The 134,401-nt window shown below is 41.3% G+C and overlaps 9 protein-coding genes and 2 non-coding genes across 14 annotated transcripts; 5 read left to right on the top strand and 6 right to left on the bottom strand.

Moving 5' to 3' along the window:
- Window positions 1–2,792: 2,792 nt before the first annotated feature.
- Window positions 2,793–7,788, top strand: otc (ornithine transcarbamylase). Its single transcript, XM_034110721.2, has 10 exons — window positions 2,793–2,927; window positions 3,049–3,187; window positions 3,275–3,356; window positions 4,200–4,287; window positions 4,933–5,086; window positions 5,459–5,581; window positions 5,778–5,831; window positions 5,914–6,063; window positions 6,800–6,937; window positions 7,063–7,788. Exons 1-10 carry the CDS (start codon window positions 2,845–2,847, stop codon window positions 7,120–7,122), a joined length of 1,071 nt encoding a protein of 356 aa, XP_033966612.1. The 5' UTR covers window positions 2,793–2,844; the 3' UTR covers window positions 7,123–7,788.
- Window positions 7,789–8,631: 843 nt separating this feature from the next.
- On the top strand, window positions 8,632–20,299 carry gpr161b (G protein-coupled receptor 161b). The gene is made up of 6 exons (XM_034109374.2): window positions 8,632–8,830; window positions 10,065–10,452; window positions 14,758–15,479; window positions 15,869–15,976; window positions 16,784–16,909; window positions 18,520–20,299. Exons 2-6 carry the CDS (start codon window positions 10,109–10,111, stop codon window positions 18,801–18,803), a joined length of 1,584 nt encoding a protein of 527 aa, XP_033965265.1. The 5' UTR covers window positions 8,632–8,830; window positions 10,065–10,108; the 3' UTR covers window positions 18,804–20,299.
- Window positions 20,300–21,632: 1,333 nt separating this feature from the next.
- Window positions 21,633–56,004, bottom strand: dcaf6 (ddb1 and cul4 associated factor 6). Of its 4 annotated transcripts, XM_034109970.2 has the most exons (21): window positions 55,587–56,004; window positions 50,004–50,065; window positions 44,686–44,778; window positions 44,003–44,188; window positions 42,762–42,875; window positions 41,153–41,288; window positions 40,497–40,708; window positions 38,916–39,009; window positions 37,489–37,608; window positions 36,653–36,949; window positions 36,190–36,402; window positions 33,494–33,553; window positions 31,261–31,495; window positions 30,418–30,527; window positions 29,158–29,476; window positions 27,270–27,311; window positions 26,326–26,464; window positions 24,410–24,566; window positions 23,813–23,901; window positions 22,201–22,306; window positions 21,633–22,117 (listed from the first exon to the last, which is right to left on the bottom strand). In XM_034109970.2, the coding sequence occupies exons 1-21, from the start codon at window positions 55,681–55,683 to the stop codon at window positions 22,059–22,061; spliced, it is 2,940 nt and encodes a 979-aa protein (XP_033965861.1). In that variant the 5' UTR covers window positions 55,684–56,004; the 3' UTR covers window positions 21,633–22,058. The 4 variants fall into 4 exon arrangements, with proteins under 4 accessions (XP_033965861.1, XP_033965862.1, XP_033965863.1 ...); XM_034109971.2 differs by lacking the exon at window positions 27,270–27,311; XM_034109972.2 differs by lacking the exon at window positions 36,190–36,402.
- A 9,231-nt stretch (window positions 56,005–65,235) lies between these two features.
- mpc2b (mitochondrial pyruvate carrier 2b) lies at window positions 65,236–72,700 on the top strand. Its single transcript, XM_034110341.2, has 5 exons — window positions 65,236–65,587; window positions 67,875–67,915; window positions 69,028–69,112; window positions 69,919–70,030; window positions 71,602–72,700. Exons 1-5 carry the CDS (start codon window positions 65,494–65,496, stop codon window positions 71,681–71,683), a joined length of 414 nt encoding a protein of 137 aa, XP_033966232.1. The 5' UTR covers window positions 65,236–65,493; the 3' UTR covers window positions 71,684–72,700.
- A 4,068-nt stretch (window positions 72,701–76,768) lies between these two features.
- rpl24 (ribosomal protein L24) lies at window positions 76,769–80,819 on the bottom strand. The gene is made up of 6 exons (XM_034110661.2): window positions 80,723–80,819; window positions 80,521–80,596; window positions 78,786–78,896; window positions 77,858–77,994; window positions 77,082–77,145; window positions 76,769–76,894 (listed from the first exon to the last, which is right to left on the bottom strand). Exons 1-6 carry the CDS (start codon window positions 80,725–80,727, stop codon window positions 76,814–76,816), a joined length of 474 nt encoding a protein of 157 aa, XP_033966552.1. The 5' UTR covers window positions 80,728–80,819; the 3' UTR covers window positions 76,769–76,813.
- LOC117467148 (small nucleolar RNA SNORA23) lies at window positions 78,352–78,532 on the bottom strand. Its single transcript, XR_004554352.1, has one exon. It is a non-coding gene; the product is annotated as a small nucleolar RNA SNORA23 (small nucleolar RNA).
- Window positions 79,861–80,041, bottom strand: LOC117467147 (small nucleolar RNA SNORA23). The gene has a single exon (XR_004554351.1). It is a non-coding gene; the product is annotated as a small nucleolar RNA SNORA23 (small nucleolar RNA).
- A 369-nt stretch (window positions 80,820–81,188) lies between the features above and the next one.
- cep97 (centrosomal protein 97) lies at window positions 81,189–86,662 on the top strand. The gene is made up of 11 exons (XM_034110609.2): window positions 81,189–81,377; window positions 82,126–82,268; window positions 82,408–82,566; window positions 82,694–82,795; window positions 82,908–83,021; window positions 83,115–83,281; window positions 83,389–83,553; window positions 83,725–83,903; window positions 84,391–85,042; window positions 85,183–85,258; window positions 85,411–86,662. Exons 1-11 carry the CDS (start codon window positions 81,341–81,343, stop codon window positions 85,888–85,890), a joined length of 2,274 nt encoding a protein of 757 aa, XP_033966500.1. The 5' UTR covers window positions 81,189–81,340; the 3' UTR covers window positions 85,891–86,662.
- A 2,047-nt stretch (window positions 86,663–88,709) lies between these two features.
- Window positions 88,710–97,526, top strand: nxpe3 (neurexophilin and PC-esterase domain family, member 3). Its single transcript, XM_034110260.1, has 6 exons — window positions 88,710–88,922; window positions 92,184–92,378; window positions 93,495–94,273; window positions 94,770–94,840; window positions 94,936–95,154; window positions 95,232–97,526. Exons 2-6 carry the CDS (start codon window positions 92,217–92,219, stop codon window positions 95,795–95,797), a joined length of 1,797 nt encoding a protein of 598 aa, XP_033966151.1. The 5' UTR covers window positions 88,710–88,922; window positions 92,184–92,216; the 3' UTR covers window positions 95,798–97,526.
- A 1,611-nt stretch (window positions 97,527–99,137) lies between these two features.
- me3 (malic enzyme 3, NADP(+)-dependent, mitochondrial) lies at window positions 99,138–117,579 on the bottom strand. Its single transcript, XM_034110018.2, has 15 exons — window positions 117,382–117,579; window positions 116,744–116,961; window positions 111,939–112,072; window positions 109,096–109,245; window positions 108,447–108,522; window positions 107,961–108,122; window positions 107,312–107,415; window positions 106,962–107,071; window positions 104,746–104,843; window positions 103,355–103,468; window positions 102,891–102,996; window positions 102,149–102,291; window positions 101,449–101,622; window positions 100,588–100,686; window positions 99,138–100,509 (listed from the first exon to the last, which is right to left on the bottom strand). Exons 2-15 carry the CDS (start codon window positions 116,954–116,956, stop codon window positions 100,348–100,350), a joined length of 1,845 nt encoding a protein of 614 aa, XP_033965909.1. The 5' UTR covers window positions 116,957–116,961; window positions 117,382–117,579; the 3' UTR covers window positions 99,138–100,347.
- An 821-nt stretch (window positions 117,580–118,400) lies between these two features.
- On the bottom strand, window positions 118,401–134,017 carry ildr1b (immunoglobulin-like domain containing receptor 1b). Its single transcript, XM_034109808.1, has 8 exons — window positions 133,692–134,017; window positions 129,484–129,654; window positions 128,634–128,783; window positions 128,032–128,151; window positions 127,773–127,919; window positions 127,085–127,210; window positions 119,531–120,489; window positions 118,401–119,019 (listed from the first exon to the last, which is right to left on the bottom strand). Exons 1-8 carry the CDS (start codon window positions 133,738–133,740, stop codon window positions 118,981–118,983), a joined length of 1,761 nt encoding a protein of 586 aa, XP_033965699.1. The 5' UTR covers window positions 133,741–134,017; the 3' UTR covers window positions 118,401–118,980.
- Window positions 134,018–134,401: the final 384 nt, after the last annotated feature.

The raw sequence follows: 134,401 nt of genomic DNA, 5'->3' as shown, positions 1-134,401 counted from the left end.
TTCATATGCCTTTCAGCCGAAAACCCAGTTAAAACACACCGTAAACAGGCTTCAAAATAATGCGGAAAACCACCCAATCTGGCAACAGCAAGCTGCCTGTGACGTGTACGCGCCTGTCACCCCTGGCTGTCGCACTAAAATATAAATATACTAAATATATCAGACTCCTCACAACAAACAATGTGGAACCGCGGAACCGGCGAGCATTGAATGAATTAATGAATTAGTATGGACGAAGCCGAGAGCAGCTGCAGCAGCACTCGCTCAGAGTGAGACTCTACGGCATCGGCGTATGAGCATTTAAAAGAGTTTTACGTTAAAGACAGTACTGACTCAGACGGAAAAATCAAACGTTTGCCTGTAAACTGTGTTCGCCCGGTTTGAAAAAGCAAGTCCGTACATCGACGACGTCGACAACAAACCTTAAACGGCACATTGAGAATAACCACACGACTAGCCTTTCACGGTATGTGCGAGAGGCAAAACAGATCCACTACCACCCAAATCCCATTAACATCGTACAGGACACAAATAATAGCTCGCAGCAACGTATTGAAAACATAACTATAAACTATAAAATAGTTCATTTTTGAAACCATGAACTTTAGTTAAACATTTTTGAATTATGAACTATGAACTGAACTAGTTCATTTTAAAATTTGTGAACTTTGAACTGAACTAGTTAATGTAGAAAGTGAACTTTCCCAACACTGTTTATATACATCAAAGGCACAATGCACCCCCCAGAGACACACATGTATTGAGTGTGATATTTTGCATAGGTCAAGTGAAATCATCTTTACACACTAGAAAACTGTAGGAGCGGCAACTTGTTTTGAAATTGAATTTTTAATATCCGATAATAAAGTTGTTCTGTTTTCTTTATTCTTCTCTCTTCCCAGCTCCATCCATCACCGTGCTCTGTTCCTGCAGGTCCTGCTTGCTAATCAATGCTTTATTTTTTTACACAATTACAAATAAAGTCAATGTATTGTATGACATGAAGTTGTGCTTCATTCGGAGTCAATAATAATTTCATTCTGCCTTCATCCATTCTGCCTTCAACTGCACAATGACTGTGGACTGCACCGACATCCATGTAGCTGCCCCCCCAGTAAGATGAACCAAGCAAAGAGGGTCACCATCATGCCCAAGGACATCCAGCTGGCCCGCTACATCCGCGGAGAGAGGGCTTAAACTGACCTGAGACCAGCACACCCAAACACAACGGCTCTTTTAAGAGCCACCTACAGTTTCAAAGAGTTGCAATCCTACGTTATTATAATTATTAAACTGGTTCATGTGTCACTTAGTTTACTGAACCGTGATGAATGAAAGAAATGAGTGAGGTAGTGGTTTACTGAAGTTACAAAGACATTAATATATGAGTAACAGGTCAGTGTAAACACAAGCTTCTGTCAATTATGGATCATTCAAACTATATACAAATAATATGTAATAACGTTCTAAAATAAGTATTCGGTATATTCCTTGATAGCTTTTGGAGAAGGTTGTTTTTAAGTTTACTAAAATCTATCGTTTCAACTGTTTCACTTTATAAAAAAGAACAGGTGAGTAGAGCATCATTGAGTTTCTTATTCTGTCAGTAAATTATCCAAATGAAATGTTTATCATTATTTTAGTCAACCCTAAACAAATTGATTGTACCTTTTTAATAATGACCTTACATGGTCGCCAAAGTTAAATTAACTTCAGAAAATCAAATCAATTAATTTCTCCAACAGTCAACTATTTTCATAAAGAATATATATATTTTTCAAAGTCAACTTTATTGTCAATCTTACTCAGTTTGTGTTTATAGACAGAGAGATCAAAAAGACTTTTAAATCAAATAAAATTATACAATTTACAGATATGTATACAAATATATATATATATATATCCTATATACACCATCATGTATAATGATGGTGGACACTTCACTGTCTGGATGGCAGCTTGCTGGTCTCTGCTCAGTCGCATTGAGGCAAGCATTGCCTCAAGCCCCCGACCCCCATGCCCCTTCACCAGCTCCGGCACGGTGACAATGGCCTGATGTTGAGGCCGCGGCTCTGGCTCAGGTGACAAAAGCCATGCCATGCCACACTGTGCGCCCCTCAGTGCAGACCTGAACCAGTCTACATCCTGAGTGGCGATGTCTCTGGCCAGTGGGTTGTATGTCTCCTCTCACTGTTGGTAAAGTTGAGACACCGGCTGGACTACTTTGGAAGTGCCAGGCTTCCTCCACTGGCACTCAACATCTGTGGAGCTGATCTGCCACATGGCACATATTGCCAATGCTGCAGCGTGGCTGCATTTGTACATCCCCCGTGCACAATCACAGACAGCGCTCTGCATCGCGCCATCGTCTCCCATGCAGATCTGTACAAATAAATAAGTACCATGTTTGTTAGCATGCTATAATAGATTGAATGAGCAATAATACAAGGATGGTCCGGATCTGGGGGTGGGAGGGGTTATTTTTCCATAGTTTTGTCTGATTGTTGTTATTGTTTGTTTTTTCTGTATTTTTTGTAATGTGTGTTGTACTGGTTGTGATTGTACATTGTATTTTTCTAAATGTGTATGAATATATTTTTGAAAAACATTTGATCAACAATAAAAAAGGACTTGGTCAGGATCTAGACTCAGTGTGTAGTTAATTAATTAAGCAATGCTCTCTACATTAGGAAAACACATACCAGTGTACCAGAGGGAGTCACACACAGCTGTGCCTAGATAACCAAACAAATTGACAGGTCCCATGGACCGGAAGTAGATGGGCGTGACTTCGCCTCACATAGGCATACTCCCACGCTTTCCCTGTGCTTTCCTTGAGTTGCAATGTCTGCTAAACTATTCTCAGTGAGCACCGTCGCTTTTAAATGTTTGAAAACTCTCCAAGACTGTTCTACACGAGGGTTTAGGTAAGACGCTCCGGATATCTTTATTTAAAAAAAAATCATAGCAGCAAAAACTTTGTCAGCAATGCGAGAGTTGTAAAAATGATAATACATGCGTTATTTCCTCGTTGTGGTACGTTGTCAGCATTGGAGCTGCATCCCTTGGTTCAGTGAATTTAAAAGGTCGCAGCTGCCTGACTCTGAAAGACTTCAGCTCAGATGAAATCAAGAGGCTGCTGTGGGTTTCAGGGGATCTAAAACATCGGATCAAGCATGAAAAACAGGTAGCTAACATCAGTCTATAATGTAAAGTTTTACTGCAGCCTCAGGATGCTTCGTTTTAAGGAAGGTTTCTGTCATTTCTATTTCAGTATCTTCCTCTCCTGCAAGGAAAGTCGATTGCCATGATATTTGAAAAGAGAAGCACCAGAACGAGAATGTCCACAGAAACAGGTGTCCTGTTTTTACATATCACAAAAGGTGGTAAAAAGACACTGAGCAGTTTTCAAGTGTTACATTAACACTAGAAAATGTTTAGTTTTTTTTTACTGAAAACAAGGATCTGGTTTATTGAAAGGGCCTCAATTTACAGTGCACTTCTAACCTGAAAGATACATTAACGTCTACAATTGGGATTTGTCCTTTATTTTGAATGAAAGGTTAAAGGAAAATGGTTAATGACAAACATGATGGTGACACATCAACTTAAATATATGGTACATGCGAGACAAATATTGATAATGGTGGATATAATATTACATACTATAACGATCAACATAACCTATAACACTCAAACATTAAATAGAATTATTGAGAACAATCTAACAGAAATGTAACTTCTGATACTGAACAGGGCTGAGATCAGTCATCCGTGCTTGAACGGTGTAAGTCACTTGTGTATGGACACAAAAGAACTGCTGAAAAGTTATTTTCAGTGCATCCCAGGAACAAAACAGTATGCAACTATTTCAACCCTTGTCTGCTGCCATTCAACCCATGAGGTTGCACTCTTTTCTCAAGTATACTTTTATTGTGTTTATAAGCAAGACAACAAAATAAACACAGCATTTTTTTAGCGTGCACAGCAGACGTGGAAATTAATATAGGAACCGAACATGCGGTCTTGTGTCAAATAACCATCACCCACTACTAGCCCCACCCTCAAACTGGAGTTGAAATCATTAAATAAACCAAATTTGTGTGCATGTTTAAAAAAACCTTCACTTCATACTTATTATAGTCTTGTCTATTCCGTTGACCATTAAGGATATTGATGTTGTCTTAATATCATTACAGGTTTTGCTTTGCTGGGTGGGCACCCCTGTTTCCTCACCTCTCAGGACATCCACCTGGGAGTGAATGAGAGTGGCACCGACACAGCTAGGTAAGTCTTACATCTACGTTTGCTTTTCTGGAAATAAAATGAAAGTAATATCAGTCAGTGGTTTGATGTGGGTTGCAGTGGTCGACCAATACGGGTGTTGAATGGCCAATGTCGATATTTAGAGCGCATGATAGCTGATGACCTATGCATATTGTCGTTATCTGATGAAATATAACAGTTTCAGAATATCAATAATTATAAATATATTTTTTTATTATTATGTTGTGCCCTTAACAACAGCATTTATCCACAGAAAGCAGCATCTCTTTGTTTCTGAGATACACAAAAAAACTGTAAACGTACATGATAAAAAGTAAATAAACAATGTTAGTGTAGTGGCCCTTCTGGTGTTGGCTTAGTGAAATACTGTAGTAAAAAATTAATCAGCCTTGTGTCGAAGCCTATTTTCTCAGAATGGCATTAATCAGTCTACAACTTGTAGGTTTATGCACACTGCATTTTGATCTTTGTATAGAGAAATCCTAAATAGCATTGCGTGTTTCAGTGTAACTTCACATATTTGAATGCTTGTGAGTCTTCAAGGTGGTTACAGTCATGTTATGTTTCCACTGCTGTGGCTCTCTATATTAATAACAGCACGCTGGGTACATGCATGCCTTTGTGATTCCTAAACTCTTTCCACAGGGTTCTCTCGGGACTCTGTGATATTGTCTTGGCACGAGTGTACAGCCATTCCACACTGGAGGAGCTGGAGAAGGAGGCGTCCATCCCCATCATTAACGGCCTGTCTGACTTCTACCACCCAATCCAGATTCTGGCTGACTTCCTCACTTTACAGGCACTGCAACTCCGACACATACTGCATTTAGGGAGAGAAACTCCCTCTGGAGGAAACGTTAAGCTGTTTGCATTTGCAGAGCATTTACATGCATAAAAACCTGTATAACATACTACAGGAAAGGGAAAAGCCTAATAGGGCCACCATTAAACAGAACCATGCCATACCAAACCTAACCAGAAAGAGGCCACATAGTATAAAGACCCTGGGGGTTTATTGAAAGATCCTCAATTGACATTGTACTTGTTTTATGAAAGATACATTCATATTTTTATTTCTGCTTTCCTTTTTGAGTCATTTGAAAAGTTAGCGTTTTCTTCCAGTAAATGTTAATGACATAGTGATTTCTAAATACCACTAATTCTCTTCCAGGAGCACTATGGGTCCCTTAGTGGACTAACAGTGAGCTGGATTGGCGATGGGAACAACGTGCTCCACTCTTTCATGATGACTGCAGCTAAATTAGGAGTCAATCTTAAAATTGCTACACCAAAGGTTTGCATTGTTTTATTGTACAGTTTACCTCCAATTGTACTGCACTTCCACCATTATCATAAACTGACATCGAAATGAAATCAGTAGTGAACAGGAAATCAAAATGTAAAGCTTCTGGGTGATATACGTCAAAAAACATATTTTTGCTAAAACGGCCCAACCACCCCTAAAGCTAAAACTGTATACTTATCCCCAGGGGTATGAGCCAGAGAGGAGTGTTATTCAAGAGGCACAAAGGCTCTCCAAAGAGGTGAGGTTTCCTACTTTAATTGTCATCATTATTATTAACAGACCTTTTGTAAAATGACTTGCATTACTTGCCGTTGTCTCAGCATGGGACCCAGCTTGTCCTGACCTCTGACCCGATGGAGGCCGCCCACGGCAGTAATGTGTTGGTCACCGACACCTGGGTCAGCATGGGACAGGAGGAGGAGAAGAAAAAGAGGCTCAAAGACTTTAAGGGTTACCAGATTACAATGCAGGTGAAGCATATAGTCATATTAAGATGCAACTTTTTGACGCCCTCTTTTCAGCGACGACATGCGAGCAGGTTTGTATTTGGCCATTTTTATATCTGTGCCTGTTCTAAAATGGCTCCCTTTTGACAGCTGTAAGCACTACCTAACATAAAAAAACATGCTACTGACTGTACACAAAGCATTTAGCAAATTGTTTGTGCGGTAAACTCCTCAATACATACTTCATCTGGCTTATCAACCAGCAAGCAAGCTTTGACTAAAATGTGTGCACAGGACATGATTACATTTGTGATTACAGTAATTATGTTGGTCAATAATAATATGTACTACTTTGCAAAGGAGGTTCAAGGACCTTTATTTTGTCATACGAACATAGCTGCAGTGTAGTTATGCTGATGAAAATCTTAGGTCACAGGCTCCTCCGACAGAGCAACACAATAACACAGATAAACAAAAAAATATAGTGCAAGTAAATGGTAGAGTAAATAGTAGAGCAATTTCAAGTTCCTCATAGGAGTAAGACCCATCATTCCCATCTGCCCTAAGTCTAAAATATAGTGTGATATAACAATGCCTGTAAAACCTGATTATATTATTGATGGTATCATTTTCTGAAAACTATTACAGTCGTATTTTAGTCAATAAGAGTGACTGGATTTGTGTCTGGCAAGTAAATATTTGCATAGAAGCAAAAGGGTGAAATGTGTCTTTACTCTATGTTTGCACTGGACCTCTACAGACAGGAAGTGTGGCCAAACCAGACTGGACCTTCCTGCACTGTCTCCCCCGGAAAATGGAGGAGGTGGACGATGAAGTATTCTACTCATCCCGCTCCCTCGTCTTCCCCGAGGCAGAGAATAGAAAGTGGACAATTATGGTGAGAAACCTGATTCTTATTATTACTATAACTATGGGTTTCATTTGATCCTGTCAGTATAGTCTGTTCCTCAAGTTTGATTATCTGTCTATTATATATATCATCACAACTGTCTTCTCTTTCAGGGTCTGATGGTTTCTCTTCTGACCGACTACACTCCACAGATCCCCATGCAAAAGTTTTAAGGTCAGGTCATACGGTGTAATTTCACACATGATGGCAATCAGCCTGAACGTGACCAGACACATTCCCTCGCAGTCTCCACACATGCTTTATGTAGCAGCTATAAAAATAAAAGTGTTGTTTTGTTATTTTTTGAGGAAATGCACATAGGTTGTGTGCCTGAACCAAATATATGTATAATGCCACGCTACCATTCACCACACCACTGCTTTTGTTTAATTTTAGCCTACTAAGTATACCACACAGTTTTTAATCCGTTATAATAAAATCTATTTGTAAACAATTGAAACTAGCTTGTGTATTTGGTTTTAAAAGTCATTCATATATTACCATTCAGTGTTTAAAATGGACAAAAGCACAGGTATCATAAATTCTCTTAGTGAACATTGTGTTAAGGTTAATGCCCCTCGCCCTTGGTTGAATATTACTTTTCTGAATGTATACTTATGTGCCTTTCACATCATGGGCTTCCCTTTTAAAATGCCAATTGTTAGTTATGTGTAAAGAGTCGTTGACAAAGTACAAATGATACTAAATAATCAAGTTGTAGTTTTTATTTTTCATTATTGAGATCAACAGAAAGATAATTCTATGCTAAACTACAATGGTTCCATATTCAAATGCTCTGGCTTGTAAGTGCACACATAAAATAAATGTTAAACCATGAATCATACAATGTACTGGTACGTTATTTGTTGGTATTACAGGGCTATTGACACTATTTGACTGTTATATTTTACAGCATATTTCTATGAAAGTGCTAGAGACCACCTTTAACGAACTACTTAGTTTATTTATGTTTATTTCCACGTGTATATTATTTTGTCTACCTCCTGTAAAGGTTGTACTTTTTAGACAGAGCGCGCCGTCCAATGGAAGCAGTCTGTAACGACTCTGCTCTCTGATTGGATAACGTAAGTCGACATGCTGACGTGTTGTTGATGTGTACGCACGAGTCTTTGATCCACGTGGGTGGTCCGGCCAGCTCATTCATAAACACCAGCAGCCTGTCATTAAAATAAATACAAATGCGTTGATAGAATGTTGTTAACATGACTACAATGTCTACAGTACATGTATGATCGGAACAGGATCAAACTACTTTTAAGTTTTCAACGCAGTGTCATGATTATTACAAATCAGCATAATTTATGCAAAAGAACAACGAGTAACACACGTTGACAGTGTTGTAAAAGATTTGGATTAATGATGAGATTAATTTCAGTCAGCTTTGATGACACTTTAGTTTAATGCATCAATATTTATAATCAAAACATACAATATCATATTCTGAAATTGGCCGAACTGCATAATGAGTACTTTTACTTACATTAAGTATATTTTTTGATGCTAATAATTATTGTACTTGTAACAAAGTATTCCTACACTCTGGTACTTCTACTTTACCTAAGTACAAGATCTGAGTACTTTGCTATAATATGAAAACAAGAACATTCTGAGTGTGGACCACCCACACAGTGAAGGAGTCTGAGAGGGGAGTCTGAGGAGGAGGAGGACGCCATTGCTGCAGCTGGCCGTCTGTGATTGAGGACAAACGTGATCAAACTTCACAATATCGAGGGGGCTTTTCGGACATTATTCACACTCAGCACGCTATTACTGAGTAATACTTTGAAATTGGACCAGTAGGATGGACGGTTTGTCTTTGAGTAGGACACAATGTGGAGCAACAGCGCCAAACCAGAGCAGGTAAAGAGCGCTGTGTGTCGGGGGGACAATGGGAGAAAGTTTCAGCTAACCTAGGCTAACTAACGGTGGTTGTTTTAGCTATATGCGTTACTACTGACTGTTTACACTTTTACAAAGTCCACATTTGTCAGCAACATTGAGCTATACAGTAACCTCAACTGTTGCTAACTTGTAGGTTAAACTTCATTTGTATCTTACTTTTAACTCTCTAAAGAGTTAACGCCATGATGAGAGATTTGCACACACATTTGCCTTAATGCTGAAAACACTATTAAATAACTAACGGTGGAAATCTGACCGTTGGTTCGAATTCAAACGCACTTCCATTTGCGGTACGTTGCTAAGCAATAACTGAAACTAAGTCACAGGTGGTTTAATAACGTGGATTCTTTTTTTTAGACTCCAGCCATTTGATTTTAGTTTCAGCTTGTAAATAATGGGTGAGGTTCACGTTTTCATCCTGTGCTTATCGCCCCGGAGGATGATACCATTTTAAACTAGGAGCAGTACTGCTATCTAGATCCTTCATTTATTTAAAATAGCAACAACTATGTAAAACCACACATTTTTCGTCCTGCATTGAAATGTTAACAGTTACAAACGTTATTTTCTCCTGTCATTGCTATATTATTTATTTAATTGTTAGAAATGGCCCTTTTGCTGAGCTAATGTTATATTTATTGACACTTACTAGTTAGCCTAGTTAACCTCTAACACATAATCAGACAAAAAAGGATATAAATGAATTTAAATTCAGAGTAAACCCACCCAGAAGTAAATAAAGGTGTCAATAGTACCTAACGTTTATTCAGCAATTTACCAAATGATGAAATAAATAATAATAATAAAGCATATAGCACTATTGTTGTACTACTTAGGATTTTGACCAACGTAGTTAGTTGCATTGCTATATTTAATTAAGTGTTTTTTGTTTTCCTTATAAACCTATGATTTGTTTTGTAAATTATCCTTGAATCCTTACAAAACTGCAAAGTTACAACAGCAGTAAGATAAATGTAGTGTAGTAAAATGTATAGGATAATGTTTCCCTTTGAAATGTAGTTGAGTAAAATACTAGAACAAGTATCTCAATTCTGTTTGGCACTGTATTGATGAAATGTACTTAACGTTACAAATATTTTTGGCAGCCAACGGTAGGACGGTATGTCTCTTTAACAGTCAAATTTCAATACTTGTTGATGATTTCGTCCTATCCATGTCCTTTCACTTGCAGTCTCCAACCGTCCCTTCACCTGTGTGGTGGCCCTGCCTGTCACCATGAACAACAGTAGGAACTGTACCTCGGTGGGGCATGGGGAGGGTCTGGCTGCCCTGGAGTCCGTCTCCATCGTGACCATCACACTCCTCGCTGGCCTGGGGAACTTCATGATCGTGGCGACCCTCTATCGCAGGCCTTATCTGCTCACACCCAGCAACAAGTTTGTGTTCAGCCTGACCCTGTCCAACCTGTTGCTGTCCATGCTGGTGCTGCCATTCGTGGCAGTGAGCTCGGCAAAGAAGGAGTGGGTGTTTGGGGTGGTGTGGTGTAACTTCACTGCCCTGCTGTACTTACTCATCAGCTCGGCCAGTATGCTCACCCTCGGAGCTATTGCCATTGACAGGTTAGTGCTGGAAAATTAAATTCATAGGTAATATTACATTTAATGTTCTGTTGGTTTAGCAATACAAGGGACATCTAAGTAACTAGATCTAGAGTTTACAATATACTGTATATCAGGCCTAGTATTATTATTGTGTACGTTACATTTGGCTAGTTCAGAGCTATGTTATATTAAATCATTGGTTCCCCTAAAGAAGATATTTGACGATGTCCAATGAGCCTCTTTTGACTTGTTCCCCCCATTTCACTCAAAAGTATAAGACATACATATATTTTCAATAGTTGGTTACTGTTAGATGCACTTCCAGTTGTCTGGGATTGAAATTGAATACCACTCTGGTTAAATTATATTCTTATTCCTGGTATCCTTAGTAAAGATCTACTGTTAAGCACTAGGGATGCCAGTGATTATTCGAATATTCGTTACAGTCTCCATAATCGAATATTATTATAAACCACCAGTTTGTTTACTGTAAACTTGGAGGGAGCCTGCGTGCAGAGCAGACTGCTGCTGCAGCACGCTGCACACCGAGCCCGCCCCCACCCCCCCTCTCCCTCACACGTGCGCCTAAAGATGAACAAAGCGGCAGGTAAAAAGAGTTCCTCCTCGTGGAACTACTTCGAACTTACAAGTCCAAAGGAAGTTAAATGCAAGCTCTGCGAAAAGACGTTGGTCTATCACAGCTCAACCTCAACAATGCGTTCGCATTTGAGTGCGAAGCACGCCAGAGAGGTTACAGAGAAAGACACAGCACAGCCGGCCATTACCAACTTCACTTCAAGGCCACGTCGTTGTGATGCAGGTGAAATAACTGCACTAATCACCAATATGATAGTGAAGGACATGCTGCCAATACGTTTCGTGGAAGGAGGGGGTTTCCTTAAGCTTATGGCAAGCGTGGAACCAGAGTACAGGGGGGCCAACAAACAAAATAAACGACAAATAAACCAACATCATGTTGATGTTGGTTTATTTGTCGTTTATTTATTTTTTGTTATTTTCTAAAGTGCCTGCCATTGCCTTTATTTGAAGATGCGCGATGCACGCACAATTTATTTATTGCAATGCTGCTATTATTAATAATACAGGCTACAGCCAGGGCTGCCGAATAATCGATTTTGATCATGGTCAGTTTCTGGCAACCTTATTAAGCACACACTCCAGTCCTTACTGTTCCCACTGCTTTCCTAATTACCTCCATCACCTTGAGGAATTTGTGTTAACAGTGCATGCATTTGTTCTCCTGCAAAACCTCCTTTTCTGCTTTGCATGTAGCTATTAACATTATACTTTACAGAGGTCTTGGGTGGTGTTGCAGCTTTTAGCTTCCAATGGCGCTTTTCCACTGCAGGGCCTCGCTCGGCTTAGTACGGTATGGCTAGGCCTCGTTAGGCCTTGCTAGGCCAGGCTCACTTTATGCTGCGTTTCCATTACAGTTTAGGAACTGGGGTAGTAACTATAGTAACGCAGTGTAGGCGGAGCCGTGACGTCATCTTCAATGCGAAACACAAAACCAACATCAGCTGTTAGCTGTTAGCACTCAGAGCTCACAGCTCCTCATGTCTGTTCAGAGACTAGACAAAAGTTAAACAAGTACAAACCACAGACTGCCTGTGTCATGGCGAATACACTCGCTGGTTTATTTATGTCTGTAGGCCGTTGTTGTGAGTTTGGACAGTCGGAGCATGTTCCAAATATGTTCATCTTGTTGTAGTTGCCAGCGATTCTCTCACTAGTTTAGCATACTCAGCCCGGTTGGTGGCCCGGAAAGAACCTCGATTTTAGAGAGTCAGAAAAGTGTGAAAAAGTACCCGCTAGCCGGAACTACGCCTAGTGGAAACATTTATAGGCGTAAATGTATACAAATATACATTTGTGAAAGCAAATGTATATTCGAATATTCGACCCCCCAAAAAATGGTTAACCGGTTAACCGAAATGTACATATCGTATAAAAAAAAATGTAAACATTTTTTTCTGAATTTAAAAAAAAAAGAATTACCCAATTTTTTTTCACGAATTTTTGGAAATACATACATGTTCAAATAAGTGTAGAAACCAAGTTGAATTTGTCAAATGTATTGAACTGGTGATCACAGTTTGACAGCTATAGGCCTACAGCTTTCATGTGTGGAGGTGATTCACAATCAGCCCAGCTGTAGAGAAGACCCTCTCAGCTGGAACGGAGGTTGCGGGTATAGCATGTATATATAAATGTAACTCTTCTTAGAGTGTAAATAATTACCGGACTATGACTGGTAAAATATGTTGAATACCGGCAAAACTAAATCTCTCCAGTCAAAATGTCTATGCACTTTGCCGCCACACACGGTTGCCAAGCAGCGCTTATTGTTGTTTAGGCTGGCCATGTGTCGCGAGTGTTGATAGGGGGCTGGGGAGCACGCTCATGAACCGTTACGGAGCGTCCACACTACAGCTCCAAAAATAGCTTGGAGCTGGGCGTGTCTGGAGCTTGGGGATTTTATTCAAGCAACACAGCCAACAACCAATCACATGAATCTCCCGCCCCCGACATACAAAGCAAAAACCCCCGGGGATTTTATGCGAGCAATATATATATATAAACTCCCCAAACAGGCGAAAACCTACCAGTTTCCCCCACTGTCTCTGCCACCTCCCTCCATGCCTGGTTCCTCCGGTTTGTATCCCGGGAGGTGAAGAGGGTCTGGTCATACAAAACCGGGTGATTCGCTACGGCGATAGTTAGTTTCTCCTCCGACTTTTTTTGAAAATATAGAAATGAACGGCGGGATATCTCTCCCAGCTTAGACGCGGTTTGATTGGCTAGCGCTTCAGCTGTCAGATTTTGGGAAACGGGATTTGATTGGCTGGCGCTGGCTACTCCGGCGTCCAGGCGACCAGAAGTTGAACAATGTTCAACTTCTGGTCGCCTGGGTCGCCTGAGACGCCTCGCTCGGCTACCCACAATTCAGTTCGGCGAAAAAGCGCGGCTACGTGACGTCATCCCATTGAAAGTGAATGGGCAGCTTGGAGCTGCTTGGAGCTTTCGACGCTCTCGACGCTGTAGTGTAGACGGGCCGTTACGGCCCGTCTACACTACAGCGTCGAAAGCTCCAAGCTGCTCCAAGCTGCCCATTCACTTTCAATGGGGATGACGTCACATAGCCGCGCTTTTTCGCCGAACTGAATTGTGGGTAGCCGAGCGAGGCGTCTCAGGCGACCAGAAGTTGAACATTGTTCAACTTCTGGTCGCCTGGACGCCGGAGTAGCCAGCGCCAGCCAATCAAATCCCGTTTCCCAAAATCTGACAGCTGAAGCGCTAGCCAATCAAACCGCGTCTAAGCTGGGAGAGATATCCCGCCGTTCATTTCTATATTTCAAAAAAAGTCGGAGGAGAAACTAACTATCGCCGTAGCGAATCACCCGGTTTTGTATGACCAGACCCTCTTCACCTCCCGGGATACAAACCGGAGGAACCAGGCATGGAGGGAGGTGGCAGAGACAGTGGGTGAAACGGGTAGGTTTTCGCCTGTTTGGGGAGTTTATATATATATTGCTCGCATAAAATCCCCGGGGGTTTTTGCTTTGTATGTCGGGGGCGGGAGATTCATGTGATTGGTTGTTGGCCGTGTTGCTTGAATAAAATCCCCAAGCTCCAGACACGCCCAGCTCCAAGCTATTTTTGGAGCTGGAGTGTGGACGCTCCGTTAGCGCCGGAACCTCGCAACGGCTGCGGAGCGCATTTGCGCCACATTTGGGCCTAAGATGAGGTTTGTTTGAGTCTGCGTGATCTGCGCGTAGGGAGGGGCAGCAGCCATATCATTGGCTAGAACTACTAGATCTGATGGATTTGGACATAAACGCGAGTGAAGTATAACCGGACGCGAGAGAGAGAGATCAGCACCTGCAGCGCTGCCCGCTGTGAGAGACCGGTGAGCAGAGCAAAACACACCTTTAGACGTCACCTAACACATTTAGCTATGGCATAGTCGTATATATATACATTGAATTATTCAATTTGATAATATGTAATCAAATTAGGCATCACTCCCAAAAAAAAAAAAAAATTCTAAAAAAAGTCATAACTCATATTCGAATACATGAATAATTATTCGAATACCTGAATCATTTCGAATATTCGATTAATCGTTCCCATCCCTAGGAAACGCAACCAAAATCAGGCCGGGCACGGCACGCTTAAACCGCGCTGTAGTGGAAATGCGCCATTAATCACACATCGATTTCTGAGCAGCCTCCGTGTCATTTGTACCAAAAGGCTCCTTTGGTTTCCTCTCCTAAAGGTGATCCTCTTTTCTCCAAACAGGTACTATGCTGTGCTTTATCCAATGATCTACCCCATGAAGATCACAGGAAACCGGGCAGTCGTCGTCATCGCATACGTGTGGCTCCACTCCCTGGTGGGCTGCCTGCCTCCCCTGTTTGGGTGGTCCTCCTTCGAGTTTGACTGCTACAAGTGGACCTGCGTTGCTTCTTGGCACAAAGAGCCCAGCTACACGGCCTTCTGGGTCACCTGGTGCATCCTTCCCCCCTTATTCATCATGCTGGCCTGCTACGGTGTAATATTCCGTGTTGCACGCATGAAAGCCAGGAAAGTACACTGTGGGACGGTTGTTGTGACCAACGACGGCTCCAATGGAGCTCAGAAGAATGGACGAAAAAACTCAAGCACCTCGACTTCTTCTAATGGGAGCCGGCGGAGCCTGGTGTATGCAGGGAGTCAGTGCAAGGCCTTTGTCACCATCTTAGTAGTCATCGGCACCTTCTTTATATCATGGGGGCCATATGTTGTGGTGGTGTGTACGGAGGCTATTTGGGGACAAGGGAGTGTTTCTCAGGGCCTGGAGACTTTGGTAGCGTGGCTCTCTTTCTGCAGCGCAGTGTGCCACCCGCTCATCTACGGTCTGTGGAATAAAACGGTGAGGAAGGAGCTGCTGGGGATGTGTTTCGGAGATCGCTACTACAGGGAGTCATTCGCTACGCGGCATAGAACGTCCCGCCTCTTTAGCATCTCCAACAGAATAACAGGTGGGTTTGTCATGCAATTTTATTGATCTCTGATAACGATGTTTAGTAAGGCAAACATCAAGGACAACACGGCTTAACAAAGATACAAAAAACGACCTGTAATGTACATTCAAGGTTGTCTGTGAACTGTAAACAGATACACAATAGTGGACAGGTGGATTTATGTGCAAAGAGGGCTAGAATAAATGTATTGCAAGGCAAGGCAAGTTTATTTATATAGCCCCTTTCAACACAAGGCAATTCAAAGTGCTTTACAAAAAATGAAAGACATAAAGAAAATGGCATTTAAAATCAGTCATTAAAAAGAAAAGATAATAAAATAAACATTAAAAGAAAAAATGGTATGCTTTTGTACAGCTTGTTTAAAATGTTGCTTGTGTTCTTTTCAGATTTGGGTATGTCGCCCCACCTGACAGCCATGCTTGCGGGCGGAGGGCATCTCCTGGCCCCGGGGAGCAGCACGGGGGACACCGGCTTCAGTTACACTCAGGACTCATGTAAGAAAAACACTGTGTCCAATTAATTATTTCTGAACGACAATATCCTGTTGTCTAGATTTATATTTAATGCTTAATCCCGTCTGGTCCTCAATCATTGTTGTATTCATTTGGATAACAGCTAGCCAGTGGTTGTAATATCAAAAGTTGCATCCTCCCTGACTAATGTGTTCCTGCTGCGATGGGACTTGCACGCGTAAACATGATTTTCAAAACTCTATTGCGTCATCCTCCCAAAGCTTTGGTGCAGGGCGCCTCACATTCCTGTTTCACAGCTCATGTTTTTAGCTAAGGGTGGCAAGTAATGTCATGTGAAAATACAAAGACACATCACCAAACTCATTTGTGTGACTTTTTATTAAGATGCTTTGAACTTATCGTAGGAGCCAAAATGCTTGTTTTGCCATTGCTTATTATTTCTATCTTCATTTCTGTTTGCATCGCGTTTAATTCTTATTGTTCATCACTTCCGGCAATGGTCGCGTGGGTGTGGTTTATTGGTATTTAGGTCACCTGTTGGATGCCGGTTTTGGGACATGACGTAGGAAGAGGGTGAATTGCTCTGACTTTCTGTTGACCGTGTGGTCTGGAGTTGTTTCGTGTTTGTTTGTCGTCTTTATTAAACGCTATGGACTATAAATGACTACGGACTCTTACGTGGAACAAGCAAAGAGCACGTTTTAGCCTCTCAGCGGCACAACTCGTAGGGAGTTTTTGCCGCTATACTTATGCAGCTTTTCCCTTCAATTGATCCTTTAATGAACCCTCTCTGTTCACCTTGTTTGTGTCCGTGATGGTTCCCTGCAGGTACAGACGTGATGCTGCTGGATAACTTCTCCACAGACGGGTCCTCCCAACTACAGAACCCCTGCAATCCGTCCGGGAAGAGGAGGAGCTCCGTCACTTTTGAAGACCAAGTGGAGCAGGCCAAAGGTATCCCTAATGTTGGGGAATGGAGTTCACTTCATACTTATTGAGGGTTTTTACAGACAGCTAGCAGGTAGCAGTCCAACACACCTGTCACTCAAAGCAAGCATGACCAAAATAATGCATAACTTTACACCTTGATCAAATGTAAACGAGTGAGCTATAGTTCAATCAGGAGAGACTTGGTTTGTAGTTGATAACATCTTTATTGCCGTATGCACAATAGCGTTTTGGAGATTAGACCCCATCATACTGTGATGAATCAAGGGGGAGGAGAAGCCGACTAGAAAGAGAAGCCCCCCGGGGTCTAGACACTGGTGGTGGTGGTAGTGGTGGTGAGCACTAAAGGGAAATACAAATCCGGAGTGATGAGAGTTCTTCTGGCTATCCTGCCTTGGATCTGAAATAACTGCAGGTGGAGGAGGGTCGCATCAATTCTCCTGAACGATGCTGGCAGGGGAGAGAAAGAGCGGATTTAAACGTTTGCCGGGTGTGCTGTGATTGGCTGTGGGGATGAGACGCAACCGATTGGTTTAGCTGGGGGAAGTTGCGCCTTTGCTTATTGAGAGAAAAGGCGAGTGAGAGAGAATTGTGAATGAGAGCGTGGGAACCGGTCTTCCTGAAAGAACTTGCGCTGAGCTTCATTAAAATTCACCTCGTGTGTAGTTTTCATTAGGGATGCCGATCGCGAAAGTCGATCGCATGACGTAAAATACATGGCACTTTTCTCTGTGCGCGTCAAAACAAGCTCGCCAAAATGGCTTCACCGGTCTGGCAGTATTTTAAGGTGTCCGAAAATGACAGTAAAATAGCGGTATGCAACGTGCGTGTGAAGCAGAAATCCTGCAGCTGCGCCCGCTGTGAGGGACCGGTGAGCGGAGCAACACACTGAGAGTTAGACCTTACGCACTTAGCTATTTTATCTACCTCTGGAACAAGATAAACTAGTTATACATATGTTTATTCTTCACTGTCATGTCACTCATTACTGGATCAGTGAGCTGCATGAGATACTGACAGGAGAGAGGAAAAGAGAGCGCTTCTGCTCATCTCTCCCGTGTTATTCTCCACAGCGAATGTAAACTTGAATAATTAACTTAATTTCAATGTAATAATTGTGTTGGTTGTTGTTTGTGGAAGCTCCAGTGAATGAGCATTAACTGAGTTTAAACATCACTTTAAATGGAAGATCCCCATAGGCCCCGCCCACTCGATCGGATCGGCGATCGGTATCGGGCGATACTGATTCCGGCGATCGGAGCATCCCTAATTTTCATGTTGGCCATTTTTTGAGGAATTCCTCTTTTGTAGCCATTCAATGAACAGCAGTTTTTGGCTCGTCCACATTTAGCGAAATGTTATCGAAATTCCAATACGACCTCGTGCAATATTTAAATCGCAGGTTTGTTGAAAGGCTGAATGAGATATTGTTGCGCTGCACAGGTGTAGCCTACAAAACAGTGTTGTACAGATTAAACAAACACATTGTTAAAAATCCTGTTAGTGGGCGAGAGCCTGAATTTCTTTTCCGTTGAAACGTTACTTTATGGTCAGAAAGTTACAACACACTGTTGACCGTACCATTTGTGTAATGGTTTCTGCATTTTTCTCCTCAGCTGAAAACAACAACACATCCTCAGTTCAAGTCCACACACAGGAACACGAATCTCTCGACAACTTCGCCTCATGTTTGGCGATGGCCATCGAGAGCGACGCTAAGCTCACCATGTTCGGCGAGGGTCTGGCTTTACCGGGGGGACTGTTTACGACTAGGGCAGCACCGAGACCCAGATACCTGGACGGTCAGAGACTAAGGCTGGAAAGTATCGACGAAGGGATCGTTAAAGATGACCGAGAAGAAGAAGAAGAAGAGCAGGACATGGAGGAAAAACTAGCCTGAACACAGCAGGTCTGTACATTCGTTTAAACACGTTACTAGACTGCGAGCTGTGGTGCATTTGATGAAGTCATATAGTCTACATATGGGTACTCAATACTTGAAATGATTAGTGAAGAGCACGGTATTCATTCCACTACGCTGGACCAATTACAAACCAGCAGTGTCTTTGCAAGCTTTGTTATGATTCATGTAATCAAATAGGAAGCCTTTTACTACTGTAACCGTAATGATCCGATTGCTGTAGTGATCTTTATTCTATGTGCCTAGTGAACTCTAAAATCCAGCGTACTTTTCTATTGTTCTTATTTGTCTTCTGCTGCCACACAATTTGCAGCGTCAATATGAAATGCACACAAAAAATAATAATGATGTTTGTAATTATCGTTAGGGCTGTATCCGAATATTCGTTCGTTGAGTACTATGCGCGTTTCAATTTCGTTGTTCGTATTTTTTTTTTTTATTGAATTTATTGAAATCTCCAATTCGGGCGGTGCTAACACCTAACCGTTTACTTTCTCCGTCTTTATATGTAGATCTCTGTTAATCTCCGTCACGTTGTTTCCATAGCAACAACAACCGAATATCCGGAACAGCCCTAATGATCGTAAACATTGGTTCATTGTTACACATTCTCGTGGCTTACTGGGACATTGTTCGAAATGAGGAACCCCTGAGCTTTTCCAACGATGAGTCTGAAAGTCGGGTGGGAAAAAGGCTTCATAGCGTGGATTGTAAACAAAGCTGCCTGTAGATGTTGACTGAAGTCTTTCCAGGGGCTATTTTAACTTCTACCCCAATGAATGCTAGGACAACATCCCAATCTTGACCCCGATAGGAGTTAATGTGTATAGGAAATGCATGTTCAAAGGTAAACTGTGTATTTTAATTCCTTATAAGAAAACCTCAGTGAAAAAGTGTGTATGTGTTGCTCGGGCCTGATGGTATCTGCAGAGTGAGTATAATTAGAAAGTCCTGGCATTTCATGATTTGTTAAGTTATTGCACTTATTATTGCGTGTGCTTGTTCTCATCGAAACCACTCAACCAGTAAAGGCAATTATTACTGTGTGTTCAGTCGTTTCGGCTCACTGCCCGAGGTAGGGCCTGAGCTGTGATGTAGTGAACAGGACATTAAGTAACAATCAGATGTAATCATTTAGAAAAGACTGTTATATTAATGAACAAGCAAAGTCCCACATTTCATTATATTATGCTTATTGAGAAGTATACACGGACCATATCAGAAATAAATCGCTGTTTATCTTTTAAATCAAAATGAAATTGTGTTGAAATGTCTGAGAAACTGGTCTTAACCTTCACTGTGTCTTAGTTCATATTAGTTGGTACATGTGGTGTGCCTCAGATACCCTCCATTGTAAGGAGCGCTTCAGTCTTACCTCGTATCTTTGTATTATATTTGGTACTATACACCTGAGAAGTGATGTAACCTTTTGATTTTCACTATACAGTAAGTATTAAAACAAATATGTGCATCAAAGTTTTGTATCAAAATTCTTATATTAAAACTTTTTTACAGAAAATTGTCTGAACCATTATTATACGTTTTGTTTGTGTTGCTGTATAGAGGAATTTTACAACAGCGACCAAAACAACACTCGCCTGCAATATTTAACAAACTGGGGCTGTCACTCATTAAAGGTCACCTATCATGTGGCCTCAGGGAGGAGTGTGGCGCAGTGGGTTGTGCGGATCAGGGGGTCACAGGTTCAAACCCCACTGCAGTCAGCTTGTCGTTGTGTCCCTGAGACGCGTCACCCCAAATTGCTCCTGTGGGGATTGCCCACAGTATTGAGTATGTAAGTCGCTTTGGATAAAAGTGTCTAACGAGTGACATGTAATGTAATCATGTCCAGTGTTTCCCCTAGGTTTACTGCCTTGACAGGGTGCTGCTCGGGTACCCCCCCCCCCCCTCCTCTGGAGGAGCTTATTGTTATTGATATCGTACAGTAACAAAGTATTTGTACATTAATTATTTCATCTGTATTCCCTTCTTATCATGTAGCCTACACTTCTTCCTTTCATTGATACATTTAAATGTAGCCCCGCGCTTCAGAAATAGAGCGGAGGGAGAATGTGAATACGCAAAGCCGTGGACACTGAAACATGCACATACAATGGATAAATAACATAGGCGTTTAGTTTATTTAATCAAATAGCACATGTTCAATGTGAAAAATTACCGTAGATAGATTACTTCGGTTGCAATTTGGTGCTATATATATTTTTTTTTTAAATAAAAAATAAAATAAAAAACACACCTTGAATTTCAGGCGGAGCGCGGGGCTCCGTTGGCATGTCTATCAAATCTGGATCAGCTCCGTTGTAGCCCCGTTTATAGAGATTTGGGTACGGAGGAAAAGAGGGGGGGGGGGGGGGGTCGGACAGACTGACGGACCCCTTCTCACTTCAAAAAATGTTTAAGAAATCTAGAACGCAAAAGTATTAAACAAGCGAGTGCCTGTTTTTCCCATGGATGTATAATAAGAACTGGATACAGCGTCGGAGGCGGGGTCTCGTTCTTTCCCATGAGAGCTGCTCAGCCGCCAAAGCTTGAAAGTATTTGGTACGTCTCTAATAATGACCAACAGTCGTATCTGAAGAATAAAAGATGCTCTTTGCTGTCTAATGTCGCTCATATTGTTGATTTTTCACAGTCGTCTTAAACTTAATATCTTCCAGACATCTTTGAGATGCCATGGTTTTATTTTATTCTCCAAATTCTATGAAAGATTATAATGTAATGACATGTCCCCTTCAGGGAGAAGAACCGCGGCTTCTTTTTCTTCTCTTCAACAATAAAATGAAAGCATTCTCCAAGTATATTTTTACTTAAAGTCCTTGTTTACATGCGTAACTGCCGGAGCAGCACATCAACAATTCTTAGCTTTGCGCTACAAATTCAAAATGTCACACGTTAACACTGATCAAAGCTCACTTTCTCAACAAAATAATATTGCACTTAACATCCTTGCACTCCAGCCGCCATTATTCTCACACTTAATATATATATATACTGACGTCCTTTGCCTCTTGCATTCACACAGATGTAGATTATCCTCATACAGAAACATCAGTAAGAAAGTCATAAAAAAAACACAGGGGGGCCTAGAAATTACACTAGCTTTCAAAAGGAAGTATTCTACACTATACTTGTACAAATCTCAGGGTTTTTTTTTTCATGTGCTATCCAGCAAGAAGAAATCGTTTTTTTCTTTCAGTTTAAAATGCCCGCAGGCTACTGCTCTTCCTCATTCTCCTGTCCCGAACCCTCGGAGCGATCCCCTTCTAGTCGATCTGAAGACAAACAAAGCAAGGAAGGAAACGATGAGAATACTTAAACCATTTGCACGATGAAATAAATGTGAGTGTGTCTGTACCTGATCTGATGTGATTAAGGGAGGCCAACATTCGGAGCATGAAAGAAGCCGGGACTGTGATTGTGTTCCTGGTTTCCTCTAGCATCAGCTCATTTCGAGTGATTACCTAAAGGAGAAATTAAAAAGACAAAGAGGGAATGTGAATAATCTGACGAACGGGAGGAAGGTTTAAAAAGACAAAGTACCCTCATCTGAACAAAAAACATCAGCTCAAATCCACCTCATAAGATATAAAACCCTGTAATTAACTCTGTTCATAGAGAGGCGAAGTCCCTCCCTTTCCGGGGACCTCCATGGGACCTTGTCTTTCGGAAAAAGTATGCATTGAAGTCAATGGCGAGAGAAAGATTATCTTTCGATCCCGTTTGAATTGTGCCACGAATTACACATATGATGTTTGTCAATTTAAAAGATAATTTTGCAAGTCAAAAAAAAACAAATGTGTCGTAAAACTGAAGTAACGCATTTTTATGTGAAACCGCTCAATGGACTACAACTCCCATCTCGCACCACACAACAAGACGGCCGTCACGTTGGAACATCTCACTTCTTCCTTTCAGAATGAGGAGAAAAGTATGAAAAGAGGTGAAAATCACTCCAAGTCTGGGCACGTTGAGAGCTGTACTTACACACAAGGGGAGTTAGTCGGTTCCGTGAGAGCCAGCATGCGGGACTGGGACTCTGGGATTTGTAGTCTTTCTAGTTGCGTATTTTTCATAGTCTTATATTTCAACAGTTTTACAACAAACTGACTTTTTTTGACATGGAAATAATTTTTTAAGATTGACAAACATCATATGTGTAACTCGGGGCACAATTCAAACGGGATCGAAAGATAATCCTTCTCTCCCCGTTGACTTCAATACATACTTTTTCCGAAATAAGGTCCCATGGAGGTCCCCGGAAAGGGAGGGACTTCGTCTCTCTATAGTCAGTTTCAGGACTCAGTGTTCTTTATTTTCTTGGCTAGAGTTAGGCGACACCAGCAATTGAAACAGGAACACAATCCATTTATCGGCAACTTAAACCATAAATAACATGTTAATAAGGTCACAAATGAACATGTTATATATGGTTTGTTGCACGTGTAGGTTACAAAAGTGTAGGGGATTTAATAGGGGAGAAAGAGCACACCTTAACCGACATAAATGTACACTTCCTGCTGAGGACTGAGGCTGGAAAAAGGAGTCTCTTATTATGGTCCTTGGTCTTGGAATGACCTTCAATCACGCCTCAAACTGATGGCACTTGTCTCAATAGCATGTTTTAAATTGAAGTTGTCTGAAGTCCTTACCACCAGCTGCTCATGCAGTAATAAGTAGTTCCTTTCTTACTGTCCTAGTGTGCACAATGTAGTGACTGCTTTTTCGTCTTTTGTTTTCTTGGTTATATTCTCTGCATTTTATATGTTTGTGTTATGTGTAACGTTGCTGCCTTCTTGGCCAGGTCAGCATTGAAAATGAGATTTTATCTCAATGTTTTTATCTGGTTAAATAAAAATAAAACTTCCATTATGTCGCTTAACTATTTTAAATCCTCTCTTTTTGAACACGAGGGAATATAATATTGTTTATGAGCAGATCAGCATTAAACAATCGATCCACGGTCATACCTCATTAGCGAGGATTCTGTTGAAAGACGCCGCCTGCTCCCGTGGCGACCAAATCTTGATATCGTAGTCAATCCCCGAAGAAGCCAGAACTGAAACACACGGAAAATCACCGTTACACACTTAAACTCCCCGTGGGATAGTCTTCAAACAGCGTTCAATACTCATGTCACTTAGGATCATTTCTGTATTACATCGACATTTTGATCAATAATTAATACGAATAAATAATTCCCAATACTACTACACCACTGTATAGATTGTAATATTAAATGCTCACCTTTTTATTATTGTTTTAGAATGTGCACATGTTTTACCTTATGTTTATTATTTGATTTTAATCTAAAACAATGATAATCTTGTATATAGCATGTTTCAAGCAGAGTTACAAAGTGCCTTCACAAAATGAGAGTAAAATGTAATGTAATAAAAAATATACATAAAAGTCACATGTTTTAGAAATGGGTTTAAGTGATCATGTTTGCAGCCCTAATCTCCTTAATTTAATTAAATGGAGCAGCTGTTACAAAACCCAATTCCCTGGCAGGATCAATGAAGTGATCAGATTCTGTTTTGGAGTGGGGGTGCGGGGGGACTCACTGGGGTCGTAGGGGTGCGGCTGCAGGCAGTTCACCACGTGGTTGTCGGCCTCCAGCAGCATGAGGTGCTCCCCTGTGTGTCGGTCCCAGATGAAGATGTGGCCGCAGTCTGAGCCGCTCATCACAAAGTTGTCGCCCCAAAAACAAGACTCCTTTATCTGGACCACGCAGAAAATATTTGTTTGCATTATTGTGTCACTCTGGTGTTTCAAATGTCCCCATTATACTGTTTTCATCAATATATTACAGGTCTCAGATATATATATAAAACATGTCTCTGGCTCCAAACACCCAACAGATCATCGCAGCATTACCCATAATCCCCTCTGTTTCAGCCCTGTTTCCAAAGTGCTGATTCTCTGTCTGTTACTTTAGATGAAAATAAGGAGCCCCTCCCCACGCCCCTCTGAGAGACATTTGGTTAAAAATAACACAAGGGTGCTCTAGGAGGAGATTCAGGTGATAAGGTGGGGGGGGGGGGGGGTTACCTTGGTTGCTGATTGGCTAATGGCTACACAAGACAACACATCGTTATGACATCATAAAGTGGCCAAAATCTGATCAGCTCATTTTCAGACAGGTTTTTATAGAAATGGATCAAAAAGAGAGAGAATCTTTGTTCCTGAAACTTTCAGAGTCTCTTTCCACAGAGGGGACACATGTTGATGTAGAAGAGACATGAAGAAGAGGGGACACATGTTGATGTAGAAGAGACATGAAGAAGAGGGGACACATGTTGATGTAGAAGAGACATGAAGAAGAGGGGACACATGTTGATGTAGAAGAGACATGAAGAAGAGGGGACACATGTTGATGTAGAAGAGACATGAAGAAGAGGGGACACATGTTGATGTGGAAGAGACATGAAGAAGAGGGGACACGTGTCGATGTAGAAGAGACATGGAGAAGAGGGGACACATGTTGATGTAGAAGAGACATGGAGAAGAGAGGACACATGTTGATGTAGAAGAGACATGAAGAAGAGGGGACACATGTTGATGTAGAAGAGACATGGAGAAGAGAGGACACATGTTGATGTAGAAGAGACATGAAGAAGAGGGGACACATGTTGATGTAGAGGGGACATGAAGAAGAGGGGACACATGTTGATGTAGAAGAGACATGAAGAAGAGGGGACACATGTTGATGTAGAAGAGACATGAAGAAGAGGGGACACATGTTGATGTAGAAGAGACATGAAGAAGAGGGGACACATGTTGATGTAGAAGAGACATGAAGAAGAGGGGACACATGTTGATGTAGAAGAGACATGAAGAAGAGGGGACACATGTTGATGTAGAAGAGACATGAAGAAGAGGGGACACATGTTGATGTAGAAGAGACATGGAGAAGAGGGGACACATGTTGATGTAGAAGAGACATGAAGAAGAGGGGACACATGTTGATGTAGAAGAGACATGAAGAAGAGGGGACACATGTTGATGTAGAAGAGACATGAAGAGGGGACACATGTTGATGTAGAAGAGACATGAAGAAGAGGGGACACATGTTGATGTAGAAGAGACATGAAGAAGTGGATTTTGCTCAATAGGTGACCTTTAAAGGAGTTAGTTCAGATTCACTAAAGTCCCATTAAGACACAAACAAACTGTCCTCAAGGGAGCCATTCAGCCCAGCTGTTGTTTATAAATGTAAAGTAATATAAACTGTCCTTTTGTTTGTTTACATTTGGGTTTGTGTACAATTGTCATATTCATTCTTGAGATATGGCAACAAACAAACAAATCAAGTTAATTCAAGAAATTATTTTAAGGCCGACCGACAACCCAAAAACATAGAGCTTGTTGTTTTGTTGGACGGATTGAGACGAGCCGTTTCCTGTCCATGCTAAGCTTAGAGTCTCCTGCCCTCAGCGTTAACCCACACACAGGACTGAATGCGGGGTCAAAGCAGTACCATTGTCCTGGAGTTGCGGTGGCCTTTGTAGACCTGCTTGACCGAGGGTCTCCTGATATTCTGGGTCTCGCTCTCCTCCATCTCCCGTCGTTCTTTCCTCCTGCGGAAAAGCTCCTGGATACGAGCGGCTGCCGAGCGTCTGGGAAACACAAGAAAAACACAGCATGTGATAATGATGTTTCCAGAAAAACAAAAACACCGGAACACATGCTGTCTCTTATGCTTACGAGCCCCATGCGTTGATACTTACTTTACTTATTTGATTATAGAACATTTACAAACCCCGAGCCAGGAAGCAGACACTTTCAAGGCAGAACACATGATGACTGAATTAGGCTCTTAAAGGTAGGGTAGGTGAGAATGGAGAAAGCAGCTCGAGTGCGCTAGAATTTGAAAGTAGACAACCGGAAAAAATCTGCCGCTTCCTTCAGACTTCCTTACAGAGGCAGAGCCCCTCCTCCAACACACACGTATTTATAGTTTATGTATTTATTGTCAAAGCATTTCATTGCTATCGGGATGTTCAGAGCATTCCATGGAATATAACGTGTTTCTGAAGTGAATGACCTACCCCACCTTTAATGTTGTGGTGCAAAGCCTTCTCCATGAACTACATGGAAGTAGTCACCAATTCTGGGTCATTATTAGTTTAAAAAACGCTCCTCTGAGGAAATCAAACCTCTACATTTGTTCAGATCTTGCCATCATGCTTCTTATTCCAACGCTCTTTATGAAACAATCTTCAAAATGCTGCAGTGATACTCGTGTGTGTGTCAGTACTCACATGCACATCACTCTGCGCTACAGTTAAAGCTGCGTGTGAGTGAAAGGACCAAACCAAGACAAACCCCCTGTATCTTCATCATGTTGTGCTGTTGAGATTTTAAGCTCTGCTGCATGTGACACACCTGACAGGTTAGATGCTTTTAGTGCAAACACTTTACCTGATCATCCTATCGCCTACTGCAGATCCTCTGGAACTTAATCTATATTAGTAAAACAGTCAATGGGAAGGCATCACAAAATAATCAGAATACCCACCTTCTAAATTAAACAAAAGCAATGAGTTAATAACGGGAATTCAAAAGTACATTTTCTTGCGTGTTGTCAGTGAATAGAGTGGTGCAGGAATGAGTCTTAAAACCCGGGTATAAATTAGCAATAGCTCACGAGAGGCCGTGGTATATGCTCATTATATCACAGCTAAGGGGCGTGGTTCGGCCCGACGCGAAGCGGAGGCAGTTTGCTTTTCAGCCCAACTGTATACTGTTTTTCTCAGGCGCGGAGGGATACTGACTTGTTGTGAAAAGTAACTTACAATTCTACCCGTGGTATACGCTCAGTATATCACGGCTAAGAACCAATCAGATTGCTTGATTTGACTTGTCCGTTTTATAAGTTAGCATTTTAGCACGTCTTTTTAGCCGTCTTGAACAAACGGTCCGAATGAGTTTTTGGTTAGATTCTTGAAATAGGATTTTACAAGATTTTCCCGTTTTGTTCTCGGAATAAAAACACATGAAATAACACGCTAATGATTGTCTGAAGTGTTGTAAAAAGGTTGCGAACAAGTGACTAAATAAGACTACTAAACGTCATCATGCTGACCATTAGCCACCGTTAGCTTAGCCATGCTAACCGTCATGCGACCGTGATGTAGTTCTTTTACGGTTAGATTTTACTTCTGGTTGATCGCATTTTATGCTTCAATTATTATAAAGTGCTGTTAATATATTGAGATTATCACAACTCCACCCCTCAAAGACTGCAACAACTACTATTTTAGAAATACTTATGGCTATTTCAATACTTATCACATCACCCCAGTCCTCAAAGACCTCCACTGGTTCCTATCTCCCATCGCATCAACTACAACATTCTGGTCCTCAGCTACAAAGCACTCTTATTAAACACCCCCCCCCCCCTCCCTTATCTCACAAACCTGCTCACTCCTTATCAACCCCCACGGTCCCTCAGATCCTCCGCAGCCAGACTCCTATCCACTCCCACATCCACACTATGCAGCTGTGGGGATAGAGCCTTCTGTGGCAGCTCCTAGGCTCTGGAATTCCCTCCCCCAAAATCTCCGTGACTCTGAGTCCCTCACAGTCTTTCAGTCTCGCCTCAAAACACATCTTTTCAACTCTGTCTACCCATAAACCCCCCCCCCCTCTCAATCAACTTCCTCTTAACTGCCTTTTTATTTTGTACTTACTTGTTTGCCTGTCCTTGTTTGTCTACCCTCCCTCATACTGTAAAGCGTCTTTGAGTTGTGAAAAGCGCTATATAAATAAAATGCATCATCATCATCTTTTACTAATATACATTTAGACTAAGTGTAAATATGCACATTGACATTGACCTCGTTGCACTGTCCTCGCTACCACCTCTGCTTTTACCTTTACTCTTATTTATTTATTGTGTCTATTTTTTACTGCAGTGAGAGTTGCCAAAGAAATGTCGTTGTACTTTGTATGATGACAATACAGATAGATTATATTCTATTCTATCGTCCCTGCAGAATTACAAAATCCAAAGGAAAATCCCATTGTCTTTTTGTCGGGCGATAGTTTATTTGCTTATAGTGTCGTGGACGGTCCCCATTGATCAACTGTCACCAAAAACAGTAAATGGGGCAGCTTTAGCCAACATTGCTAATTTCCAGCTGTTGGCCAGATGGTAATGACACCCTTAAAATCACAATATATCAACAGCATTAGTTATAAAAAAAGGATGAAAGACAATTAGGCGACAGGATGTGCAAACTTGCGGGTCAGCCTACAGAGAAACCTCATCCCTGCACCACTCTATAGACAGATTGTTGCGGCGTACCTCTGGCCCTGACCCCTGAACCTGGTGGACGGGATGAGGATGGGGTCGTCGTCGCTGTCGTCAGAGTCCTGGTGGGGCCGTGCCGCCTGACTCTGGCCCTCCTCGCCCCCCTCATCCCCTCGGGGCTCCGCTCTCCTGCAGCCCCCCGTCCTGTCCTCCGTGCCCACAGGCGGACTCCTCTCCGCCCCTGAAGGAGCCACGGTTTCCCCCTGAGAGGATCCAGCAGCAGCAGCCTGGGCCCCGGAGCAGGAGGCCCCGCTCGGAGGCTCAGAGGAGGAGGCGGCCGCGACACTCTGCTGCCCCGCGGACAGAGAGGGAGCTGAAATACAACCAGAATGAAGTTGAATGCCAAGTACACAGACACACACAAACACAACACGGCACGTAACAGCTACACATACAAGGATCTTGCTGGAGTGTATCATAGAGTATACAAATATACCTTTAGATTAATTGCATTTTTAAACACAGGGTTTCGCCACAAAATGCAGTTGTGGAGCCTTTACTCTACATGCAAACAAATGCATATTACATTGTAATCTAGGAATAAATATAGAAGTATTGAAAAAAAACACTTTCTAAATATTCTTAGATACAAATAAATATTTACATTAAGAATATGAGAAAGTAAAAGACGTATCAGTCGGTGTTTTCTAAATTGGGGTTTCTATTTCTTTGTGTTTTTACATGTTTTTACATCATGTTCGAGGGTTTTCAGTCTGTGGCTATAAGTATGGTTTTATTGTCTCGTGCTTTTACATTAGTTTCTTTTTGCCCCATCGGTTTTGTCTAAATGTAAATGGTAAAAGGACTGTACTTATATAGCGCTTTATCCAGTCTTTACATACTACATGTCATTCACACAGAGCAGGGTACCTTGCTCTGGAGGACCTAACATTCACACCGTTGGCCATCGGGATCTTTCCCAAGGATACATCGACATGTTAGCTGCACGGGCTGGGATCGAACCCACAACCTTCTGGTTGAAAGACGACCGCACTCCCTCGCAGCCACAGTCGCTATATATGCTACTTTTATATATATTTATTAATGTACAGCACTGTGGTCAACTATGTTGTGTTTAAATGGGCTATAGATACAGTTGGATTGGAAATGACTGTGTGCAGTATGAAACATTTTGAAAGGGAAAGTGACACTTTTGAAAAGAGATGTGCAACATTTAAAGGGAAACTGCAAGTAGCACTTTGAATACAAGTTGTTGGATGCTTGTAATATTTATACACGAATATAAGGACTCACTTTGCTCTGAGGCTGCGCTCTCCGTGGACAGACCCTCTCGGTTCACTGCAGGAACAGATTCAGATCTTTTGGGACCCCCGCTGCCCATAGAGCTCGATGTGCTACTGCTCCTGTGAGGGAGATACAAACAGTTACAAAGAGGATCTCAAGCCAGGGTGTTTTCTCACTTCTTCCTCAGCAGGAAGTGGCAATAAGAGAACATCAGATATCAACTCGTTCTTGCAGTTTGGCCACTCTGGCTCTGGAGGGCCCTTTATCATATGTTTCAGGGAGAAGGAGCTCCTACGGTAACAACATAAACATCTGTTCAGAAATGATCATTTAGTGCCAACATGAATAAACTTCCAAGACAATTCAATAGAGTCAGACTGAAGCATCCTTTGTGCACCAGTCAATCCTCACGGTAAACACAGAGCTGATCCCAGATCTAATCTAAAGGGTCTTTGAACAGGGTTTCTCTCAGTGATGAATAATAATACATTTCATTTCAAAGACGCTTTACAGTGGTGATAAAACGAGATAAAATAGAATAACAAATATTAAAACGGCAACACAACATAATCCACAAATTAAAAGCCAGTCTGAAGAGGTGTGTTTCAAAGTGGGGGGGTCGGTTCCAGAGGGCGGGGGCAGCGATGGAGAAGGCTGTTGTGCTGTTATGTTAAATGTTTGTTGTTCATGTGTTGTGTCTTGATATGTGTCGATGTTACACATGGAGCTGCTGTGATGCGAGTCACATTTCAGACTTGATCTGACCATTAAAGTATTATTGTATCGTATCGTAAAATAAAGCACACAATAAACGTGTTAAAGGGGAGAATAAGAAACGATGCGACCCCTCACCACTCATCAGTGAAGTCCAGCTTAATGGTGCTGGTGGTGGTTCCCTCGGAGCTGTAGTGCAGGCTGAGGACGGGCTCTGCTGCGCTGGGCCGACTTGTGCTGCTCAGGGTGGAGGTGGAAGAGGAGGAGGAGGAGGTGACGGAGGAGGAGGTTGTGGAGGTGGTGGAGGTAGTGGGAGCGTTAACCGGTGCAGAAACGGGTTGACCAGGAGGCGAACCTGCAGCTTCTGTTGCTCCTGAGAGAGAAACAGGCGAAACAAGCAACAAGGATTTCGTTTTTCACAGCATTCATTTGTGTTTGAAGGCACGCTGAAAACATTCACCCTTCTGCTGCATCATTTGCAAACACAAACATGCAGCGGACTAAAAAGTGGACACACTGCGGTGACTTTCAGCCACACACACACATCAGGACACACAGGTCAAAGCCGCTGAAGGAACATCACACACACGCTGGATGTTACACTTGAGTTTTTAGTGGATTTTTAAGGTGATAAAGAGGACAACCGGCGCAGTGGGTTAGGGCGTTGATCATCAGATCAAGGGGCGTTGGTGAACTCCGGTTCGAAACCCGCTGCGTCAGGCCGTTGTGTCCTCGGCAAGACACTCTACCCGCGTTTGCTCCAGTGGGTAATGTCCACAGTATTGACATTTACATGTGTAATATGTGTAATATGTAATTGTAAAGCGCTTTGAGCACCTCTAAAAGCGCTCCGATTAAAAAATGTAATCCATCATTATTATTATTATTATTATAATTGATTTTAAGCAGTTCCCTTTAAAATCCATCACGGCAACATGTGTTTGTTATCAAGAGGAACAACGAGAGCATGATACATGACGAGGTTTACAACATGTCAACTTTAAGCCTCAAGTAGAAAGTAGAACTCGTATAACAAACTAGATGCAATGATTAGTCAATTATCCACTTAGTTCATCAAAAGAAAATCAATCTTCAAATTAATAAACGCATCACATGCCAGTTGTTTACACACAACACACACACACACTTTTTGATAATAATAATAATTATAAAACTGTAAATAGTTATTTTGTTGAGCGTTGGTGAAAGAAATCAGAGGTATTACATTGGCATGCGGCACTTTCTTAAAAATATGCCCCAAACACTTTTTATCATACATTGAAAACTAGTTTATTATGTAATTGTTTGCCTATTGTTGCTGCAGTTTTATAAGTACAGTTCTTTATTCAGCCTTGTTTAATGAAAATAAAAATCAATAAACAGATTTATTTTATTTATTTAAAACATGGGATAACATGTGTTTCATATATTAATTTGTGTTGGAAATTTGGGTGAATTAACCCCTAACGCATATGTAAAGAAGTGTGTTACTCCACCTGCACAATGCGTACCTGATCAATGTTAAATTGATTAATGTCAATGACAACAACAAAAAGGAGATTATCATTATTAATTTACTGAGACTTTAATGACTATTTGTGTTGCTATATTATATCCTTCAGTCCAAGTCACAGTTACTCTGGTCAGATAGAGACGTGTCAACATGTGTCTGGGCAGATAATAATAATAATAATAATAATAATAATAATTTCATCCCACAGGCCATGACTGTTAAACACCTGAACTTTTGATGGAACTCACATATATCAATATTCCAATTACTGTACAGTATATAGACTATTCTGCAGTTTCTATCATATTCTGTTTCTATTATATTCTATTTTATTTACTAGTACTATTTTATCTGTTTTATTGTGTTGCACTGTTGGAGGAGCCGGTGACCTAAGATGTTCATTGTCATAACTTCACTGTAGCGATTATGGCAAAAATCATAATCTCGATTATTTGGGTCAATAATTGATATCACGATTATTAAAAACGATTATCCATTTACTTTGAAAACATCAATTTATTGGAGGAAAAAACAGCTGATTACCCTGAACTTTAAGTATAATGCAACTGAAAAAAAATGTAAAAGACAAAATTAATAAAAAATAAAAAAGTAATAATAATCGTAATAGCGATTAAAATACGATTAATTGAGCAGCCCTACTATGCACACATGACTAAAAGCCTTGAAACTTGAAATGGGAACAATGGGAAGGTAAAGATGTGGACAGAGAAACTAGAAGCATGAAGACACACGGAGGACAGACTGCAGAGGGTTGAGAGAAAGTGGTTGTGTGTATGAGGAGCGGGTGAGGAAGACAAAGCGAGAGGCAGGGGCGGGGGGGGGGGGGGGAGGACGCACCCTGCTGTTCGTCAAGTGTCATGGATCCCAGCTGTTTGTTTACCACAGACGAGGGGGAATCTGGAACACAAATGAAACCCACTAAACATCGGACACAGAGGCTGAGGACTTCACACAGTCGTCACGCAGGAGGGTTAAAAACGTCATGTTAAAGAAGTAAAAACGGTCCAAGGCCAAGCTGTAAAATCAGCCAAAGGTTCATCTGATCATTTCACATCCACTCCATGAGCAAAATGAGTCTCAGAGATTAGTAAAACATGACAAGTTCAAACATGCTTACTACATGTAGTGCTTAAAAAAACGTTATTTCCTGCAATGGTTTCATATGCATCAAGCTCACAAACATTATAATTACATTTTGTTTGCCTTTTGAAACCGCAAAACAATCCTTATGTGTCCAATGTGTTTTTATTTGTTATGAATTTAGTTAGAGAAGTGACAGCCAATCAAAAGCCTGCATTTTCATTAACTATAGCCTAATAGAGAGGCGAAGTCCGGCCCATCTACTTCCGCCCCATGGGACCTTATTTCGGAAAAAGTATGTATTGAAGTCAATCCCGTTTGAATTGTGCCACGAATTACACAGATGATGTTTGTCAATCTTAAAAAAACATTTCCATGTTAAAAAAAGTCACAGTTTGTCGTAAAACTGTTGAAATATAAGACAATGAAAAATACGCAACTAGAAAGACTACAAATCCCAGAGTCCCGGTCCCGCATGCTGGCTCTCACGGAACCGACTAACTCCCCTTGTGTGTAAGTACAGCTCTCAACATGCCCAGACTTGGAGTGATTTTCACCTCTTTTAATACTTTCCACCTCATTCTGAAAGAAAGAAGTGAAATGTTCCAACGTGACGGCCATCTTGGTGTGTGGTGCGAGACGGGAGATGTAGTTCATCGAGCGGTTTCACACAAAGAAATGTGTTACTTCACAGTTTTACGACACATTTTAATATTTTTTGACTTGTAAAATTATCTTTTGAATTGACAAACATCATATGTGTAATTCTTTCAATCCCGTTTGCCATTGACTTCAATACATACTTTTTCTGAAATGAGGTCCCATGGAGGTCCCCGGAAAGGGAGGGACTTCGCGTCTATGGTAACACTACCAATGCAAGCAATTGCCCTTTAAAATTAATGAATGACTTGTTGGTGTCATATAACACATTTAAAATGTCATACATGCAGCTTGTTGGTGAATGTGACTGCAGTTTTAAATCCCTTAAAGAGTCCCTTAAATCTAACCAGGACAAACCCTCTAACATGTCTCTTGATTAAATATCTTCCCTTTAACATAAAGGCTCAGAGATATGAAATGCACTTGTTCGCATAAAGAGCACTATAATAAATGCATTATTATCTTTAGTTTAACAAAATCTATTCAATAAACCATTCTGTTCAAATGTAAATGTGCTACTTTTACATTTCAAAGTTGACAGTGTAAGCATTTGTTATGACTTTCAACAAGACCTTTCTCTGTCTTTCTCTCCTTCTTTATCTTTCAACCACAATATTATTTGGACTGCATGGATTAATAAATGAGTATCCAGCAAAACATGCTCTACACACAGCATCTGATAATAGTAAAGTAATATATTGTCCTTATTTGCTTGTGCACTGTCAGACATTAGAAAGTCTTCAACTTACTTCCAAAATAAGTTATCTTTGCACCAGAAGAGTTGTGTGGCTGCTTCTGTTGAGACTCTAAGTTAAAGGTGGGGGAGGTAAGAATGGAGAAACCAGCTCGAGTGCGCTAGAATTTGAAAGTAAGCAGCCGACAAAAATCTGCCCCTTCCTTCAGACCTCCTCACAGAGCCCCTCCTCCAACACACGAACGCGCACATGACCAATGAGGGCACGAGATAAGTTTGTGCACAAATGGAAGGCTGACAGGCAGGTAGGCCATCCAGTTACTTTAGCCGGGCCGGCTCAGATGATTGGTTGTGCTTTTTACAGCACCACGGCTTCCACAGATGATGTTTTTTAATGTATTTATTGTCAAAGCACTTCAGATATTCATTGCTATCGGGATGTTAAGAGCATTCCATGGAATATAACAAAACGTGTTTCTGAAGTGGATTACATACCCCACCTTTGAGTCACAGGAAACATATTTGTAATGTAAATAACATAACGCCATCATTTAACCAGGAACAGTAGATAGAAAAGGGCTTTATATATATATATTTTATATATAGGGCTATATATTTATAATTATTCTATTAATAAAAAATTCCATGTATAATTATTCTCATCACGTAGACTCCTGCACTGCTATTTTGCACTTCTGGTCAGATGCCTAAACTTACATTTCGTCACTAGTACATGTACTACGTAATGACAATAAAGTTGAATGTGAATGTGAATCCCAAGCTTGAGTGCGATCAGTATGCATCATTAAAACACGTGTGAACAACACATGAGCTATGAGGATGCCAAAAGCAGAAGCTGGTGCCACTCGGGCGAAAACTCAGGCAACGAGAGACGAGCGATGGAGTGACGGCATTAGTGAGTGAGGGGCTGAACAAACAGCCGAGGGCGACTCGGGGTTAATACGTACAAGGTGCATTATTTTGGGGGAATGGAAAGAGGATCAATGTGAGATTAGTGGTCAGTTCTAGCAAGGCGGGGTCTTCCTGTAACCTCTACAAACAAACATGTCTGCCTGTCCTACACAGAGGGGAGGGTAACCTGTGAGGGGTTGCGTCTCAGCAGCAGCAGATGAAGCAGCTCTTTGGGACTGTCTCTCAGGGGCGGAGGTGGAAGGAGAAGAGGAAGAGGCAGATGGAGAAGGAGAAGAAGAACGGGCGGCTCGCGGACCCATTCCTGGGGGGTCGGCCAGCCGGAGCAACCTCTGCAAACGCCTACACACTAAACTTATGGGCAGCCGCCGAGGACCGTACTCTGACGAGGAGACAGAGGAAGAGAGAGGGAATGCATGATTTAAGGAGGAGGGGGAGGACGTCAGGGAAACAGAAAATAAACAAGGAAAAGGACAACAGGATGCGGAAGTAAAGGGGGGGGGGCTGCTTGACTGGAGTCGCTCCAACAAACACACACAGCTACTCACAGGGGCGATGGTCTGACGATGAACTGAGCTGAAGAGACAAATGTGAAGTTTTGTGTAGCAGAAGGTGTGTAGCTGCTCTCTTACCTGAGAGCGCGGGGGTGGGCGTGGGGGTCCCGGTGGTGTCGGGCGAGGAAGAGGAGGAAGGGACTGAGCTCTCCACTGAAGAGGAGGTGGACGGAGGAGGTGCTGTGACTGTTGATGATGACCCTGAGGATGAAGAGGAGGTGGGTTTAGGGATGGCCGTGGCGGCGGCTGCAGGTCCGGCTGGCTCCTCCAGGGGGGTTGGCTCTGCAGGCCTCTCTGGAGCGCTGGCCTCCTGATTGGCCGCCGGAGCAGGCAGAGCAGGAACACTCAACGCCCCCCCTGGACGCACAGCAGCCACTGAAACAAGAGGAATGATCAGGATTCATTTATGATGTTTTGATTAAAATCTCACATTTTAAAATCCGACTACCTGGTCAATTATGAATATCTATCACCAGCATTTGTGTTGCTGACACATATATGTAAATAAGGGAACTGAATTTGAGTCTTTATCTAAAACTCAACTGACTGGGGCTGGCCTTTTTATTTATTCAGTAACAATGCACTTTGATGAATTATTACTATCCAGTAAAGGCCCCAGCAAACATTATCCTTTAAAACCCTTTTCTCTTGCTTGTAAACTAACACCTAGAAATAGATTATACAATATTTATCACATTAAAGTATGTTGAAAAGATGCCAACAGCCAAATTACCTTCATTTAATCTGCAAAATATATATTGCATTTGTTTGAAAACTCGGAGTTAGTTTGCAGACTGCATAAAGAAAGCAATATATTGCCCTTTAAATAAACAAAACATAAGCAGACATCCACACAGGGGTAATTCCAGGACTCCTGATGTGTCTGATTGGCTGTGGGTGGACTCTCGTCTCACCTCTGGGACGTGTCTGCGGTCGAGTTCCTCGGCCGCTCTGAGCCTCGCTGGCCTCCTCAAACCACCGAGACAACATGTCCGACATCCTCTGCATCAGAGACACGTTCGGGCTCTGCTCCCCTGTGGTAGTGAAGGATAAAAAGGTTAACAGCTGCTGGACGTATTAAAACAAACATGACCGAGGCGGCGGATATGTGCCATAATATTTGATTGACATAGTTCATAGGGACCGGTGTTTCTTATAGGCCTTGGAAAAGAAAGGGGACATTTAATTTTGGCAAATAATGATTACCGTACTTTTCGGACTATAAAGCGCACCTGCATATAAGCCGCAGCAGCTAAATTGTCCGTCTGTCTTGCTCTCGTTCTGTCTCTCGGTTCCACTTTTACTTTGGCGCGCTACCTGTCTCACTCTTTTCCGGCCTCCAGCTTTTCCTGCTGGAGCCACCGCTTAAAGGTGGCGGGCGCGGACCGGTCATAGAGCCCATAGCGTTAAAGGTGGTTAATGTTACCTGTAGAATCCATAGATTTAGGAGGTTCCCTAGTGGCCGTTAGCTGTACACAAAAAATGGGGAAAAAAGTCGCGGCTTATAGTCCGAAAAGTACGGTAGTTGACGAGCCTCATGCTTTGGAAATTAAAACATTTCAACAAGTGATTAATTAGGGGAAATAGTGAAAGTAGGGTATTTGCAGGAACCCTGAAGTCAAATGTAAGACCTGCCATCAATAAACTACACAGAATCACACCTACGCAATGATTACATTCAGGCACACTGTAGAACACAACCTCTTTGGACCATTTATATACTTATTGAAAACAAGATACAAAATGTAATACCTTGGAAAATGCCGTTTAATACTTTTTAATAGCCTTAATTTTCGCTAAATTGATTGATCAACTTTTAATACTTTTTAAGACCCCGCGGACACCCTGTTAATCTTAGTAAGAAAATAGTATGTTTCTTCTGTTTTGGTATTTTTTAGATTAAAGAATCCATTTAAAAACCCTTATATATATATATAAACATATTGTATTTGTTCTGAGCTGTATTTGGTGTCTTCCAGGTTTGTTTGGGTTTCTTCCAAGTAGAAGAGGGCTATGTCTTGTGATATGTAGTCATTGTGACATCAGCATCGAAGTGGAACACAGACATGGATTTGTTTGAAGGAGCCACCTAAATATTGGTGGGGGTATCACTAGCAACTGCTTTCATGTGTACGCTGAAATGCTGCAGTTAGGCACAGCTGAATAAATGTGAATGAAAAAAACGTTTACGCTCCAAATGTGTAGCCTTGCAAGAAAATGTGAATATCTAAGTGAGGAGGGGCGTTGGGAAAGTCTCAGAGGCCGGATCTGTAACCTGAGCGCTGTGCTTTAAACTTAACAAGCAGCAACACATACGCGTCAGTTGCTGTGTCCGCCTTACCGTCTCTCTCCCTCTCGCTCTCAGGGCGAGCGCGGGGTCCAGTGTCAGACCAGTCCCCCCGCAGACGGAGGCGCTTCACTGGAGGCTGTCTCAGCTGTGGACACGGGGACACACACACACACACACACACAGTTTGTCAGTCAAGGCATGGTCAAAAATAGCTCCACTGCCAAAGCAAAACACTGCTCGTCTCTGTCAGCGTCCTTTTTTAAAGTGCCCCCTCCTGGCAGAGGTTGCCTCCATGTTCCAGTCCCCTGGCGCTCTTTGCAGGGCAACAGGCCGAGAGCCAGAAATAGAAAAGGGGGGTCTTAGTGCAGGGACTATCAACTGCTTTACTTTAGGAAATGTCATCAGGTCTGGTTATGGGCTAGAGGCGGTGAAAAGGAGCAGAGCAGGGCAGAGATAGTGGGATAGATCAGAGAGCAGGGGGCCCTTCAGAAACCAGGCTACAGGTGAAGGAAAGAGAAAGAGAGGGGGGGGGGGTGAGCCTCTGCTTGGCCCACTCAGCGTGAACTATTTTGGAGGATAGAGGAACACTGCCTACGTCGGTGGCTGTATTTGGAAAGGAATGTGTGTGGTGGTTGCATCCCGACACAGCTGAACTCAGCACGAGGCTTTGAAACACTGGCACCATGATCCAGCACATTCAGACACACGCCAACACCAGTAAACACTTGTTCAAAATGCTCCCCCAAACAGACAAGATGGCCCAGATACAATTAAGAAAAACACTGAAGAAGAAAACAGTTCCAATCAATAATCCATTTTGCCTTTTCTTCCTACATCAGTGTTTCCCTCTCCTCTCGGCTATCATCTCTTGGTGTGGTAGGGTTAACACACTTCCACTGTTTACCTGGAAGGCTTTGCTTGGCCACACTCTGTTTCTTTTCTTTGGTACACAATTACAAGGAATAATTAGATGCAAACCGTGGGTGCCAGACTATTAGAAAACAGTGTTAACAAAAAAAGGAAAAGCCTACAGTCTTGCAACGAAATGCTTTAAACTGCCCAATAAAGATGATATATATAAAGCGGAGAAAAATAGGAAGATTTTCTGCTTTTTCTCTGTTTTGTATAAAACTTAAATGAATATCTTTGAGTTTTTGAGCAACAAAACGAGAGAGAAACTGGTATGTACTTTGTGACACCAATAGACCAAATGATTTATAGCTGAAACAAAATAAACAACAGATAAATCAATAATGAAAAATATCGTTCTATTTATCAAGCTCCATAACAGTTTACAATTTTATTTATTTTTCATTTAAACATGCTGCTTTGGAGCATATCTTTTGTATTTGTTGCAACCCATCCAATACATTTAAATGAATTGAAAGTGCTGAATATACTGACCCAAAGACATATCACTGTCCTGCGCCACTATCGTTACGAAAACCAGGAATCCCCCAACAAAAAACATGCCCGTTTGTTAAACTGGTTTCAAAATGGTGGAAGCAGCTCTCCATTGATACCTGGACAAAAGTTTGCATCTCCATGTTGATTATGGTACAAGTCTCTGTACTGTATGTACATGTACAGCAGAGACTGGTGTAATATGAGGAGCCTGACTCCATGGCTCACCTCCTCCCTCCTCTCCTCAGACGGGCCCTTCAGCTCTCGGGCCTGGTCGTCTTTGGGATCGAACAGGTAGATGTAATCGGAGGAGTAGCTGACCAGCACCTCCTGGCCGTCCGCGCTGTAGCAGAGAGACGTCACGCGGCACGACTTGTTGGACAGGTGAGCGGGGACGAACCTCACACACATCCCCGTCGTCCCCCGGCCCATGTAGTTCCCTGAGGACGAAAGAAAATCCCTGTTAACCTCAGATAATCAAACTTGCCAAAAACCCAAATACCACATTTTGAAACTATTGTTATTTTAATTTTTGTAATATATTTTTTATTGACATTTGGCAGCAAACAATTACACAGTATTTTTTCAAGACGTAGTAATTGTACATCTTAAGTGTGTCTGTCCGAAATGCCTTTTTCTTTTTTTACACAAAGATAAAATAAAAACAGTAAAAAGTACGAACATTAGGGAGTGATCAGGACTTCACAGTTAAAGCATAAAATATGGCCTATGAGGTTTTACGAAATCAGTCCACTTTCTCCATCGTGACACAAATAGTTCCAGGTTGTGATTCCGTTGTCACTTTTGAATGCTCTTGGTAAAAATCAAGTCATGTGAATCAACTACATCAACATGAATATAAAGACAGGTGTGTGCCGGCGTACCTGTGGTTCTGGTTCCCAGCATGCGTCTGTCGTAGATCCGCACCGAGCTGTCGGAGCAGCCGACGGCCAGGTAGTACGGCACCAGAGGAGAGATGGATATGGAGGTCGCTGCCCGGCGACAGTTTATCAGAATGTCCTGAAGTCAGAGCAAAAACAATGAGGAAGGGTAGTCAATGATGGTCAATGAGCGATTGACAAAGTCAGCAGCAACAGAGGTATTTTGAGAGTCAGTATTTCCTATTGCCGTACCAAATGACTGTTTACACTATTTTAAAATGAAGCTTCACACGTCTGTCGTCATAGGTTGATATTATCATCTTACAAAAACGGGGGAAAAGTCATGGTTGTCTTTTCATTGTGGTTGTATAAAGATTGGATATTTTTTAATACATTTTATTTAAAACAATAATGAAAAAAATGCATTACACCTTATTATGCAATAGCTTTTTTTAAGAAAGACAGCGTCAGTAACTCGTGGGGAAAAAGGGAAATGGTCGGACATAGTATGCACAAACGGAATCTGAAAGTGTTTCCTCCTACTTTACCAAATGTAAGAGTTCCATCTAAGTGATCAATTATTTAAAGGATAATTTCAATGACAGTAGAAGTCCACTTGTTACATTAACATGTTGTAGGGTAATTAAGAGGGGGGTGTAACTGAGTCTGGTAAAACTTCTGACAGTCTTAAGGTTACGAGCACGAATCCCAAACACGGAATACGCGGAACACAATCCAACACAGTTTCACACACACACACACACACACACACACACACACACACACACACACACACACACACACACACACACACACACACACACACACACACACACACACACACACACACACACACACACACACACACACACACACACACACACCACACACACACACACACACACACACACACACACACACACACACACACACACACACACACACACACACACACACACACACACACACACACACACACACACACACACACACACACACACACACACGTATACATCACTTCAGGGGACATTACATTGACTTACATGCATTTCCTGGAGACTTATCCTAACCTTAACCAACACATGCCTAACCCTTCACCTTACCCTAACCAAGTCCTCACCCTAAAATGAATGATCCCCCTTATGGGGACCTCCATTATGTCCCCATAAGGGAAGCCAGTCCCCACACGTGACTGTGTAAACCGATTTAGGTCCCCACAAGTATAGTAATGCTAGTGTACACACACACACACACACACACACACAAAATGTTTTTAAAGAGAGTTGCGCCGAATGTGGAGATCATCAATACTTAATTGTTCCTAACTTCATCAGCCAAAGAAGAAGAGGGCCCATTACATCTTAAATAACACCTATTTATTGAAAAAATGCTTTAAACGCTCCAATATACTTTTACTTATTTAAGATATATACAGGTCAGGGACAGCAACCCTCGAAAGACGGGGCATTTTCACCCATAAAGTGCCAGTTTTTCAACATGATAGAAATCACCACGACTGCCCCCCTCACCCCCACGAAGACCCCCACCCTCAGAGTACATGTAGAATCAATCACAGGCTGAAAGGAGAAAATCATCACAGTTGTCATCGTACATCTTTGCAGTCTTCTTTTGTACAGCTGGTCTTGGTGCGGAGGTCAAACCATCGCACCGTGCCGTCCTCCCCACACGACAGGAACGTGTAGGGGTCATTTGGTACCGTCATAATCTGACAGAGGGGAGAGAGGAAGCTGAGGTTAGGAGACGGAAGCCATGAGGGAAAGACGTGTGTGCTCCGTTTGCACAGATTTGAACAGCTCAGAGCGAATGAGAGGAGTCTGAGGAAAGGCTCGGCGGTTTGGATCAAAAATCGCAATATGTTTGACCCAATACATTGACAACGATATTGCAGGGTTGACTTCTGAAGTTATAACAAAATATTAACACACGGAATGTTTTGGTAAATAATCAGCAGTAATGAGGATTTATACTAAGTGGGTAAAAGCACAGAAATCTACTCGTCTGGTCAATTCAGAAAGAGGTTCGTACCGTAAAGCAGCCCTTATAACTAGCACAACACTTCCATATCGCGAAATCTAAGACCACACAGTCTCATATCGCCAATTTCTATATATAAATTATTATTATAAAACGGACAAGTCAAATCAAGCAATCTGATTGGTTCGTAGCCGTGATATACAGAGCGTATACCACGGGTTGAATTGTAAGTTACTTTTCACAACAAGTCAGTATCCAGTTTGAAAAGCAAACTGCAGGAAAGCAGCGGAGAAGTAACGGGGCAGAAACCCTCCTTTTTACGCAGCGGTCCAGACATAGACATCAAACGGCAAAACATATTCAGTGTGCAGTTCCTTTGGCATTAGGGCAGGGATATCTAGATACTTTCCAAGGTTATATCACAGCTAAGGGGGTTGTCGACCCTCCCCTTCGTGAGCTATTGCTTAAATATATTGCCGAGTCCTCCACTAAAGAGGACAGCCTTTGCATTTGCTTTCATCAACACCAACAACACATTTGAATAGCCGTTAAGCTGAAATAAAATGTGCAGACTTCTACTCTTTGTCCCATGTTGTAAAATTGTTATCGAGCAACCAGACTTAGAAGATTTTTGAATGACTTTTAATAGTACTTGTACATTTGCTGGTATTTAAATGGGCTGATCCTAGACTATGTATGGCTTTGTTTTTAGTTGATTTTTAAGTTTGTACCTGCCAAGAGATTGCAAATTGAAATAAGCTAATAGCTAAATCTGGCATCCGTCATTCGTCCTTTATCGACAGTATTGTGTTTATGGACTGGGCCGGTTTAATTAACACTAAATAGTAGTAATAGTACCTCATAAGCTGTCCCGTAGTGGCAGGTGAACTGACACTGTCTGTTGTGCTCGGGACTCTTCTCCGTGTTGGTGTAGTAGATGACGCCGTCTCCGGAGCAGGAGATGATCTCCTGGTCGTTGGTGTGGGGCATGAACTTCGCGCTGAAGATATTCGCCCGGTGGCCGGAGCGTATGGACTTCTTGACCTGAGGAAGACCAAGAGAGGAGGCTGCTTTACGGCTTAATCTTCTGATGAACGCGAGAAAGTAAAACACATTTTGGGTGCAAATAACTTGAACAGAAATGTGGTTTCTGCTCCAAAGTTTCTCTTGGAATAAAATCACACTGTTATATATTCAGTTTGATATTTAATATTCCATCTGTCACATACTTATGTATATATAATACCTTGCTTTATATCTTGTTAATTCAACATGTATATTTTCTACTTTCTTGTTTATTTCTTGTCTTTTAATATTAATATTCCTTCTGCCATATATTTTTGTATATATTTGTATTTGTATATATAATACCTTGTTAAATTCAACATATTTTCTACTTTCTTGATTATTTTTAGTCTTTGAATTTGTATTGTACATTGCCTTGACTTCTTACGCTGCTGCAACACAAACATTTCCCAAATTGGGATCAATAAAGTACTACCTTATCTTATCGTATCTGCCTTGTATTGATCACCACTCACCTTCTTGTTGTACGGGTTGGAGATAACCAAAAAGGTGTCGTCTGACCCCGACAAGAGATATTCACCCGTGTCGCTCCAGGATATGGTGTTGACCTGCGGAGACACAAGAACTCCGAATGAGATATCTACTTTGCATTTTAAATTAGCGCCGAAAGGATGTGTTTATAAATAAAAATTCTACAGACAGGAAATGAAACATTGTATTGGTGTATTTGTATTTACAGCACCAGCTCGCTCTTACTTCAACATGGTCCCTTTTCTTAAAAACAAATATACTGATACTTTTCACCATGGGGTACTTATGTGCTATTCTTTTTAGTTTTTGTACTTATTGTGTTATTAATAACGTGCGCATACTTAGCAATTTATTAAAAAAGAATCTGCACTATCTGCTGTTGTAATAATGTAAATGTCCCCGTTGCATGACAAATAAAGGATTTAGGGAATGTAAGGAGGTTATTATGATAAAGGAAGGAAAAACTCCAAATGATGAGTAATTTCTTTGTGCCTAAATTTCATTGATTACAAGTTCATTAACATTCAACTAAATGAAATCACGGTCGCACATTTGACCTAATCCTTATCCATCCATGAATTGAAAGGAGAGTTTAACAGCATCGAGGCCACGGCTTGCCGCCCCGCTGTGGTTCAATATTTCATCACCACCTGCTCCAGAGTTTCATCAGCACTGTGTTGCTCTTCACTTCCAGAATCACTCTGCTGCAAAACGACTCCCCTCCTCCGCCACATCCTGCAATCTGAACCCAGGGCTCGCTCTCGGAATACATTTTAAAAACACGTTTCGATCGATTCTGATCCTCTGAAGTAAAAGGATTTTAGATTGGGAGTAAAGGGCGGAGTTGAATCTGTCTTGTGTGTCTCGCTTGATGAAAGGTTCGGACAGAGTATCATTGAGCTTTGTTTTCACACATGTCTGAGTGTCTTGTGTTTTCATCATAGGTGCCTCGTTATAGTTAAGCGGCCCTTTTATGCTCTTCCCTTTCCTGTAGACCAGGGCGTCAAACTCAAACACACTGTGGGCCAAGATAAAAAAATGGGTACTAGTCGAGGGCCGGACTGGTTCAACGTTTATTGCAGAACTTATTGAAATGAATTTATTGCACATATTAAACCTGGAACTAACAAAGCTTAAAGTATTGCCTATAAAAACAACATTAAACATTAAATAATCAGTTGCATTCATTTCTTACGGCTCTATTTGCAGCTTTTCCGGAGTCATTTCTTATGAGTACATTTTTCCACAGGCCAACAACAGCTTCAACAAAACTATTTCCCTCAAAGAAAAAACCAAACATGCCCTGTTGTCTCAAGAAAGAAAATGCAAAAAGGAAGCATCCATTGAAACTCAGTGTGCTGCTCTGATGCTAGTTCAAGCACATACTTGCATCTCATCTCGGGTGCAAGTTCATCAATGTTTGGGCTCAGGCTCTGAGCGGAGGAGACCCTCAGGATGGAGTGAAGGTGTGCGTGCAATATACCGGCTGCCCGAAATTAAATCCACCAAGGGCTTGATTTGGGTTTGACACATGTGCTGTCGAGTGTGTTAAATACATATTTTAACTTTTTGTATTATTTTTGTCTAACTACTTTTATTATAATTTTTAGTACATTTTTTTATTTTTTTGTATGCATGATTAGGTAAAATTAAGCTGTCTTTGGCTCTTTTCTGCTGTAACAATGTTCACTTCCCCTCTGTGGGACTAATAAAGGGATTCTGATCTGATTCTGATGTAGATGGTCGAAGCACGTAACACAATTATGAACCTGAAAATGAGTCTAATAGGGCCCCTTTAAAACAGAGAGTGCGAGACAAGTGAGACGCAAGGGGAATGTTAGCAGGACATTTAAAAAAACACCTGAACATGCCTTTCCTGTGATATAGCGCCTCAATGGTTTCCCAATATCAAGTGTCGATTATTTAGCAAAATTCTCATCAAAATTCTCATTGTGTCTCATATCTTGTCAAAGCACCAAAATTGCAATCTCCACAATATCGAGGAATGAAAAGTATCTAAATATAAATGTTTGTACGCATATGATATTAATAATGCTCCAAAATGATGTGAAAATGTTAAGTTTCATTCAAAAGAACCACAAATCCCCCTCACAGAGACTGACTGATGCCTTCCACAAACGTAAGGTACAATGTATAAACAACAGAAGTCCTTACCATATTCAGACACATCTATGTTATATCCTAACTACCCTAAAATGTATATTCTTCACCTGAGTCAGCTGTAAATTAACCGCACATCTTTCATTCTTTGATCAACGCAGGCAGGTTTTATTTTGCAACTAATACTTCCTTGTTTTCACTGATTTTGTAATGTTTGGTGCAGCCCTCTCTTGCCCTTCAGCCCACAGCTGACATGTTGGAGGCTTCAAAAGAAAGCCTGGTATATCCGGTAAGCACTCAGAGCGTCCACTTACTGAGCGGAGGCAGCTTATCAGAGAGCAGTTTATCGTGAGCACAACAGAAAATGTATGACAGCTGAACATGGCTAGTGTCACGACAGCCGAAAGAAATGTGTGGGCATTTATTTGTACGAGAGGTTCCTGTTATCTATCTGGCTGGTGTTCTTTGTATAAGAAATTGAAAGTTTGAAAATACAATATTTAAAGGTCCTCTATTATACTGTTTTTCATCAATATATTATAGGTCACAGATATATACAAAACATGGCTCTGAAGTGTTTGGCTCCAAACACCAAACAGATCATTGCAGCATCCCAAGAGTACCGTACTTTCCGGACTATAAAGCGCACCTGCATATAAGCCGCAGCAGCTAAATTGTCCGTCTGTCTTGCTCTCGTTCTGTCTCTCGGTTCCACTTTTACTTTGGCGCGCTACCTGTCTCACTCTTTTCCGGCCTCCAGCTTTTCCTGCTGGAGCCCGCCGCATAAAGGTGGCGGGCGCGGACCGGTCATAGAGCCCATAGCGTTAAAGGTGGTTAATTTTACCTGTAAAATCCATAGATTTAGGAGGTTCCCTAGTGGCCGTTAGCTGTACAAACAAAATGGGGGAAAAAGTCACGGCTTATAGTCCGAAAAGTACGGTACTTGAATGGCATCGGTTTGTTTTAGTCAAGATTAAGCTAGAATATACTTTCCCCAACTATATTTAAGTTCCCTATGAAGAGCCAACCTTCAATTTTGAAAAATTCCCAGTTTATTCCCATAAATTCCTGTTTATTCCCATGAAAAGTTTCCATCTTTGAAAATTCCCGGAATTTTGCAACCCTAATGGTTACACAAGCCAAACAATCGTTATGACATCATAAAGTGGCCAACATCTGATGAGCTCATTTTCAGACAGGATTTTATATAAATGGATCAGGACAAAAAGTGAAACTGAGTCTCTTTCCACATGTTGATGTAGAAGAGACATGAAGAAGAGGGGACACATGTTGATGTAGAAGAGACATGAAGAAGAGGATTTTGCATAATAGGTGACCTTTAAAAGAATAATGCTTTTGGATAATTTAGTCTATGAAGTGTCATAAAACATATGCCCATCCCACTTGCTCACAGTCCAGGGGTAACGTCTTAAATTGTCCTCTTTTTTTATCTTACCAAAACAAAAACAAAGAAAAATGCAATTGGTCAAATTAGAAAAGCCAGAAACCATACCATAACACCAGAGCCCATAGGACAACATTTATAAATAACTATTACAGAGAAAGGGAACTTTAAATTGTCCCATTGTTCAGGGGCTTTAAACAAACATTATTATTCTGAATATATTTTATTGTATTCAATAAATAACTCCTTTATCAGAATACTTTATTTTACCAGGGAGATATTGGGTTTCGTAAGAGTTAGAATAAATAAAATATGTAAAGATATGTATATTACAAGATATACAAAGGTGGTTTATTTGAAATAAAAATTTGAATGCCTTTTATTGCTAGAAATATACAGTGTAAAGTTCTATTATATATATATATATATACATATTTACTTGCACTATTTAATCTGTTTTATTGTGTTGCACTGTTGTACGATTCCCATCGTCATAACTACGCTGTAGCTGTGTCCAAATGACAATAAAAGCCTTGAATCTTGACTATTGTAAAGTTGAGTAATTGCACATCATCCAATTGATTGAGCTACTAAGCTTCAGTATTAAATGCATGACTTATCCTGCCTCCATCAGTCCATATTGTCAATGTAGTATATTTCAGCTTGCCAATACACAAGTAGAATACACTCATTTATTTATAACATGCAATGAAACTGTTCCTCATATCCTTTTCACTGTGGTGGTTGTTGTTAACAGAAGGCAGGTATTAAAGGCGCTCTCCTGTGGTCGTGGTGTTTTGGAGACGTTGAGGCTGATACTGCGACACCATGTGTGATTTCTGAGGTTTCAGGTTTCTCAGCCGCTCTCTGTCGGACACTTCACAAACCTAACGTGGAAAAGTGTTGTAATGTGTAGGGCTCTCCTCACCAAAGAAACTCTAAGTCAGGGGGGTCAAACTCAATTTCATCGCGGGCCACATTAGCATTATGGTTGCACTCAAAGGGCCGGTTGTAACTATATAAATATACATATATAAATACATAATATATATAAAATAATGTATTATATTATTGCCTCTGCATTGGGTTATTATTGGATAGGGTAATAACTTCGTAATTAACTAAGTTCGAAAGCAGAAGTCTAGGGCAAATAATTGCAAGTCTCTTTGGTGGGCATGTCACAAAAGGAGATGCATTGTGGGACATGTAGTTTATGGGCAACCTGCTTCTGTAAAGTAGCATTTAACCGTATAATAAACGTATTATATTCTTTGCAGGTTCTTGCGGGCCACATAAAATGAAGTCGCAGGCCGGATAAGGCCCCGGGGCCATGAGTTTGACACCCCTGCTCTAAGTCAACAACCCTACCATTTTAAAAACTGATGTGTTAAACTGAGTTTCTCCACAAAGAATCGTTGAAAAGAGGGCTGCAGGATTCTGGAGAAATATCTACATTTGACTAATTTAGCAAATGCCATATGATTTGCGATATTCGAGAGAATTGTAATTTTTCTTTATCCTACTTCTCTACAACATAGTCGATTCAGATGTTTTCACGTATTTTGCTTTTTACCAAATATTGCGCTTCCTGTGATTTAGATATCTCACTTCTGTGTTTTAAGATTTTGACCAAATTGTAATGAATTGTGCAGCCCAAAGACAAAAGCTTTAAATCCTGTGTTGTCCACAGACGTGATCATGAGTTTAATGGAAACAAGTCATTAAGGATGAAATCAATGAAAGTAAAAACAACATATGAAAATGTGGGGTACTTACACAGCCATCGTGAACATTCAGTGTCCCTTCAAGCTTAAGTCTCTGGACAAATTCTTTTCTACCTGTGGACAGAAAAAAAAACAATGTAAAATGACATTTCTTTATTTCTTCTCATATTCAAAGACAGCCCTATGCTCGATTCATCCAATCATTTCAACTCTATTCTATTATATTGCTCAATATCTGTAAAGTACTTGATTTCTAATGAAATCAAGTGTTTTTTTGCATTAATAAGTACTTTAGCAATGAATTGATTATGCATACCAGCTCTTGCAGATCATGTGAACATACCAGGGGCGCAGATAGTGGGGGGGGACGGTGGTACGTCCCCCCCAATTTCATAGGGACACTGATCCGTCCCCCCCATTAAAAATAATAATATATATTTATATTAAAAACATATATGTTTAGATTTTTTTGTTACCATTTTTTTCAATATATATTTGTTCACATGATCGTTGTAATATGCATATATATGTGTAATATATAACTAACTTGTACTTATTGTTAATTGTTATTCCTCTAAATTGTTATTTTCTAAAACGACTTAATAAATGATCCTTCTTGCACTTAAAGGTAAATAAATACCAATTCATTTGTTAATCCATGTACATGCTTACATTATATTTGATCTTGAAACCGTTCATATTTGAGCTTACGGTTAAGATTGTAAAACACATAGTAAAACAAATAGTAAGTAAATATCGTGAAAATAATTTCTCTCAGTTCCGTCCCACCCCATTTAAAAAATCTCACGTCCTGCGCCCCTGGAACAAATACCCATCCTTTACCTCACTTTAGTTAGATGCAATAAGAACTCTGAGGACTGGTATAAAATACCACATTAAACATTTGGGGTTTCAGTAGCATCATGTGATCCGTTCCTCATGCAGTTCGCCTTCCTGCACTTGATTAACAGATAGGGAGAAGAGTTCATATGTTCTGCACAAAGCAAGCGGCTCTAAAGTTGAAACAAACTCTAAAATGTCATCAAAAACAAAGACTCTTACGAGTTTAGGCTCTTAGGAGAAGTAGGTAATATAAAATACACATTAAAGAAAGTCAGATCTGCTTGGAGTTAGCAGCAGGAAAACAATGTACACTTTGAGTTTCTAAAAAGCAGCTTCATGATGAGACGATGTACCGTGTGTCGAGTCATATTTCTTTGACGTCTTTCCTTTCATTTTCATCCTTTGCGTATTCAAGTTTCACGAGTCGTGTACAAATCTACGTTATGCAATAACTCTACAGGTTGTGTGTCGTTGGTCTAAAAGAGACATAATTCAGTGTACTGAAAACAGGCAGTGTGCAAAATAAATAAAACTTCATATTTGAGTGGGCTGTTGACACTATTCTCCCACAATGCAATGCACAATGGGACCATGGAGGAGTGGCTCTTAGCGGCTAAAAATGAAAACTACTTGTGGATGAAAAAAAGATGAATTGATTTAAATAAAGAACACACCTGCCTCTTTGTTCAATTCATTTGAGTAGCATTTTAAAGTTGCTGTTGTGACCGACATCTGCTGCTGTTTTAGTTGTGTCTCATATTGATTCATCATCAAAGGATCTGCCTCTCTGTCAGTGTGTGGTGCATTTTGAAAATAGAACCGTTTAATTTAAAAATATGAGTTTGTGTGCATTCATAATTTCAAGTGTTAATTGTAAATGTTATGTAAGGGAAACAGCCAGGCCTGAGATGTCGTGCACATAATAGCTACCTTCATACAAAGTGGGAACGTTGTTTTCCCATTGTTAAACATACGACAGCAGCTGAATATCCGGTCGGGAGCTTTGACTTGCACCGACAGGTTTCATTATGGCTGAAGGAATTAGACAAGCCTGCATTTGTGTAAAGGAGACACTACCGGCTACAGCATTCATTTGAACAAGAGCTAATGGACACGATGACATGTTTTTTCAGCACTAATTGTACCTCAAAGTGACGATACATAGTTGGTGTTTGGCCTGTTAGACGTGGGAATAGAGAGAACATGGTGGCTGGCACGCCCACAGTTTAAAGCATCAGACATGAGAATAAGACCAAAGCTGTGCGCTGTAGTTCTGTGGACGGAGGCCGCAGCGAAACATATTTCAAACAGACCTTTCCGAGCTGAAGCTAGTATCTTTGCTCTCTTTAAAGCCACCAGACTCCACTGACAAAGACAGTCATTTTGATCTGCAGAACATTGAAGTTGCTGGTTTACCGATGCTTCAATCGGTTAGTTAGTCCGAGTTATTGTGTCCCTTTTGTAAAGTCAAACTGACCGTTAAAAGGCAACAACATGATACAAAATCAAAGATCAATAGATCATGGCAGCGGCGAAACCAACAACTTGTGTGTTCTGCAAGGTCATAATTTATGTTTTTTCTCAATGAAGTCTGGTGGCTTTGACAAGAGCATGGACAGAAACGTTCCCAGGGTATCTGACGGTAAAGCAGAGGACATATTCTACATATGGAATACACTTAAACTGATGTGGACTTTTCAGGAGGGGGTTTAAATGGGTGGTTAAATAGATGATGCTGCTGCCTTGGACCCATCGCAGTACATTGCTTCGCCTCCATGCCCAAAGGCTGTGTGTGTTTTCCAAACTGGGGGTGAACAGACCCCAATACACGGTCAGTAATACACTAACTAGATAATTACTTCATACATCCCTACTTCTAAACTTCTTAATATTCCTTTAAGATCAGAGAAAGCTCTGGACGATGTCCTATGACCTCCCGGAAGTGTCCCTGGAATTCGATGTACACCTCTATTCGCTGCCCCCATCCCCCCTATAGGAAGCTAAATATACCCTACAAGAGCTCCACACCATACATCACAGCATGTTTCCTCTACCCATAACACAATAACAGCTCGAACCATATCTCCTTCAAGCTAAATGCAGCCCTGACTAAACCTCAGTGGCACCTGCCCCACCTCTACAGGCTTATAAGTCTACAGTCAACCCCCGTCAGGTGCCGACTCTTTGACATGCCACATTGCAGACAATGAACCTCTCCGTCTCGCTGTGCCAGTGGATTTGTCCTCCGTGTACACCGTGTTCATGTTGTATTCTCAGGTTGTTCTCTCACAACCAACCAACCAACACACAGACAGACATCCGAAAAATCTCACTAATGAGGCTTATCACTGCAAGTAAACTCAGACTATTGAGTTTAATTGTTTTTCCTTTGTTAAGTTTAAAACATGAATGGATATTTGGGTTCATATTTAAGTTTGTGCTCTACTGTGACATGCATCTTTGATGTTCAAAAAAACTCTTTATTTTTCTCATACTGCCTGTGCTGCAGCACCTCTTTTCACCCGTCTGTCCTGAACCACAGCCCAGTCTGCTCTGATTGGTTAGCTGGCCGGCTCTGTTGTGATTGGTGCGCGAGCTTTACATAGTGATGTCAGTTTGTTACAGAAGTCCATTTATATGAACAAAAACCTAAAGAAGACACAACAGGAAAAGGGAAAACCCCACAAAGTACAAGAGGGTCCCTTTAAGACCATTGTATTCCATTGATTTAATAGTAACATAATAATGCACACTTTTTCAAAAAGCAAATCATTTATAATTCTTCAAAATATTCAGACATTGTAATTGGAAAAAAGTCATTCCTAAATATGAAGAAAATAACATTAATAAAAAAACTACACAACTGAACCAAATAAATAACATGGAGTGTAGGGCTCTGTGTACAGACATGTAGCCGGTCTGTGCAATGGCACGATAATGAGAGGAAACTTGGTAACTAAAGTGTTTTATATAATCAATGCAACGCAGAAAGGAGGTCAGAATGACGATCGAGGTTGTGTCCATATATTGTACGATAAGTCGATAATGTCATTACTGTGACAGGCCCACTTGAGACACTTATAAACACTGCAGTGTATAGATATATCAATATTTGTTTTAATAAATGGGTATGGAGTCGAGCCAGTACTATTTATAGTTGATCTATTACGCTTGTCAAGAGACGCAACCGCCTTCGTCTATTCAATGTTGAAATATTCTATTTTAATAAACAAGTAAACAGTCAGTGGTGTTTTGATATAGTGGCCTGATATTCTGTATAATATTACATTATCTTCATATTACTTTACTTGCTTCGAATATTCGAATTGTCATTAAATTATAACAGCAATGAAAATAATCGACAAAAAAATGTTATAATCAATTACTCAATATCAACGTTCACACAAAAAAAGAAGATAATGCTTCAGACTTGAGAAGTGAATATATGGGAGGCTGTGGCTCAGTGGATAGTGCACTCAACTTCGAATCAGGGGGTAGGAAGTTCGAGTCCCGCTGAAGTCAGCATGTCGTTGTGTCCCTGGGCAAGACACTTCACCCCAAATTGCTCCTGTGGGGATTGCCCACAGTACTGAATGTATGTAAATCGCTTTGGATAAAAGCGTCTAACAAGTGACATGTAATGTAATGTAATGAATATTTACAAAAGCCTGAGAGCAATTTTCCATAAATTAAAAAGAATAAAACTGCATTCATGTGCAAAACAATGGAGTGTCTGAATGAGGAGATAATATCATTTTGACGTAGCTAATACTTCATTAAAAGCTGCACTATCAGAATTAGAGCATAATGTGTAATCCTATGTCTCTACTGCTTTAGACTATCACGTATCCGCTTCAAGGGTACATATGTTGCGTGCCGATTTGATCATATCCAACTCAAAATGTCAGAAAAAAACATTTTAAAGCAAGCAAGTCCAAAGTGATGCCTTCAAATGTTATTTTGTCAGTCCAAAACCCAGAGAAATGTAGTTTAAATAGGTTTTGCTGTAGCTCATAAAAAGAGAGGTGACAAAGGATTAAATATAAAATGTAATCCTATATTTCTAGTCTTTTCACTACAACCTTGACATTAGATCGCATTCAGACTACATGTAGGGCTGCAACTACTAAGTATTTCCATTTTTTCGATTAATCGACCGATTATTTTCTCGATTAATCATCCATAAAATGTCAGAAAAAAAGGTGAACATGTAAACACCTAGGTGTGAGTATCCATGTATATTCAGTTTGTAATGCTAAACAAACAACAGAGGAACGCATGACATTATTTAAAGGGGTTTGAACATAATGTTATATCATTAAAACATATGTATTATTTGTTTAAAAATACTTCGCCATTATTTATCTGTCAATCGATTAATCGATACGTCGTTGCAGATCGACTTTGCTGTACACCAGCTATGGAAAATGCGTCAACGCTACAGTGCAGAACAATAGAATATAGAGAAAAGAAATGGGATGTTTATATATTATTACCTAAGGACCATTGAGGATTGTAGAGAATATGTACCCCCGTCTTTCCGGTGCTTTAGCTGTAGACTCGCACATCTCCGCTTCAACATGGATCAATTAAATGTCCTGCTGTGTTTACACATTGCAGAAGCAGTAATTTAGCAGCTTTTATGTTATTACATATAATCATAGTCATGTTGGGTCTAGCTGTCAGTGCGTGTGATTTAGTGGAGCTATACCTGCCTCACACAATGTTAAAAATAAACATGTTTTTCTTGTCGTCTCTTCTACGTTAGCATCAAAGTGTTTTTGTTTCTTACCTAAATAGTTGCTCCTGATGATGTTGGGCTCGTTGTATCCAATTAAACGTTTATTTACATCCCAAACCAGGTTTCCAGAGTAGGACATCGTGAGCATAATATGTGGGGTTTAATTAACAATAACATTGAAACTAAGCTAACCCGTTCCTGTTGATGTCGCCGTGTTATCTGTCGTCTTTGCCACAGAGATCAGTCCCTGTGTGTCGGGACAAAGCTAACGTTAGCTTGCGGTGAGACGACACTCAACGTCCGCATCACTGGAGGTCTAGCCCCGGTCGTTGTGTTGTCTCCGCGGTTCCCCCTGAGTTTACATCCGCTGCCCGCTGCTCTCTGCGCCGCTAACTGTCTGTCCTGCTAGCCTAGCCTGGTGGTTTGATTTCTTCTAGCAGGCAGCGGTCAGCTGTGTCCAAACATCGCGATAAACTGCAGGGTTTGACCGAGAGAGTGGGAACGCTCGTTTTAGAGAGCAAGAAAGCTGACGAGGGCGGAGTGTAATCAGGAAAAGCTCAGAAAGTGTTAAAGCATGAAGCATTTTTGAAGAAAAAATAACACAAATCATTAGCCTTATTATTGAAAAGCATTAAAAGGATAGGACCGTCCAAGAAGTAAAAAGTTCTGGGTCAAAATGTCAGCCTTAAGGTGGGGTAGGTAAGTTTCAGAAACCGGCTCGAGATACACTTTTTGTTATATTCCATGGAATGCTCTTAACATCCCGATAGCAATGAATATCTGAAGTGCTTTGACAAAAAATCCATACAAAATGTCATCTGTGGAAGCCGTCATATGCGCGTTCATGTGTAGGAGGTGCTAAGGAAGTCTGAAGGAAGGGGCTGATTCTTTTCGGCTGCGTACTTTCAAATTTTAGTGCCGGTTTCTGAAACTTACCTACCCCACCTTTAAGGGATTTTAAGATTCTGAAGTATTATGCTAAAAACTCAATAACTTAGATTATTATTTATAGTTTTGCCTGAAAAGTTTCATGTCCGCTTACCTTAGAAACGTTAAAATGCCACGGCCAGTGTGCAGATGGGGAGCATGTTAGCTTAGCTTGGTAGCTTCAGCTAGCTCTGGAACTTCCAGCTCGGTGGCAGCAGGTCCCGCCTCGGCTCCGCCTCTTTGCCCTTATTTGGAGCAGGCGGGGAGTTGAACTCTGACATAGTGGCCGACTCCGCCTACTAATGCTACGTTTACACCGGACGCGATGCGAATATTCGCTTCGCACTAAACGCTCCTATCGCATCGCTCTAGTCGCTCGAGTTTCACCGCGGCTGCCAGCTGTGTTTACTCGCATCATTCAAACGCGCTGGCTCGGGAGCTACAACTACAACAAAATGAACATATTTTACCGTGATTAAATTGTAATACACGTTTCTAAATGATGCCGACGTAACAACATACTGATACCGGTTAGTAAAAACCATGAATTATGCTTGACAAGTCTGCAGACAGACGGGCAGGCGAAAAACCTTTTAGAATGCTTGTTTTCTGAATGGAGATTGGGTTGACCAGGCTAAGCTAACGTTGTATATGCTCACTCCAAACTCATAACAACAGCCTACATACATATTAAATAAACCAGCGACTGTATTCGCCATGACACAGACAGTCTGTGGTTTGTACTTGTTTAACTTTTGTACAGTTTCTGAACAGATATGAGGAGCTGTGATCTCTGTGTGCTAACTGCTAACAGCTAATGGCTGATGCTTTCTGGTTGAACGTCAGTGACGGCAGGCTGAGATCCTCACCGCTGATTGGCTTCCGCGAGAATGCGTCACGTGAATTTGACGCCCGAGTTGAAAAAATTGAACTCTCGCGTTTGACGCGGCCCCCTTCAACCGCCCTCAATCGCGTGATTCGCGCCGCGTCCACCGCTTCATGCGCGCCGTCGGAGTGAATTTGCGTCTGATCGTGTCTCTGCATTGACTTTACATGTAATCGCGCCGCCCCCAAATGTCGCATCGCGTCCGGTGTGAACGTAGCATTAGGGCTTCTCGGCAACTCTGCAGAATCCTATGGGTGACGTCACGGATCCTACGTCCATTTATATATACAGTCTATGGTTTGTGACTCGTTATCCCTGTATACCCTAGTCAGCGCCCCTAGTTACACAATCAGCGTGCGATTACCGTACAGCCAATCACAATGCGTGACGTCATTGGTAAGCGACGGACCCCGAACACATATGGTAGGGCGAACACAATATGGTACTGACCATAGATACTGTATATATAAACACTGTTTATTACACTGAACAAAAAATATAAATGCAACACTTTTGTTTTGCTTCCATTTTTCATGAGATGAACTCAAAGATCTAAAACATTTTCTATATCCACAAAATAACCATTTCTCTCAAATATTGTTCACAAATCTGAAAAATCTGTGATAGTGAGCACTTCTCCTTTGCCGAGATAATCCATCCCACCTCACAGGTGTGGCATATCAAGATGCTGATTAGACAGCATGATTATTGCAAAGGTGTGCCTTAGGCTGGTCACTATAAAGGCCACTCTGAAATGTTCAGTTTTATCACACAGCACAATGCCACAGATGTCGCAAGTTTTGAGGGAGCGTGCAATTGGCATGCTGACAGCAGGAATGTCCACCAGAGCTGTTGCCCGTGAATTGAATGTTAATTTCTCTACCATAAGCCGTCTCCAAAGGCGTTTCAGAGAATGGGCAGTACATCCAACCGGCCTCACAACCGCAGACCACGTGTAACCACAGCAGCCCAGGACCTCCACATCCAGCATGTTCACCTCCAAGATCGTCTGAGACCAGCCACTCGGACAGCTGCTTGCAACAATCGGTTTGCATAACCAAAGAATTTCTGCACAAACTGTCAGAAACCGTCTCAGGGAAGCTCATCTGCATGCTCGTCGTCCTCATCGGGGTCTCACCTGACTCCGGTTCGTCGTCGTAACCCACTTGAGTGGGCAAATGCTCACATTCGATGGCGTCTGGCACGTTGGAGAGGTGTTCTCTTCACGGATGAATCCCGGTTTCACTGTTCAGGGCAGATGGCAGACAGCGTGTGTGGCGTCGTGTGGGGTGAGCGGTTTTCTGATGTCAATGTTGTGAATCGAGTGACCCATGGTGGTGGGTGGGGTTATGGTATGGGCAGGCGTATGTTATGGACGACGAACACAGGTGCATTTTATTGATGGCATTGTGAATGCACAGAGATACCGTGACGAGATCCTGAGGCCCATTGTTGTGCCATTCATCCACGACCATCACCTCATGTTGCAGCATGATAATGCACGGCCCCATGTTTGCAAGGATCTGTACACAATTCCTGGAGGCTGAAAACATCCCAGTTGTTGCATGGCCAGCATATTCACCGGACATGTCACCCATTGAGCATGTTTGGGATGCTCTGGATCGGCGTATACGACAGCGTGTTCCAGTTCCTGCCAATATCCAGCAACTTCGCACAGCCATTGAAGAGGAGTGGGGCCAACATTCCACAGGCCACAATCAACACCTGATCAACTCTATTATGAAGGAGATGTGTTGGCACTGCGTGAGGCAAATGGTGGTCACACCAGATACTGACCGGTTTTCGGACCCCCCCCCAATAAAGCAAAACTGCACCGTTTCAGAGTGGCCTTTTATTGTGGCCAGCCTACGCACAACACTTCGTGAGGTTTGCCTCGTCGACAGCGGAGGACGGCGACATACCACTACGCGGAGAAGAAAGGCATTGTTTATACCGTCATATCCCCAGGACATCTTCTCAGTGAAGGCAGCGACCGCCAGAGGAGCCACGGTCGTTTTCAAGCAGGGAAAACACGCTTTGATACACAAAGACGGTACCAGATTTGACATTCATGTGTACAACAGGTTGTATTATTTGCACACTGAAGGTGAGAATAGTGACAAATGCAATGCTTGCCATGATGTACAGACATGGCATGAAATACTAGGCCACTGTAATTATGACGATGTGCTACAAATGCAAAATGTGGTTGAAGGTATGCAGATCAAGGGCAAAACAGATAGACCCGACCAAGAATGTGAGGTGTGTATTCAGGGGAAATTTGCACAAACCAGAAATAGAAACCCTGATAGTAGAGCAAAGGCTCCATTACAAATGGTACACACGGACCTAGCCGGTCCAGTGGCTACAGAGTCAAGAGATGGTTACAAATATGTACAGTCATTCACTGATGACTACTCGGGTGCAATATTTGTATATTTTCTAAAAACTAAAAGTGACCGGTACAGGCAACGGAAAAATTCCTAGCAGATACAGCCCCATACGGGAAAGTGAAGTGTATAAGGTCAGACAACGGCACAGAGTTCACATGCTGGGATTTCCAAACGTTGTTAAGGAAAAACAGGATAAGACATGAGACGTCAGCCCCGTACTCACCCCACCAGAACGGTACAGCTGAGAGAAGCTGGCGTACTCTTTTTGAGATGGGTAGGTGTATGCTAACTGAAAGTCAGCTACCAAAACAGTTATGGAACTACGCAGTGCAAACAGCAGCCATAGTACGTAACAGATGTTTTAACAGGCGTACAGGACAAACCCCTTACCAGATGCTGACAGATAAAAAGCCTAACGTCTGTACAATGCAGACGTTTGGGTCTGTATGTTACACATACAAACAGGACAAAGGAAAACTTGATTCCAGGTGTGATCAGGGGCGTTTTGTGGGTTATGACAAGAACAGCCCCGCGTATTTGGTCTATCACCCAGATACTGAGAAAGTACAAAAGCACAGGCTAGTCAAGTTTGTAAACAAGGTAACTGTGGAGAAACAGACACAGACATTTGGGTCAGACCCAAATGATGACAAAGACAGTGTGAGGCAGCCTAGGGCTAGCAGGGTCATACAGGAGATACATGAGAGCACAGAGAATGCTAAAGAGATTAGTGCACAAAGTGACAGTCCAGTAACTATGTCTGACGACAGTAGCCAAACACAACCAAGTGGGACAGATGATGAATCTGAGGGTGGGAGATACCCGACTAGAGACAGAAGGAAACCAAGTCACTTAAAGGACTTTGTAACTGAAGACAGTGATAGTGATGGGATTCATACTACCGTAGACTACTGCTACAGAGCAGTATGTGGTATTCCACAGACATTTAAGGAGGCTATGACGTCAACTGACTCAAGAGAGTGGGTCAAAGCCATGGATGACGAAATCCAATCATTAAACGACAACAACACATTTACCCTGACAAATCTTCCAAAAGGCAAAAAGACAGTGGAGGGCAAATGGGTTTACTCTATCAAAAGTGATATTGAGGGAATGGACAAGTACAAAGCAAGGTTTGTGGCCAAAGGCTATAGCCAGAGGATGGGGATTGACTGGAGAGACTTTTTCCCCCACGGCCAGCTTGACGAGTGTTGTTACAGAAAGCAGCACAGGAGGACTTGCTACTGCATCAGATGGATGTAAAAACAGCGTACTTACACGCTCCTATAGATTATGAAATCTATATCGAACAACCAGAGGGTTATGAAGAAAGAGGGAAAGGTCTAGTGTGTAAGCTAGAAAAATCTCTTTATGGTCTAAAACAATCCGGTAGAAATTGGAACAGGATTTTGCACGATTGTTTAAGACGATTTTGCACAGAACCCAGCAGACCACTGTGTCTATGCCAAAGAGACCGAAGGTGGAAAGGTGATAATAATCATCTGGGTCGATGATCTGATCATTGCAGCTAGCAATGACAAAATAATGAAGGAAGTGAAAGAGATGCTCTCTGCCAAATTTAAGATGAAAGATTTAGGCAGCCTAAAACATTTTCTGGGAATCGATTTCAAACAGTCGGATGGATGTGTAAAGATGTCACAGGAAAAATATGTTAACAAGATACTGGAGAGGTTTAACATGCAAAACTGTAAACCCAGAGAAACACCCTGTGATCAAAAACGTGACTATATAGATTAGGCAGTGAAAATGGATGATGTCAGGATGTACAGAGAGGCGGTCGGCAGCCTTATATACCTGACCACATGTACAAGGCCATATTTAAGTTTTGTTGTGAGCAAACTATCACAATATTTAGCTGAGCCTACAAAGGAGCAGTGGGTAACTGTGAAACACGTGTTAAGATACCTTAGAGGCACTATAGAGAAAGAGTTGTGTTTCAGAAGAAACGATAGTGAGAAGCTAGGCTCACTAGCCTACAGTGATGCCGACTGGGCAGCTGATGTCACCGACAGGCGCAGTGCCACAGGATACTGTGTAAGCCTCAGTAAGAACAGCTCTTTAGTCTCATGGAAGAGTAAGAAGCAGCCTACAGTGGCACTTTCCACCTGTGAGGCGGAATACATGGCTCAAGTGTATATATCTAGACCAGTTACTGGAGGGTATCGATGATTACAAATATACACAAACAGTAGTGTATGAGGACAACCAGGGAACAATTGCCCTAGCCAAAAACCCTGTAAGCAGACAGAGGTGTAAGCACGTGGACATAAAGTACCACTTCATAAGATCAACTGTAAAGGATGGGAAACTAACTCTGGTGTACTGCCCTACTGAAGAGATGGTGGCAGACATAATGACAAGACCTGTAACTAAGCTGAAACTGAAGAAGTTTGCAGGAATCATTTTTGGAGTTTAAAATGTGTGAGGAGGTCCACATTTTCATTTTGTTTACATTTTTGGAGTACAGCAACCTGAGAACAAGTGGGGGTGTTAAGGGAAATGTTTACATATGTCCTCAGTTATTGTATAGACTAGAGATTATGTCTATTCTGTACTATAGGGATGCATGCAATACTGTTATTGTACCACTGTGAGGCACTGTAGTATTACGTGCTACGTAATGACCAGTCTTGCTTAATGTAAAATGAAAGTTTGTTCACCTGATGTACACTGTCTATGTTTGTTCTCTTCTAAGTTAGCTCGGCTGAGCGAAGGAATCACCTGTGAAGCAGAGGAATAAATCATTCTCAAGGGCTAAACAGTTCATCGTCTCCGTCTCCAATATTTCTCTCCGAGTGCAGCGTAAGAAGAAGCTGCCATCCTAAACCTCAACAAGATCGACTCTTTGTTTGTAGATATCTACAAACTAAAGCAAATAAAGAGAGTAGGCCTGTTATACTGAGTGAAATATTTTATACACACTGCTCTGCTTTCTGTACGACCTCACAGCTGTTCTCAATGTAAACATCCCGCGATGAAAGCAGTTTCTAAAATAATATCAAGGGGATGCATGCAGAGCTGTCATTGGCTGAGATAAGTCCGGCCGTGAGTCACGACTCCACCCTCGGAAATGCATCCACGAAGGAGCCGTGGAGGAACCATCAGTGTATCCTCGGTTATAGCTCCTCCAGAGAGCCTCCTCGACGCTCGATCCTCGAAGTGCATTTAGATAAATGAGATGTCCTTCAACATGGTGCGCTGAAATTCATTTCCGGGTCACTACCGGAGGACCGAGGAGTCGAGGAGGGGGATTTGATGAAATGAGAAAGGGCTCGGCTCTTTTTTGCTCTTTTCACACCGCCCAGAGTCCGACTGGTGCTGCGTCATTGCGTCATCGTTTGCGTCATGACCATACAGTCTGTGGCAGGGATCACCAACTACATTTGTCCAAGGGCCAAAATGTATCCAATAGACACAATCGCGGGCCAGTGATTTTTATATAATCCACAATGCTAGTGGAGCACGCTCAGGTACTGCGGACCTTTCATTTATCATCTGAAACGATGTAATCACTTTTAAAACTTGTTCCAGTCACTTACCCCATGCATTCAGCAGCAGCAGGCCATTCACTTTGATTTGATCGTTATGAAATGTCATCATTTCGACAATAAAGAAATGCTACATAAACGTTATCTTGCACATTTTATCCAACCATCTCCGTTGGCGTTTCTAACTTTCAATATATTTTAAAAGAGATCTCTCTCTCTCACTGCGTGCGGGGGCGGGGCCTCACAGACACGCTGCATCTCTCTCTCGCTCACAGACATGCTGCAGCGCCGTGCAGTGTGCACGCAGTTCTGCCGGTAATGAATATTACATTTTGTGAGGAAACTTTTCCACCAATAACTCCAATAAGTATTCCAAAATGTATTCACTTCAGGTTTATGAAAGTAACTGTAATCAGATTACTCGTTTTTGAAATGTAACGCCAGCTGAATACAGTTAGCCTACTTGATTTTTATATTCTGCATAACGCCGTTACATGTATTCCGTTACAACCAGTCTAGGTTACAACCCAACCCTGCTTCTAGGCTACTGTCCCGCAGCTCCTGCCTCTCTGTTGGACTCCGTCGCAGCGGGGCTACTGCTGCGGAGTGCACAAAGCAGACTCTTCACAACGAAGGGTCACTTCTTCTTGAAGGCAGGGAAGGTTTCGCAGTACGCAGTCTACTGTCCCGCAGCTGCTGCCTCTCTGTTGGACTCCAGTACTGCACCTTACTCACGACATTGTAAAAAAAAAAAAATGGGTGGGAGGCGAACGCAGTAACCACTCAGCTAACGCCACAGTCACCCCCGTCGTGCGGGCCGGATGAGAATGTCTGGCGGGCCGGATGTGGCCCGCGGGCTGCCAGTTGGTGGTCACTGGTCTATGGTCATGACGTAACCGTTTGCGTGCCTGGCCTGCTTCATAAAGCCAAACCGCGCGGAAACCCCTCATGCTCACAGCCATGTTCTTATCATGTTCACAGGTTCTTATTATACATCCATGCTCACAGCTCACACCGACAACAATGGCCGATTGTGCTCCAGCTTCCTCTGTACATCTTCAGAAGACCAGATTCCCAGTAGGTAGCTGGTCTCTTCAGTGGACCACTGCTGCTTGTTAAGTTTCTCCATCGTTGTGTACAAACTGGATAAAACGCCGGCTTTTTGTTGTTGTTCAGGAGTTGATCTGCCCCCGCCTCGACGTAAGTGTGATGTATGTGGTGCTTTTGCTCTAGCCGGACAATTTTTGGGTGCTTGAAACGAACCAGATTCCGGAGCTAAGAGGCGGCTCCGCTGCGGTGTGAACAGGAAAATCCGGTGCTTTTCAACCTCCAGCTCCGAACCGGCCCTGAAACACCGTTGGTGTGAATGAGGTAATAGTAGACTAGTCCTCTGAAGAACGGATTAACCTGTTGGGGCTGTTGTGCGTTGTAAGAGGGCCACAATATCGGTTATAAGTAACCTATGGTTATAACAGAACCCGCTGAAATCGTACTTTATTACAGGTTTTACAGCCTCAATGAAATCATACTTCAAAGTTAAGCAATATAATAACTTATCTGTATATCATAACAACACAAACTTTTGCAAGGAAAACCCTGGATCATCTGCAAATCTTATGTTGATCTTTTAAAGAACAACATAAATATATAAGGAAAACATGTAGGCTAATAAACATATTTTAAAAAGAAATTGTAAACTATTATTAATAAAAAAAACTATTCATCGCAGTGGGGTCTGTGACTATAACTTTGAGAATGAATGTTATGTGTTGTTGTTGAGGGCTTTTGCAAACCTGAACCGACTACACTATTTTATTTGTCTACTTAATTACTTGTTAATGTGTTGATTCCACCCAGTCGAGCTACGCCGTGCAGGAAAAGTAGCAATCCTTTCTAAACCAATCATACCGGGGTTCTGACCGGACCGACCAATGAAGATAGAGGAAACGTGTAGCCCCGCCCCTCACGATAGGTAGGTAGGTTGCACTGTGCAGAAAGTCACCTCGTCGGTCAGACAGAAGCTAGCGGCGCTAACATGCTCACAGTGTTTCCGAGGGAAGGTCGACAGTAGGACAGCATCATCCATTCATATCCTTCAAGCTTCCTGCTATCAATTTACTGGACACCATCCTCCAAGTAAACAAAGGAACACTTTTATTTGAAAAAGTCTGTGGCTTTTAGAAAGATCCTTAGCTTCCTCACCTCTTTAGCGAGCTAGCTTCTGTCAGTTTCCCAATACAGTCATGGCTGCACTGAGAGCCTCCTATCACCGGATTTTGGACAAGATCGAGCACACTCTGCCCGCAAAACTGAGACCCCTGTACAACCACCCAGCAGGTAATGTAGAGTTTATTATCCGGCTATTTGGTTAGAGGACTGGGTCTGTGTTTGTGGGGATATGTGATTGTATGTACGCATCTCCATAATCCTTCATCAGCTCTGCTTGTACCTGATGTTAGACTGTATTGAGGTCATTGTTTTGATGGGAGAGCAGCTCAGTCTGTGAACAACAGCTGGGTTTATGACAGGAACAGTATGAAGTTTATTGTGGTATTAAGTTGTGTATTTCGGAGGTACCACAACAAAGTATAATGGATCTTATGTAAGGGTGCTAATACATGTTGGAAGGGCTTTTAGGATTATATATTGTGCCAAACAACAGATGCAGTGTACACATATCACTTATTTTAAACGTTATGATAACAGTGTTTCTACTTTTGTACATTTAAAATATAACTAGGTAAATTCCGTGTTCAAGAGGCTACATTTCTTAATTTAACCCCATATTTTATTTTTTCTTATTTAATTTAAACGTTGCTTTGAGTTATCTTTATTTAAATGTTATGGTTGATTGGAGTGAGCCACCAAAAACAGGAAGAAATAAACCATTTTAAATGTTAAAAAAATATACAAAAATCTACTTACATTTTAGCCACTTGCATGTTATTGTCATCAGAATAACTAAAGTAGATGACCCAAAACATTGACAATCACTGTTTATAGTCTCGTCTCATGATGATGAAAGTAATTATTAAACAGTTGAATCTTATCTTATGTTCATACTAAAGATATCCTTAACTATAACTGGGCTGCAGCTTCCAATTATTAAAATAAGATTAGAGCCTTTATTGAGCCCTAGAGGGAACAAGTGGTTTCGCAGCAGCAGAGTATGCATTAATAGAATAAGCAAATCAATAACCTAGTTATGTGTAACCCTGGTACACAAAACTAAAAAAGACTAAACGATACAAAAGCGATTGAATACAAAATAAAATGTACAAAATACAAGAAATCACAGTTTATAGCATATTATAAAATGATATAGTATCAATCTGTGTACAGGCTTTCTTCGGTCCAGAGCACTATAACACATGAACTACCAGAGAGAAGAGCAGCTAATATTCACATTTAAAAAGCTGAATGAAATTATTATTGCTTGATTAGATTTCTTTGTATTGTAAAAATGTTTACCAAATAAATCACTGGCTTAATACACTTATTGTTCTACATCTAATCATGATACTGCGTGATAGTTTCATTATATAACGTTGCACATTGAAGGAACAGTTTAAAAAGTTATAATACAGAAACCCTGTAATAATCCTTGAAGCTTGTCGACTAGGTCAAACTTAACACAGTAAAAACACCTCTCAGTATAATGCAAAACAATTAAACCGCACCACAAACAGTCACTCTGCCCTTTATCAGCCTGAACCAAACACTATAACCTTCATGGAAGTGGGATTCGTTGCATTAGACTTCATTATGTTTGGATAGGAATATATAACAAGTGTTGCACTTGCACACACATTCAGATCTGTTAAACCTGACCTTAACTACAGAGATTAAGAAATCAGTCTGTGCGTCACAGGGACAGACTGCTCTCTGTTGGGTCTGTGAGGCTGCTGCAGAACTCGTTTTCAGAGCAGGTATGGGGGCGGCGACCGAACCCCCCCCCCCCCCCCCCCCCCTCTGTGATGATTTACAGACACAAGTTGTCTAACTTTGTGTTTAGCCTGCAGCATGAATATGAGGGCAGATCATGGCAGAGTCCAGACCTGCAGCTCTTTATGGTCCTGTGAATTTGGCCTTTCATAAGTTCATTTCGTTTATGTGAGTCCCACACAGATGGTTACCGGTAGTTTAAAAAAAAAAAAAAACTAATATTATAAGTAGTGATATCACAAGTTTGGAAACCTGGTAGGAGGATAACTACACTAGGGAGGAAGTGTCCCTTAACTCTTACTATATTATTTGTACATCAACGCTTTTTACATACATGACCTTCCATATTTCATATTGTTTATTAATATGTCCTGGTATTGTATGGTATCCACCTGATACGATATGTTGTTGTATTGCAATGTGTTGCTGTCCTAAAGCCAATATTGCATTAGGTTTATTGCTGTGTTGAATATCGGGTTTGTTTGGAATTGCTTATTGTTGTAAAGCAAAATATAGAGACCTAGTTCAGGTGGTTCCAAAAACAATGCCATGGTGTATCTGACACTCGGGCTTGACCCCAAACTCCAGGAGAAAGTTGAACTGTGAAATCCCACCAAATAATTCAACATCCACTGTGGCCCAAATGTCACGTTTCCATCTTGCTTTGTTTGTATTTCAGGTCCAAAGACAGTGTTTTTCTGGGCTCCAGTGTTTAAATGGGTAAGTGCATTAATCACAAGTTATATTTGTCAATCAGTTCAAACCATGCGTTATGTTTTGGTACTTGAATACTTTCAGGGTCTGAAGATGATCTTATAAAGTCAACCGTTCAGAAGGAAATCCTCATACGTTTCTGCTGCAGACATGTGTGTTTCTGCTCTCCTGTGCTGCTATTTATATCCCAACTCAATTAGGGTCAAGCACCAAACACGCCATCATTGTGTAATATATAGTCTTATCAAACTAGGGATGTCCCGATCACCTTTTTTTGCTCCCGATCCGATTCCGATCATTTGATTTTGACAATCTGCCGATAGCGATTTTTCCCGATCCGATTTGTATGCAATGCATTAAGAGAGAAAAAGGTAACAGATAGCGGCTGGTCATCCAACGCGATGAGTTCAGCTATCTAGTTATTTGTTTGGCCTTTTCACTGTTCTGGGGCAGTTTCTCTTCCCTTTTAAAAGTCTCTGAAAGTGTCGGTTGTTTCAGTGCCGTTACCTGAGTGGCCGCTGTGTACTCGTCGTGTTGTTGTTGGTGTTTGTTTCTCAGGTGGCGTATTAGATTGGTCGTGTTGAACGTAGCTCTGTTCTTTCCACCACGCGGAACCTCTGCCTTGCAAACATCGCATCTGGCTGTTACACTGCCTTCGCTTTCAATTTCATAATACTTCAAAACTCCTGACATTTTCTCTGTCCCGACTCCCGAGTCACCAGCTGAACGTAGCCTCTCGTTAGCTTACTGCTACTATTAGACACTGCGCCCACTCTGTTGCCAGATTTCAGAGGAATAAACAACCAGGTCTGAAAACAAGCCCAAAGAAAGCAACACATACATGATGTTGTGTAATTTGAAACCAAAACTAAGTCCTCAGGATGACTTTAAGACGTGAACAAGGTCATTTTTGTTTTGTAACATTACATTTAAAAAAAAAATATTTTATAAAAAAAATCCCGATCCCCGATTTTTTTCTCCCGATTCCGATCTTTTGAAAATCACGTGATCAGCTCCGATCCCCGATCACGTGATCGGATCGGGACATCTCTATATCAAATACAAATGATATGTTAACATACAGTGAATACATACAACATGTTCTCTTTCCTCTGCAGGGTCTGGTTGGAGCTGGTCTGGCTGATATGAGTCGGCCAGCAGACAAACTCAGTCTCTCGCAGTCTGGTGTGCTGACGGCCACAGGTAACAATACATCGATTTTATTATGAACTACACATGGAGACATAACCATTAAGCCTCTTCGTGTGCGATGTCTCAGTGTGCAACATCCATTGTTTAAAAAAGAGATAGTGTCACCCAGGGAAAAGTAACAGAAAAGGTAGCAGCATGAAATCAGCATTTCAAGATTCAAATTAATTTAATCTGTCCTGTTTTTATATTCTAAGTAAAGTATATACCGTACTTTTGGGACTATAAAGGGCACCTGCATATAAGCCGCAGCAGCTAAATTGTCCGTCTGTCTTGCTCTCGTTCTGTCTCTCGGTTCCACTTTTACTTTGGCGCGCTACCTGTCTCACTCTTTTCCGGCCTCCAGCTTTTCCTGCTGGAGCCCGCCGCTTAAAGGTGGCGGGCGCGGACCGGTCATAGAGCCCATAGAGTTAAAGGTGGTTAATATTACCTGTGAAATCCATAGATTTAGGAGGTTCCCTAGTGGCCGTTAGCTGTACAAAATTAATGGGGGAAAAAGTCGCGGCTTATAGTCCGAAAAGTACGGTACCTTACAGACAACATGGTCCTGGTAATGTGTACGTTAATTTAAAGTCAATCATATAAATCCGTTTTTCGAATACGAGCTGTGAATTCTGTCATTTATCAAAAGGATCAGTTCAGTGTTCAGAGAATGTGATAATCTGTGCTAAAGGTTGTCTGATGCTTCTGCTGTTGCAACGTGTCTCTTTAAACAACTCTTATCTGTCACTGTTTTGCCAACACACAGACCGTTTGCATCAGTGGTGTGCATAACCTTCACTCCCCTGTCCCTCCACCAGGCCTGATCTGGTCCAGATACTCGCTGGTGATCACCCCGAAGAACTGGAACCTGTTTTGTGTCAACTTCTTCCTCGGTGCCGCAGGATCCTCCCAGCTCTACCGGATCTGGAGGTTTGTGTTGTTGTGCTTAATTTAAAGTGACCTTATCTCGGGTAATACCAATCTAATGATCAATACGTGATAAGCGCACAGTAGCACTAGTGGTAAATTAATTCCTTGCCTATTGCTGATTATAAAACATGGCCACAAGTTAATGTGTAGGTGCACTGCAGCTGATTCAGTAGTAAAGGTATAACATACACTAGCTGTCATGTGTGCTTTGTTTCTACGTCAACAATGAACTGAACTCCTGAGGGGAAATGAGAAGAAACATTTTCCATAAAGAGCATAAATCATGTTGAATGCTGGCTATGACATCATTACCTCAAACCAAATGAAAAGTCCTGGAGAGCAATGCACAAGCCAAAGATAAAACATTGAATATAAAATAAAGACTATAATATTAATCCTAAAGAGGAGATATGCTAATTTTTAGGTTCATATTTGTATTTTGCACCTGTACTGTGACATGTCTCCATGCTTTAATGTTCAAAAAGCTCTTTTTTTTTCTCACTGCCTGTGCTGCAGCACCTTTTTTCACCCTCTGTCTGAAACCAGAGCCCAGTCTGCTCTGATTGGTTAGCTGGCCGTCTCTGTTGTGATTGGTCAACCGCTTAGAGACGTCCCTCTCCTTAGCCTATAATGTGTTGGAGCGCTAGCCAATAGAAGCGCAAGTGTTACATAGTGATTTCACTATGTTACTAAAGTAAACAAAGGAGTCCAATGGAGGTGTCTCAGGCAGAGAGAAACTCCGTCTGGAGGAACACAGGGATTGTAGCTTTTGCAGACCATTGACATGCACAGAAACCTATAAACCAACTAGGGCTGTGCAATTAATCGTAATTTAATCGCAAATACGATTTTGGCCTGCCACAATTACGAAAACAACATCATCGAAATTGAAAGATTATTTTGCTTTGCGAGGTTGTGACAGTGCACTACAACATATTTGATCTAATTTATTTTAGTCTAATTTGTATTTATTCATCATATTTATATATGTTTAGTAGCTTGTGGAAGTGTGCTCCAAATTATTTGTTGATCTTGATTATTTTGATATTATTTATTTAAATGTATCATTTATTTAATTTATTTTTGCATTGGTTTTTCAGTTGAATTATACGTTCAGGGTAATCAACAGTTAAAGAGATACTGTTCAAATTATTATTTGTTTTAAAGTTCAATAAATGGATGTTATCAAAGTCAATGAATAATCGTGATATCAATTATTGACCAAAATAATCGTGACTATGATTTTTGCCATAATCGAGCAGCCCTACAACAAACTACAGGAAAGGGAGAACCCCCAAAAGCTTTTATTATTACTTGTAATGATATTGTAGCTGACTGTAATGACACAATCCACCATTGTCTGTGGCTAAACTCGAGCAACCATGTGACCTATGAGCCCAAAGTCTGTGATGTTTAACTGTCACACTAACACGGATACAGGCACCGTGAGTTGCTATGGAAACAGAATGCTGAGAGAAGCGGTTTTCAACGGTTCTCTCGCTTAGTTTTTAGCTGGTTAACAAACTTTATTTTCTCACAACTTCTACTTTATGTCATTTGTTTCCTCATAGGTTCAACCAGGATAAGAAGGCAGAGGATAAGAAGGCAGAGGAGGAAAAGGCGCAAGAGGCCCTCGAGGCTCCGGAGTCCTGAGAGCTTCATCCTGATGCCACGCTGCGCTTCCTTCAGGGGACTGAAGCGAAGACTTCACTCCCCTCCATCATCTCCACGTCGTCCCGTGTTAACACCCTGCCACAACCCTCCTTATACCACATGACGCCTGTCCTCCCTGTTGGAAATGTGCACTTTTCCTCAAGTTTCAAATTTCCTCAGGTTATAAAAAAACAAACAAGACAAGAATTTTTTTGTTTAAACTGTAGTCAACACACACTCAATAAATGTGGTCATTAACGCACAAGTTACCCAATTGTTAAACAACTTATGATTGTACATTCTTGAATTTAAGTTCATGCTTTATGTCTCGTGCACCACTTGGGAAGTTTTTGCATTTTTAACATCATTTTTTTACGAGTAGCAATCAGTACCTCATGCATTCATTTCCCCAAAAATGGAACTCTTAGGGTTTGTGTTGAACGTAGTTTAAAGGGATGTGTTCTCCAAATGAAATTAAGGATTCATCACAGTAACCTCTCCATTTACTTATTTATAATTAGATTTCAGTTGTTGCATCCGTACCTCAGTGATTATTAGGTCAATTTTGATTACCATGTAATGATTCCTTCCATTTTAATGGCTTTTAATCTGTGTGAGCAAATCATTATTTATTAATCACTTGATGAAAACAAATATCTCTAGCTGTATAGAGAGATTGCTGTTATTTTCTGATTATTTATCAGGACTGCTTGAACCAATGCCACATATTTAACCTGTGCAACTTTTTATTGATTGTTACAGAGTCGACGAGCACCACTGAAATGCTAACGGCTCTTTATTATCAGAACAAGATGTTATATATATTTTTTTTAACTATAGTGTTTTATTTGACACGTTTCTACTATAGTTAAAATTATACATTTTAATCCCCTGAATATTTGAGCAATAACTGGTGTCATCACTTTAAAATATGTCTATCTGCTGACTGTTTGAACAAATGGCACTTTGACGGTCGGTCATACTGTGTCCTTCTAATAAAGCCTCTTTAACACCTGCCGTACTCACATCTCGTACATATTGTGACTGAAGCCAAAGTGGGAAGAGCTTTACAGATTAGTTGATCTAAAGGTCAACCTAGCACATGGAAGTTAATGTAATGTACAGGTAAGGCGAGCAGACCCGGCGTCATGGGCGGGCCCCAGCCGGGCCGCCAATCCAGGATTTGGGCCTTGTTTCACTGAAATAGCCTCAAAATCACAAACTGCCATTAAGAGTCAGTTTCTAACCAAATCTACTCACACAAAGTACTACATTTTCTAGTTTTCAGCTTTTATACTCAAATTGTATCTTTCAGTAACTTGAGGTATCAGGGCTGAATACCACATTTTTATTGTTTTATTATTATGTTTATTGTTATTTGTAGGGCTTTGTCCTAATATTTATTTTTGTATTAGTTTAATATAATTTTTTTATTTTGCTAGGAAATTCTGAATGAAAGGCTGCGCGCAAGTCTGGTTTTTCGCTGGGTTGAGTCGTGTGGGTTTTTGAGTGAGATGCGGCACAGCAGCCTGTCAGTTAGTTTACTCTTGCAAGTGGTGTTTTATGGAGTGATAAAAAGAGATATCCAAAATCCCTTCGGTAAAAGCCTTAGATACTAATATGACTACAAAATGAAATGAGAATTTTGAACCTGGCTTTATCCAAAGTTAAGATTTCGGTTCCTGAAATGTGTTAAAATAGGCACATATTTAATGAGATAATGGATCATTTGCATATTTAAACATGTTATTTCAGAAAACTTGTAATACAACAAACAATTGCCTTATTGTAAGTAATTAACTGGAGAAATGTCTAGCTGATGTCTTTAAGTTTACCCTATTCACCTGGGGTGTCTAGTGAACATGTCTTCATTAGAGATGCAGCTATGAATCTTTTAATTATTGATAAATCTGCTTACTTTCATGATTATCAATTGTTTGTCTTTAAAAGAAAAACTAAGGGCCATCGCAGTTTCTGAAGGCAAGTGGATAGTGGTAGTTTTAAAATATCAGTCAAACAAAAATATTCTAATCTATAGTATATCGTGTTTAAATAATTGTGAATAGTTTTTCTAAAATTGTACCCATTAAAGGTGGGTCGATACATTTGAGAAACCGGCTCGAGATCGCTAGAATTTGAAAATACACAACCGGAGAAAATCTGCCACTTCCTTATAGAGCCCCTCCTCCAACACACACGAACGCGCACATGACCAATGAGGGCACGAGATAAGTTTGTGCCCCGATGGAAGGCTGACAGGCAGTTAGGCCTTTTGTACTTTTTACAGTATTACGGCTTCTACAGATGAAATTTTTTTATGGATTTGTTGTCAAAGCACTGAAGATATTCATTGCTATCGGGATGTTAAGAGCATTCCATGGAATATAACAAAAAGTGTATCTCGACCCGGTTTCTGAAATTTACCTACCCCACCTTTAAAATGAATCATTTGATTATCTCGTGGCCACCATTTTTAAATCTCACAAACCCACTTACATATAATTGATAGAAAACCTCCATAAACTATGTTTTGTTAAAAGTATAGGCAAATCTTAAATGTCACTTTTATCTTTTTGGTTGACTTTCATTTCATTTCATTTCAAACCTTTATTTATCCAGGTGAATCCCATTGAGATCATTGATCTCTTTTTCAAGGGAGACCCGGGCCCTTTCTCATTTCTCGAACTCCCCTCCTCGACTCCTATCCTCGATACTTAGTCCCGCCCACAGGAGATGCGAGCGGAGGAGCCGAGGAGGGGAAGCAGCAGGCAGTTAGAGAAATGAGAACTCCTCTCCTCTGAGCGGTCATTTTAAAGAGACGTCCATTAATGATGACAGGAGGCACAGCAGCACCGAGCAGCCCTCTGTCTGATGGACAGATGTGTTCATTATGACTTATATATTTACTTTGATTCATTCACAGTGCGGTATAATGAGACAATAACAGGCTACAGATGCAGACACGCACACACACATATATATGTATATATTTATATAAATATATACAATTTCAGAATCAAACAGAGCACTCATAATAACGTAACACTATCAGAGACTGGATATATCCCCCCCCCTCTCCCCTCTGGTCGCTACAATGAGGGAAATAAATTACGGGCCAAAAGTTGTATTTACAAGTATTAAAAGTAAGCAGAGGACACCAAACCAACTGAGACCTGTCTGTCCGCTGCATCTATGCACACACTGTACCACACACACCTACACCACACACACAGCTCCTAAAACAGGCTTCAGCCGTTGTGTATTTTATTGTGAAGCACTAAATGGTTTTAGAAAAATATCGACTCTTTGTTTGTAGATATCTACTAAACTAAAGCAAATAAAAAGAGTAGGCCTGTTATATATATGAGTGATATATATTATACACACTGCTCTGCTTTCTGCACGGACCTCACAGCTGTTCTCACTGTAAACATCGTGTCGCGATGAAAGCAGTTAATAAAATAATATCCAGGGGATGCATGCAGAGCTGTCATTGGCTGAGATAAGTCCGGCCGTGCGTCACGACTCTTTGAAACATCCCTGTTGCCGGAAATGCATCCATGAAGGAGCCGTGGAGGACCGTGGAGGACCCATCAGTGTATCCTCGGTTATAGCTCCTCCAGAGAGCCTCCTCGACGCTCGGTCCTCGAAGTGCATTTAGAGAAATGAGATGTCCTTCAACATGGCCGCTGAAATTCATTTCCGGGTCACTACCGGAGGACCGAGGAGTCGAGGAGGGGGATTTGATGAAATGAGAAAGTGCCCCGCTCAAGTAGGTTCCACATGAAACATAAAAAACATAAACAGAACAACAAAAGGACATTTTACAGCATCATTACAGGGATTACAATTTACAATAACTATCCACATGAACAGGTACAGCTTCCGATTGAGTAGCATCCAACCAAGCTTTAAAAACATTTAGTGGCACCAGATTGCTCAGTTTCCATTTCAATTGCAGACTATTCCAAGACAGAGGATCTGTGCATCTAAAAGCTATCTTCCCTAAGACAGTCCTAGCAGTTGGCACATTTAATACTTTACTATTACATGTCACTTGTTAGACGCTTTTATCCAAAGCGACTTACATACTCAATACTGTGGACAATCCCCACAGGAGCAATTTGGGGTGAAGTGTCTTTCCCAGGGACACAACGACATGCTGACTGCAGTGGGGTTTGAACCTATAAATTAACCCCCTGACCCGAACACCAACGGACAACCTACTGCGCCACAGTTTTAGATGACCCTAATTGAATGTAGCTTTCCTGTTTGTGTTACCTGCAATATTTAAGCATCTTCTGAGCGTTGGAATGAGTTGCCTCGTTTTGTTTTGAACACCTGTCCATTGACTTAAAATGTTAAAACCAGCAAAACAAAAACATGCATTTTGTAGATGTGCCCCGATTGTGATTTTTCGAAACAGATTTTGATCTAAACATTTGAAGCCCTAGAAATATACATCGCCACTGGTGTAACTTAAAGTCAACTGTTCAGGTGAAAGGCTTTAAACACATGTGCGTCTCTAGCTACGGATCATGAGATTATTTATAGTGTAAACCATTAACCTTTATTACAGCCCCAGTGCTTTCAGAGCAGTTTACAGCTAATGTCAGATAATATGAAACGTCGTCGCCCTCTGCTGCTCACCGTCAGCACTACAGTTGCACAATGTAGATTATTCCCAGCAGCTAACGTACCGCATACATCTAAATCTTTGCAAAATGACAATCTTACTGCCTTAAGAATTTTCTTGTCTTCCCAATTACAGTATAATTATGTAAAATTGTAGTCGCTTGGGGACTCTTAAGCATCAGTTTAATTCAGTGGTTTGATACAGCAGAGGGATCATTATTGGATTAAAATAGGCAGATTAAGGTTCGGTGGAGCTTGATGACCTCATAACCCCTTAGTCCCTATACATGTCATGATTTTCTTCCCCAAGACTACGTTTATCAAGAAAGGAAAGTTCTGTTCTGAGATCTGTCCCGTACATACTTTGGTGTTTAACATTACAACTTTTAATTGCACAATTTTCTCATAGGTAAAGTCAGGATTTTTGATAAAAGAAAAATCACAAATATGTTGGTTAAACAAAAATGTTTTATTCACAACGCAAATTAAACGGGTTTAGCGTTTTCCACCGACACGGGGTGCGTTGATCTTCATCGTCTTGGCGACCTTGGGCTTCTGTGCAGTCTTGGCAGCCGACTACAGAAAGAAATACAGAAAATAGTTACAAATCCTCATAAAACATAAGGTTGCTCAATAATCAAGTGAATACTAGGGGGCAGGCAAACAATATCTTAACTCTGTGATTCATAACATAGCATCCAACATTTATTGATGAAGGGATACAACCAAAAACAGCTCTCATCTGTATGGCTTCAGATCTTACCTTTGCACTGGCGGCAGCAGGCTTCTTTGTTGCTGCCTTTGCCTTCTTGACCTCCTTGGCAGCCCTGATAGAAACAAGAGAAACAATCAGCCAAACTGAACAAGGAGAATATTTGCATACCATCTTCTGTCATCATGTAATCTTAATATTTGACAAGATTGCTGAAAATAGATCCAACTAGAGAAATCCAATCACAGCAATAACAACAACGCATTGTCAAAAACAAACAAGTTCTGTCAATAGTTCCAAAATAAGGCAGAGATGTTTTTGTTGTCAGGTTTTGATGCTGGTAATTTCCTAGACACTTCATTGACAAGTGATTCCAGAAGAGCGTTTCAAGCTAAAACAAATGTGCTTTAAGTAATGCTACAGAAATAACCAACAAAACAAAGAGCCAATATTGTTTCTTAAAAAATAAAAACACATTCTAAGAGCAATTCTTTTTTTTTCTCATCCACTTGAAAGATTGATGACATTAATCAATTTAAATGCTACAACCTACAGAGTTTAACTGACCTCTTCAAAATGTATATAATGTGAGGTTCTTAGCATAACATGTCCTTTAAAAGGTTGCAAAATGACAGCTGTTTGCAGGGCTAGCAGGGACAGATTACCACGAGATCGCCGACAAAAGTTGACTCAAATTCCACAATTATAACTTTGTGATATCTGTCCTGCTAAAGTGATGACCCCTTCATGTTTAAGTTATTCAGCCTGATTCAAGAGCAACCAAGAAACTGGATTCATCTTAGATAAAAGCATGTTTGTGTCCTCACCTGATGGCCTGCTCTCTCTGGGCCTTGCGGACCTCTGGCTTCTGGTTCCTCTTGGCCATGATCTCGGCCAGGGAGGCCCCAGTGATGGCCCTCTGGAACTTCACTGCACGACGGGTACGCTTCTTTGCGATCTCTTCCTGTTAACACATTATGACAAAAACCAACATTACCATCATGCCCTACTTCTGTTCACTGAACCACCTGAAAAGGATCCTACATAACGAGTAGTTTACATAAAACATGCTGCGTTGAATCAGTAAACCTGCTACCCGATGGAGGTAAAAGCCGTGAACTGAACCACGAAACTTTCTGATCATAAACTGCAGTCTACCTCTTTGCAGAAAGTTACCAACACTTGCATGTCTAGACTATACTTTTAAATGTTGGAATTCATTAAAGTAGTGGCATTTAACATATGTCTAAGTACGTTGTAGAGACCCAATGTGTCATTGAATCAGACGGCACATAATACAGTCTGAGTTGAGAATGATGTAGCGTGTGGGAGAATTTGGAGGCTGGCCAATGGAGAAATGTCATTTAAGACGTCAAGGACCAGTACTATGACCTCCTGTTGCTCTATGGCTGCAGGTGTGGAGTGAGCACTGCTGCCCAGCCTGCAAAACGCAGTCAGGCAACAGCACATGACACAGATCGACACCGTGCACACCGGTCACCCTCAGCCAAACTGACGAGTAAATGAGACAGATCATCAGATCAATCAATATGGTTTTGTAAAGCCAAATTAAAATCCCTATGCGTTACACAACATGACGACATGCAATTAGTGCCTTTTGAAACTGATAAAAGAATAAGTAACCAGCCAAATATCTGCACCAGACTATAACTTGTTACCCAACAGTGCAGCATTAGAGCTTTAAATCCCACCACCACCACCCAGGTACTGAAAACAGTGAAGCCTGTTACTTACAGACTGGCCCTTCTTGTGCTTGCGTCTGTACAGCACAGTCCAGTTGATCTGTCTGGGATTCCTCTTGGCGAGGAACGCAGACTCACATTTGCCATTCAGAAACTGAAACACCTAACGAGAACAGGAACAAAAGTAACATTTTTAGACCACCAGTTTACAAATCCCTATAGACACTCACAGGTTTACTTTAGAATGTGCAATGAAGTGAGATTTCAGACATGGATCATCCTTTCAAACACTAATCACAGATCAAACGTTAACATCTACAACATTTGACATTGTGAAAGGATTGTTGGTAGAAAGTAGCACACATGCCAGTTATTTTAGTGGGGGGCTGCTTTGAGAGCACATCAACTCATGTATAGCAATTATGTATGTATGAGAATTCCCCACTAATAAAGGATTTCTGATCATAAATATTACTTAATGTTGGCACTCTCATACAGTTTAAAGGTCAATTGTATATTATATTCATATGAAGCATGCCATTTCCTTTTTGTCAAGCACTAGGAAGTGCATTTCTTGTATGAAAGAAGCTTTGAAAACATGATATAATAATTTCCTGGGTGTATAGTACATAGTGCTGCAATTTACTTAACATACTGATACCATGGTGACGGGTTGGATAGCAAGGCAATATATGACACTGTTTTAAGTTAACATTTACAAGCTCTACAACTGTTCTGAATGAACAAACACAACAACACAGCAGTGTCAGACCTACAAAAAAGCAGCACATTAATAGAATTAGTACATTGTTATGTTAGCATGTTTCATAGCACTCCAGGCACTGTTGCTAGGTTATAAACTTGCATATTGGGCACAAACCACAAAACGTTCTGATCATAAACGGCAAACCTCTTTGCAGATAGTTTTTATTTCTTTTTGAAGGCTACGGTAGTTAGGAGTTGCTTCAGATCCTCAAGGCAATGAGAAAGTGTCCAACACTTGCATGTTTAGACTAGAATTTTAAATGGTTGGAATTGCATTTAACATATGTCTAAGCAAGTTGTAGAGACCCAATGTGCCATTGAATCAGACGGCACATAATACAGTCTGAGTTGAGAATGATTTAGCGTGTAGGAGAATTTGGAGGCTGGCCAATGGAGAAATGTCATTTAAGACGTCAAGGACCAGTACTATGACCTCCTGTTGCTCTATGGCTGCAGGTGTGGAGTGAGCACTGCTGCCCAGCCTGCAAAACGCAGTCAGGCAACAGCACATGACACAGATCGACACCGTGCACACCGTTCACCCTCAGCCAAACTGACGAGTAAATGAGACTGATCATCAGATCAATCAATGTGGTTTTGTAAAGCCAAATTAAAATCCCTGTGTTGCATACAACATACAAGTAGTGACCGGTTGGATAGCAAGGAAATGTATGACACTGTCTTATGTTATCAACATTTCCAAGCTCGACAACTGTTCTGAATGAACACAATAACACAGCCGCCTCAGACCGACAAAAAAGCGGCACATTAACAGAATTAGTACATTGTTATGTTACTGTAGCGCCACCAGTTAAGGCTAGCAGCTAAAGCTAGCATGTTTCATAGCACTCAATGTAGCCGACTGGGCCTACTATACTCCAGGCAGTGTTGCTAGGTTATAAACGCTCATATTGGGCGACAAAGACAGCAAAAATAAAAGTTCGAATGCGACGAATTTTACTTCACACCGCATCTATGGCAAGGCAGCTGGAAACCGGTTTCGTGTTGAATGGTTAACGTACCTTTCCATCTATCCTGGCGTATCGGCGGCCATGGCCGGGATATATTTTATACCCGCTGAAACTGCACAACTCGACCCTGAAAACAAGAAATACAAGGCATCACTAAAAGAAAAGGGTACACCGTAAGGATTAATGTATATAAAAGCGTTATAACGTTTATTTAAACGTTGAGATGGCATTTGATAGTATTCTGTACACTCACTTCATGATGGCGACGAGAGGGCACAAAACCGGAAAGAAAGATGACAGCGGCGGAAACGGAATTGGAAAGAATGAGAAATGGTATTTATGAACTAATAAACGGTAAATATTTATTTTAGTCAGTTGACGTGTCGTTCATAATGAATACATGATATACACATATTGATAATGTTTTGCTTTCTACTTTAAAAATAAATAAAATGAATACGTTAGCTAATCATTACAAGGTTTACCCAGGGTTTACGTCACAATCTGACGGTTGCCTAACAAGCGGTTGAGATTTCTCGTTTGATTAATTTATTTTATTTTAGAAAAATATTAAATGTACATTCAATTAAATATCCACCATCAATTCGTGGACGTTTTTGGTCATAATAGTTATTATTTTTTCTGTGTTCGATACTACCTTGTTGGCGGTAGGAAATGACGATTTGTGTAGTCTTCTCAAGCGACAGAGCCCACACTCCAAACGAGCGATGTGTCTTGTCTGGACTACAATTCCCCTAACCTCCTTGGTTTTAACCGTTTGACAAGCGACAGACGCCTCTTGTCTTTCACACCAGACTGTAGTAGCTGGTATAGTTTTTAGATAACATTAGGTGTTGCCTGATGCGACAGAATGGGGGTATCAGATTTACAAATCGACACAAATGCTGGTAAGTGGCTATGTTATTGGTTTCGCCAGACAAAAAGCGATGGTTATTTTTGTGTGTAACGCTAGCCCTTGTGAGAAGGTTTATTATTAGCAACCCAACGTTAGCTTAGCTAGCATGTATCTCCACAGATTCCTGCACTGCAGTAAGCTAACGTTACTAACGTTGTATCTGATGATGCTGATCAAAACAGCATGTGTCAATCCTCTATTGACAGACTTACATATAGTCTTGTAGGAAAGATTAACAAAGCATACATATCAGGCTAACTCACTGTGTTGTGCTAATGTTCTGCAAGTTGTCTAGGTAACGTTAGCTAAATAGTGAAAGACGAAATAATGACTTATCTTTGCCATACTTGTAATTCTAAAATGTCTACTGTTTGTATTGCTCGTACTTACATTCTGCACTGTAACTGCTGTAACTGCTGCAATTGTTTACTGTACATACTGTATATTAGATTTGATGAGATGTACTGTGTTGCTCCCAATTTGGGAAGCTGTTTTGTTAGCTTGTAAACAAGGCATTGCACATGAATTAACAACAACATAAAATAGAAACTAAACGCAAGTTATCTTAGCTAACATGCATCTCCACAGCATTTGGATGCTCAAGTACCTGCACTCTGAAGAAGGAAAGTGTAGTCTAATCTGAATGTAATGCTGTGTGTTTTGTAGCCAAAGGGGATTAGCAAAATAAAAGTTGTTGGTGTCTCAGTATGTCTAATCTCCACTTTATTTGCTCCTACAAGGACCTGTGGTGGATCTTTCAGCACGCGGTATGCAAAAGCTGGATCCTGATTTAATCTGCTCCGAGGACACTCACACTCTCATCCTGGACCGTAACCAAATAATGAAACTGGACTATCTGGAAAAGAGTCCTGGCCTTCAGCAGGTAATTACACTTGTAAACCCTTTGCTTGGTTTTACTATCTTCATTTACAAGCTTAAAGTGAACTTACTGATGACTCGGTGGATAAATATAAGTAAATGTTTTTGATAGAATGCCTTTTGTAACATATTTTCCCCTTTAGCTATCTGTAGCCAGTAATCGCCTGGTGAGAATGATGGGTGTGTCTCGGCTAACAGACTTGACAGTCCTCAATCTTCCAAATAACAGTATTGGATATATCGAGGGGCTAAGAGACATGCCAAACCTTAAATGGCTAAACCTGTCTGGGAACAATATTAAGGTGAGTGAGACCGAGTGATAGATACTGCATCTAATGTATTCACAATAATGTCATTTCATAGATCGAACAATTAGTTTCAGCTTATGGGTTTTACATATTCGAACTGACTGTACACCCTTTTACACAGGTCATTGAGCAACTCAACAACTGTGTTTCTCTTCAACATCTGGATCTGTCTGACAATAACATATCTACCATTGGTGATGTGACTAAACTGGTGGCATTAAAGGTGAGCGCTGGGGTCTCTGAGTTCAAAAGTGAGCATTAAACAAACTAAATCACAGATCAGTGCTTTCTGAAAACAAATGTATTCTTTAATACATTTCCTGTCCATTTTGCAGACACTGTTACTCCATGGAAACAGCATTACAACACTACGGACTGTGCCCGTTCATCTACCTGCCCAATTATCCATTCTTTCGCTGGCAGAAAATGAGATAAGGGATCTTAATGAAGTAATTCTTCTCTTACATGTTCAGCACTAATCTCCTTTTAAATGATAGAGAAGCGAATTATCCCTCACCGACTTTTCTTTGACTTTTCCATAGGCATCGTACCTTGCACCTCTCCATGAACTGGAGCAGCTTTCCATTATGAGCAACCCTTGTGTCATGGCAACCCCATCATTGCCGGGTTTTGATTATCGGCCATGTGTTATGAGTTGGTGTCTGAGCCTGAAGGTCCTGGATGGCTATGTGGTGTCACAGAAAGAAGGGTGTGTACAATCCTTTGTTGTTACAATATGCCCGTTGAAGACAAGATGAACACAAGGGTACTGTATACTGACATTTGAATCTCTTACTATACATGTCATGATTACAGTCTCAAAGCAGAGTGGCTCTACAGTCAGGGAAAAGGACGTTCATATCGACCAGGTCAGCATGTTCAGCTGGTTCAATACCTGGCCACTGTTTGCCCTCTGACATCATCACCGGCACTGGAGACGGCAGAAGACGCCAAACTGGAGAAGATCCTCAGTAAGCAGAGGTATAAATCTATAAAGGGCATTACTGCTTCACGACATAAAGCTACACAAACTGCACAGAGAAGAAAATCCTTACTTTAGGGTCGCACAAACCCTGCCATACATCATTGTTAATAGAACCTATTTACTTACAATGACCTCATGTTTGCTTTAACATTTCCTCTGCCTCTCAGGTTTCACCAAAGGCAGCTGATGGAGGAGACCCGAGGAGGCTGCTCTAGCCTTCCTCGTCCAACTCAGCTCGACGTGGAGATGCACAGTCCTTCACATCCCGTCCCACAGGGGGGAGCCAGAGAGGTGAAACAGATCGATGCACCGGCACCAGCTGCTGCTCCATCAGTCTTGGAGACCGGTGAGAGGGCTTATGTCGCAGTGTTTTTACAGCGTTTTAGGACTAGACTTTACTCCCTTTTCCACAGTGGAGAGAACACCCTTAGTGTAGACATGATTCTCAGCTGATTGTCATAGCAACGCCACATAAAACTGACATTAATCCTTTAACCAGCAAAATCTGTTTTCGAGTTTTTGAAGGTAGCGTGGCTATTTGAAAACGGCTGTTTTTTGTAGGATTTTCAGTGAGGTGCTAGTGAGAGTGCACCATGGTTGTACTTAAAAAAGCACCAGGTGCTATCTAGTATCTACAACGTTTGCTAATGGACAACTAAAAAATAGACCCATGTCAAATCATGCAATGGAAATGCGGTATTTGTCCGTCCATTGGTTTGATGCAATGTCTGAAGCTTGCTTCTTTCTTTTTTTTATCGTTCTTCTTTACAAATAATTGTGATGTAAAGCTTTCTGCATGAGCTTTAACTGATGGTACGTCTTCTTTTGAACAGAGCCAGTGGTGCAGTTTAACACCTGGATGAGCTGTGATTCTTCCCACCAATCGTTGCCTGTAGTTCGCAGCCCAAGGCACAAAGAGGAGCACATCTACTTAGAGGATGTGCAGACAGATGAGGAGAAACTCAACAGCAGCATGCTTTCCTCTGAGTCCACCTTTCTCCCATTCACATCTGGTGTGGAGCCACAAACAACCCACTCTGACAGCGAGGACGAGACACAGACATTTGAACTGGACTCCCTTGCTCCAAAGTGGCCAGCACAGCCCAAAAGGCACAACACAAACAAGACACATCAGGCCCCCCCAGTGGATGTGCAAGAGAGCGGTCTTGAAGGGGAACTTATATCTGATGCAGTCACTACAGGTGGATCACTGGGGGTCAGAGGAAGCACACCGCAAAATAATCTGGAAACATCCTTTGACTTTGGTAGAGCAGAGACAAAAGAAAACACAGAGCAGGAAGAAGTCGGTATTTGTGCCAATAAATCAAATGTGACGGAAGCAGACAGGGCGGCAGTTAAAATCCAGTCATGGTGGCGGGGACAGCACACTCGCTGTTATCACCCCATGGCCAGGGAGGTGCGTAATGAAATCCGCCTGCGCAGGATGCAAGACCACATCGTCTCCCTGTCTGGAAAGTTAGACGGGTAAGCGACTGACCAGCATTGTTATTATCTTATGGCAGGAAATGGTTTAACAAGTACTGCCTATGATTGTGTTTATTATATATAAATACATATTCACTTCTTGAAGGCTACTTAAAGGTAACAATGGTATTTGTTTGCAGGGTGCAGCAGCAGTATGAAGAAGAGCGCTTACGAAGGCTGGTTCAGGAGGAAGCTGTCAAGTTCCTGTGGAAACAAGTCAGTGGTTTAAAGTCATTTTTAATTTTGGTACCGGTCTTGCTTAAACGGCTATGTTAATGATTTAATGTAGTTTTATCATGTTTCAAATAAATGATTGAACTTAGTACATGTTTAGTTAGTTTAACACTGTCCCTGTGTGTCCCCTTTAGCTCCAGTCCATGCAGCAGTGGAAGCAGTCTGTGGAGCAGCAGCTGTCCAGCATCAGTCAGGCCGTCACCCCCGCTCACATCTCAGCTCCTGGACTGTGCGTCCCGCCTGTTGCATCCAGCACGGCCATCTCACCCAGCACAGGGGCCTCGTTCCCAGACTCCGGCTTCCAGTCAACGAGTGATCAGCTGGCAGCGCAGGAGGACAGCTTCCTGAGCAGCGGGTCAGCAGTCTCTCTGAAGACGGTGCGAGCACTGAGCTCTGTTTGTAGCGGTGGTGTGGACAGCGCAGACTGCAGCCTGCTGGAGCAGTACCTCTCGTCGGTGCAGCAGATGGAGGAGGAGGCTGAGGAGGGCATCAGTGATAGAACAGAAACCCCACAGCCCTCCTCACCAGCATCACCCAGCAAAACAGCACAGTCCCCCCCCCAGGAGGCTGCAGACAACAAATCAGTAGTAAAATGTCTGAAGCAAACTGTCTGAGGGTCTTCACCTAACAAACACTGTACACTACTACTGACTCATTTGGCACTGATTGCAAACTCGAGATGCATTGCTCCCTCTTGAGACTTTGTCCCTGCACTTATCTTGATAACTGACCCAAATCTCATATAACGGTGCACTTGGTTTCCTTTGTTCATCAAGACTGATCCGAGGATAGGCTTGAAAACAACAACTTACTGTGAATGTAACTCACTTGTTTTTATACTTCACTTTGTTCTGATATTTAACATTTTCCTCCCTGTGTAAAGGCAACTATTGTGATGTGGGTTAGGAGCATATTAGTAGCTTCAAAGCAATCATTTTAGGATGAAACACAGTAGGTTTCTACCTCTTCTGACTTAAATATCAGGCACAGCATATCCTGTCTCCTTTCTAAATATCCACTCTGTCAAGAACATGTGATTAGCTTCAGTTAAGCGGCTTAGGAATTGTGGAATGTAGTGCACAAAGCTATATAATACCCATAAACAACAAGCATACTATTTATTATCACATCCAGGGTTAACAGTTTTTATCACCTCAGAATGTTGTAGCGTCTTTAAAAAAATGTTAATAAAGCTGCAATAAATTATTTTCCAATATTTGTTCTTTGGTTATAATATTATGTTGAACTGACAAACTTTATTTCTGTAAAGAAGGTATATTGATACTCATTCATGGACAACAACCTTTTTTTGTCACAGCACATTATAATTTTTGGATTATTTTGGTAGGTGTTTGTATAGCCTGATTGAATGTGTTTGAAGTATTCAAATAATTTATCTCAATGTAGCTATAAAACTGTAAAAGGTGGAACCTTAAAGGTGACATGTCATGCTTTTCCGGTTATTGCCCGTCTCCTTGTGTGTTATGAAGGTTTTTATGCATGTAAACGGTGTGCAGAGTCAAAACCCTCAAAGTACACCCTGTAGCGAGTAAAACTCTAAAACAGAAAATACCTCCCCAAAACGCCTCGTTGGAGATACGTCACTGTCCATTTGATTCTTCCGGGGACATCATGATGTCATGTCGTACCCGGAACGAAATGGACCAATCCGTGGAGCCGTTACATTAAGCCCCCGCTGATTGGTCCAAATTGACCAATCCACGGACTTCCTCACACACACACTGGCAGCTCTGCTGATCTCTCCTCCCTGCAGGCTGCAGGCTGATAACAGACAGTTGGGATCGCGGCGACATTCTCTCTGCAGACCCATTCTCACAGCGTTTATCAACCTTTTTCTGACTCAATATCAAGCCACACTTATTGTTTTTACTTCGGCTGTGACTTTGTGTGTGCTCAGGGTGAGTTTGGCTGTGTTTCGCTGTGTATCGCTAAACAAGGAAATCACGCCTCCATGGAGCTCAGCGCGATTCACAACGTCCCGACTGGTCCCGACCAATCGGAGCACACTGGGCTCACAGGGAGGGGGGGGCAAGAGCTGCAGCGAGCCGTTTAGTGGAGAGAGTGAATACACATACTTTACAGAGATGCTGTATGCGAAACCAATGTGAGTTTGGAAAATTGCACAGTATAAATCTATTCTAGTAGACCTCAACAATGGAATTATGATCAGTGGAAATGGCCATGACATGGGACCTTTAATTAATCAATTCACAATACATCCCATGCTTTTGGTATATCAAACTGGATCATATTTATAATCTGATCATATTTTTTGTATTTCAAATCCTAACTTGAAAAACCAGAAGCTCTTATCTAATGTAGTGAAGTTAAAATAGCAATATTTATCTCTGAAGTGTAAAGTATAACATGGCCAATGGTGATAAACTGGCTCCACGTTGTATTGAGTACACTACCTGAGTAAACAGGGTTCGAGCTATGTGGGAGCCAATGGGAGCTGAGCTCCCATAAGGAGGGGTCTGAGCCTTTATATATACAGTCTATGGTCTGAGCTCCCACGGACGCAGTGAATACATACATCTGCTCATATGTGAACTATTATTACATTTAAAGGATAAGTTGTTTGTTACACATGACACATATTGTGTGCAGTAGACAGTTGTATTCGTGCTTACAAGATCAGGATTCAGGTTTGGAAACAACAAGCTGTTAACAGTTAAGCCCCAAGCCTGTTTTTCTGGAGAGACAACTAGTGCCGAGTTATCTACGGACGCAGTGAATACATACATCTGCGGGGGTTGCTAATACATTACTAACAACCATTATTTTAATCACAAATAATGCATGTGTCAATGTAATGGGTATTATTTACGTTAACGAGGTAAATAGGCTAAAAGAAAAGCATGTTTTCCAAAAGAACTACGAATATCTTGAATGACAATATGCCTGCACTGCACCTCCAAGGCGCGCAATACATTAATGCGCAATCTATGCCTGTGGTGTGCTGCCCGAGTTGAGATTATGTGTGTGCGTTGTTGAACCTTTTCATATTTAAATGTGTAGCAAGTAGAGGGCTTCTTTGTGTGTGTGTGTGTGTGTGTGTGTGTGTGTGTGTGTGTGTGTGTGTGTGTGTGTGTGTGTGTGTGTGTGTGTGTGTGTGTGCGTGTGTGTGTGCGTGCGCGTGTGTGCGTTAGTTTTAAAGACCCCCAAAGAGCTCTGTTTATAACTCGAACCCTGTGAGTAAATGTTTACCAGGTCATTATGCAAGATAACAGGATAAAGGGGGTTGTACTGTATTCATGAGAATTAGTTAATAATTAATGCATTTCCTCTCAATGTATTTTGTTGTGTGGAGATACGTTATCTATCCTTTACTTTGAGAGGCTTCCAGGGTTATGTGTTTAGTAGCCTACTAACCACCAGAGGACGCAACAGCAAGACCGACGTACCCTTTTAAACCCACCCCCTCCCGGGTCCTATTCACCGGAGCTGTCGGTACCATGGTCGGTACCCAGGACCATAGGCTGACGCTCCTCCAGTCTACCACCGACTCTGAGTTGCCACCCAAGCCGCCGGTGTCGCTTCTCCTGCTGACAGAACCGGCATCACCCCCCTCCCCTCCCGGTCCTCCGGCTGTCCAACATCCAGCTAACAGTTACCATTCGACGTAAGTAAAGGAGCATACACGGCTCTTTAACCGTGTATAACGTTAGCTGGTTTAACATTAGCTTACATTATTGTATAAATATACGAATGACATTATATGTTGGATTTCACACGTATGTTTCACATGTTATTATCCCGGTGTATTTGTTGTTAGCCGTTCATGTGATAGAAGCAGCTAACCCTTGTGATGTCTCAAGATGGAAGAACCACAGGGAGGTTTTAGAGTCACTACTAAAAGACAGAGCGATTTATACGGCTGTTAAATCTTCATTATATAACTTGTAGACATTAATAGGCGTGGGTAGATGTGTCGGATTAACAACTAGCACAGCAGCTTTGATTTGGACTATAGCCTTAGTGGATACAAGAAGCATTTGAACTGCAATGCAAATGTTCGAGAGGTCCAACAACAACAACAACAACAACAACAACAACAACAACAACAAAATAGTCGATTTAGATAGATCCATTGGTGGAAGAAGTAGTCATTAATAGTAGTATAGTCATTATTTACTTAAGTAAAAGTAGTAATACAGTGTAAAAATACAAGTAAAAGTCCTGCATTCAAAATGTTACTCAAGTAGTTCGTCAAAAAGTCTTTGAATAAAAAAGTATGCACTTATGCATAATGGCCATTTTAAGCACCAGATATTTAATTATTTTATCAATTGTATTACAATTATTGGTGCATTAATGTCTTTATCCCTTCAATGTTGAACTAAGGTAAAGGTGGGGTTCATTTGTATTACTTTAACCACTACTTGGTAGTTTAACCTATAATAATGTGTGTCGATGTATATTTTGTGTTAATAACCGAAATCTGCAAAAGTAACTAGTGATAAATAAGTCAAATACATGTTGTGAGTAGAAAATACAACATTCGCCTACAAAATGTAGTGAAGTAAAAGTTTTAAGTAGCATAATGTAGAAATACTCAAGAAATACTTTAAGTGCAGTACTTCAGTAAATGTACTTAGTTACATTAAACCACCGTAGATGTATAGGCTCAGAACAGTCTCATAATACACACATGCACACAGAAGGATTCACACTTGTATTTCATGATCCGCAAAAGGAGTCACACTTGTATTTCTGGATCCACACTTGTGTTTTTCAATGCACACACAAATGTGTTCCGTTTTATATACATGTCAATAAAATCCAAATACAGAAAAAAGTTTTACATATGTCTTTTTGATCCAAACATATTTGTTTTCCATTTAAAACCGCTGCACCTGCAAACACAACCCGCTTTCTGTGCATGGATCGCTGTGCATTCGTGTGTGGGTTTTTTGAGACTCCCCTGACGGTCACCCGATTCGTACTTGTAATTTTTTCTATCTATAGCCAGTGCCAGGGTATTCCTGGGGTAGGCTACAGCCATACCAAGAAATGGCTTAGCCCCACTTTAGCGCCACCCAGGGGCGGATCTAGAAAAATATTCATAGGGTGGCAAGAGGGTGGCAAGAGGGTGGCAAGAGGGTGGCAAGAGGGTGGCAAGAGAGTGGCAGGAGATTTTGAGGGATGGCATCCCCTGGCAGAAGTATATGCTGATTTAATCACAGTCATATCAATCAATGTTAACTTGGAAAGCCACAATATTTATATTTTAACTCAATACCATTAGGTGACATTATTGTGGCACATAAGTAAAGCCTTAAATAGAGATATATAAGGTGGCAGACATAATTGAATGAATTTTAACTGAACAATAACTGAATTAGTTTGTTTCACTCTTAGACCAGCAGGGGTACCAAATCAGACTACTGCAATAAGTACATTAATGAACTGTCTCATCGATGTTTGTCTGAATTAATATGATAATATTAACAATCATATAATTCCTATCAGCTGTCAATCAGTGTTATGATTAGAGTTAATGATGAATTAGAGTTAATGATGAATGTTCCTCAAGATGCTTGCTCACCCTCATATATCAAAATTCAAAAGAATCAAAGGAACAGTTCAGCGCCCCACAACTTCATTGCAAACAGTTACAACCTTGACTTTACATCAGAAAGAACAAACATTAAAGAAGTGACTAACTGCATCAGTTAGGGTTAAAAAACGTGTATTCAGCTAAAACAAAAACATCGCTGCAGTTATTATCCAGTGGAAAGTCCTTGCCTAGTTCAATCAAAGTGGTTACTTTTTTGGCTGGGCAGTGTAGTTTTACACACCGTCTTATTTGACTTTCTCAGGACAGAACAGTTCAATACATTTGACAAATTCAACTTGGATGTATTTTGAATTATTTAATTTTTTTATAGGATATATACATTTCGGTTAACCGTTTTTTTGGGGGTCGAATATTCGAATATACATTTGCTTTCAAATTCCCATCCCTAGTAGGAACATTGCAGGCAGCCTTTCATTGCAACAGGGGATCAAGTTCCTTCCTGCCGCAACACGTTGGTAGCTCAAAGCAATTTCTTATCAGGAATCTGTTAATATTAGTTCATGAAAAAAGGATAAGGACGCGACTCTGTGTAGCTCTTATAGGCCGCTCAGTCTCCTTAATGCTGATGTCAAGATACTGGCTAAGGTCCTTGCACGACGGCTGGAGGTAGTCATACCAGAAATCATTTCTGAGGAACAAACAGGCTTTATACAGGGGAGATACTCATTTTCGAATATACGTACACTTTTCAACATAATTTACTCTAAGCAACCCTCTACCCTTCCTGAGGTGGTCGTCTCTCTTGATGCCGAGAAGGCATTTGATCGGGTAGAATGGGGATACTTATTCTCTGTCCTTAAGAAATTTGGATTTGGGAACACATTATGCTCTTGGATTCGTCTTTTGTACTCTTCTCCCCAAGCTAGTGTATGCACCAATGATACTCATTCAAGCTATTTTGCCCTTGGACGTGGTACACGACAGGGTTGCCCCCTATCCCCTATACTGTTCGCACTGGCTATTGAACTTCTTTCTGCGTGTCTGTTATTTGTACTGTGATGTAATAAAAAAAAAATATTAGTTCATGCTAGTTGCAGTCTGACATACCGTACTCATTTAAAAAGGAAAGCTGTAAAGAAGGAAAATGCATCGAGGTTATCACTGTGGAACATCATCATCAATGTGTCCAAACCATTTTTTATAGACGGACATTTGACTGTGCATACAACTGATTATCAGTTCACAAAATGCAAGTTCAAATATAAACCCAAAGCAGAAATAAACGAAAGGTGAAGACAATATGATTTTTAAACGTTTCTTCATACTCATAGTACTTTGTTTGTTCACCCTTCTCGATTACAGAGTTTGCCAGTATCAGTCGCTGAGGATGTTTTGATGCCATCATCGCCGGTGTGTCGACTGAGTGAAACCGGGCCTGATCATGGGAGACAGAAGGAGGTCACCATGTGCAGAAATGTGTCCAAATATGCCCTCATCTTCCTCTTTCTAGCCCTGTCCGGCTTCATCTTCCTGTTGCGCAACATTCACACTGTGGAGGTGAGGAGAGAAGCTACATGGGTTTACTGAATCACCCTACTATTACTTCATTTCATTTTGATATTGCTTTAGCTTATGCGGATATTTAAAGTGCAGACAATTCCTTAGAAACTGAATGGAAATGTTATGTTTTATATAACTTTTGACACTAAGGATGACTATCATTTCTCCACTTCTAGTTTCTAAGATCCCCACGTTTATATATATTTAGTACTTTATGTCCTTTTTTTTTTTTGGATTTGTGCTTATATTATATTGCTTTGTAAATCCAAAACCATTTACTGTTGTTTTATGTTGCACATTAACTTCCTATTTTTGTGCTGTTCACTTACGGTACGTCCACACAGCAGTTTTAGACGAATCTTCCACCGCTTCCAACGCTTCTCTGCCCATTGACTTTGAATGGGGATGACGTCACTTTGCCTCGCTTTTCATCGAACTGCATTGTGGGAGAGCGAAGCGAAGATTTCCAGGATTCAAAAGTTGAGCAATGTTCAACTTTTGAAGCTGAGCTGGAAGCGCCAGCCAATCAAACACGTTTATGCAAATCTGACAGTAGAAGCGCTAGCCAATCAAACTGCGTGTAAGCAGGGAGAACCAGACCGCAGTTCATTTCCTCATATTCCAAACGAGAAATTACGGGAGCAAATCACCCGGTTCTTTACGACCAGAACTATTAACGGGATACAAACCGGAGGAACCAGGCATGGAGGGAGGTGGCAGAGACAGTGGGTGAAACTGGTAGGTTTTCGCCTGTTTGGGGGGTTTATATATATATTGCTCGAATAAAATCCCCGGGGTTTTTTGCTTTGTATGTCGGGGGCGGGAGATTCATGTGATTGGTTGTTGGTCGCATTGCTCGCAAAAATTCCCCAAGCTGTCTGACACGCCCAGCTCCAAGATTTTCAAGATTTTCGAAAAGCTGCTGTGTGGACGTACCGTTAACCTTGCACAGCACTTTGGCCAACTCCGGTATTTATGAACATGCTATATAAAGAAACTTGACTCGACTCGACTTTTACTGAGAAAGCTTTTGTAAAAAGTATTTATTCCTTTTATGTATTTTTATGAGAGGCCGATGGTCACATGTCTTAACTCTCCTTCCTTTCTCTACAGAACTGGAACTGCCACACTATCTCAGCCCTCTACCAGCTCCAGAGCAGGATCCAGTCGTCCTTCCTTCCGGTGAATCTGCCCACCTTTCATCACAACCGCTCCTTCTGTGCACATCTGGGCCAGAAACCAACGCCTGAAGATGAACTGGAGGAGCGCTACCTGTTGGACTCCATCACCTGGCCTGGACCCCCGCCTCGCTCCTCACCCCCCGCCCTGCGCCAGACGAGCGACCCCGTGCACAGCCTGTTTGCCGTCCTCCCCACTCCGGGAGGGAGGGAGTGGCATGTGGGCGACCAGCTGGAGGCGCTTGTCCAGATGCACGACTTCCAGGGTCGTCCTAAGCGCTACGGAGGGGATTTCATTTTGGCCAGACTGCACTCCCCAGAGCTGGGAGCAGGCGTAGCGGGTAAAGTGCTGGACCACAAGAACGGATTTTATTCTGCTATGTTCCCGCTTCTCTGGGTGGGTTCTGCACAGATTGAGATCACACTGGTGCATCCGAGTGAAGCGGTGGCTGTGCTGCGACGGCTGAGGGAGGAACGGCCTGATCGGGTGTTTTTTAAGAGCCTGTTCCGCCTGGGCTTCCTGTCTGAAACAACAGTCTGCAACATGTGCCTGCCCCTTGAGCAGCCTCTGTGCAACTACACTGACCTCTACACAGGCGAGCCCTGGTACTGCTACAAGCCTAAGATGCTCAGCTGTGACAGCAGAATCAACCACGCCAAAGCAGGCTACCAGAAACACCTCATCACCAACAAGGAAGCACTGCTCTTCCAGAGGTTTGTAATGCGGAGGAAACTAATCGTAATATGATATATAGTTGAGATGTAGTAAGGCATTATTCTCCAGACCAAAACAATAAATATATTCATTTTTCTTACAAGAGTTGGTGTTCAAAGCATAATATATATATATATATATATGACTATAGCCACATAGTATATAGTATTCTTAAGAAATAAGTGAATTATAATCCAAAAACAAAGTCAAAATAAGTCCAACGAATGGATGAGAGGAATCTGTAATGTCAGTAGTGTCGGGCTCTAAAAACGATAAAAAAGCAACTAAAGTCAAGGACACAGAAATGTGGAAAGCACTCTGACAAAGAAAGGACTCAACTGTCCTCAACAATTAAAACCAGTTTAACGGAAGTTAAAGATTGAATAACACCAGACTTCAGAGGTTCAAGGCCTTTATTGTCATATGCGGTAGTTATGGCAATGAACATCTTAAGTCTTAACCTTTACCTCATTCATTCTTTGTCTTTTGTCATAGTGGTGTAAACATTAAAGTTCCCATACACGCTTCAGGACCCGACGGAATCGACGTTCTGCCCCCCAGGAAAGGTACAGTATCCCTGCAGAGTGTGTGCCTCATGTCCTTTGCTTTGATTTATTCCATTAATTTAATTTTGTTTGCCACATTTCTCGCTTTGCATCAGAGGTAGAGGTAGAAAGCAGCAGTGTAAAACCAGAGCCAATTAAGCTAGCCCCGTCTGGATATTACTACGAGGACTCATGGAGGCCATTAAGTGGCATTACAATGGGCCAGTTCAACGAATCATCCGCTGTCACTCAGTGTTTGAAGAACAAGGTGATCAACATGTACGGAGACTCTACCGTCAGACAGTGGTTCGAGTACCTCATCACTTTAGTACCAGGTGAGTTCTCTTTTTCCCTCATTCTCACACTAACTTGTATATTCCCACTGCAACTTCCATCTGTTCCCCTTCCCCAGGGTTGAGGGAGTTCAATTTGAACAGTCCTATGAACGTGGGGCCTTTCATGGCGGTGGACAGCACCCATAATATCCTGTTGAAGTACCGTTGCCATGGCCCGCCCATCCGCTTCTCCACCGTCATGGCCAGTGAACTGCGGTACGTTTCAAACGAGCTGGACGGCCTCTCCGGGGGGCCAAACACTGTGGTGGTCCTCAGCATTTGGGCCCATTTCAGCACCTTTCCTGTGGAGGTGTACATACGGCGGCTGCGTCACGTCAGGCGGTCGCTGGTGAGACTTCTGGACCGGGCGCCGGGGACGATGGTTGTGATTCGCTCGGGGAACCTCCAGGCCCTGGACCCGGAGGTCAGCCTGTACAACAGCGACTGGTACTCCCTGCAGCTGGACGAGGTGCTCAGGTCCATGTTCAAGGGGCTGAACGTGCTGCTAGTGGACGCCTGGGAGATGAGCTTAGCTCACCACCTTCCTCACGCCCTGCATCCTCCGCCGGTCATCGTCAAGAACATGATAGACACGCTTTTGTCGTACGTTTGTCCAGATAAGACAAAGAGACAACTTACATAGGAGAGGATGACGATATTGGATCTTGTTGTTGAGGAGTTCATTATGTGATGTCTTTTCCGAAGGTACACACCCTTTAAATACGATCTTTAATGAGAGATTTGCCTGATTCAAAGTACTGTTCTCTGTTGGTTTGTTTTTAAACTAATTTTGTTCTGAAAATGCCAAAGCCTTTGGCGCAGTGATTGTTACTTTCCATCTGCTTTTGGTAACAAAGTGTTGTGTGTGTGTGTGTGTGTGTGTGTGTGTGTATGCATTTTTAAAGTAATAATCACAAAGATTTACCTTCAAATGAATGTATTTTAAGTGATTTGCCAAATGAGGTAACCCTACAATGAGTGGGTCGAATGGTTCACGCGTGAAAGTCTTTGCATTGGTAGCTTTACAAACGGGGTGTGGCATATTCCTGGGTAAATGTACAAGATGCACAAAGTTAGTCAAGCGTTTCCCATCAGCTTGGTTTGCCAAAAAGAATAGGACGCAGCTCATGTAAAAAGACTAGCTCTCCAACTCTCTCGTGTTCATTCTTTTCTGGTCCGAGCTTGCACTGCGAGTAAACTGTAACTCTCCAAACAAAATAAAGATGAATACAGACCATACAATTAAAGTTAAAATACTTACGTCACACAGGAAAGTTTTAAAAACCCACCTGAAAATACTGCTTACCGACATGGTTTCGCCAAAGAGAATTAAATGGAAATCATCGAGACTTTACGTTGTCCATATTTGTGGTTGGTATGCTTTCAAGGTTGCAGTTTAAACTTTATATTTATGCATATCTTTGTTCGTTAGTTGTGCCAAAGCTGAAGACTCAGTGAGTTTTCATCTCGAGATTTTCCACAGGCTGTTCGGTGTTAAAGTTATATTATGTTCGGATGTTGAATACACTTAATTAGGTCAGGCTATTTAAAATGAAACACTGCTTTCTCTGATTATCTGTTCTGCAAAATACTCCTTTGTTAATTATCATATATAAATGTGTTGGATTTATTTTATAGTTAATGTTAATTTAGGTGTTTACAGTACATATCATCAATGGAACTTCTTTATCAGACCAAAGTTAAGTACTGACTGCATTTATATTACTTTTATCCACATTTCTTTAAACATTTCTTTTAAAACTTGTTATTTAAAGGCAACCTGAAACTCTCTGGTTGACCATCATTTTCCACAATTTACTTTTGGGATTTACTTTCTGCTTTTATATGCTCAAACGTCACTTTGAAGGTCTGGCTTTATTTTTGTATCTTTGGAGTCCATCCACATTGTGTCAGTTCCTATTGCTAATTTTACTTTCTACGTTAACTTTGATCCTTTATGCCGTCCCATGTTTATCGTAAGACAGCGAAGTTTGAAGGAGAGGTGGTTATCAGGTCTGTGATACAAAGAGAAATATGTGCCTGTCTAATCCTGTTTGTCTCTGACGACGATCAGACGCCGACTTTTAACAGACTTTATCAAAACTCATTTTTAATAAGAACAGCATCATCACTGTCAAATGTTTGCTTTTATAACTCTTAAGACGAGCAGCTCGTGACTCTGTTTTGTCATTCGCTTTCTCAAACGAGATTAGATTGAAGAAGCTTCGAGATTAAGGTAAATAACATATCAATAAAATGTGGGTATGATAATTGTCACGATAAATCAGGATCATGACATGGTGTCTGGTATCTTGCATTTTCCTGATCTTAAAACCTTTGGTACATTTCAATAAACTAAACTGTTAACACGGCAGCATTAGTAGCTCTGGTTTTTTGTTTAATTTAATTTTGTGTGTGTGTGTGAGAGATGTGGCAAAGAGGGCATCATTAAAACACAGACACAGCAATAAATAGGAACAGCATTAACAGTTTAATTCACACATGTTTTTTTAAATAGACACAATTTACTGCAGATGCTCATTCCAAAGGACTTATCATTCAAATGCTTTCTGCTGTAAATTAAAGGGCTCTCCTATAGGGAAATGTTCACTTGTTTATGCACCAAAGAGGAAAACAATCTGGGCTTCAAAATGTTTTTCAGTAATTTCATTCCAAGAATTTTAAAGAAATAAGAGGACTATTAAGAAGTGGATTAAAACCAACCCACCCATGACGGCTTAAATGTTAAAAAGACGTCGACAGAACAAATGAAAAATCAGTGCAAATAGCTTTCAGATGTGTTTGGGTCTCGGACAAACTGAAAAGAAAACTAAAGAAAATCTATTATACAACTTGCTGGCAATGGTTACATCCCCAATACATCAGTCCTTATGGCTGCTTCCTGTTGGAATAACATGCAGGAAAGAGAGGCTGAATACAGGATAAACAAAACTTAGCAAACAACTGAAAGACTGATAGACTGAACACTGTGTATGGGTCCACCACCAGAGATGTGCAGTTTGCTAGTGGAGCCTCGCAGATGGGAGTGCTGCAGCCCCCTCAGCACCCCCCTTCCCGCGTCCATTCGCGATGTCTCGCTGTCTCGCAGACCCCACGCAGCTCCTCACAGCAGCGAGCCGCGCAACGTCCCGCCAACACGGCTCCCAGACCCCACGCAGCATTCTCATCTGTTTGTCATTACTGGTGTCATTTTTCTGGTTGCTAACAAACGCCATTGTAACACATAATCACTGATGTTCCGCTGTAACAGTGGTGGACTCATCAGAGCAGAGTGGGCGAGCTGACCAATCAGAGCACAGTGGGGGTGGGGGGCAGGAGCTCCAACAAGGGTGAATACACATACTATACAGAGATGCTGTATGAGAAACCAATGTCACTTTGGAATATTGAACAATGTAAATCTATTTTAGTAGACCTCAACAATGGAATTATGATCAGTAGAAATGGCCATGACATGGAACCTTTAAGTTATAAGTTAGCTAAATTAATCAAAAGTAGGTAAATAATGCTTGTTACTTGAATCTGCTTTAAGAAAAATAAACAGTCTACATCCCAGCTCTCCGGAGAGTTTCATTTAATTTGATAGCCACTCATCCCTTACAACAGGAGCCCCAGATAGATTATTATAAGAGGAAATAGGAAGGGAATATTTCAAGTGTGTTATGCATAGAAGTTATTGGGCTTTTTTCTTATCGACTCTAATTGTAATTCAGTCAAATGTAATTGACTAAATGTATTGTAAATTGGGCTTATGAACACATGATCACTACCGTGTAATATATGTTTGATATATTTAATAAGTACAATACAAGAAAAGCTCAAGTTTCATTTGTGGGCCGCATTACATTATACTTTTTGAATTTGCTGAGGGCCGACTCAAAATGTCGTAGTTTGGAAACCTCCAGTCTTTCATGCAGTCATTTTTTCTCAAAGAGAGAGGAAAAAAAGCCATGACTCTCACGTTTAGTTGACAATTTTATTCAAAAAGTTTCATGTTCCATTTAAAAACTTCAAGCATATCTGCCGGTACTAAAGCTGGCAGAGCATCATGTTGGCTAGGAGTTAAAGACACAGTAAAATATACAGTTCATCGATAACTTTTGGCAAAAACACCACAACAAGCATAGGGCTCTGTACAAAACACCATTGTATACAAAAAACATCCTGAAGCTGCTTTTTCTGAACACATTCAAGAGAACAAAAGTGCTTTCCATCCAGAACGGACTCTCGCGGGGAAACAGGATGACAGGCTGACTGTGGAGTGTTTTAGTCTCGTGAACAGATGGGAGTGTACATTTGGAGAAGTGGCTCCAGTGTCGAGCCACATTTGTCATCTTTGTGAACCACTGAACAATTGTAGTCAGAACATGGAGCAGTGATGTCCTGAGGTCACGCAGGACGAGGCACTGAGAGTCTGTTCAATGTTTCAAGCTACAAAATGAGTCTTCTGTAGATTTGTGTCAAGACAAGAGGAAGCATTGTGCGTTGCTGTGAGAATCTGCATCAACTCTTAGTCTTCTGTCAAAATGAATTTAGCGTTGCGTGAACAGCTTGATAATCTAATGTGTATAGATGTAGTTATAGCTAATGACATTTGATATACTGGGTGTGTATGCAGCTTAGAGTATTTCACTCATTCAAACCTTCAAACTGCTGGTGCAGAGAACTGAAAAGACAACAATTAAAGCACTGAAAGAGGAAATAGCAACTTGTACTTGCCAATATAACACATAAAAGGTCGTAGAGAATAACAGTTTGGCATCTATTATATGGATCACTGTACGTCTGCAAGGAGGGCACTAACATATTAGAGAATAATTGGAGAAGTTTCTGGGTAGAGGCGATGCATAACTTGTACTTTACACCACGGCAGCATAGTAGGACTGAGTATCAGGGCCATTTAAGGTAGAAACAATTCAAAATAAAGTTATATTTGAGATAAAACTTGTAAATGTAGGAGAAAAACTCACAGGAAAAATATTGTAATGTAAATCGAAGTTCAGAAATCATAAAGCCACACATTTACGAGAGAAAAAAACCCTTGAAAAATAGTGGGGTTTTTCCTTTTCAATTAAGTGCCTTCACTTTTGTGTAGTTTTAATTTGTCTTCACCTGCGATGGCCCCGATACGCGGTCGTAGCTTATTGATTTAAGGATAGAGACAGACAGAAATCACACGTCCTGGACGTTCATGGCCTCCTCCGGCCAGCTGTATTTGTCCAGAGTGAAGGAGTCGTAATCTGGGCTGTAGATGTGAGACAGGACAAACGCCTCCTTGTCTATTGGCTCAGGGTACAGAGAAGCCATGTTGTTTTTGTACGCATAGTTGACAATCTGGCAAAAAAGGAAACGGATTAGATTTATTTAATACCGCTCAAAACTTCAAAATGTAAAAGTGCAGGAGTCACTGACCTTCACTGCGATCTTGAAGGACACCTCTCGGATGGTGCTCAGAGGAGGGTACAGCCTCCCCTCAGCCAGGTTCTCCTCCGTCACCATCTCAGATATCGCCTGAAACAATTAGGATGATTTGATGAAAGTTCGGTCAGGTTGTAAAAGTTACTCATCTACAGTCATGAGGGTTACAGTTGGCGGTTCAGGAAGGGGAAATAAATCTGTTAACAATGCTCTCTTAAAAACCACAAGACAGAGTCATTTCATCTTGCAGAACTCATGAGTCAATGGTCTAAATATATATACATATAAATATATGTATGTATTCACACAAACATATATAATAATATATTATAGAAGATGGATATATATTATTCTGAAATGGACCAATCTGCAGAATGAGGGATTCTACTTTTTGGTACTCAATACTTTCCTACTTTTACTTGAGTAACATTTTGAATGCAGGACTTTTACTTATAACTCTGGTACTTCTACTTTTTCTCAAGTACACGATCTGAGTACTTCTCGCACCTCTGTCTACCTGTGTCACCATTGGTTGGTGTGTTAACATATTTTGTAACTGGTTAATTTGAACAATAAACAAAAATAACTTTTTTATGCCGCTGCCCTGGTCCCTTCCATCAACTGTAGGTAAAACACACACTCTGGACAAGTACCTCATGAAATCACACTATAAAAACGTATGTATCCCTTTATAAATACTACAACGATGTAAGTGTGAACTAAATGGAGGAAAATCTAGCTGGTGTCAGAGCTAGAGATGTTATTTTACAAAACAAAAAGTGTATCGTGTCACAAAATCCCGTCCTCATTATACATGTCATGGAATCATTGACGTGTGGCGACTGAGGACGTTACCTCCGCTGTGGTGAGGAAGATGTCGTCAGATATGTGGCGCACTCCACAGGCAATAACGCCCAAAGCGACTCCGGGGAAGACGTAGGCGTTGTTTCCCTGGCCGGGGATGAAGCTGCGCCCGTCAGCCAGCGTCACTTTGCCGAACGGACTGCCACTGGCGAAGATGCCCCGGCCCTGAAGAAGAGCGGAGAGGAAAGATAGCAAGGAAACACAAAGAGAGAGTGTGAGTCACTTCAGTGGAAACAACAAAGTGTCCTTTATTGGTTGATTTGGGGGGCTTTTTTATTATGTGACTGCAGAGAGCTGAAATGTAAAAGTGCACGTGGATTCTTTTAGCAGTTTTATGCAAATTCACATGCAATAAATTACAGATGCAGCAGTGATGTCCCGGAAAATGTAGCAATGCATAAATTGAACATTTTAAATATATTATTAACACTTTAAATTGTATACCCCGTTTATCTAGGCCCTTTTTGTTTTATGTATATATGTCACACTGTGGGACTGCGGGAAACGGTATCTCGAGATTTCTGGATGTACAATAGTAATTTCGACAATAAAGCTGACTTTGACTTTGAATTCAAGCCAATAATAAAATAAATACAGCTGGGAAAATAAGACGTATTTAATTAAAAGAATATGCTTGATTAGGAAGAATATGCTGCTTTAATGCTTCAGCTTCAATGCGTCGGATGTGTACCTCGGTGAGGTTGTAGCACTGCTCCGCGGTGCACTCGGCCTTGCTGGTGGGATTACTCAGAGCGAAGATGATCGGCCTCTCGTTGAAGGACGCCATGCCTTTAATGATCTTCTCAGTAAAGGCTCCTGGGATAGCTGCCACTCCTTCATGTTTAGGACACAGGAAATAGGAAGAAAAAAACCGTCAACAAAACACATTTCAATGAGACAATGGCAAAAGATGGCTCAGATTGTAGGACTCACATGGGTCAATTATTATCAAGTACAAATCTCCAAATTGCAGGTTGTTTTGTCCGACTGATTTGTTTCAACTTTTAATTATTCAGTCATCTTTCATTTTAAAACACAGAAGATGTTAGCTGAAACAAAGACATGTTATAGTTGTTATTACAAGTCTGGGAATATCCTCCAGTTTATTACACATGCAGTGTTAATAATAATAATAATAATAATAAATAGAATTTATATAGCGCTTTTCATAGTCTCGAATCTCAAGATTTGGGTTGAAATTAAGAATCATGACTGACTCACATCTAAAATCTTTATGAAATGTTGAGTAAGTTAGTGGATTTGGAGCTAGTTGTTATTTTGGAGGGACAGCATTCACCTGTTACAGCTTTCTCTGTTTTTCCACAACTGATCAGGAATGACCATGAATGGGCGAAACAAACAATGTGAGTTATAACAAGTCTTTTTATTTTCACACCGTTAAAAACCACGACGTGACCTTTAGGGAGACTCACCGATGATGGCGGTGGGTTTGACGGTTTCCACCACCTCCTCCAGGGTCTTAATGTGCGGGTGATCGTGAGCAAACTCCAACTTCTCGTGGTTAAGGTTGCCTCTGCCCTAAAGTTGAGGAAAATCAGAAACAGGATTTTTGGTTTTTGACAGTTGCTGCATTAAAGAATACAAATAAATTGAATGAATTGAATAAATACAATAAATTGAATAAATAAAATAAATTTAATAAAATAAATAAATTGAATAAATTGAATAAATAAAATAATAACTTAAAGTAAAAATTTGCTCAGTCTACTAAAATTATAACAACAATAAATAAGTATAAATGTTACAATATTGACAGTTGTGCATTTTAATGAATAGAGGTATTATATATTTATTTAAAGAATAGTGTGTTTTGTGAATTCTTTACACACAAGGCGATGTATAGATAGAGTGAGCTAATGTCAGTCTCACACATTACCTTCACAATGAGCCCTCTGGAGTCCACCATCCAGATCCTCTTAGCAGCTTCTTCTCTACTCACTCCCTCTTTAGCCATGGCCATCATGAGGAGGTGAGCAATACCCAGAGCAGCCTGAACAAAAGCAAAACATAAGATAACCAACATCGACCTCTGCTGGTCATCTGAGCTGAACCTCATCTCTTAAGGCCCGGACCAATCTGACAACAAAGAACTGACACAGGCGGACCCGACTGTTGCGTCGCCTCACGTCTCTGCGTTTTGGCCATGTGTCGCACTGGAACACACCGCAAAGACTTCAGCCGACGGCCAAGAAGCACGTACGAACTGCGTGTTACGACCCCCTCCACTCCACTAGAGGTCTTTGTGTTCTGCTTGCTGGCTCTTGTTTGTTTCAGGTGATCAACCTGATGAGCCACACCTGGGCCGTCTACATAAAAGGCCAACGCCAACCCATACTGCCCTCTCACTCTTCTGTTGGACACGGCCGCGTCTTTGTTTCTGCACATTTTCAACCGTTTGGCTTTATTAGTTCTAAAACGAGTCTGGGTTTTGGTGATATCTTAGTGCAGGATGCGACAGTGGCTTATGTGGAAGTAAGTAGATGCAGGAGGGAAGTGCAACATGGTAATTTGTTGGAAGTGTCTGCAAGTGGTTAGACCTGTAAGCTTCGGGAACATAAGCGCTGCAGTTCATGCCTTGGTTGGGTGAGCTTTGCGTAGTTTGGTTGCCTTTTTGTGCTGTGCTTCTGAGGAAGGCTTGGTTGGCTAGTGAGCCGTTTGTTTCAGAGGAACCTTTGGGTTGACGCTTATGTTGATTCTCGTTTGTGATAGCTGGAATCTTGTTGAAGGCAAAGCTTTAGCAAGCTTTGTCTAGCTGCAGGTAATTTGTTGGGCACTGGTGAATATTTATCTGTTTTTGGACCTCCTGTTAATGCTCTTCCATGCACGGCCCATCATCCATCACTCTTCTCTTCAGTGTGTGTTAACTCCAGCTCTCGACACAGGTTCGGGAAAGCCCCATGAGCTTCTCGTTGTAGAGTGAAAATGGAACGCAGTCTGTTCTTCTTCTCTTGGTTATCACGCAGTCTGTCTTCCGGTAGTTGCCTCTTTTGAATGACGAATACAAACTACCGCCGCCTGCTGGTAAGGAGAGTTATTGCCACTCACGCATGTGCAGTTCGTACGTGCTTCTTGGCCGTCGGCTGAAGTCTTTGCGGTGTGTTCCAGTGCGACACATGGCCAAAACGCAGAGACGTGAGGCGACGCAACAGTCGGGTCCGCCTGTGTCAGTTCTTTGTTGTCAGATTGGTGTGTCCGGGCCTTTAGGGATTACAGGCAACAGTTTTTATTTAAAACAGAATAAAACCCTAGAAAGCCAAATGTCCTCACCTCTCCGGCCCCCTGGAAAACCACGGTGTGATCTAAGAGTGTGTTCTTGGTGATCTTCAGAGCAGCTAGGATCCCGGCAACAGCTACTGAGGCCGTGCCTGAAGAGAAAAAAGGGAAACACCTTTAAGAAATGTGAGGATAAACTTGGCTCTAATTTAGACTGTAATCCTCTGAATACCAGGTGGGTCTATTCCAACCTTTTGAATTCCAAATTGTTTAAAATGTAGCTGCTTGACTTTTATCTGGAAAAGCTTGCCAGGCCACATTAAAACGCCCCTTTTCCCCTTCAATCAAGCAATCAAAGCTCAGGGGATTATTTTAAGAAATAAAAACAGAATTACCAATTGCTCTATGATTTTTTTTTTATTAACAATATCACTAGGCTGTCATCGGCTGTTGATTTCAATATCATGGACACAGACTGAATTAAATATCCATAAACACTGCATCATAAATCATATGAATAAATTAAGAGGATACATTTAAGAATACATAAAAGCTTCAGTACAGGGTTTCTTATAAAATGTGTATAATTTCCTCCTAACACCAGCAGGAGTGATTACCAGACAACTCCAGCAGGGGGGGGGTGGGAAACTTTGCTTCTGCTTTCACACCAGCGCTTTTCCCTTTCTAGCTCCGAGCGGGAGCTTTTGTGGTTCAGCTCCGGTTTCCCTTTTCAGCTCCCGCTCTGTGCACACCGCCCACTGGCGCCCCAGAGCTGCCCCTGCTGCGTCATGACGTCACCGTTTACATCGCGGATTTGCTCCCAAACGGCAGCCATTACGGCGCTCACAACAACGGGGAACTGCGTCGGGTCGATGATCGTGTTGCTTTTAATCACACGAAGCCAGAATAAATTGAATAACGACTTCTCCAACCTTATGCTTTTCTCCTGAGTGCCGTGGTTCATTGTTTATTAATGTGTTTCTGCAGCATTTACCGACCGCTGCAGTGCTGCTCTTCCACGGGAGTGTATTCTCCCGTTAGCTCCCGGTTAGCTCACACTGCAGCGGCCGCTCTAAAGTATTCACTGTCCGACTCACACAAGCAGCTGATGCATATCCCCAGTTCCCCTTAGCCTAAGTGAATGTGTGTCAGTCTGAATTGACACTGTTTGGTATCACAACGCTGTTATGAAAGTTTCTCTGGTATAAAACGGGTGATGTTAGCATAGCAACCGAAGCTAAACTGACTACTTGCATCCGATAGCTGCAATAATACAAAACAACACGTCTGCCTCTCTCCACAATGATCGATAACAGTGAACGGATGGTCAAAGTAAGGCACAAATAAACAGAATCACACGAAGCCTGGTTAGTGTTGCCTGACTTTATAAAGTGTGTTTATAGGCACTACTGCTTGTAGGCAGGCATGACAGTCGACCCATGTTCATGGGAGGTGGGTTTAGTTTCCTGCACGCCTCGACGTAAGAGAGACGTAAGCGACGCCACCTCTTAGCTCCGAAGCTCTTGCCTCTAGACCGACAATTTTTTGGAGCTGGAAGTGAACCCGATTCCGGAGCTAAGAGCCGGCGCCGCTGCGGTGTGAACAGGAAAAACCGGCGCTTTTCAGGCTCTAGCTCCGAGCCGGAGCTGAAAAAGCGCTGGTGTGAAAGGGGCATAAAACGCACATGATCTGAGGTCTGTCTTCCTGCAAAACCAGTCCCTTTTCTGAGCTTTTACTTCAGTGTTTATTTTTAAATCTTAAAGTGAATCTCTGTGGTTAACTTTAACCTTGAGAAGTGAGATAGCAACGCAACTTTTGCAGTGTTTTTACTAAATTGGAGCATACTCAAAACCGCCAACAAAACCTAGATTTAATTTAATTGATGGCAAATAGAAATGATCAAATTCATCAAAAGTTAAGGGAAACCCTGGTTACTGAGTTGCTAATGATAGAGCTCCTTTAAAAATCAACTGTGACCGTATCTATGATCATATTCATGTTGATGCTAATGTGGATTATATTAGTAATTTATAAAATAATTTTACATTATTCTGAGATTACATTTGAAAACATAATCCATTTTCTGAGGATGTGGCATTTATGGTCCGGAAATATTGTGGGGAAATTAGTCATGTTGAATATGTATGGTGAAAAAAGTGTAATCTGTTCTCCCATTTTATCTATTTGCCTATGATTTTAACACAAAAAATAAATATGTATTGTGTAAAAAGCTACTGGTTGCCTGAGGGAAGCTGTAAATATCGAAGTACCTTGGATGTCGTCGTTGAAGGTGCAGTATTTGTTCCTGTATTTGTTCAGAATGCGGAAGGCATTGATGTTGGCGAAATCCTCAAACTGTATCAGACAGCTCATCCCGTACCTGCAGGCGACAAAGACACATTCGAGATTCAAATTCAAGAACTTTATCGTTATTACGCAAGCACAACATGTTGTAGTACCTGTTGTCGGTTTAGGAATACTGCACATCGTGGTTTGATTATCACGCAAGTGTACATTGCACATACTCCAACGATGACAGCACAACAGTATTGTCAGACCAACAAAAAGGCTTCAGTATTGCCACCAGCAGATTCTTTAGTCATTTGCATTTTCTACTCACTTGTCCGTCACTGCCTGCATGAACTCATCGACCAGCTCGTCGTATTCCTTTCCTCGGATCCTCTTGTGCTTCAGTCCGATGTACAGAGGGTCGTCGAGCAGCGCCTGCACCAAGAATCAATCAGACAGTCAGAAAGACAACTTGAAATTGCATTTCTGTTCAAGAACTAATCAAAGTTAATAGGTCAAAAAGGTCTAATTGGTCCTGATTGGCTTTCAAATATCAACAGCTGAAGGGGTTAATGTATTCTACAGCAATGTAAAAAGCACTTTTCAACTTCAACTTGCTCTACACACAGGGTTGTTGTTTGAAAAGAGAAGACATTGCTATGAAATACATTTTTGTGACGTGTAAATATTTCAATTCAAATGCCCGAACTTATTTATAGATGCTTATTGGGGTGGCTTTAACTATTGCTTCCAGAAGGCTTAAAAAGCAGATTTGTTCATGTAACTGAACCATGATTGGAATCGAAAGCATAGCAATAGAAACAATGGCCCAATCCTAATGGACCCTATCAGGTAATGACTGATGAGAAGAATCAGAAACGGGTTTATTAGCAGGTAGGTTCACACGCACGAGGAATTTGACACATAATGAGGCAGATATAAAGTCATAAAGCTTTCTGCAGCTCTGTGGTTAAACTCACCTGGTTGTTGGTGCCGACGTCCAGCAGCACAGGGAGGCACTGCTGAGGCTTCACCCCCCCGCAGGCCGTGTACAGTGCCAGCTTCCCAACAGGGATGCCCATCCCGTAACCTCCAAGGTCCCCAAGACCCAGGATACGCTCCCCGTCTGTCACCACAACGGCCTACACACACAGAGAGACATTCGTTGTTGATACCGAGTGGTTCACGACTTACTTGGGAATTCCATTCGTCTTGAAGTCAATGAGTTTTTGATCAGATGCCTGAAATAAGGTCACGTTTAACACAAGCTTAAGATATTTGTTCATGCACAAAATACATCAGTAAATAGTCCACTGGTGACTGACTAAAGTAAACATCATCACGCAGAACATCAGCTGTCTTTAGCTTAGCAGAGGTGACCTGAAGTCATGTGACCTACTTCTACCGCTTGCTTAAATAATTATTAAAGTATAATTTCTCAGGCACAAAAAGGTTTACATCTGTACCTTAATGTCTTCTTCAGGCCAGGAGTTGAGCACGGTGGCGATGTGGCCTTTATCATGGATGGTGATGAAGAGTCCTCTGAAAACAGAAAGGTTGTAATTATTATAATTATAAATTAAGGCAGCAGTGTTGTTTGTGCTGTAAGGCTAAGTGAGTCAGTGTCTCACTGAACGATTTTGGGATTCCTTTTAAATTTCCTGCATGAAAAGGTAGCCATTAAAAAAGGATAGAAATGTATTCAAATGTATACTATAAGAATATTATGTCTATTTACTGCTAAATGGGAATTGTTGTATGACCACACACTCGGTCAACCACCTAACTGTGATTTGTATTTGCTTGTATTTTCACCCTGTATCCCGATCACCACTGTCCTCAGTTCACCCACCATTGGATATAATTACTCCTCAGTGTGCAGCTGAAACATGATGTGAACGCTAATGTCAAGTTAACAAATAATGATCTTGTTATTTTGTAAGGACAATGCAATTGAGATTAGATGGAGAGGAGATGATGGGCCGGAGAATATATTTTTTCAAAAACATTTAAAATGGTCCTTGGATGAGAAGGTTCATCACAATGCAGGAATGAAATAAAACCTTGGTAAATAGTGTTCCCGTGCAGCTATGGTTTATACGAGATGAATCTCACCGTGGTCTCCTGAAGGCGAGGCCGTACTGCTGGCAGGCCAGGCCCACCGTGGGAGTGTAGACGATGGGCATGAACTCCTCGATGTCAGAGGTCAGGACTCTGTAGAACAGCTTCTCGTTCCTGTCCTGCAGCGTCATCAGCAGGATGTACCTGAGACAGAGAGACACATCAGGATTTATGTTATAAGAAAGGTAATTGTAGTTGTGTTAAAGTATTTCTGCACGATTATCATCTGTGTGGAACCAGATGCAGCATAGAACACTATGCATGTTTGATATGGTTATTCTGTGTATGTGTAGTCATGGTGTTTATACAGGATGTCGTTCTTTGGAGATTATGGAACCACAATAACATCAAAATAGCAGCGCAAAATGCTGTCACGAAATTCAACATATGTGTATTTGAGAGAGATGAGGGGGCGGGGGGTGGAAGTAGGAAGTGGGTAGCACCCCACATCCGCTTCATATCCCTGATTCGGTTTCATAGCGCCCTTCATCAGGTCCACATTTCATTTAATCCAATACATTGGTTCATCACTGCAAAACTAATGTTCTCTTTATTTTGTTGTTATATTTCTATTTTTTAGGTCTTAATGTAAAAATGTGTCTTTGACTGTGTATATATATATATATATATATAAATATTTGCACACCTGTTTTTATGTAGCCTACATTTGTTTTTATATTCGGGATTGTGGGAAACGGTATTTCGATCTCTCTGTCTGTACACAGAAACTGGAAGATTGACAATAAAGCTGACTTTGACTTTGTTATATTCTTAACCCGTTAAACCCTGAGCCTGTTATTCAGGTTTCAGGCTCGAAAATGACATTCCCAGAACATATCTCTGGCCCCCCTTGCTGGATTTGGACATGTGACATCTCTTTCTAACCGTCAGAGCCAATGGAATCGAGGGGAACTCCCACATAGTCTTTATTTGGTAATGTGTGTGTGTTCGACTGCCGTATAGCCAAGACCGGAAGCAGACTCTGGTGGCTACCATTAGCAGCTAACTTTTGCTCTGCGATTTTTACATAAAAATGGAATTATGGATTATATAAATTAAATAATTTTTTGATACAGAGACGTTAAAAACCTATGGATTAACCGATTCAGCCGCGTTTTTTCTCATTTTAATGCCATTGAACACGTCTTTTGATCAGATTGACAGCTACGGTGAGACGATCTCCCTAGAAGCTCTGTAAAGGTACGTGTTGTGATGTCTGTTTGCTTCCCCTGTCGCGGGTTCGGATAACTCAGTGATGATACTATATACCTACATAATCTGTGGAGTCTCAACTTTAATCTGATATCTTGTATGTGCAGCTACGATAAGTAATAAGGGTACTTTTATCTTGAGTTCTGTGGCCAATGTCCGTTAGCATTTTTCGCTAAGGGGTCATGTAGATGCTTCTTATGAGACTTGTGTTTTGTTTTGGTAAAACAGGTTTGTATCGTCAGTTAGCTGAGATTATTTCCGTTAATCTGGTATAACACATTAATAGGTTCTTAAATATTAAGATCCTCTGAGACACAGTGTCGTGAAAAAAAAACCCTTGGGGTTTAACAAGTGCAAACAGCTCTCATAACTGCTAGTATGGCTTCAAACGTGTTTGTTTAACAGTGTGACATGTTGAAGTGCACATACACATTCATGAGACAATTTACAGTGTAAATATAGACAGGAGATATAGAGTGTGTGTGAAGGTGAGAGAAAGAGAGAGACAGCTGAATATGTATCTGTCTCAAGGACTCACAACCACTACAGGATCCCCAAAAGTAAGGATTTCTAAAGTAAGTCACCATACTAAAACTGTAGTGTATTATACTGTATAGCAATCAAATAATGCATCAGCAAGTTCCCATCAGCAGAAACACGTGGGTTTGCTATCCTGGCTCCAAAATGGTGGAATGAGCTCCCCATTGACATCAGGACAGCAAAAAGCTTACACACCTTCCGGCACAGACTGAAAACTCATCTCTTTCGACTCCACCTCGAGCGATAGAATTACTAACAAAGGGCTGGCTTACCTAAAGCCAGTTGAGTGGCACTTGAAATGTTTTGGCTCTATGAAACCTGATGTACTTGATGATTCTGTTTTCTTCAAGTTTGTATCTTCTTGCTCGAACGCACTTATTGTAAGTCGCTTTGGATAAAAGCGTCAGCTAAATGTAATGTAATGTAATGCATAATACAAAATATTGAGTATCTCATATGGTAATCTTTTGTTATGCAAATCAAGCTATTAGATTCATAGGAAGAAACAGACAGAATGTATGACATGCATCAACATCCCAGAAAAGACTCAAACCAGGGATGCTTCAGTGTTTATGTAACTACTAAGCCAAGCTCAACAAATATTTGACGTGACACTAAATAAACTTTTAATCACACGCCGAATGACAACAACTAAAGAAGATTTTGACCAATCATACGAGAATTGGTTGAGCCCATTCAACATCTGCAGCTCCTTAACACGCATTTTTATAAATGTCTCCTCTGTGTGAAGTGGCTTTGGTTACGCACATGGAGAGGATTCACATTTTAAATATATGTAAGGGAGGAATCTTAGGGCCCCTTTTGCAATATGTTGGGTTTTTTCCTTTCTCTGTTTTGTTATAGTAGCACTACTAATTATGTTGTGTTGTATTAACAGTCACTTGTGTATAATATCAGATTCGTAGGAGCTGGGGGGATATTGAGACGAGGTAAATATGAACTTCTTACTTTTATCACTCCCCAAGAGTATGCGTTTAAGTCGGGTTTTGGGCATCGATTTGTTTGGGGTTTATCAGTTACTTTTAAAAACATGTTCTTATATTCCTAAATCTCTGTTCTCTCACTTGTCCAGAGGGTTGATGCGGGTTTCGTAGCTCTTCATGACACGCAGCACTTGCACATCCTGGGAGAGGAAGCATGGCGGCAGCAGGCCGTGGATGCCCAGCTGGAGGCGCTCCTCCAGAGTGAACGCCATGCCCTGCAAAGTGGAAGAGACAGAGAGAGCTTACACAGGGTGAAGTCCACTGAATGAATAAGAAAGCAGACCTCAGTGACTCATGTGTTAGTCATGCCCTTTTGAGGCTGGTTATGACTCATTCCCACGCCCAAATAGAGTGGCATTTTTTGGTCTAAATTTAGCATTTTTGTTTGGGAATAGAGCAAACTTTGAAGAGTTCTTGGGATGTTTGTAGCTTCAAGCAGTAACACATCACAAGGTGCAGCTTTTAGTCTGAAAAAGCAGCCTTGTACCCCCCTGCCTGCCTTCTGGCTAGAGTCGCCCCTCTGTCTCGGTGTTGGCAGATTTCCCAAAGAGTGATCGGAGGGGAGCGTGAGGTTGAATCTATTTATTCTCTCCAATAGTGTGTGAGCCTGAACTCACTCCCCTGTCAGCTCCATTTCTCTTTCCTCTTCCTCGCTGTATCGCACTCTGAATTTCCTCTTGAATCTTGAAAGGAAAAAAAACACTGACCTACTTGGGGATATCCCTCCTTCCTAGGCCAGTTTGTCTACGGCGGATCTGTGAATTTAACTTCACATGTCCCGTAACATGATTCATGCTGGTGTGAAATGTGACACCGGATAAGATATTTAGTTGCCAATAGTGCCCCGGCATACGATCATAACGTCTACAGTTGTTCCACATGCTTTCCATTAGGGAGTATTTTTAAGATACATGCCCAACAGTCTGACAACACTTTACTGTACAGCGGCAAGAAAGAGCATGGAGGACAAAAGGTCTGCCAGCCAGAGGTCATTACAGAAGATCCTCTGATACAGCAATGGCTTAACCAGATCATCATTAGACAAGGAGAAATGTCACAGCAAAGTGTTCATCTAATGGGACTGCACAATGTGTGTGAATGTGAATGAGCAATAATCATCAAAGGAAGTACGATGTCAAGCAAGGAAAATGAACCCAAACACATCATGCTACAACTTTTTTACTGATTGTTAGAAACACCCCATCTGGTTTTCCTTTTCTAAGACTAACCGAGAAGAGAATCTTTCTAATACAATATATTTACTCTCATTTTAGGGTTCTTGGATACCCAGTGTGTTGCTAGTGACTGAGATACTGGGTGCACCTGTATCCAACCAACATTTAAAAGCAAGCCTTGCTACTCGTCAACCACGCCCTGAAAATCAGCGACAAACAAAAAGGTTGTAAAAAGAAACGTAATGTCAGTTGAATGAAAATATTATGTCTAATGAAAGACAAATGTTGACCAACAAGAGGTACTTGTTCGTCATCTGGTGATAATTTCTCAAACATACACTGAACAAAAATATAAAAGCAACACTTTTGTTTTTGCTCCCATTTTTCATGAGATGAACTCAAAGATCTAAAACATTTTCTATTTACACAAAATAACCATTTCTCTCAAATATTGTTCACAAATCTGAAAAAATCTGTGATAGTGAGCACTTCTCCTTTGCCGAGATAATCCATCCCACCTCACAGGTGTGGCATATCAAGATGCTGATTAGACAGCATGATTATTGCACAGGTGTGCCTTAGGCTGGCCACAATAAAAGGCCACTCTGAAACGTGCAGTTTTGCTTTATTGGGGGGGTCTGGGGGGGTCCGAAAACCAGTCAGTATCTGGTGTGAGGGGTAGGGTTAGGGTAATGTTGTAATCGAGTGGCCCATGGTGGTGGTGGGGTTATGGTATGGGCAGGCGTATGTTATGGACGACGAACACAGGCCACTCGATTCACAACATTACCCTAACCCTAACCCTACCACTCACACCAGATACTGACTGGTTTTCGGACCCCCCCAATAAAGCAAAACTGCACGTTTCAGAATGGCCTTTTATTGTGGCCAGCCTAAGGCACACCTGTGCAATAATCATGCTGTCTAATCAGCATCTTGATATGCCACACCTGTGAGGTGGGATGGATTATCTCGGCAAAGTAGAAGTGCTCACTATCACAGATTCTTTCAGATTTGTGAACAATATTTGAGAGAAATGGTTATTTTGTGTATATAGAAAATGTTTTAGATCTTTGAGTTCATCTCGTGTTGCGTTTATATTTTTGTTCAGTGTATATAGCAGAAACAAAATGGCAATGTCCGTTTTTCCAATATTATGCAGCCCTTTAGTGTCTTGTATTTGAATGGAAGACTGTTACATGTAAACGTCAAACGCAAACATGGCCGAAGAGAAAGTGATGGATCACCAGCGCTAAGATAAACCCATCCGAGCGAGCAGGTAAAGAGGCGCCAAAGTAAACGCATTAAGCCGACTCCTAACCAGTGTGTGTAAACAAACGAGAACAGAGAGAAGCTAAATGAGGGGGTGAGAGGAAGAAACTGCTTAACCCTCGTAATGGCGGCCATCTAAACCTTATCATACATTACTGTAAAGTTACAACATAATAGCACCACGTATAATAACACTTGTTGCATTTATATGGTTATGAGCTGATAGTCGAACATTTGAGAGGTCACTGCAACCTGGCCCGTTTACAGAGAGAAAGAGATCAGGGTCAGAAATATGGCCTTTCTAAATAAGTACAGTTAATATATCCAGTAAAACAGAAATCATTTGTAAATTAATCAATTTGTTGAATGATAGAGAAAATATTGGCGTCTATTTTGATAATCAATTGTTTTTCAGTCATCTTTGTAAGAAAAGTATTAAAAAAAGATATCAATTATTATTATTCCAGCCCCTCAAATAAGGACTTGCTGATTTTCCATACATCACTTTTAAGTACATTTTGGACTTTTGGAAGAACAAGATTAAGATGTCCCATTCACCTCATTAGAGTTGTGATGGAAATGTGACGATTTGGGGGGGGGGGTTTTATAGACAAATTAAAAATGTTTTAATGATACAAATAAAATAAGATTCATTGATAATAAATACAATCCTTAGTTGCAGCCTACGTATGTATCCCATATACTGTAGCTATTCAGTGTTAGTTATCATTACACAGAACCTGTGTGATAGTGGTAAATATGTGTAAAGGTCAAGAAAGGGTTATTGAAAGTGAACATGCTTAAGTCTGCACAGAAAACATGTTTAAAAACACCCTAACATCAAGTAACATTAACTTATTAAAACGACTATTTTACATCTAAGTGAGAGTCAAAAGCTCAATTTGCTGACTGTTTCCTCTGGATTGCCCTGTGAGTCAGCGTGTAAATGCTGACTGGGAACCAGGAACTGTGACCGACTCTTATCAACCCAAATTAAAGCCATAAACTCAGCTATAGTGTGTGTATCCGTCCTGCTATGTACCCCCTGTTTGAACTGACTTTGGAGAAAATGTAATAAAATTACCTCTCCACACTGTGACTGCAAAAGACCGATGTAGAAAAGGACAGAAACATAGGAGAACCATAGATATCTCCAGATGTGGTTGCTATGCCGCACCATGTGGTCCTACTTACGTGGTATACTCTGTTTATATATTCTCTACCACCATAACACATGGTATGCACGACATAATGTAATCTGAGACACAGTTATGTGAACACAGGAGGAACACAGGTTCGATTTAGATTTTAAGTTTTATATTTTCACAACAAATACTTAAATACGCATTCCATATGTAAATTAGAAAACATAACGCTGAGTGTTTTTTTTCAAGAATGCATTCTTTTACGTTTTTCCTTAGTGTTTTTTCACCGTACATTACATTACCACCAGGCCTGAGGCACTCAAAGTCACATTGCATATTCTGCACATGTAGTGTACTTAAAAACTACAGACTTAGTTTGTGAAAAAAAGAAAAATATTCAAATTCTAGTCACTGAACCCAGAACCCAGGGGTGTCCAAACTTTTTACACCGAGGGCCACATAAAGAAAAATATACCAAGGGCTGGGCCACTCAGTAGAGGCGAGGTATTTTGCCTCTTAAGTTCAGTTATAAGTTGGAAAAATCAATCCAATGTAGGTCAATTGTTCTTGATACTTGAAAATGCTGTAAGGAAAAAAACAGCCTACATCACAGCTCTCCATAGGGTTTGATTTATTTTGTTAGCAGCTCATTTCTTAAAAACAGAAGCTTCAGATTGCTGATAAGAAGAGGAAATATGAAAGGTATATTTCAAGGTTATGTAAATGTGTTATTCGGCTTTTTTATTATCAACTTAGATTTGTTAGAACATGTTTTCAACTTTAATGGACTGAATTTATTTGAAAATTGGGCTTAACACATGAATACTGTGTAATTTATTTGAACATACATATTTAAGAAGTACAATATAAGACAAGCTGAAGTTTGTTATATGTTAATTTGCTGAAGGCCGATTCAAAATGGTCAGCGGCTGTAGCTTGGACACCCCTGCCCTAACCCATCTGAAAAGTCTCTTGGCACTTAGGCACTTATTTGGGTCATTTTGTCCTAGAGACGAAAATACTAGCGATTATTTGATTAATATTCATTGAAAAGAGTGCATTCATTAATTATAAGTCTAATAGTTGCTGCCACATATTGTATGCGGATTATTATCTAAATGTTCTGTTGTGCTAAACTCATATATAGCAAAGCATGTCCTCACATGTGTGCAACAGGTGAGTTTCCAACCTCACCTTTACCTGTTGTCATGTCTATGAGAGAAAACATGGAACATTGTTTGCAGGTAGGCTATTTATTGACATGGACAGGATGTGGGAAAACACATCCACTAACCTTGTTGAGGTGTGGGTTTCTGGTGATGTCGTATCCCCGCTTCTTGGTGGAGACGCTGCCCTTAGGACTGGTCCCGGAGTGGCAGACCCGGACAGCCTGCACGGAGGCCGACATGCCCGCAGCCTGGAGCCCCGGGGAGAGGACCCTCATCCCGCCTGCTGCTGCGGAGCGTCTGCACAGAGACAGGGCGGCTCTTCCTGGGAGGGAGTTCATGCTGCCTGCAGGCCACCAGGAATAAAAACACAACAAAGTGTCAGTGAAATCCTGCAGGTGAAACAATACAAGTCACCTTCTAGTTCAGGAAAAGGACGCATGACCTACAGATACCGTGAATAACACACAACGTATTCCTGTCAACAACCTGCTTCAATGTGAGTGAGCATTAGCAAGCTGAATCACAGCGATAAACAACAAGTTGCATACAAAATAGACAATACATTGAAAGATATTAAGGAAATAATCAAGCCGATGTCTTCAGTGTGTTGATATTAACAACATGAATTGTTAGGCTGACTCAGCTCAGTTGGAAAATGTTAGCTGTCCGCTGTTTTTATCTTAATTAAACATTTTCTCTACGCAACTTTCAGCACAGTTGCTAATGCTAATTAGCAAATGGCTAATATCTGATTTGGCCTCACCTGAAAACGATGTGTAGCTGCTTCTCCTCTGACTTCAATCTTCATAGGAGGCGTTTCTTTGTCCAGTGCTCGCTTTAACAACCAGTTATCAGTATGCTGTTGTTGCGTCGGATCGACAGTTCCAGGATCCGTTGACTCTGAAGGTCTCACTTCCCTGCTGGATCCACCAATCAGCGCAGCATGCAGGCTGAGAGGCGGGACAATCCCCGTCCATCTCCCTCCTATGATCCTGTAAACACAACTTTAGATTCAGCATCTGCACTGAAAATGCTACTCAACTCTCTTTAAATAGGTCTCACTAAGTCAAAGAACGTGCGTTTAGTCTTTCGTGGCATTGTTGAATTTCCTGGCTTGATTCTGTTTCATAAGAAGAGAAAAAAGCTGTGGAAAAACTGAAATTTTACATCTCTTAGTCACACCCCTGAACTCCAGTCTGTGCAGTCTGCAGATTATCAAAATATACTCTGGTTCCCCCTGCTGTCAGAAAAGCTTCTCTACAGTCTTTTCCCATAGTTTAAACACATTTTGCTGAAACCAAACAAAATCTCAAAATCATGTTATCTATTCTCAAAACGAGACACTGCTATTATAGATAGAAGACCACGAAACACTACCATCAAAATACAATTTATAAATGTTGTGGCTTAATGAGCTCATATATTAAACATCTTTAAATAGGGCAGAATTGTTCCCCTACTTTCCATTTTTTTCAGGCATTTTTTGGCCCGAAATAGATAGCAATTTTCTGTTTTGTGATACAACACAACACAACATATATTGTGCAAAGATTGCAATCAGAAAAACATTGTATTAGCATATGATACAATGACTTAATCACAACACAGATTTCCACAGTTATACTCTAAACTTAAAATCAATACTGTGAAATTGTTACTTCAAATATCACACAAATGGTACTTATTTTGGAAAAACTAAACAGAAATGTCACTGTTAAGTAAAATGAGAAACAATAAATGAATTATTAATTGAAGTACAAAACTGACAAACTTCACACAGGCTGAATATAAAAAGATTTATTTAAAACAAACACATTTAATCACATGCATCTCTATTCATGTTTGTAACCAAACATTATTGAAAATCACAATTATCTGTTGGTGTTCACGCAAAAACTTCATTACCCGAGTCTGTCTTTCTACAGATGTATGAAGTTTGTATTGCTTATAATGTTATTATGGATAGAAGGTAAAAAGAGTAAGACACTTTAAAATAGTACAAGAAATTATTAAAAAATGAGAAATTATTAAAACAACAATCAAATCTGTCTCACACAGAACATGTTCACAATAATGAACCTATTACTAAACAGTATACACCAATCTGATTGTTGAAACACAATCCTTTACTTCAAACACCAGAAAGCAGGATACCTTTATCCATCACCAGACGGAACACATTTACAGCTTGAATAAGAGTCTCGCAGACGCTTAATATAACTTCATATTATTTGCAATCACATACAGAACAAAAGTCTATTCGAACAAAATATTTAAGTGCCTACTGCTTGTCTTCATTTTCACTGTTCTGGAAACATTCAGGAAAAAGTATTTATTTAAAAAAGAAGAAGATAGAAATGCTTCAGATGACTACGCTGGTGCCGCTACGGGAACTTCTATCCTAAGAGAGAAAAGTGAAAGAGCAGGAATTAGGTTAAAAGGTGGAGATAATAGAATACAAAAAATTGGATATACATGATTTCTGGTCTATGTGAAATATCAAAAGGCTTTTTAGTATACTGTTATTTGAATAAAATACATTCAAATTGAAAGTACTGAGTATTCTCTAATTTCATTAGAATTTTAAGTAACATTTTTGAGAAAAAACATACATATGTATATAAATACAGTGTGTTTACATGCATGCACACAAACACAGAATAAACAGATGACAACAGTTTGATTTAAAGGGGCCCTATTCATGTATTGTTTTATATAGCTTTATGTTCATGTAAATGGTCTGCAAATGCTAAAATCCCAAATCCCTTCGAGAAGGACATTATTATAATGAAATTGCAATTTGAGTGGTTGACTGATCGCTAGCATGGCTAAAAGCAATAAAATAAAGCCTAAAAAGAAACAAAAGGAAAGCACCAGGAGAACATTGTTTCAGATCAGTATTCGTTTCTTACAGAAAGGCGGTTGTAGTTCCTCCGGCCGTTGATGCGCTCCGCCTGGTTCTCGATAGAGAAGTAGCTCGGGGGTTTCTCCGGCCAGTCCTTCCCGTTCCCTGCTCTCCTTCTGCCGCTGCTGTCCTCGTCGTCTGAGCTCAAGGAGGCTTTGCGTCGCGGGGGGGGAGAGTAGCTCCTCTCCCTGCGGACCCCCCTGCTGTGCAGCTCCTCCATCAGGTCGTCTCGACTGCGAGCTCGAGGTCTGGATCCCCCTCCTCTCCTCCCGGCCGAACCCCCTCTCTCGTTCCTCGAACCCCTGTGTGGCGCTCTCGCTCGACTGTTCTCCCATTCAGAGTCGTCGCTGTTCTCACGCAGGATCCCCCGCCTGGGAGAGGAGGCGTCTCTGTACCCGCGGGGGGGGAGGAAGCCCCCTACCGAGCGGTTGGTGCTCCCGCTCGACTGGCTGGATATCCTGGGACCCCCTCGGGCTCTGTCGCCACTTCCAGGTGTTCTGTGTAAGGAGAAGCTGGGAACACGCTGGATTATGGGAGCCAGGGTGATCACTCTTCTCTCCACCCCTCGCACCCCCATCTCATCCAGGGCTGACAGCATACTGGGGGGTCCCGGGGTGTAGGGAACTGAAGGAGGAGGGGGGAGCTGAGGCTGGTGCTGAGGCTGGTGCTGAGGCTGAGGCTGGTACTGAGGCTGAGGCTGGTGCTGAGGCTGGTGCTGGTACTGAGGCTGGTGCTGTAGCGGCAGCATGTGTTGCTGAGAGTATTGAGCCATCGGAGGGACTCTCACATCCAGACCCCTCACCTGGTTCTCCAGGTAGTCCAACACCTGTCCGGAGCCTCGATTGCTGCTACGCATGCTGCTGTTCACGTGGTGTGGAGGAGGGGGAGGTGGCTGGTGCTGGAGGTCCATGGGGGACATCTGCATGGGAACAAAGTTTTGTTTGGTGGGGTAGTCAGAGTACGAGCCTGAAAAAAAGACAGCAAGAGAAAGACATTAATTATCTTACAGCTTGCTTATCTTTCTTACAGTGCAGACGCTTTTCTGCTTGCTCCTGCCTCTGCTTACTTTTTATGCTGATTTTCCTATTCTTATTCTCTGAAAACTTCGAGCAGCGGCTCCTGGACATTAACCTATCACTGGGACAGTTCATCTTCGTAAATAGACGGAGGTTTTCAGCCATATTTCAACATTTTTACGGCGACCCCAGTCTTACAGTAGCGTGGCCTAGCAACAGCTAAAGCCTGGTAGGCTACTGCATGCTATTTAGCTTAAGCTAGTTGGTAGAAAAATGCCTCCGTTCTCTACAGATGACTTCCACAAACTTCTACAGAAGATGGCCGTGCTGGAAATGAAAATGCAACGGCTGGAAGTTAACGTGGAAGTGAATGGACTATGTTGTGGGAATGACACCACTTTACCAGTGTTGCAAAATAATGGAAAAGGGTATGCTAACTCACAGCTAGTTAGCAGCTACAAGGATTCCAAGGAACAGGAGGGCTGTGTACCGGGTCATAAATCTACAAGTGGTGGTCCTCCCTGGAACTCTCTGGGTGCAAAGCCTAAGAGTAAATCATTTTCATGGGATTTGGGAGGAAGGATAACGGGCAGAGCCCAACACTCTGAAATATGTGATGCGACCGGCTGGCCTGCATTGTTATCACCCAAGAGGAGCGCCTCTTCAACCCCTAAACAGCAGTGGACAGCTGCTAAAGGGAGAATTACAAAAAATCCTCCTAAACCACCAAGTGTGCCAATCCAGAACAGATACGCTCCGCTGACCGAGAGCCGGAGATCTCTTTCTGATGACCTGGATAACCCGTCCTCTTCACACAGCAGGGTAAGGACCAATAGCTACTCCAAAAGTAAAAGGCTAGAGGAAAAGCTAACGACTGGGCCTGAAACTCTGATTGTGGGTGACTCTGCTGTAAGAGATGTAAAAGGTCTGTGTAGTAAGAACAACACCAAAGTACTCTGTTTTCCCAAGGATACAGTCTCTGACTTGGCTGAGAAGATCCTGCATATTGGGGCTGAACATCCGACTGTGAAGAATGTGGTACTACATATTGGAACAAATGATGTTGTGAAACAAGAGTCAGAAGTGCTGAAAGAAGACTTTAAATGTCTGTTGGAAACTGCCAGCTCTCTAAATGCAGATGTGTTCATCAGTGGCCCTCTACCACCAGTCAGAAGAGGAGTGGAGAGATTCAGCAGATTGTTTGCACTGAACACCTGGCTTTCAACTGCCTGTACTGACCATTCTGTCCATTTTATTGACCATTTTAACTTTTTCTGGGACCGCAGACATCTTTTCAAGGCAAATGGAGTTTGCCTGAACAAGTCAGGAGTGAAATTGTTTATCTCTAACATATTCAACTGCCTGCGTCATCAATCTGTTCCCTCTGCCAAGGACAAGCGGCAAGAGGAATCAAAACAGGAGATAGACACAACACATCGCGCAGAAAACCCTGAAGAAGTATCACTGCACCCGCCTGAGGAATGTTCTGATTATGGGAGACATATGAAACACACGGAGGAGTCCCCACCGCCCGTAACCCCCCCCCCTGTCAACGCCTTTGAGGATACTCCGTTCACCCTTTTGCCCTTGCCCACCCTCCTGGAGATCGTGGAACACAAGAAGGAGATACAGAGGGCTGGCACCGATTCCTTCCTGGATTTCAAAGACCAGACTAAGGCGTTACGCAGGGCTGGCAGCATGTCCTTTACCCCTGCTCCTCAACGACGCCCACCAAAATCACCAAAGCAGAGACGCGCACCATCTCCCCCGGCTTCATCACCATGCCTACCACAATCATCCAAACCAAAACAATCTGCAAACTGATATCTGCTGGGTCCAGGCTCAAGGGCGTATGGCACTCTCAACTCTTTCCAGGACATGCCCGGGCCCTGCCTGCCAGTAGCTTTGCCGATATCTGTGTTGATAGGTAATAGATTAAGAGCGGTGAATCATCTTAGAAACAGGAAGCACTCAAACGTTTGTGTGAGTTTATCAAATTTAGCAGTGATTCCATGTCAGCCACAGCTTGTTACAAAAAACATGACTGATAGTGTGTTTAACAAACTTAAACTAGCTTTATTAAATGTCAGGTCTTTGGCAGGAAAAACATTTTTAATCAATGATTTTATCACTGAGCACAATCTTGATTTTATGTTTTTAACAGAAACTTGGATTGAACAAAAATAACAGTGCAGCTGTTCTTATCGAATCAACCCCTCCCAACTTTAGTTTTATGAGTCAGGAAAGAATGCATAAGAAAGGGGGTGGAGTTGCTATTCTGTTCAATGATTCCCTTCAATGCAGGAAGACATCGTATGGAAACTTTGATTATTTTGAATATGTGGCCCTTCAGCTGAAATGCTCCTCTCGAGCTCTGTTCCTAAATATCTATAGGCCACCCAAATACTGTGCAAGCTTTTTTGATGACCTGAACTGCTGTCTATAGTGTGTATTGACTTTGACCGTCTAGTCATTGTTGGTGATTTTAACATCCATGTTGACAACCCCCAGGACAGAGGGGCTAAAGAACTGTTTTGTGTTCTTGATAGCTATGGACTGACTCAGCATGTGACGGAGCCCACGCACAATAAGGGGCACACTCTGGACTTAATTATCTCAAAGGGTCTGAATATCTCTAAGGTTGTGGTGACTGATGTTGCACTCTCTGACCATTCCTGTGTTTTCTTTGAGAGCTCTATTTCTGTTCACACAAGTGTTCAAAAAGAGGTAACCACAAAGCGATGTTTAACTGAAAATACTAGGGAAATGTTTACTCAGAATTTTTCATCCACACTTGCCCCTGCTAACACCTCAGTAAATGAGCTAGTAGATCATTTTAATTCAAAAATTAAAAATGTTATAGATGCCATTGCTCCAATTAAGGTAAAGGAAGTGACTGGGAAGAAAATATCTCCATGGAGAAAGGCCATGACCGTTAAAACAGAAAAAAGAGAATGTCGAAAAGCTGAACGCAGGTGGCGAAAAACAAATCTCCAGGTTCACTTTGAAATTTATAAAGAGAGACTTGGCCTTTATAATTTGGAATTGAAAAACGCACGACAATCATTCTTCTCTGACATCATTACCAAAAACAAAAACAACGCACGTGCCTTGTTTGCTACCGTCGACAGACTAACTAACCCCCCAGTGTCAGTAGCCTCTGAATTTCTATCCACCAGGGCGTGCAATGATTTTGCCTTCTTCTTCACTGACAAAATTCAGAAAATCAGACAAGCAGTCAGTGCCTCTGCATCAGGAACAGCAAATGTGTTGTCTCTGTGTCCACTTAACATCAATTCAGACATCATGACACAATTCCATCAGATTAATGATAAAAACCTAGAGGACATTATTCAACTTCTGAAATCCTCCTCCTGCTGCCTTGATATTATTCCAACAGGATTTTTCAAAGATGTTTTGCCCTGCATGGCCTCAGATCTACTTCATATAGTAAACAAATCTCTTCACTCAGGTATTTTTCCACAGGCCCTGAAAACTGCAGTCATTAAACCGCTCTTAAAAAAGAATAATCTAGATGCTTCAGTAATGAACAATTACAGGCCCATATCAAACCTGCCATTTCTAGGTAAGATCATTGAAAAAGTTGTTTTTCAACAGTTGAGTAATTTCTTGCATTTAAATGGTTGTTTCGATGTGTTCCAGTCAGGCTTTCGTCCAAACCACAGCACTGAGACTGCTCTTGTAAAGGTCTTTAACGACATCCACTTAAACAGAGACAGTGGCAGAACTTCAGTGTTAGTATTATTAGATCTCAGTGCTGCGTTTGACACTGTTGACCACAGCATATTACTGGACCGACTGGAAAATTGGGTGGGACTTTCGGAAACAGTTCTAAATTGGTTTAAATCCTACTTAAAGGACAGAAACAACTTTGTTTCTATCGGTAAATACACATCTGAGTTGACAAATATGACATGTGGGGTTTCTCAAGGCTCCATCTTGGGGCCTCTTCTCTTTAACATCTACATGCTACCACTGGCTCAGATAATGAAGAACAACAAAATAAGTTACCATAGCTATGCAGATGACACACACATTTACGTAACAATTTCACCAGGAGACTATGCTCCAATTCAAACACTGAGTAAGTGCATTGAACACATCAATGACTGGATGTGTCAGAACTTTCTCCAATTAAACAAAGATAAAACTGAGGTAATGGTTTTTGGAGCCAAGGCAGAACGTTTAAAAGTTAGCGCTGAGCTTCAGTGTGCAATGTTCAAACCAACAGATACAGCCAGAAATCTAGGTGTAGTCATGGACTCTGACCTGAGTTTCAACAGTCACATTAAAACAGTTACTAAATCAGCCTACTATCACCTAAAGAACATATCTAGGATTAAAAGACTAATGTCACAGCAGGATTTGGAAAAACTTGTCCATGCCTTTATCTTCAGTAGACTCGACTACTGCAATGGTGTCTTCACAGGTCTCACTAAAAAAATCTATTAGAAAGCTGCAGCTGATTCAGAACGCCGCTGCTCGAGTCCTCACTAACACTAAGAAAGTGGATCACATCACTCCTGTTCTGAAGTCTTCACACTGGCTTCCTGTGTGTCAAAGAATAGATTTCAAAATACTGCTGCTGGTTTATAAAGCACTGAATGGTTTAGGCCCAAAATACATTTCTGACCTCCTGCTAAACTATGAACCATCCAGATCTCTCAGGTCTTCAGGGACTGGTCAGCTTTCTGTCCCCAGAGTCAGAACTAAACATGGAGAAGCAGCGTTCAGTTATTATGCTCCAAATATCTGGAACAAACTCCCAGAAACCTGCAGGTCCGCTGCAACTCTGACTACTTTTAAATCCAGGCTGAAGACTTTTCTTTTTGTCGCTGCTTTTATTTGAACTATTCATATCTTAAACTGCACTGTAACTTTTATCCATGTACTTTTTCTTGTAATGTTTAATTGAACTATTTATATTTTAGACTGCACTGTAACTTTTATCCATGTATTTTTTTCTTAATGTTTATTTGATTAGCTTTTCTTTTTTAATGCCTTTCATTTTTTTTTTTTTTTTTTGTAAAGCACTTTGAATTGCCTTGCGTTGAAAAGTGCTCTATAAATAAACTTGCCTTGCCTTGCCTTACTATTATTTTCAGCCACATGGCGGCAGCAGAAACAAACATTAAACGCAACAGTGTCAAATGTTCATATTTAGGATGTATGATGTTAGCAAATACAGTAATCAACCACAATACCTCATTCACACCAACGCAACTCTGGTTCAAGCTCCGTGCTAGAGCTTTTCAGGTTCAGAACTGGTTCTTTGGTTTAGCTCCGGCTCTTGTCACACCGCCCAGAGTCTGACTGGTGCTGCGTCATTGCGTCATCGTTTGCGTCATGACGTAACCATTTGCGTGCCTGCTTCATAAAGCCAAACCGTGCGGAAACCCCTCACAGCTGACACCCACAACAACAACAATGGCCGATTGTGCTCCAGCTTCCTCTGTACCTCTTCGGAAGACCAGATTCCCAGTAGGTAGCTGGTCTCTTCAGTGGACCACTGCTGCTTGTTAAGATAAAACGCGGGCTTCTTGTTGTTGTTCAGGAGTTGATCTGTCTCTGCCCCCGCCTCGACGTAAGCGTGAAGTAAGAGGTGCTTTTGCTCTAGCCGGAAAAAATGTTGGTGCTTGAAACAAACCGGATTCCGGAGCTAAGAGGCGGCTCCGCTGCGGTGTGAACAGGAAAACCTGGTGCTTTTCAAGCTCCAGCTCCGAACCGGCCCTGATACTCCGTTGGTGTGAATGAGGTATTATATGGTTCATAAAGCTTTGGACAGACTTTTGTCCTACACAAATGCATTTAAAATAGTTTCCTTATAGTAATGAAGTGTGTTTACAGTGTTCATTTTGGGTCTTTTCATATACTGTATAACAGCATATGTTAAAATGTTTTCTCCATTATGTTAATTTTCATTCATTGACAGGCAACAGTTCATTTTTTAAATGAAGAAATGCAATGAAAGCATAGCCGATCTTTGGCTTAGTAGCCTATTTGCACCACTGATGTTACTGTATTTGTAAGCGGCAAAATAATGTTAAAAACGGTTACGTTTTGGGCTTGATAAGTAAAGAGCTGAAAGACAAGAAACCCAATGAATGTGTACACCACCAACATGTTTAAGGTTAATAAAAAGGTTCCTATCTCTACAAAGGCATGGCCCCAGGACAAAATCTAGTTGAGTTAAAGAACGACTTGTGGTTTAGCTTGAAAATACAATAGTTAAATTTACCTTTTAAAATAAACATGATTTAGTATATTGTCTATATTGTCCAGCAATTTCACATACTTTCTATTTACATAATTAAAAGGACAACTGTTTAACCCATGTGTTGTTTGCTTGAAAATGTAAAATGGATTTTATATTTAAAATCAAAACATACAAGTAGTGTTTACACAGTGAGGACATTTTGTTCTCCCACTTCTGTCTCCAAGTCAAACACACGCCCTTCAGTGTGGAAGAAAATGATTTAACAAAACATTAAAGGAAGTCTTTTGTGTAACTTTGGGTCACCCACCTGAGTAAAGTATGGGAACGCCCTGAGAGGAGCCGTTGGAGCCGATGGGAGCATACATGGGTTGACCGTGCATCCAGGGGCCCATCCCCTTCTGAGCGTCTTTTATCATCCTGTGCTGCATCACAGCTGCAAACAGAGTGGAGAGGGGTCAAAGGTCAGAGAGACCCGCTGTTGACTGAACTAATAGACCTGAGCAAAAACAGAAACTGCAAAAGGCTTCGATTGCTGCTAAGTTAGTGAATGAGTGAGGAAGTGGGTCGGTCGGTCGGTAAATTAGTAAATGACAGAACAGTAATACAAGAAATGTAAGGAAACAGTCCCTTTGAATAAAAGGAAATCAACTAAGTAGGTAACTAAGTAATAAACGAACTAACTAGTTAATTAGGTAACAAACAAAATAAGTAAATAAGTAGCTATTTAGGTAAGTAAGTATCCTCAATTTATACAGCATTTTAAAAAAAGGAAAGTGCATTATAGTACAAATAATTAACTCATATACAACTTTTTAAACATACACATACTTAACCATAAGAGTAATAATACAATCAAAACATAGTTAAAAGACGAGTACAAACAAAATACATTTCTAGAAACAGAAAGTATGTTTTTAAAAGTTTTGCTCAATCAGTTTTGTGTAAAGTACAGTCCCCTAAGGGTAAAACAGGCAGACAAAAGGCCTCTCTGGTACCTTTCTCGGGGCAGCAGCAGGTCTGAGGACAGCAGGGGCAACGGACGTAGCAGCAGCACTTCTGAGGGCAGCACTGACAGCAGCAGATGCAGAGCAGCATGAGGAGCAGCAGAGCCCCGAGGATGATCAGCAGCACCGTCAGCCAGTCTGCAGAATACACAAATATGAAGGACAGCCACTTGCAGTTATGCTGATTCCAATACTTTTTTTGATGAAAACAAAAAAGGTATCTATGCGATCTTAACGGAGGAAAACTCACGGTACACGATGAGTTTGACTTCTCGATCCGAGTCCCCTGAAGTGTCACCGGCAGCGTCGATGGAGCAGAAGTAAACGCCGTTATCCCACCACATCACCTCAGTGATGACGAGGTCCGCCTCTGTTGACAGAAAACATACCATTACCTCCAATAAGAAGAATATACAGGGTTAAAGTGCTCTTAACTGGATGACTCTGACAAAAAGATATTTGAATATTATCTTTCTTTTTGTTGTTCAGTTTACTCAACACTTCGGCAAAGTCAAACACAGATTGGCGAATAGTTATTTTTCTAACATTCACTATGTTAACAAACTACACTATCTTACATACATGAACTGTAATTATATAGTACATTATTTTGTATACGAATATATGCTGACCGTGCTGTATCTTAAAATGTATTTATATATGATTGTATTGACACTACACACAGACTAACAACCACACTAGTAACAATAAAGTGATGGAAAAGCCAAAAAAAACAAAAAACTAGTCGTCATTTCCGGAAAGAACGATATATGGCAATAAGATGACCAACAACTTGATCAAATTACAGCTTTTAAACATCAGTTTTGAACATTATGACGGGATGAGACTCACTGTTCTGAATCGTGATTTTGCGCTCTCTGTAGTCGGCTCCCAGCATGGGCTCATTGATGCCTCTCTTCTGGATCACCGTGCGCACCGTGCGCTGCCGATCCGGGCAGTCGTTGGCCGGGTCCTGACCCAGCTGCAGAGACGCCTGATAAGCTTCAGGACCAGAAGGAAATATTTTTCAATTTATCCAATTTTATGGGGTTACACTAAACACTATATTTTAACTGTGTGCTTCAACCCAACCGTGAAAGAGTATGCATTATGTTGCAACAAGCCACATTGTATTGTAAGTGCAGATATTATAAGAACAACTAATGAAGGGCACTTGCCTCCGACCATTTAACAGGCATGAAAACGGGTCAGGGTGAAAAAGGTGAGAAGGATATTATCCCGCTAGGGGGGTCCGGGGGCATGCTCCCCCGGAAGAACATTTTGAATATTCCATATTTTAAAGCATCAATCTGATGCATTTTGAGATGCATTTTTTTGCCAACCTGGGGAGAGCTGGAGAAACTTATCTTCAGCCATGAGTAAAAAATATTATGATCTCCTTACCATTTAAAAATAATTAGTGTATCCACTGCATGACTCGGATCAGCTCAAGAACTGCCCATATAAAAAGGTATGAAATATCATGAAAAAATTCAAGATTCAAAGGTTTTAATGTCCTACGCACAAAGCTAGTGTATAAATGACAATGAAAATCTTATGACCCGAGCTCCTCCAACAATGCAACATATATAATAAAATACAAATAAGAAAAGTATTCCAAAGAATGAAAACTACTATTAAAAGTTAATATGCCAAAACACCAATATGTATTAGTGGTTTGGTTGAGCTACATAAGCCTCACCGGTGGAGTAGTAATCGAGCACGGGGTCTTTGCAGAAGGACTTGAACCTCCAGGTGACCAGGACGTCCTGAGGGTTCGCTGAGGTGGAATAATCGCAGAGGATGATCACAGAGGCAAACAGAGTCGTACTTCTCTCCGTCTCCGGAACAATCACCTGGACGGCAAGCAGCTCTGGTAAAATAAAAACAAATGTAAAACAACATGTGATGCAATCTTTAAATCAGTGTGTGTGTGTCCGTGTGTGTTTGTTTTGCAGCTTTACTCCTGAATGCTTGAGTGAAAAAAATCTGGCCAGACTGGTTATGAGTTTACTACAGAAGTCTTTAAGCGTGAGCATATTGTACTACATCATTAAGTCATAACAGCTGCCAATCACGATGAGCAAGAGAAAACAACACGATGACAGCGACGTCTGCTAAATGAGAAAATGATCAGTTAAGGTTTAAGGTCAACACTGAAATACTTTCTCTCCAAACAAGGCGTCTAAAACTCTAATGGAGATGTATGTTTGTCAGAGTTTGTCTCAGTTGTCTAATGTCAAAATAGGCATAAAAGACGCACATGAAAAAGTTTTAAATGAATGTTGAGGGTACAACAAATATATGGAAAGAAACACTGAGAACGAATTTTTGAAATCATCCCGTCCAAACAACAGTTATTTAAAAGAGAATTGTATACAAATAGGAACTGCAGGTGAAATGTGCAAAAATATCTACATACATTGCAAAATCTCCAAGATGTGATCAGTATCCGGACTTTGTTGTGATGTAGAATTTAGAGCAAGACGTATAAGTTAAAATCTAAAGTTTTACTAATAAATTATTCAATGAAAATGTCCTGGTTTTCCTCTAAAATATAAAACATTATTGCTTTTATTGATCTTATTTGACAGTTATTTGATTATTTCTGTTAGAGGTGTTACGTGCTCCCCTCCTGTTTGTCTCACTAGCCTCATCCCAATACCCCTCCTCGACTCCTCTTCCTCCTCCGGGACTTGACTCGGAAATCGATCAAGACACGCCATTTTGAAGGACGTCCCAATAGCTGAAATGCACACGGAGGAGCCGAGGAGGGGTGAGGGAGGAGGGGTGCGGGAGGAGATGGAAGGGAGGATACACGCGAGCAGACTACGCGGAAGTGTTTTCACTACTCGCGTATAAAAGCCCCGCCCCCACCTTCACAGCTGGTCCATTTCAACAGAGGAAAACCGACAACTGGAAGATGAGTGGAAATGTTCCACTCATCTTCCAGTTGGTCGGTGGTGTTCCTCCTTCTTCTCTGCTTCAGGATCTGTAGATTCCTAGAATTTGTATCTTATGTACTCTGGAGGAACAGGTAGTTTAGGTTTTTCGCAGCTTTGTTTTCTCCCGCAGCGACTTGTTAGGTTTCTGGGTAGCGGAGGGAAGCTCTGGGTCCTACGGCCCGTGGTGTGGCTGGCCCAGGCCCCCTTTGTTCTTTAGTTTGTTTCCTGTCCTCCAGTGCATTGTTCATTTGCCGGTTGGCCATGTAAGTACGGATGTATCAATAAATGAACACTGTTAAATGCTGCGTGTTTGCTGTGTTGTTTTCTATGTTGCGGTTCTCCCCAACGAGTCTCTACCATTAAGTAGAGGGCGGGTCGTAACAGAGGTGTAATGTGTTGACGTCTTTGACTGTATGGACCAAACAACAAATTGATTAATCAACAAAGGATTGAGAAGAGTTACGGCTACCACTATTCGATCAACCAATTATTGTTGTATATTATTTTCAAATAAATCATTTAATGTCCTCAATAAAAAAGTTATCAAATTAAAACTCTTCAATGTTTATTTGATTATTACTATTTCTGGCAAAAGTCATGTACAGTATAATGTATCTGTAACTAACTATCTTGATTATCCATTAATAGTTCAAATCAAATGGGAGAATTTGCTGCTGGTATTTTCCTTGCTAGTACACTGAATATCTAAACATTGATATCAGTCTGAGTTCATGGGAATTATGATTAATATGTTTTAATGATTTCTGATAGTTTTCCACAATGAATGGAAGAATCCAGAAAATAATCTGCAGATGAACTGATAATGAAATAAAATAAAATCTATTTCAATACCTTTTTATATAGAGCAGGAAAAAAAGCGAGAGGCTACTAGGAGATAATTATTGAAATGTATGCTTGATTAACGACCTTGGAAGGCTCCAGTCATTATAGTTAATAAAAACTTCAGTATTTAGTGAAACATTATGTTTAAACCATACCCTGAAGAAATCAGCGATATTCCCCGGTAAATAATGATTTCATAGCTCGTTTTTATCAAAACCTGTATATTCCGTCAGGCAGCTGCCATTTTGGCCATTTTCAGCAGTCACATGATCCGAAAACCTGACGTCATCTATGCGTTCACTTTGTAAACACACGAACAGCTCATTCGACGAAAACATGGCGGAGTATTTGAGTTCGGACTCGTCAGCCGAGGAAGAAGTTTAGAAAAATAAAGTCCAGGCGGAATTACTTTGAATTATCACTATAGGTATTCATTCCATCCAAATACAACTGTAAAAAAAACAAAAAAAAAACATACTCTGTTATCCTCTTAGGCCCCACGGACCCGGGGCCGAAATCGCGTCATTTGCAGGAAACAATGTCTAAGGAACCTTAATATTTAATAAACTATGAATATTTTATATCCATATAACGGGAAAAAAACTAATTTAACTGATATTTTTCTTCAAAAAAAAACACACAATGCTAACAGTGAGCCTCTGAATTAGCCCAGAGCGAAAAATGCTAACCTATTACTGCACCGAAGATCACTCCTAGCTCCCTTATTACTTATCCTAGCTGCACATCCAACACATCGTTTATGATTGTAAAGACACAGAATCTAACGGTGCTCACCTCACCACTGAAAGATACAAACTCGCGACGTTATCAACAAAAACGTACATCAAAACAAGTGGCGCTAGGTACTAACATGTGCTAAGCTAACATGGCTTACCTTCATCTTTGCCTGGTCTAAACTGGTCTTCAATGGCATTACAACGATAACAACGATGATGTAGTTAATCCATAGGTTAATATCCAATGTGGCTGTGTCCCCTTTGAAATGTTCTGATAATCTATAAGCAATAAAACTGCAATTCCGTTATCTACTGTCTGCTCTGTGCGCTCTGGGTCCTGCAATTCCTGCTTCCTTACGTAGTAAACAATAAGTAAAGTCCGCTGCGTAATGTGCTTACGCTGGCTGGCATTGGCAGTGCACTGCATCCCCATTAAGTAATGGTTGATTAATAAATCCCATTTTATGTTTCATCATACTCTCAGAGTAGTCGTCCGGAAACTTGAAATGTTCGCTGCATACATGCGCCTGTGGATCTTTCGGTTCGGGCCGAGCACATTTCGCTAGCCACTGCCTCCGAACGTACTTCTTACGCTTACCCGTTGGCAATAGATGGAACCGAGCATTCCGTGGATTGTTCCTATCCGAATTGTGGCAATGTTTCGCAATACAATGAGGCATATTTCAATAGAATTGTGAGAGTAACTAGAGTAAACAACATGAACAAAGCACATAAGTCAATTTGTCCTCGACACCAAACGCATAGGTCACGTCACTTCCGGTAAAATAAGTCATGTGACTCGTCAAAATGGCGCCGCCCACAGGGTTGGTGTTATTTCGGTAATTAATCAGATTAAAATCACTGATAACCTCATCGGATTAAAAAACAAAAAAAAGACTGTCAGAGACTGGTCTGTTTTATCGGATGATAATTATTTAAAAATGCGTGTCATGAGCATTGCCTCCCTTTAAAGTTGATCCATGTATACAACATGTGCCACTAACCCTGTTCTTTATGTACATAATTATTTCAGCTCAACAGCAAATTAAGTTATAATTATTTTAATCTTTATTTGTGTAATAACGTTTTATTAGATGTTATATCAATCTGAGAGGCTGATTCCTTTGTGTGAAACATTTAGGTTAAAAAAAACGTTTGGACAACATGTTGAAAATAACTATTAGTGGTGTGCAGTCACGTGACAGCCGTCGGCCTTGTCCTGTGTACACCTGCCGATAATAATTAACTTGAACACATCACTGTTAGTTTCGATTGTTTGCTTAGGTGGCTTCCCTCTTAAATACACTGAAGGAAAAAAGAGACGTCTTGATGAAGTATAATTGTAAGGCTTTGCTGTGTTTACGGAAACGCCTTTAAAGCCTCACCTGTCGGCAGGCGAGCCAGCAGAAGCGCCATCAGTATCATATTTCCCATCTCGTTGCTGTGTATCGCTCCGCCGAGGCTTCACTCTCTACCCTGTTGTTAGAGACTCAAAATCCACCAGAAATCCTGAGTATTTGGAGGAAAACGTTGTATATCCGCTTCTGTACATAGTCCCTCTTCTTTATCCTGTAGACGCCATGTTGGAGAGGCAGGTTTTGTTTATTATCTGAGGTAAAAAAAAACAAGTGTTTACAGCCGCCCTGAGGAACAACTTTCCCGCAGAGAGAAAGAGAGGCGGATCACCCCCTCCCCCTCCAGGTGACATCACGACCCCGCCCTCTGTGACAGGTGCATCAGGGAGGAAATAGAGAGGAGCAGGAAGAGCAAACAAAGGTGATGTTTCCCACAACTATCACGGCATGATAGCGCGCCCCCCCCCCCCCAACTGACAGGAGTGAAAAGAAATGTTTTGGGAAGTACTTTGCAAATATAAATCCTGTTTATTATTATTATCAACACAGTTACTTTTTTATACAGTGAGGTAAATGTGCATGTATGTCGTTCAGTATGCGTTTACAGGTGAATACATTTCCTGCCAAATACTAGCCTCAAAAAGATTAAAATATAATTAATGCAAATAAACTACTTCTACTAATAATAATCATAATCAATTCAATAATATAAATACTATATTATTTTATTATAATTTATA

Source organism: Pseudochaenichthys georgianus, chromosome 21 (genome assembly GCF_902827115.2).
Source record: "Pseudochaenichthys georgianus chromosome 21, fPseGeo1.2, whole genome shotgun sequence".
NCBI classification, from domain to species: domain Eukaryota; kingdom Metazoa; phylum Chordata; class Actinopteri; order Perciformes; family Channichthyidae; genus Pseudochaenichthys; species Pseudochaenichthys georgianus.
Note: the sequence above shows the minus strand (reverse complement) of the source record. Positions and strands in the feature narration are given on the sequence as shown.

Coding starts and splice junctions, on each gene's coding strand:
- otc (XM_034110721.2), top strand. CDS start 2,845: ATGTCTGCTAAACTATTCTCAGTGAGCACCGTCGCTTTTAAATGTTTG. Junction 3,188..3,274: donor GGATCAAGCATGAAAAACAG/GTAGCTAACATC, acceptor TTTCTATTTCAG/TATCTTCCTCTCCTGCAAGG. Junction 5,832..5,913: donor CACAAAGGCTCTCCAAAGAG/GTGAGGTTTCCT, acceptor CCGTTGTCTCAG/CATGGGACCCAGCTTGTCCT.
- gpr161b (XM_034109374.2), top strand. CDS start 10,109: ATGAACAACAGTAGGAACTGTACCTCGGTGGGGCATGGGGAGGGTCTG. Junction 10,453..14,757: donor GGAGCTATTGCCATTGACAG/GTTAGTGCTGGA, acceptor TTCTCCAAACAG/GTACTATGCTGTGCTTTATC. Junction 15,480..15,868: donor CATCTCCAACAGAATAACAG/GTGGGTTTGTCA, acceptor TGTTCTTTTCAG/ATTTGGGTATGTCGCCCCAC.
- dcaf6 (XM_034109970.2), bottom strand. CDS start 55,683: ATGCTCACGATGTCCTACTCTGGAAACCTGGTTTGGGATGTAAATAAA. Junction 23,902..24,409: donor GCCGCACCCCTACGACCCCA/GTGAGTCCCCCC, acceptor CGTGTGTTTCAG/TTCTGGCTTCTTCGGGGATT. Junction 22,118..22,200: donor CCTTAATCACATCAGATCAG/GTACAGACACAC, acceptor GTTTGTCTTCAG/ATCGACTAGAAGGGGATCGC.
- mpc2b (XM_034110341.2), top strand. CDS start 65,494: ATGGCTGCACTGAGAGCCTCCTATCACCGGATTTTGGACAAGATCGAG. Junction 67,916..69,027: donor GGGCTCCAGTGTTTAAATGG/GTAAGTGCATTA, acceptor TTTCCTCTGCAG/GGTCTGGTTGGAGCTGGTCT. Junction 69,113..69,918: donor TGGTGTGCTGACGGCCACAG/GTAACAATACAT, acceptor TCCCTCCACCAG/GCCTGATCTGGTCCAGATAC.
- rpl24 (XM_034110661.2), bottom strand. Junction 78,897..80,520: donor ACGCCAGGATAGATGGAAAG/GTACGTTAACCA, acceptor TGTTCTCGTTAG/GTGTTTCAGTTTCTGAATGG. Junction 76,895..77,081: donor CTGCTGCCGCCAGTGCAAAG/GTAAGATCTGAA, acceptor TTCTTTCTGTAG/TCGGCTGCCAAGACTGCACA.
- cep97 (XM_034110609.2), top strand. CDS start 81,341: ATGGGGGTATCAGATTTACAAATCGACACAAATGCTG. Junction 81,378..82,125: donor ACAAATCGACACAAATGCTG/GTAAGTGGCTAT, acceptor TGCTCCTACAAG/GACCTGTGGTGGATCTTTCA. Junction 83,554..83,724: donor AAGATCCTCAGTAAGCAGAG/GTATAAATCTAT, acceptor TCTGCCTCTCAG/GTTTCACCAAAGGCAGCTGA.
- nxpe3 (XM_034110260.1), top strand. CDS start 92,217: ATGCCATCATCGCCGGTGTGTCGACTGAGTGAAACCGGGCCTGATCAT. Junction 94,274..94,769: donor GAAGCACTGCTCTTCCAGAG/GTTTGTAATGCG, acceptor CTTTTGTCATAG/TGGTGTAAACATTAAAGTTC. Junction 95,155..95,231: donor CCTCATCACTTTAGTACCAG/GTGAGTTCTCTT, acceptor CCCCTTCCCCAG/GGTTGAGGGAGTTCAATTTG.
- me3 (XM_034110018.2), bottom strand. CDS start 116,956: ATGAACTCCCTCCCAGGAAGAGCCGCCCTGTCTCTGTGCAGACGCTCC. Junction 108,523..109,095: donor CTCGCCTTCAGGAGACCACG/GTGAGATTCATC, acceptor TTCTGTTTTCAG/AGGACTCTTCATCACCATCC. Junction 102,997..103,354: donor CCAGAGGGCTCATTGTGAAG/GTAATGTGTGAG, acceptor CCTCAACTTTAG/GGCAGAGGCAACCTTAACCA.
- ildr1b (XM_034109808.1), bottom strand. CDS start 133,740: ATGGGAAATATGATACTGATGGCGCTTCTGCTGGCTCGCCTGCCGACA. Junction 128,784..129,483: donor GCTCGATTACTACTCCACCG/GTGAGGCTTATG, acceptor CTGGTCCTGAAG/CTTATCAGGCGTCTCTGCAG. Junction 120,490..127,084: donor CGTTCCCATACTTTACTCAG/GTGGGTGACCCA, acceptor TCTTTTTTTCAG/GCTCGTACTCTGACTACCCC.